The sequence below is a fragment of the Dermochelys coriacea genome, chromosome 18 (assembly GCF_009764565.3).
Source record: "Dermochelys coriacea isolate rDerCor1 chromosome 18, rDerCor1.pri.v4, whole genome shotgun sequence".
NCBI classification, from domain to species: Eukaryota; Metazoa; Chordata; order Testudines; family Dermochelyidae; genus Dermochelys; species Dermochelys coriacea.
In genome coordinates this window covers 11,081,923-11,187,688 of record NC_050085.1, presented here as the reverse complement: position 1 = coordinate 11,187,688, position 105,766 = coordinate 11,081,923, and the positions used below count along the sequence as shown (strand labels likewise).

Sequence of the window (105,766 nt, the reverse complement as noted above, 5' to 3'; positions counted from 1 at the left end):
GCAGAGAGACCGAGCAAGAATCAATGTCCTCGAGTCCTAAAGGAGGCTAGCCACTGAGGAGAAGAGAAAAGAAAAGGAGTACTTGTGGCACCTTAGAGACTAACAAATTTGTTTGAGCATAAGCTTTTGTGAGCTACAGCTCACTTCATCGGGCGTTTCTCTAGGTCAGGAGAAGGATTTATCACCCTTTTGGCTGGGGCCCTAAGAAGTCAGGCAGCAATGGAGAGATGTGCAGCGACGTTTGAAAGACCCTGGTCCTTTAGGAATATGCACACCAAGAGCTTCCAAAAGGGTCTGGCCTCGGGCAGGATGTTTCTTGCACGCTCGCTTTTAAAGAATAGCGTTTGCCCCTGCAAAAATCTTTCACTGTCACGTTTGATTTGCAAGCCGGGGGGGACTGGCGCAGCCATGCGAAGGGGGCTGTGCCCAAAACGCCATGTCAGTGGGTGGGTGTGCGCTACCTGCCCCAATCCCAAAGGTCACCTTGGAATACTGAACAGCGTCTGATGGGTGCGGGGCAGGTGGCCAGCCGGGCCGTGGCACCCTCCCTTACCACAGTCCCTATTACTCACAAACCCCCAGCCCCACTGTCCAGCCCTAACACTGCCTCTGTCCAGCCCCAGCCCCCCAGCCAGCCCCACTCTCTGTCCACCTGGAGTCCCTGGGTCATTGCCCCCACGTTCCCGGCTCCCCCCCCGGCCGGGGTCCCTTTCCTCTCGGGGGGGGGGGTCCATTCTCCCTCTTTAGGGGTGGGATGACCGATCTCGGGCGGGGGCGGCTCTGTGCATCCCCCAGAAGGGGCTGGCCCCGGGGGGGGAGCCCCCGACCGCCCCAGCTGCAGTCACAGGGGGCGCAGGGTTCCCCCCCCCCGGGACAGAGCCAGCCCAGCAACGCCCCGCCCCCGCCCAGCCGGGCCCACGTGAGGCGCTTCCCGCACAGTCACGGGTGCAGGGCGGGGCTGCGGAAAGTTTGGAAGCATGGAGGTGCCCGCTGTGAACCTCAAGGTACTGCGGGGGGGGGACACAGAGGCTGCGGCTCAGCGCCCCGTGGGGGTGGCGCTGGATCCCCCGGGAGGCTGCGGAGCTCGAGGCCCCCCTCCCCGAGGCGTGTACTGGGGTCTCCGTGCAGCGCCGAGCACTCCGCAGCCGGTTAGCGTAACCCTCCCCCTGCTCCTGAGCCCACGCGAACGACGGGGCAGACAGCGGGGCTGTCCCAGGGGCCCAGCGCACCCTTTGAGCGGGGGAAAGGGCTAATCCCACCCGACCTCTGCAGTCCTGGTGCACAGCCCTGAGCCCACGCCCCCCCCCCCTCAGCCCCCTTTCTGTCCACACACAGATAAGTCTGACTCCGGGCCCCTAGCACTCAGGACCCCTGCTCCTAAGGACGCTGCTAGGGAGGTGGGTCAGAGCCTGGGTCGCCCTGTAACTTGGGTCCAAAATCTGTCATTTTTTAAAATGTAGACATAGCTCAAGCTGAAGACCCAAGCCAGCAGGTCTGTGTTGCACTGTAGGGCTGTGTTAGCATGGCTGTGAGACCCCTGGGGCCAGCAGCTTTAAGCCCAGGTTTCCAGGGGAGTGTGGATGCTCAAACCCTGGCTTGGGTGCAGTATAGATATGCCCCCAGGGGGCTACTCTCTATCCCAAGAGATGAAGACACTTCAGACCGGAGGGTGGTTTTTGTTTTGACAATCTCCCTGTAAAGGTCCCATGACTCTTGCTGTTCACCAAGCATTTGCCCAAGCAAGGATCGTAATTCCCTCTCTGCTATAGGCTGCACTGGATACAGGTGCCCCTGGCTGTGCGCTCCGGAGAGAGCTGCATTCGCACAGTGCAGCGTGACTTGTCACTCTCTTGCTGATGCTGGATGTTGGTTTTATCAAAGATAGTGACTCATTCTCCCCTCAGAGGAGCAAATTTTTCTGCGGCTCAGGAGGGAGCCGCAATCTTGGGGGATGGGTGCTGGAGATCGGCTTTCTCGCTCAGTCTGTTTTTGTTTTCAAACCCCTGCAAGAATCTCCCATGGCTACAACCGGTGGCGCTTCTAATTTGACCTGTGCCAACTAGAAGCTTAGAGGCCAGATGGGGTGCTGGGATGAGAAACTGTACTAGGACTCAGCTCTAACAGAGCTGGCATGTGCCAATTGGTTTTGGGGAGAGTGCAAAGAAGTTCCTTAAACTCTGTATTTGTGAATTTGTGCCACCCAGGACAGGGTCTTGTTGTGCCAAACATCAGAAAACATGCACTTTTCTACAAGGAAGGAGGGAGTATTTATAACTAAGTTTCCTTTTTGCAACATTAACCCAGTTTGTATTAACCCTGTCATGCATTTCTGACCTACCCAAAGCTCCATTTAACTACAGGGCAAGTTCTGGGGGCAAGAAGACTGCAGCAGCGACAATTGGTTAATTAACTGTATTTTTTAGCAGCCAACACTTGATCCAGGATAAAATTCTGCACCAAGTTTTCAGGTTCAGAATAGGCTTGGCTGCTGTTGGGCAGAGCATTGTAGGAAGTGAGCCAAATAATATTTAGTTCTGCCTTGAATAATACTTTGTCCTGCCTTGAGTGCAGGGGACTGGACTAGATGACCTCTCGAGGTCCCTTCCAGTCCTACGATTCTATTCTGGCTGTTTTTGTACAGCTGAAAATGGCTATGTATTTTTAATTGTAGGGCATAGTTTCTAATCTGTAGGGCTCGAAACCTTTACTGGATAGCTAGTGGCCAGAGACAGATGCCGATGAGAGGCCTCTCCCAGTATGGATCAGAGTCAACACCTTGGTGAGAAGCCCGTCCTCCTTGGAGAAATCCCAGCTGCTGGGAAAGGGGAGGAAGCTAGAATTCCTCTGGGGGGGGGGAGTCCTTGGACTCTGCTCAGGGACTCTTTGAACTGGTGTTTGACTTGGCTGTCTGATAAATCTGAGAGGTTCCGCACATTTTCACCGCTGTAAGAGAGCAGCGCCTTTCTCCCCAGAGCTCCCTGGCTGTTAGGTGGTGTCGAGGTCTAGTTTATCTTTCCCTACCCTCCATATTTTTTTTTTTTTGGATTTCCTGTTCTGCATTAATATCTTCAGGCCCTTCCTCAGCTGCTTATAGCTTTGCCCAACCTGTAGCGGGAATGAAATTGATATGGATCTTCTCATTTTTATTGCTTTCTAAGGGGTTAGGAATAGCTGTGTAATTAGCCACAGTCTTGTTAATTTTACTCGGCTGAAGCTTGAGGAAGTTAGGGGGACCAGCACTGGAGCGGTGAGTCTGCAGACTTGGGAAAACACCCCTGGTTAAGTTTGCATCCCGAAGGCTGGGTTCACAACCATAAACTCTAGATGCTTTTTTGTGGCATGTTATAACGGAAGTTTAGATTTTACAGATTCATGGCTTCCCACTTCCTTTTCCAAGGAAAGCTTTTTTCACTTGCTAGAGGCAAGTAAGGAAATGGTGTTTTCAAGCGCTGGTCATGTGGCTTGCACATTCTGGCGTTTTTTAGAACACTGAATTCTGGATGACTTTTACTATGGATAATCAGGGCTATTGTGAGAATTTCTGGCGCCGGGGAACACTTGAAAGATCTTCCTCTAGTCCATGTTTTTAAAGTCGTCTTAACTTTGTTGTCTGAGCACCATAAACACAAAGCATAATAGTGAGAAACAAGGACATCTAATTAAGATAGTAAACAAAATATGGACTAAGTATCGGTTGTACAATGGCCAGGGGGGAAAGCTGTTTTGAATTAAATTTGTCTCTTTAAAGTTTGGCTCCGCTAGGCCTCCTTGGGAAGCAAGGGCCCTGGGAATTATCTTGGTGGCTTTTTTTTTTTCTTAAGTGACTTCATAGGTGCTGAAATTAGAGGTGTGGGGGGTTCTGCAGCACCCCCTGGCTTGAAGTGGTTTCCATTATATATAGGGTTTACAGTTTGGTTCAATGGCTCTTAGCATCCCCACTATACAAATTGTTCCAGCACCCCTGAGTGACTTGTGAAAACAAATAGCAAGACAGAAATACAAACTGATATCTATTTATCTTCAGAGAATGTGGTGCAGGAGCTTCCCCCTGGTGCTGCCTTTCTAGTGTATCCCATCAAGACTTTGGTGGGAGGATGACTAGAGTTCCCTGTATCTCTTCACCCCTGTTATCTGTGTTGAACATGCCTCTTGTGTTGTGGATCCTTATCATATTACAGTAGCGCCTAAAGGTCTTATTGTGGCAGGAGCCGAACAAATATATAATTAGAGAAATCCCTGCCCCAAAGAGCTTACCATCTAAATAGACAAGACAGACTGAGGGTGGGAGGAAGGAAATATTATCCCCACTTAACATGTTGGGACCTGATAGAGTAACTTTTTCAAGGTCAGACACAGGGAATCGGTGACAGAGCTAGGGATTGACCCCAGATCTCCTGAGTTTCCAGTTAGTGGCTTTAACAAAGTGACCATTCTTCTGTTCAGCCTGGAAGCCTTTAAAAAGGAAGCGTGGATACAGGGGCTCATCCAAAACCTTTCCACCTTTAACATCTCTGTCACTTCTAGACAGAGGCTTAATAATGGAGTTTGTTTCCTTAGAAGAAGACATTTCAGCCATCAGGGTTTAAATCCTTGAGCAAAAGAAGGAATTAATCCTTCCTACATCCCACTGTAAGAGCCGGCCTGCAAAGTGACTTGTGTAATCTGGCATAGGCAAAGATACCATTAGATATGTATTCCTGACACCATACTGATTTAAGATGCTGCTCTGTACTGGACTGAGACCACCAACTAACCTCACAGCTGTCAGAGAAGGATATCTTGTCACTACCAGCCAAGCCTAGTAACCAGGAAGGAAAAGGCCCCATATCGCGTTGCCAGTCCCCTAAAACGGTCAGTCCTGGAATAGCAAGGTTCTGACCCTCCCTCCCTCGTCTGTGTGGTTAAGCATGCCTCCTAATTTAATAACTGTAATACTGAAACAGACAGCTTCGGGGGAGGGGGGGAGCTACCTAATTATGTTAAATGGTGAGGCTTTAGGGGGTCTAGTGAGTATGTAACATGCAATTAAATTCTACATAATTAAAAGCTGCTCTGATATTGTGATAGTCTCTTGAGTAAACCCTATTTGCATTTCTCCTCCTTATATAGACACATCCTACATTTTACTGATTAGCAGCATCCCTTTGGTCTGCAGGGTGAAATGGGGGAGAAGCAGCATTTTGTAGCCTTTCATGAACACTGAAATAAAATCAACATTAAAAACCTGTTTCAGTGGCTTTTGATGTTGTGACAAAATCCAGCCTACCCAGCGTTAATGCTTAGTCCCAGCTATGCCAAGGTATTGCATCTATACAGGAACAATATTGCATCTTAAGTCATACACACTGTGCTATCTAGGCAGAACGGGGTAAGTTAAGGATGAGGGGCCACTTTTCATTTTGAATTTCCTGGTTTTTGCTTGTTTGTGTTGCAGCTTTATTGGTTATTCACATTTTAAAAGCACAGTCTTTGCATTAAATGAGAGTGGAGGAAAGGTCTTATGACCGAGGCAATGTGCTGAGATCCAGGGAGAACCAATAGCATCTCAGAACTGTCGGTTTGTCCTGTGTTTGCACAGCCCTTAGCACTAGGGTGTCCTGGGGCTCTTAGGTGCTACAGTAATACAGATAAATAATGACCCTGGGTTCAGTCCAGCTCTGCCACAACCTATCTCTGTGACCATGGGCAAGTCACTTCACCTCTCTGTACTTCTGTTTGTAAGGTGGTAATGCTACGACTTCCTTTTTCCGTCCTGTCTCTTAGATTTTTTTTCTGAGGAAGGGAAGGTCCTTTATTGTGGTTGTGGTGTCTAGCACGAAGCTGAGCCTTGAGGTGTCTAGGTGCCCCCATGAACAAAGAATGACACTTTAGTGTATGTGTTACATATTAGATAGATCAGTAAATGCAATGAGATCAGAACAGTTCTGTGCCCAATCCCTACAATATCTAGACATGCCAAAACTGTTCCTAAATTTGTGTGTAATGCATATGGAATGTAAGGGTTAGATAGAGACCCACTGAGAAGTCCTGGTGATTTCAATAGGTCGATTGCTTGTGTAAGTAAAGGTATTGCCATGTGGCCCTAAATGATGAAGCGTGTTGGGGTCGATGTAATTTTTATTAAGCATCTCTCTCTTACAATACCTTTAGTGATTGAAAATTCTGAAATGAGATCTGGAAACAAGTGTTGCAGTCAGTATGAGAGGTTTCAGAGTAGCAGCCGTGTTAGTCTGTATTCGCAAAAAGAAAAGGAGTACTTGTGACACCTTAGAGACTAACAAATTTATTTGAGCATAAGCTTTCATGAGCTACAGCTCACTTCATCGGATGCATTTGGTGGAAAATACAGAGGGGAGATTTATATACACACACGGAGAACATGAAACAATGGGTCTTATCATACACACTGTAAGGAGAGTGATCACTTAAGATGAGCCATCACCAGCAGCAGGGTGGGAGGGAGGAAAACCTTTCATGGTGACAAGCAAGGTTGGCTATTTCCAGCAGTTAACAAGAACATCTGAGGAACAGTGGGGGGTGGGGTGAGGGGGAGAAATAACATGGGAAAATGGTTTTACTTTGTGCAATGACCCATCCATTCCCAGTCTCTATTCAAGCTTAAGTTAATTGTATCCAGTTTGCAAATTAATTCCAATTCTGCAGTCTCTCGTTGGAGTCTGTTTTTGAAGCTTTTTTTGTTGAAGAACAGCCACCCTCAGGTCTGTAATTGAGTGACCAGAGAGATTGAAGTGTTCTCCAATTGGTTTTTGAATGTTATAATTCTTGACGTCTGATTTGTGTCCATTTATTCTTTTACGTAGAGTATGAGCTAATTGATTGCATCTTCGATTTTTTTTTCCCTGTGGTTCCACATTGAGGCTTGTCGTGTTTTAGAGAGATTCCCACCCATACCTTGTACCAGTGGAACATACGGCCTGTGTTTATCTGCAGGCCAAACGTGTCTTAGGGAGCGGTAACGGATCCCAAATTGTTTGGACTCAGCAGGTTCAATGTGTTCTTTCTCATCCTGCTGTTAGTTCAGAAAGAGTGAAGCTCTGTTTGTTTCAAAGCAGCTGGTGGAAGTTCACAGTGGAGGCTCTGTGCACCTTGCCCAGCTGTAAATCAAATTAAACACAAATGGTGAGAAAATATCCTGCAATGCATGGAGAATAAGAGTGTCTCCTTGGTTACAGAAAATCTCAGATCACCAGGAAGAGAATGAGCAGCACAAGCATTTGCTTTGTTGTAAGCTCCTAGCTTCTCCCATTTGCCTAATTAAACACAATGGTCAGAGCCATTCATGTAAATATTTGTATTGTGACACTGCCTGGAATGTCATTGCCATGCAAGGAGTTGGGACCTGATTGTGTAAGTTACTGAGCACCTTCCATTTCCATTGACTTCAGTGAAAGTGGGGGGAATTCAGCACCTTGCAGGATTGGCCCTGGGTTCTGGGAAGGCTGAACGTCACTGTTGCCGTCTTCAGACCTGGCAAGGCTTCGCTGGGGCTGAGCTACGTCTCTGAACGGAATGGCAGGAGGGGAAGGGAGAAAACGTATTAAACCCTCTGCGCCAGCAGGTAGGGACTTCTGCTTAGGGCTGATACAAAATGGCCTTGCAGTGGGAGCTGGGGCCCCTGGGCTGGAACACCTATTCAGTGGCGTTTTAAATGTGCTAATCAAGTGTTGATCAGATTGCCAGGCTTTCTGTTCAAACTGTTTTCTGGTTCCAAAAATCAATAACCCGTTTAAAAATCCTAACCAGGCCCTGAATAACCTGCTCAAAGAGGTAAGAACAGTAACAAATTGTGACCAGATTGGAAAAAGCCCAGCAGCAGAGGCCAAGGGGAATGGCTGTGTCCATTCTGCAGCTGCAAACCAGCTCTTTGAACTAGTCTATTTCTACGGCCTGGCTGGCGCTCTTTGCTTTCCTTGCCCTTTGAAGCCAGAACTCCAGTTCTCCCCCGTTTCTTTGACTTGCTGACCTGTCTTCTCTCTGCTCTCCTGCAGGCAATCGTTCTGGTGCACTGGCTGCTTACGACATGGTGAGTCATTTGTACGCTACTCGGACCTGGTGAGAAGAGGGGGTTCATGAGAACCGAGAGTCGGTTTGTGACGGGTTGGGTCAAAGAAACTCCCTCAAGACTGTCACTAGATGTGCTGGGATCCCATTGAGAACAAACCCCTCTGCCAGAAAAGGCTTCCCTGCACTTCCGTCTTGCTGAGCTAGATGCACCAGTCTGCTCCAGCACTGACCAAGAGATTGGGCCACGCTCCCCTGCAGTTCACAGAAATTAAGATTCACTTAGCCCAGGGATTTCTCAGTTAACAGGGACTTTCCCAGCACCCAGTATTCAATCTTTCCGGGAGCCTAAGGGTATGTCTTCACTACCCACCAGATCAGCGATTGATCCATCATTTCTAGTCTAGACATGATAAATTGACCCCCAAGTGCTCTCCCGTCTACTCCTGTACTCCACCGCCGCGAGAGGCGCAGGTGGAGTCAACGGGGGAGCGGCAGCAGTTGACTCGCCGCAGTGAAGACCCCACGGTAAGTCGATCTAAGTACGTCGACTTCAGCTACGTGAATAACGTAGCTGAAGTTGCGTAACTTAGATCGATTCCCTCCCCCCCTCCCAGTGTAGACCAGGCCTAAACCTGAATACATTCATTTTACTCTGTATAAAGTTTATACAGGGTAAACTCATAAATTGTCCGCCCTCTATAACACTGATAGAGAGAGATGCCCAGCTGTTCGCTCCCCCAGGTATTAATTACTTACTCTGGGTTAATAAACAAACGTGATTTTATTAAGTATAACAAGTAGGATTTAAGTGGTTCCAAGTAATAACAGACAGACAGAACAAAGTAAGTCACCAAGTAAAATAAAGCAAAACACGCAAGTCTAATCGTAATACATTTAAGAAACTGATTACAGGTGAAATCTCACGCTTAGAGATGTTCCAGTAGGCTTCTTTCACAGACTGGACTCCTTCCTAATTTGGGCCCAATCCTTTTCCGACCAACGTCGTAGGTTATGGCTTGGGTCCAGCAATCACTAACACCCCGTAGTTGCTGTCCTTTGTTCCAGTTTCTTTCAGGCATCTCTTTGAGGTGGAGAGACCATCTCTTGAGCCAGCTGAAGACAAAATTGAGAGGCTTCCAGGGCCTTTTATGTTCTCTTTCTTGTGGGCGGAAACCCCTTTGTTCTTCTGTGCAAAATCACAGCAACAAGATGGAGTTTGTAGCCACCTGGGCAAGTCACATGTTCATGAATGATTCAGCTTTTTGCAGGCAGATGCCATTGTTTACATGTTAATTTGTTCCCAGGAAAGCTCAGATGTGGATTGGCATTTCCCAAAGTCCATTGTCAGTTAAGTGTTTCTTGATTGGGCACTTGCTGAGAATAGTCCTTTCTCAAGAAGCTGACCAAATGCTTCACTGAGGCTACTTAGAATCAAACACATTGAGATACAAGTACATAGCCAAAAAAGAAAAGGAGTACTTGTGGCACCTTAGAAACTAACAAATTTATTTGAGCATAAGCTTTCGTGAGCTACAGCTCACTTCATCGGATGCATTCGGTGGAAAATACAGTGGGGAGATTTATATACACACACAGAGAACATGAAACAATGGGTTTTATCATACACACTGTAAGGAGAGTGATCACTTAAGATGAGCTATTACCAGGAGGAAAGAGGGGGGAAAGGAGGAAAACCTTTTGTGGTGATAATCAAGATGGGCCATTTCCAGCAATTAACAAGAACATCTGAGGAACAGTGGGGGGTGGGGTGGGGGGAGAAGTAACATGGGGAAATAGTTTTACTTTATGTAATGACCCATCCACTCCCAGTCTCTATTCAAGCCTAAGTTAATTGTATCCAGTTTGCAAATTAATTCCAATTCCGCAGTCTCTCGTTGGAGTCTGTTTTTGAAGTTTTTTTGTTGAAGGATAGCCACCCTCAGGTTTGTAATCGTGTGACCGGAGAGATTGAAGTGTTCTCCGACTGGTTTTTGAATGTTATAATTCTTGACGTCTGATTTGTGTCCATTTATTCTTTTATGTAGAGACTGTCCAGTTTGACCAATGTACATGGCAGAGGGGCATTGCTGGCACATGATTGCATATATCACATTGGTAGATGCACAGGTGAACGAGCCTCTGATAGTGTGGCTGATGTGATTAGGCCCTATGATGGTGTCCCCTGAATAGATATGTGGACAGAGTTGGCAACGGGCTTTGTTGCAAGGATAGGTTCCTGGGTTAGTGGTTCTGTTGTGTGGTGTGTGGTTGCTGGTGAGTATTTGCTTCAGGTTGGGGGACTGTCTGTAAGTAAGGACTGGCCTGTCTCCCACGATCTGTGAGAGTGATGGGTTGTTCTTCAGGATAGGTTGTAGATCCTTTATGATGCGTTGGAGAGGTTTTAGTTGGGGCTGAAGGTGATGGCTAGTGGCATTCTGTTATTTTCTTTGTTGGGCCTGTCCCGTAGTAGGTGACTTCTGGGTACTCTTCTGGCTCTGTCATTCTGTTTCTTCACTTCAGCAGGTGGGTATTGTAGTTGTAAGAATGCATGTTAGAGATCTTGTAGGTGTTTGTCTATTCATAACTTCAAATACAAAAATGATACACACATAGAGACAGCAAATTAATGACCAGCAAATTACAATCTTTCTATAGACATCTTATTTGACCTCCTTTGTACAAGTTTTGGTGCAGCTATGGGACCTTGGTTGCAACAATGATCTATATGGTCACGGTTCATGTCAGTAACATCACACAGCTGTTTTGGTGTGGGGGGAGCACTCTCTACACAGCATTGTTCTCTGCCTGGCTATAATATGAGCACAGGATAGTGGCATTGGTATGGACCTGGGGTGGCTTCGCTCTTAAATCATGGTCTTTCCCCACAACCCTTTCCACAAATGGAGCTGGGTCCTGTTTGGGTGGCAGCATAGGGCAACAGCCAAGGAAATGTGTCTCTGAATGACTCACTGATGACTCTTCTCTCTGTGTCGGTCCTGGCTACTGCTCCAGTGTCGTGCTGGGGGGACCTTGCTGCTGGGGGTGCTGTCTTTCAGATGCAAGATGAAAATGACGAACTGCACGGAACTTAACACTTGGCCGGTGTAAATCAGTTTTGCTCTGTTGGCTTCGAGAGAACGACTTGGGAATCAGGTCCAGGGCTTCCTGTCTATCTCCTACCTACTCACATGGCCTTGCAGGAGGGCTGCCACCTACTGAGCAGTCCCTTGTGCCTGGAGTTCCCTCTGTGCCGGCCTCCCTCCACTCCTCTCTCCCTCTTAGAGCCACTCACAGCCTCTCCACAGCCTTTCTTATAAGTCCTGCTGCCCTCCACTTGGGGCTGCGTTAATGACTCCCAACGGTTCCACCAGTCGAGCCCGTCACCACAATCCAACGGTTCGCACTTAGCTCTGGCTCTTCTGCCGTCCACACAGAGCTCGTCCCTTGCCACAGCCAGCTCACCGCTGTCTCTCCCTGGAGTTTAGCTTTCTGGTGGTGGCTTCCTTCTCTTGCCAGCATCTCCCCTGTGCTGAGGAAGAAGGCTGTTTATATACTACCTGCTGCAAGAAAGCTCCTCCTGATTGGCTCGAAGAGAGGGGAGTCCTGACCCATCCTACCCTACTGGGCTCCTGATCCCGGGCCCTTAAGCCCCAAGACACTGTTCCTTTTTCTCCCATCAAACTCCTAGTTCCCTGGGAGCGCTTCCTCTCTTCTATTACCAGGGTTTTTCTTGAGCCTTTGCTCATTCCAGCTTCTTGGAACAGGGTCTTCTGGCCCCCTCTACTCTGAAAGGGGCCAGTATACCCCATTATAGGCCCTCATCACTGTAGTATCTGAATACCTCAGTCTTTATAACCCCCCTGTGAGGTAGGGCAGTGCTATTAGCCTTCATTTCACGGGTGGGGAATTGAGGCACCCAGAGGCCAATGACTTGCCCAAGATCACACAGGGAACCCATGGCAGAGCAGGGACTTGAACCCAGGTCTCCCAGGCTGGTCCCTCACCGTTGAGTCTTCCTTTCTTGACCACAGATGGCCATTAAAAATCTCTTGCCATGGTTAGCCCAAGCAAGATTAACTCAAGTGTCCTGCCCAAATTCCCTTGCATGTGTATTAATGTATCTCTGAGGCATTGTGTGTCCTAGTATCTGGATATGAGTTATATCAGTATGAAGTAGCAGAAGATTGCTCAGGATGGCTGAACAGAACTCCCTGCCAGTCTCCCACCTTTCAGATTTAAGATGCTACTCAAGAAGAATCAAACCAAGATCGCTGGGACCAGTTCCACCAGCCAGTTTCTTAGGAAGAGGCTTGCTGGAAAAAGCTAAGTTTTGCAGTGCATCCTGTCTCTGACCCCTGTAGCTTTAATTGACTACAATATCCTTCACTTCTTGTTCTAAACTGCCTCCATGCTGTTGTGGGCTGCTAAACAGCTGTCATATTTCACCACGGGGGTGGCTGCATTTCAGTGACTGGTGAAGATCACACTATCTGTATAGGTCGAGAGAGAGAGAGTGGGGCTGTTAAAGCACTTTGGAATCCTTCAGCATTAAAGGTGCATAATGAACGTAAAAAAGCTGTAGATTATTTGATTTACACTGCAGCAGTGCTTAAAGGTCCCTGTGACAGAGAGTTTCTGTGCGGCCCATTGTATTACATTTATGAATGACTTGTGTATAGGCTTGGCAGAATTCAATTTTTATCTTTTGATCATTTTAATGGGCAACGTCAATTTTTTTTATTTGAAGCATTTTTTTTTTATTTGTATCAGTTTAAATGCCCACAGTTGTGGGAAATTATGGGGGACATCAGACAATGAAGGGAGCCCAGAAATAATTATTTAATGATGGTAGACATTGCAATTCAAAAAGCTAAAGCTTGATAACCCTTAAACCACAAGCTGTCAGTGTCGCATGTCAAAATGTACAAAGTCGATATCCTTAAATCAAACTCGAGTAAGTTCTCAAGCAGCATTTTTCTTGCTTTGCCTGTCTGTGCATTTTGATGATCATCGATGGAAATATTTTTTGTCGGGGGAGGGTGTGTGTGCGCGTGCACCGTGCGTGCGCATGTGTAGTGAAATCGATGTTTATAAACATTTACGAATACAAATCGAACCTTTTCAAGCCTATTTATGTGGGCCAGCGATCATATGCAATTCCAGGAGTGAGGGTTACCAGCACTGCTCCAGGAAACAAAAGCAGTGGGGGGGGGGGCGATTAAGGTGAATCACTTAGTTTGTAAACCACTCCAGAGCAGTACCACCCTGAGGGAGGCTTGTATATGCTGGGTCAAACTGGATTTTTCAGAGACCAATGGTCAAAGAAAGGACTTTTGGCATAAAAAGGCTGAGTTAAAACTAACTTGGGGCCTTCCTTCTGATCCAGAAAATGGACAGAACCTTCTGTCCATGGTGGGACCCCCAACCCTTGCAGAAGGGCTGGAAAGACATTGGCCTCCTCTAGGACACCATTAGTCTGATGGGTAACTCCTGGTATGTTTAGCGTGTGTGTTTAAACCTGTTTATTGTTTCCATTATGTTTTCTCTATGATGCTTTTACCCTAAGAATAAATGTACTTGTTTGAAAGAGCTGTGTGATAATGTGTAAGTGCTGGCAACACACTGTTCATAGCCCTTGAGGAGGGAGCCATGCACAGGGGCTGGCTGTTGGGCAATCTGGCTTGCTGAGGATATTGCAGTATAAGGCAGGGAGCTATGCGGCCTTAAAATCCCCTAGTCAGAAGGGAATGGGACAAGGCTCTCTGTCCAGAGGCAGGTGATGGCTGGAGACATGACTAGGCAGTCCTAGAGTGGACCATGGAGGTGGGGATACAGGTGCAGTTACCCTGAAACTGTGACAGTACCAAACAAGGTCCAGGCCCCATTGCAGTAGGCACACACCTTGCAAGAGATGGTCTCTGCCCTGTGAGGCTTGCAGTCTCAACTGACTTCATCCTGAATCAAAGCATTAGACCTAATTGTTGTCTGTAACTTTTATTCTTGTGTAGGCTTGGAAGCCTTGCATTTTTATCTGTAAACGTCAAACGTTGATTTCACCGTACACACACAAATTAAGGAACAATTATTTCTATTGAAAATAGAAATTTATACATAGGCAAAGTACAAAAAAGGCTGCTTGAGGACTTTAGACTTTGATTTAAAGCTAAAATTTTGGCAATTTGTGTTTTAACAGTTATACTGTTACCAGATGTGCCCGTTACTTTGGGGTATGCTCGTTTATTAGAGTTACTCTTGGGGTGGGGGGAAGGTTCTGTAATTCTATTAATGTACTGCTTTTGTCACTTGTGTGTTCATATGGAGCTCTACTTCTCCCTTCTGCAAGTTCCCTTCCAAAGAAGCTATCCTGCAGGACCTAGGTTCCCCATGGCTGGGTTCCTCCAGACCCAGAATCAGATGAACATCCACACACTAACAGAGCAAATCTGAGTGGACTGGGTCAATCAGCACTCTCAAGCTGACCCCCTTATATGTCCCTGTACTCAACGGGCTGGGTCAAGCAGCACTTTCAAATGCCACCCTTATATGTCACAGGTTCAGCACGTCCCTATCCCCACTTTCACATTACAATGGTACTGGTAGTAACCCACTTGATGAGCAAACCCCACAGTATTTGGGGTGCTACAGGGATCTTTAGCTTAGGTAAAAGAAGCGTTGCTGCAGAGTAAATGGGGAAGCTGAAAACACAAGAGTAAAGTTCAGAGAGAGAGAGAGAGAAGCAATCAGCTTAACAATAAAAGTTATTTAATGGATAATAGTGATAACTACACAAGGAGGGCTAAACAAACATAAGTTACATTATTAAAGGTTAATACCTGAGGTAGAAAAGAAAACAGAGAGAGAGAGGGAGGGATCTCACCTACTCCATGAGGCTTGAACTGGTCGGGGTTCCCAGGTGATGATGGTAGCTCAGGGTCCTGAGTTCTGGAGACAGGCAGAGCCTCCAGCACGATCGGTCAGGAGATGGAGTCCTAGTGGAACTGATACTGAGTTTGGGTCCATGCATCAGAACACTTACATGAGCATAGGTCGGGGTTTTTGTAGAGAAAAAACAATGGTTCAAGGGAGAACACTAGATTTGTTTATGGGTAAACTGATGACTCAAGGGTTTTCTTTAGGCTAGACAATAGGAGCTGATCACTCTTGGCTATGGGTGGTGTTCCTTGAAGGAAGCTCACAATGCAATTAGGCTGCTTCAGTATTTTGGATATCAGTCAAGGATTCATTACTGGAATTGGTCTGATAACTGTTGAGCTGGGTGTGTGCAGGCGTAGGTTCATTAACATCTGGAGCAGAGATCCCCCATGATGCAGTGCTTCCCTGCTTTTCTGGTCCCAGAGTTCAGTGTGGTTCTCTGTTCTCCATTCTGTATGTTAATGGCGATGCCTTAATCTTGTCACCCTTGTCAGGAGGGGTCTAGGTGTGTCTCCCAATGCCCTTCACTGCTCTCTGCAAGTCTTTTCTCTGATCGGTTTTGGTTCAAGCAGAGACTAGTGAGTGTGTGTCTGTCTGTCTTTCATGAGTCAGACAGGCTAGATACTGTGCCCTGGTTCCCAAGAACACAGAGCTGACTGGTATCAATACATTTTAACTTTTTGAATCTCAGCTTCTACTGTCATTAAATAATTGGTCTGACTCTCTCCATAATTTCCTGCGATTGTGGAAATTTAAATGGATAAAAATAAACATTGATATTTAGCTGTTGAAATTGTTAAAAAAATGAATTCTGCCAAGCATGCGTATGTGATTAGATTTTTAGATGTAAATAAATCTCCATAACAGGATGGAGGTAACTATATATCTGCAATGGAGGCCAGCTGGGAACAACATTCTGAACAAACATCAAGAGACCCTAAAGAAACTTGCCTTTTGTTTAAAATCCTAACCCTTTGTAGGGGATTTGATTGTGTGAATTGCATGTGTGTGCTGTAGTAAATGCTTGAGCTTAATTGGCCTCATAGCTGATGTTGGGATGATAGATATAACTCTGGGAAAGGTTAACTGAGACTGCAGGCGAATCATCGGCTTCTTGCGGGTGTTGATGCAGAGACCCTATAAGTAGCAAATGGAGAGATCTTGCAGTAGTAATTCTTGGCTCTTCCTCATGATTGATCCAGACAGCCTATAATTCCTATATATGTAGAATTCTAGGGGTGGGGAAGTAATCTTTTCGTATTGCTGGAATCAGTTATTAGGATAACCCCGGAGTCTTACACAGAGGGGAAAACCTGGCATATTGCTGGAACAGATCTAGCATTCCGTATCGAAATCTTGCAATGCACAGATCTAAGGGGGTTGAGTTCCAGTGGTTAAGCTCACACTAGTCACATCAACATGTTCTGAATATTTTTTTTGTGCCTTGTTTGCCAGGGGATGCTTGGGGTTTCCGCACTCCTACGCATATGGAAACTTCACTGTCCTGGCAGTGGGGGTTTGGGCAATTGCTCAGCGGGATTCCATTGATGCAATAATCATGGTAAGTCTGGGGGCAGGCACCTTCCCGAACAGGCTCTGTAAGAGGGTGTTGTGGGGAAGATGTCGCTGCTTTTAAGGAGAGAATAGCAAAAATTCCTGTGAGATCTAGTCCACTTTTCAGCTGTACTCAGAATTGAAAAAGGCACTTCCGACTTTCAAGCAGCCAGATTTTCAGAATAGCTCAGCTCTCATTTAGGCACCTAACTGAAGGTCAAAAGTGTTCAGCACCCATTATTTCCAGTGGGATCTGCTGGGTGCTGAGCACTCCTGGCTGAACTCCTTAACCTTGCATCGTGTTAAACTCACGAGAAAAGAAGATGACGATGCCACCACCACCACGGCTTTAAAACAAACCACAGTGTTCAGCTTGTTTGTAGAAATAAATTGGACTGCCTCTTTGAAAGGGATGCGTTCTAATTAAAAAAACAGTCTCTCAACTTTTTGCCTACTACTGGTAGAAGTAAGACCGAAGAGGACTATAACTAAAATATGTTGGAGAGAATATTTTCTCCTTTTTAAGTCTCGTGTATTTGACAGCATTTTGTCTGGTCAGTTTCAGCGTTTCCCTTTGATATGCAGTTAGTCCTGTTGTTCCCTCCCATTTGTGTAGGCCTTTCAAATGATAAGGGAAAGAAATATTTTTAAATTAGGAAATTTGATTGTGAAGCCACAAAAATTGGCAGGGGGACTTAGGCAGGTGTAGGACAGGGAAAGTATTGTTAACTTTTTTTGAATTAACTAGGCCCTAATCCTGGAAATACTTACACATACTTATCTTTAGGCATTGTGAGTGATCTTATTGAAGTCTTTGGGATGAATTACAGCAGTAAAGTTAAGTATGTGTATAAGTTTGATGTCCACAGTTCAAGAAGGACTAAAAAATTGGAGGGGGCTCAGAGAAGAGCCAGGAGAAAGCTTAAAGGATTAGAAAGCCTGCCTTATGGTGATAGACTCGAGGAACTGTTTAATAAGGGAAAATTAAGAGATGACTTGATACATTTATAAGTACCTACATAGGGAATACATATCTGATAATGGACTCTTTGGTCTATCTGACAAAGATCTAACAAGGTCCTATTGCTGGAAGTTGAAGCTAGACAAATTTTAGACTGGAAATAAGGCATACATTATAACAGTGAGGGGAGTTAACCATTGGAACAATTTACCAGTTCTCCATTAGAGACCATTTTTAAATCAAGACTGGATGTTTTTCTAAAAGGTAGAGTCTAGTTCAAACAAGAATTATTTTGGGTAAGTTCTATGACCTGTGTTATGTCAGAGATCAGACTAGATCGGGGTGGCCAACCTGAGCCTGAGGAGGAGCCAGAATTTACCAATGTGCATTGCCAAAAAGCCCCAGTAATACGTCAGCACCCCCCAGTCAGATCCCCTGCCCCACCCACCAGCAGCAATGCTTATCAGCACCTACCCCTCCATCCCTGCACCTCCTGCCCGCCGCGATCAGCTGTTTTGTGGTGTGCAGGAGGCTCGTGGGGCGGGGCGCAGGAGGAGGAGCAAGGGTATGACAGACTCGGGGGAAGGGGCGGGGGCCTTGGGGGAAGGAGTGGAGTGGGGTCTGAACCTGGGGTGGAGCCAGGGGTTGAGCAGTGAGCACCCTGTAGCACATTGGAAAGTTGGCACCTGTAGCTCCAGCCCTGGAGTCGGTGCCTATACAAGAAGCCGCATATTAACCTCTGAAGAGCTGCATATGGCTCCGGAGTCACAAGTTGGCCACCCCTGGACTAGATGATCTGGCCTTAGACTCTATGGTACATCTTTACAGAATGTCTGCCAAGAGCCAGTAGCTGGTTAACTTAATCTATTAAGCGACAAACATTTTTTATTTTATTAACACAGAATATTGAATCTGAAAATTAAACGAATGTAATGTACTCTCTATGCTTGAGCTTGGATACCACAGTGAGATGTGGCAGTATAAAAGCACTAGGATAGACCATTAATGCTACATGTTTGCTCTCAGCATTTCACTCAGCTTGGACAATGCAGAGAAGTGACTCAGTTTCACTTTGCCTCTCATGTGCTCGCACAAAGCTACTGTTAGGGCCACAACCACTTTAGAGGAATATTGAAATCCTCACATATGGTATTCTTTTGAATCTGATACCACCTGAATCCCTCATTGGAACTGCTACTGCAGTACAAATATGAAATTTGTGTCCATCTTAGACATGTCAAACCTCATTTTGTACCAAAGGTTTTTGGACCTAGCCTGACCTGGCAGAGAGTCCCACTGAAGATGCTGATCTGCTCCCTCCCAAGCTCAAAGTGCTGCATGTATTTTAAAAATAAATCTCTCTCTTACCCTGGAAAATACAAATGAGAAGGAAAAAACGGTCCTTGACAGGTGAGGAGAGATAATTGTAAATATAAGACTGAGTCATCTTATTAGGAAAATCCATCTTTTACAGGGAAAAGTGTAAGGTGTTAAGAGATGAGCAGGAAGGGGGTGAGACACCTGTCAAGGGGGTGTGGATTCCATATGCTAGAGGCCACCATGGTTACCAATTTCAGGATGGCCTGGAGGTAAGGTAAAGTAAAGCTGGTGGCACATGAATGCAGATCTTCAAGGATGGAGACGCGTTACATCTTGAGACTCTGATTTCCATTGGTTTGGGCTGTTTGGCTCTTGGTGGTGAATCAAATTTCCAATCAATGTCCTTGTGTTTCTGATTTCCAGTTCCTGATTGGCTTGTTGATCACGATCCTCCTGGACATCATTAACATCAGCCTCTTCTATCCTCGGGGTAGCTCTCTAACTGATCTGCAGCGCTTCGATGCAGGCATGGCCATCTTCAGCCTCCTCCTCAAACCCTTGTCATGTCTCTTTGTCTATCAGATGTACCGGGAGCGTGGGGGAGAGTACGTCATCAACCTAGGTAGGAGGCCACACATCCATGTTGTCTGCCCTTTCCCGTTGTCAGTCTGGGCTTATTCTGCCTTCTGGATCCTTCACGCCTGCTCTTGGTCTGGGATATGCACAACTGGATTCTGCCTGTTCTAGTGGGTCTCTCTCTTGCCCAGTCTGTGTTCTCCTCTTGTCCCCTTCTTGTGCTCCCACTTTGTCTCATGCTTTGTGGGTTTTTTATGTTCTCCCTCTTTTCCCTTGCAGACCTGGAGTCCTCATCCGACAGCCGCTTTACCTGTGACGGTATTGACTCCAGTGGTATCCCCCTTGTCCAACGTAACTGAGCTGCCTGTCTCCTCTTCCCTCTCCCTTAGCTGTGTGTGTTCCATGGCCAGGCTGGAAGCCTTTGTGTCTTTCTTCCTCACTGACTAGTTCTGTTCCCGCTGGCTGTGACTGGGGCAGAAGGAGGGAGGAGAAGGGAGAAATGAAAGCATGTTGAGAGAACAGGGGCAGGATGTGGGGTCGCATTGCCTAGACAACTGAGCATAGATATGAAAGTCTGGCTTCTCATCCCAGCCTTGCTGTGACACCTTGGGCAAATCATTTTAATCTGTGCCTCAGTTTCCCCTTCTGAAACATGGGGCTAATATGTTTCTCACTGGGAAGGGGGCAGTTCTGAGGAATAGCTGATGTCTCCAATGTCCTGGGTAGGTGAAATGAGTCTCAGGTTGACAGTTCCTCAGTGACCTCCGCTGAGACAAGAGCGTGTTAGCTGCTGTGAAATGACCTTCTGCAGTGTGTACAGGGCAAGCCCTGAGTCTGAACTAGCTGGCTTGCAAATCCCCACTGAGCTTCTCTTTTGGGGCGTCCTTGGGAGAGGGTCCAGCAAGCAGAGGCTGCAAAGCGAATTCTGGCCCTGTTGGACTGTGCCAGTCATTAGCCTTGCTGCTGCCCTCTTCCGCCTTCCTGCAGAAGGTACCATGCACTTTGGAGCCTGCTTTTTGCCTCCTAAAAAACCTCCTGACCAGCAGCTTTCCACCCTCGTCTCTTCGGAGAGCAACTTGGGCAATTGCACCACTCCACCGCCCCTGGCTCTGAACTCCCTGGCTGGTAGGAAAGTGGAGAAGTGTTAGAAGGTCCTTGCTTGGCTGCTTCTGTGCTCCTACAGAGGGTAAGGCCTCCCATGCAAGGGAGCGCTGTAGTATCCAGAAGATGGGATCAGCTTGAGCACCTGGGGATGCCAGCTGCAGGCTGCCAGTCTCATCCCATCTAGTGTAATGGGGAACAGCTTTGATGCCTGCCAGTCTCTCTCCTGCTACGCCATTCATGAAACTATGAGCAGAATGCAGAGGTGCCAGCCCCCGTGGGTTCTCAGCACAGTCTTGCCAGGCACCTTGGCACAAGCCACGTCCATCAGCTACTTTTTGTGCTTGTGACCCAGATGTAACCATCTACTTGCTTGCGGCAGGAAGAGTAGGTGTCATTGAGCAATGAGTGCTGTTCCCTTCACCTCGCTAGGTTTTTGGGGCTATCCCTTCCAGCCCAAGGGTGAGCCCGGGACATGGATCTCATCTCTAGCCCTAGGCATCACCGTCACTAGACCGAACTCTGTAAAAACGGTAGCACTGGTTTCCTGCGCTAGCCCAAACTGGCTTCACTGCAGCCTTTCGGTACAAGGTGTGAGTCACTGATGTGAGGTTAACACATTCACCAAACGCCCCTTCCTGGTAGCTTTTCCTAGTGGCACCTTCATGCCACTAGGTCTGTCCCACCGCAGTGCAACTATCCCACTTTGTTCCACTTATGTATTTTCCGGTCACTTCATAGGCGGTTTGGTTCTATGCAGAATAGCCGTCTGTGGCTTGGCAGCCCCCTGCCTGCTTTCAGCAGGAGTTGTCACGTGTCAGTGACTAGCATTGATTTAAATAATCTTCTGTCTCATGATAGTTGATCAGCGTAGATAGACAAAAAGCTTCTCTCTTTCTGTCATTGCAACGGGATTGCATCAAGGCTCTGTAAGATGCTTAACACAGCAAACCATGTTCGTAACATAATCAGGGCACGGTTGTATTAAAAGACAGTGCCCAAATGTGATACACTTTGCTTTGTAACTCAGAGATATGAGGTGGGCTTATTAGGAAGAGAGACTGATGGGTGAATCATGCATTCAGCTCTTCACTGATTTCCACCAGCCAGACATTGTGCCCCAGGTATTCATGGATTGCAACGTGGATTTAGTCTCCCCTGGCTCCCACAGGAAACTGTTCAAACAGGCTGAAACAAACTCTATTTCAGCAGCACTTCTACTGAGAGTAATTGTGGGTCTGGCTATTCGATTCAGCCTCATGGCTGCAAGAGCAGTACCTCTCAGTGAACGAAAAGCAGCCCTGCCTTGTTGTTCTGAGTGAGGATCTAGGACTCATCACGTCCACCTATTAAAATTATTTTGCTTTGGAAATCTTGGACCAACCCTTCTCCAGCTTGTTCCTGGTCCCATACTCCTTCCAGGAACTCTCTCTCTGCATAAGTTTTAGGCCCCTTCTTCATGAGAAATGTGGTTGGACTGGAGGCCCCACTTATAGCATGATTGTACTACACCATTATTAAAACACCTGACACGCAGTTGTAACTGTAGAGGACCTTGGGGCATCAATGTTGGTTATTCAGAGCTAATGGCAACAGTGAGGGGTCTAGAATTAGCCATACTGCAGCCGCACGTTAGTCTGTCCCTTCTGATATCCTGCACCTGGCCATTGCCCATTTCTGCTTCAGAAAAACTCTGTAATGCAACTGGCAAATGGTGCATTGCTAAGCAAGGAGGTTGGGTGAGGGAGTCCTGCCTGCCCCGAGTGCTAATTGTGCTCTGAAGGAAGAGTGCTTTTATTTGAATGAGCATAATTACAAGTAGCGTGCGTCACAAAATTCCTTAGGTGCAAGGAGAGCTAGGGTGCAATGAATGTGATGCAATGCTGAACTACGTTTATTTGACTTCCTGAGCTGGCATTGTCTGAAAGCATCATCTATTCCTCCCCATGCAGGTTTCCTCAGCGGGGGCCGGGATCGCAGCTCATACCAGTCGATTGATCAGCAAGATGCGCCTTGCCCATACCCTGATCTGGACAGGAAGCCAGCCCCACATCCCTTCTGAGGCTCCCCCTTGCCAGAAACAGAGAGCAGGATCTCACTGATGTCCCCCACCCAACAACAAATTAAAAACTACCCCCCTCCCCTGTTGGAGTAGGTTCTAAAATGAGCAAGCAGGAGAGGTTCTAATTTTACTCTCCTCCCTTTGAGCATCCATCCCTTCCTGAAGGTGTTTAGGTGGACTGGGTCCTGCAGTGAGTTCGGAACATCCCGGAGATGTCAGTTTAACAACCATAGGTCTGTCTAACCCTACCACACCCTGCCCCACAATGTCACTTTTGTCTGAGTAATTGCAGGAACCTTCCCTGTAGTCTCCCAGATCCTACACTCTGCAGCTCCTGCATCACTGATACACCTCGCTACCCAAGATGTTCATGAAGAAGCTAGCTTAAAAGGCTCTTTTAAATGTCCATCTGATTGGGCAGCAGTCTACTGAGCCAGTGGGGGTGACCTTGGTCATATGGATAAATCTCACAAGTGATTACTGCTGCTGTTCACAGAAACTCTCCTGTTTCAGTGAGGTGTGCTGGATGCTCATAAAGTTGTGTTCATGCTGGTAACTGCCCAGGCTAGCTGAGAATAATTGCACACAGCTGGGCAGAGAGAAGGTGGGTCTGTGGGCCTAAGGAGGAGTTATGCTCCCTCGGTCTAGTCTTGGGTTTTCATTTGTTGTTTGTATGCAGGTTTCAAGTCCACAAGGATCCCATGTGATGACTGTTACTTGTGCGTTGTAAATATGTTGTGCCTTAAAACACACTTTTTGCCTTCACTTGGCATCTAAATAGAACTTAATTTTTTTTCTACAATAAAAGGAGCACCTTAGCGCTGACAGAATTCTGTGTTAAAAATTACACCACTCGCCCCACTGCCTCATCTGTGATGTGGGAAATTCCTGATGAGTTCGAATTAAGCCCAGTGGCCTGATAAAAGAGAAAAACAGGCTTTTATTTCTACTAGGTTTCTGGTTCAAGTCCAGCACGGGCCCTTGTGGGGAAGTTTGCATTGTAGTTAATCAGGGTGGAGGGTATGATGCGTCTTTCTGGGACTGCCCCAGAAATAAAGGTCTGTCTCATGTGGGTATCCCATTTTAAAAAGATACTGCAAATCCTCTAATCATCTCTTGTATTCTATTTATTATTAATCATCATACTTCACATTTTTTGTAGTGCCTTTTGTAGGCAAATCACTGCAGTTTACAAACAAACCACACCGTTCCTGGAAGGCAGGAGCTCTGTATTTGACAGATTGCTAAAGGGACGCAGAGCGCCCAAGATCCCTACCCCAGCTCACCCAGGAAATCAGTGGCAGAGCTAGTGATAAAACTCTGGAGTCTTGGCTACTAATGATTTATGCTGATAATTAAATAACACTGTTAAAAGAGACCCCTTATTTGAATATACACACAGGTGCCCTTGTATTCAGATATACTAGATGTAACAAAAGTGAACAAATTCATACCGCTGCTGTGGCTCTGAATGCAGGCTTTATTCTGCCTGCGGGAGTGTTCAAAATCCAGGATTTCCCAGAGATCCTCCTTTTAAATTGACATCAGGATACACGCAGACAGAAATGCAGAAGGTGCCAGGTGGAATACACCCACGCCCCTCGATTTGTCAGGTTTCGGTTTTAAGGTGATTTTGGGGGGGAGGGTTCAGACTCGCGATTTTTTGATGGCTGGGGGTTGGCAAGTTATTCCTGGTAAGGGTCCCTACGAAGTGGATGTTACGACCCTTATTTGCGGATGGGGAAACTGAGGCACAAAGAGGTTCTCCTCTCTCCCCCTTCTTCTGGTGGGTTTGTTTTTAAACAAGAAGAAAAGGAGTACTTGTGGCACCTTAGAGACTAACAAATTTATTAGAGCATAAGCTTTCGTGAGCTACAGCTCACTTCATCGGATGCATTTGGTGGAAAAAACAGAGGAGAGATTTATATACACACACACAGAGAACATGAAACAATGGGTTTATCATACACACTGTAAGGAGAGTGATCACTTAAGATAAGCCATCACCAACAGCGTGGGGGGGGGGGGGGGAAGGAGGAAAACCTTTCATGGTGACAAGCAGGTAGGCTAATTCCAGCAGTTAACAAGAATATCAGAGGTTTCAGAGTAGCAGCCGTGTTAGTCTGTATTCGCAAAAAGAAAAGGAGTACTTGTGGCACCTTAGAGACTAACAAATTAGTAGCTCACGAAAGCTTATGCTCTAATAAATTTGTTAGTCTCTAAGGTGCCACAAGTCCTCCTTTTCTTCATGGGGAAATAGTTTTACCATGAAAGGTTTTCCTCCTTTCCCCCCCACGCTGTTGGTGATGGCTTATCTTAAGTGATCACTCTCCTTATAGTGTGTATGATAAACCCATTGTTTCATGTTCTCTGTGTGTGTGTATATAAATCTCTCCTCTGTTTTTTCCACCAAATGCATCCGATGAAGTGAGCTGTAGCTCACGAAAGCTTATGCTCTAATAAATTTGTTAGTCTCTAAGGTGCCACAAGTCCTCCTTTTCTTTTTGCGAATACAGACTAACACGGCTGCTACTCTGAAACCTGTTTTTAAACAAGATCAGGCAAGTCTGCTGCTGGCTCATTGGAGGGCTTTTACCCCGGGGCTCATTGAATCCCCACGTTGCTGTCCCTGGCCTGCGGGCAGGAGGGAGGTGGCGCTGTGGAGCGAGGGGCTGGCGGAGCAGGGCCCGCCCGGGGGGCGCGGCAGCCACGGGCTCGGCGGCGGCTTCGCCCCGCCCCCGGCCCGTCGAGCGTCGCAGGCTCCCTGCCGGGGCCCCAGCGGGGCGTCTCCGGCTCCTCTCGGCCGCGGCCCCCGGCTCCCCCTCGCGGTGCCCCGCCGGGGTCGGGCTGAGCGCCGCGCCCGGCCCGAAGCGGGGCTGGAGACCCAACGGCCGGCAGGGGGCGCCCCCCGCAGCACGGGCGGGCGGACACCCGGTAGGACCCCCCCGCCCAGACACCCGACAGACTCCCCCCCAACCCCCCCAGCACAGACAGACCCCCCCAACCCCCCCACCCAGCCACACACCCGACAGCGCCCCCCCAGCACAGACAGAGAGACCCACCCCAGACCCCCCCAACCCCCCCACCCAGCCAGACACCTGACAGCGCCCCCCCAGCACAGACAGACCCCCCCAACCCCCCCACCGAGCCACACACCCGACAGCGCCCCCCCAGCACAGACAGAGAGACCCACCCCAGACCCCCCCAACCCCCCCAGCACAGACAGACCCCCCCAACCCCCCCACCCAGCCAGACACCCGACAGCGCCCCCCCAGCACAGACAGACCCCCCCAACCCCCCCACCCAGCCACACACCCGACAGCGCCCCCCCAACACAGACAGAGAGACCCACCCCAGACCCCCCCAACTCCCCCAGCACAGACAGATCCCCCAACCCCCCCATCCAGCCAGACACCTGACAGCGCCCCCCCAGCACAGACAGACCCCCCCAACCCCCCCACCCAGCCAGACACCCGACAGCGCCCCCCCAGCACAGACAGAGAGACCCCCCCAACCCCCCCACCCGCCCAGACCCCCCCCAACCCCCCCACCCAGCCAGACACCTGACAGCGCCCCCCCAGCACAGACAGACCCCCCAACCCCCCCACCCAGCCAGACACCCGACAGCGCCCCCCCAGCACAGACAGACAGACAGACCCCCCCACCCCCCCCCAGCCAGACACCCGACAGCGCCCCCCCAGCACAGACAGACCAACCCCCAACCCCCCCACCCAGCCAGACACCCGACAGCGCCCCCCCAGCATAGACAGACAGACAGACACCCCCAACCACCCCAGCACAGACAGACCCCCCAACCCCCCCACCCAGCCAGACACCCGACAGCGCCCCCCCAGCACATACAGACCCACCCCAACCCCCCCACCCAGCCAGACACCCGACAGTGCCCCCCCCAGCACAGACAGACAGACAGACCCACCCCAACCCCCCCACCCGCCCAGACACCCGACAGCGCCCCCCCAGCACAGACAGACCCACCCCCAACCCCCCCACCTAGCCAGACACCCGACAGCGCCCCCCCAGCACAGACAGACAGACCCCCCAACACAGACAGACACCCGACAGCGCCCCCCCAGCACAGAAAGACAGACAGACCCACCCCAACCCCCCCAGCACAGACAGACCCACCCCCAACCCCCCACCCAGCCAGACACCCGACAGCGCCCCCCCAGCACAGACAGACAGACACCCTAACCCCCCACTCCCGCCAGACACCCAACAGCGCCCCCCCAGCAGTCAGACAGACACCCTAACCCCCCACTCCCGCCAGACACCCTACAGCTCCACCTCCCCCAGCACAGAGAGACAGACAGACCCAGCGGTAGCCCTCCACCCCCCAGCACAGACAGACACCTGACAGCTCCCCCCCAGCATAGACAGACAGACAGACCCAGCGGTAGCCCTCCGCCCCCCAGCACAGATGTGCTGAAATTCATAGAAAAGAAAAAGAACCCAGGTGTGTTGAAAGAGTGAGGGCGAGAGACAGCAGGAGACCAGAGGCGGCTCAGCCTGCTGCTCAGACAGACAGACAGACAGACAGACTGTTCAGCAAAGACCCAGCTGGCTGGGCATTGGGAGAGGGGAGACAGGCCCAGGCAGGCTGATTTTCCAGCAGTGCAGAGGGGTACGTGGAGGCCCACACACAGAGGGGCCTGCCCTATAGGAGGCCAAGGGATAATTTCAGGGATGTGCTATTAATGAGTAAACATCATTCTGGCTGATTCAGTGGGATAGCCAGGAACATCTGGATGCAGTAGGTCTTCCCAATAGCGTGGGATGTGGGGAGGACACCTGGATCTGTAGCTCTGGAACAAACACATCTGTCTGTCATTACCGCCTGCTCCCCCTGCTGTGGTGGTTTTGATTTCCCATATCATGGGCCTGCAGTGGCGTATAACCTGCCTTGCTGTGAGAAAGGCCTTTCCATGAAGCCAGTTTGCAGGGTGCCAAGGTCTCCCCTGAACCGTGTAGAGAGCATGGAGAACACAAATAGGAGCTTGAGCAGCAGGAAGAAAGAAAACATCCCGCCTCTCCTGAGCAGCTATCTGAAATCAGGTAAACAACTCTGCCCTGCCTGCTGCAGGGTTTCCAGGGTGCATATCGCTCTGTTACCTTGGGGCTCTATCCAGGTAACCTACCAAACTGGGTGTCAGGAAGTGGGGTCCACCACTTTTCATTAGCCCTCCCCAGTGGGTTAGCTAATTTATCTGTGCCATCTTGAGGATGTAGCTCTAATTAGACATGGGTCAAAGCTCCTTTTCCATGGACATCTGTAGTCACAATGACAAGCCAGCATCACTAATCATGGGCGATAAGCTCCTTAAAGTGCCTCAGCTGGGGTGCGCTTGCTGCTGGGATTTGGGGCATTAAGTGGACAAAGCTGCAGGTTTGCAGTGAGTTCAGAGAATCAAACACAAAGAGACGTTTGTTCTCGTCCCCGAGGTTCTGGCTGGAGCGAGTGGCATGTCCTGTGGTGGCTATCGGAGTGAGTAACTTCATACAGGAGAGGTGGTTTAGCACAAAAGGAGAGACAGTCCCACGGTTGATATGAACTACACCGGGACGTGCAGCTGTAGGGGTTGGGATGTGTGCCAGAGCGATTTCCTGCTGAGAACAGCTTAGCATGGCTCCTCCAGGCTCGGTGCAGGGGAAGATTTCCCTTAAACCCAACCAGGTACAGCTTCTGGTGTTGTGGGTGGATCACCACGTGAGCTAGTCTGGTTGTTGGCAGGCAGAGTGTGCAAGTCATACAGTGCTGCAAGATGTTGGGGAGAGAGGGTCTGATCATCACTTAGCAGCCATGGCAGACCCACCCTTTTTCCAGCTCAGCAAAGTAATATTTGTGAGTCTCTCTTAGACTTCAGGGGACAATATTGGGTTAAAAGCCCTACATGTGCATGGTGGTCTAGTGCATTGAGCAATCGAGACATCTCTATTCTGGACTCGCTGTGTGACCTTGAGCAAGTCACTGCTGTATGTCTCAGTTTCCACACCTGGGAAATGTAAAATCTACCACCTTAAGTCTCTGTGGATGGAGAAAGAGCCCACTGATCTGATCGAAGTGCTGCATGTTTGTTTGTTATGTATTTTAACAATAGAGGTCCCCTTTGTTATTGATAACGTCTCATAGTATTGAAAGGGAATTAATTGAAAACAATCCAGTTGACTTTTGGTTAATTATGCTGTTTGTTTCCTTTCAGTGTGGACATTGAAAATAGACTGATCAGTTTCACTTTTGTTTCTAGTTGGTTTCCTTTTCCAGTTCCCCTGCACTAGCTCAATGCTGCACTGTTTAGTTTGCAATTATTTGTTTGTTTTTTTTTAAATCCTGCTTATTGTCATTGGAATTACAACAACAATAACGAAAGGTCCATTGGTCGTGGGGTTTGTAATACTTGTTTTTATTTCAAAGCCTAAATCTGGGGCTGAGTTTGACTTATGTCCCTGTTAAGCCTTATCTCTTTTCCTGGTTTAGACGTTTTTAAAAATCTCGTTGGCTTTGATGAATTAATCCTGATTTAAAAGTGTTAACCTGCATCTACACTAGGGTCCGAGTGGTGTTTCTAGAAGGGTTAGCTAACACATGTTAGTTAATGTGGATTTAATAGATACCATTTTTTTTCTAGTCTACATAAGGCCTAAATGAGTTGGGTAAAAATAGTTGTTAAAATCTAATCCTGGCCATGTGTTAAGGACCTAGTGTTTGGCAGAAAGAAATGTAATGAGGATTGGGATAGCATATATGTCTATATGTGAGAGATCGTTTGCTTGTAACTTCTAGATTCTCAAACTTAAAAGCAGACTGATGTGACCCTGTGGTGAGCATTGATGGAAGGAAACATAGCACCTGAAGGGGCTTGTCCCTTTGTGATTCTGGGCCTGTTATTAGACCCCCTTTTTAGCAACATGCTGCTAGCTGTGTGGAAATTCCTGGGATGCAATGAATCCTTTTTTGAAGCACCAGCGTGCTGTGCTTTGTGATTATGCTTTATGCAAGAATAGGCACTGAGAAGCCAGTGCCACTCTGGAAACTTGTGGAAAGTCTGTTCACTTTTGCGATGCCAGCCCCTAATTAAAATCTTCCCCTTTGCAATATGTTTGAGAACGTATGGAAGACAGTGACAGACGTTCCCAAACATAATTGGAGTATCAGCAAATAAACCCATTGTTTCATGTTCTCTGTGTGTGTGTGTATATATAAATCTCTCCTCTGTTTTTTCCACCAAATGCATCCGATGAAGTGAGCTGTAGCTCACGAAAGCTTATGCTCTAATAAATTTGTTAGTCTCTAAGGTGCCACAAGTACTCCTTTTCTTTTAGCAAATGAGTGTCTCCTTCCCGGCTTTGATCAGATTGTTGGCTGAATTTCTGTGTCAGAAGGACCAGCAGCCCATTTGCAAAGAGAGATAGCTGAGGTTGGTAGTTGGCTGTTTGGGCCTTTTTCTAGGAGAAAGGATGAAATGTACATAGCCTGGAAATTAAGCCTTAGTGTGTAATATCCGACTAAAGATACATATTTGGCTTTCAAGCATATTGTTCCAAAATGCTCTTGATGTGACAAAGATGATTGGTGTTCATTTCACAGTCAGCTTTGGTGTTTTTCCCCCCTGATTCATCGAGTTTGCTGAAGAGAGAGGGGTGCAGGTGTGAGTATATTTCATAATGTACTTTTCAGCTCACATTCACTGCCCATTTTAAAAAAAAGTAACTAATGGTTAAACTGCTGACTTCAAGTTGTTCCTTCAATTCCCCCTACTTTTTTCTGATGCTCTGCCTTGTATGGCTGTAAATGGGTAATTTCCAATTTTAATCAACCAGCAGTCCAGCGAGACGGAGTAGTGGGGACTCCTCCCTGTAAGCATTAAAAAGGGGTGAATGGCAACAGTTTCTGCCATTCTTCTTACAGAAGACAGAGGAATGAAAGCACACAGCCCCCTAGTACTGCAGAATCAGCAATGGGTATGAGCCTACCTCCTGGAGAGGATTTGAACAGAGGCAAGACTGCTAATTAGGGACCTGTGTGCACTGTAGTTCTACTTAAAACATGCTTTGGTCTTGTAATGTAGAGGAGACTAAACTGTGATTCCTTAATGTGCTGCACCCTTGGACTCTTGCCAGACTGTAGCATGATTTGGGACCCTGGGTAAAACGCAGTTCAGTCGCATCCGTGCGGCAAGACTGAACTGTACTCGAAACAGCTCAGGGCATTATCGTACCCCAGCCCAGGAGGAATTCACGTGGATTAGAGACCCAAGCCCTGCAGACAAAGATGAGGGAGTGTCCACGCTCAAGTTCAAACCACGTTGTTCAAAACTATTGAAACATGGTTCTTGCTAGAAACGTGTTAGTTTGATGGCAACTGGGCCTACCCATGCTATAGAAAACCATCTACAGACTAGTGTGTGCACTGGCCAGGGGACAACTGTATTCGCATCTTACTAGCAAAACCTGTATTTAGTCTCAGTTCTGGCTAAAGCATTCTGAGCTGAAGAGTAACTAGGGCCTTATCCATTGGTGGCTGCAGGTGTAAGAATAATAATGCTAGGAGAGATCCCACTTTCCCTAGGCTCCTGTTAAGATCTCGGGCTGTCCCCTTGAAATTCCCCCTGCCCTGCCAGAAGGAAGTCAAGTCAATAGTATACGTGATATTTTCAGTGTTGGGACTGAGGCTGATCAGAGAGAAGAGGTTCATTATATGGGGAGTCCCCGAGATGCGTGGAAAGCTGTTGGGGATGTGGTGATGAATTATTGATGCTCCCTTGAAAAGAACGGTTCTTGTTTTTCTTTAGAGCACAGAAAACTCCAGAAGAACGTGAACGTAAATCTGTATTTGGGCGCTGGAAGCCGAGCTGAAGCTACTCATCGCTGGTCCAATGCTGCTGCATTCACTGTAACCCCTGGCTGGCAAGTGGAGCAAAGCAGGAGTGCACCAGCTGTAAAAAGCAAAGTCCCCAAGAAGAGGGATCCCAGCCTGATACAGACTAATCTCTCTTGCCCTTCTTCTCAGCCTTTCCGGGCTGCTCCCAACAAGCTCTCCTCCTCCTGCTCCCAGCAGCAAAATAACCTCTACTTCAGGCTGCAGCGGGGCAGCTCTGGAAAGGTGGCATGTGGTAATCCCCCGCCGCCTTCATCAGCTCCACCCCACGTGGATCTTCAGCGGAGACGTTCCTGCTTTGACAGTTCCTGCTTTGACACGGCTGGGCTAGCAGGGAGTGAGGAGAATGTGAGTGTCCACCTCCTGGACAGGAGCCTGCAGTACAAGAAGAAACCAAAGGAGGGGTCTAACCCCTGGGACCAGTCCTCTGTGCACTGCATCTGCCATAACCTTCCAGAGGGAGGAAACCAGAGCAATGAGCAACAAGTGGAAAAGCAGCAACATGAACCTTTCGCTGCTTATGATGAAGACCATGGGAATCCTTTACTAGCCAGTACAGATTCCCTCTCCCCAGCTGTAGTGCCTGTAATCTCTGCTGGGCTTGTCCCCCACTACAGCCCAATGGTATGTCTCTCTCCAGGGAGCTCCAGAGGAAGTGTGAACTCCTGTTGCCCTGGGCCTGCCCTCACCTTGGACGAACTGGGTCCCCGCAGCTTGGCCGAGTCCCTTCCTCGCTCTGCGGCCCTTCAGTCTGTCCTGCAGTCCTCCAAGACCTCTGCCAGCCTGCACTGCTCAATCCAGAGGCTTAAGCAAGAAGCTGCTTTAATGGGGATATGGAGCTCCCTCCCTTTGGAGTCCAGGTCTTCTCCACTAGCTTGCAGGCTGTGCTTTGCCTCCGAGGTCTCTACACCTGCTGTCCTGAGTATGGGAGAGCACTTTGCTAGAGAACAGAGCAGTGCTAAGCAGGCTAGAATGAAATGGGGTCCCCCATTTGTTAGGGATTGGGGTCTTGGTTCAGTGACTGGTGACGTGGGGGATGCCAAACCTACCTCTCTCTGTCACAGGTGCAGAAATACTGAATTATATGCGCAAAGAACCAAAGTTTCAGGTGGAATCTGGCCAGAAACCCTCTGTGCCAGTGCCAGCTCGGTCTACCTGGTTGATACAGACGCAAGTAGTTCCTATGACTGGTCTCCCTACCTCAGGTATAAATCTCAGGTACAGCACACCCCACAAGGGAATGGCACGTTCAGCCATGTAAAAACTAATTTCCCTGAAAAGCCACTTGGAGTGGAAGAGTCACCCTGCTCCGTGCGTTGGAGGAAGGCCCTTCCATCTGGCCCAGACCCAGATGGTTTGCAGCTGTCACTGGAGACACAAGAGGGTGGGGCTCCAATGAATGTCAGTGTAGCTGTGTATGGGACTCCAAGGGAAGTGCATCTGAGAGTCCAGTCTCCTTCTGGAGATGCAGGCATCGGTCAAGTCCAGCAGCTCAGTATGAGCTCCATAGACGTCGGCACCTCTGAGCCTCATGGCAAAGACCAGGGAGAGTCAGCAGAGGCACGTGACATCATATCGTCTGCAGCCAGGAGAATAGCCATGGTGAATAACAGGCAGTCTGTGCCTGGTCCCGGCTACAGCCCTTTTAGGGTAACAGCAAGGCAAGGTCCTGGTGAATATTCTTTGGTTGCCGTTGCCGTGGATGATACGAATGCTACCAATGAGGGAGGAAATGAAGAACGCTCCCAGGAGGCCTTCTGCATGGATCAGGGGCTCAACACAGAGCGGGACCAATCTGAGAAGCTTCCTGCGGAAAGGAGCAACAGGGAGCTGCAGAACTGTGAGGAAAGCAGCCAGGTGCAGGACAGAAGACTACCACGGGTGAGGACCCTGTCAGTGCACAGCATCCAGGTTCTCTTGTACCCTTCTGTGTTTGTCTCCACCTTTCACCAGCAGCAGCTGGAGGTGAAGAATGGAGGTGCAGAGGGAAAGGAGGTGTGGGGATGAATCACCGTACAGGGCCATGGGAGAGCCCCCAAGAATAATTGCAGCCATAATTTCCCTTCCCTCAGGGGACAGATCAGTGGTCCATCTGGTCTTGTATCATATCTCTGACATGGGTCTTAGAGTAAGTGTCACCATCTCCCTTTCCCTCTCTCTAGTGTCTTATTCTCAAAGATCAGCTCATCACCTTTGCATTTTACCTTTCCTGGCTCTGGGAGGGAAAGCACCATGATGGCTAACTCTGCTGCAGGCATGGCAATGGAGCACAGAGGGCCCAGTTCTCCCACTCTCTTTTGTGCTGAAATTAAAAGGAAGCACTTGCAAAGCAAGGTTCTTCTCAGCATAGGATGAGCTGGGGCAGTCAGCTGGGACCGCCCTGCCTCATGGCTGAGCGTTAGTTTCCCAACCATAATGGCTGTGTGAGGTTGCACATCGTGTGACCACAGCCTGATTCTTCCACCTGGGGGTTGTGAGTACTTGTGAGACCGGCACTTCTTGCAGCTAATACCAGTGCGTCACTGTCTGCTCTTACCTGTAGGATCCAGAGAACAACTTCTCGTGTTTGGAGATGAAGGAGAGAAGGTAAAAAGGGCTTCGGGTGGGGGATTGAGTGGGGAGTTGCCTTTGGAAATGTGTGGCCATGGAACATTTCCTGGGGCTTATGGTTCCAGGGAATGTGCCATAATATTACCTGGAACACGTAGAGTTGGGAGAGTAGTTAGCCCTTGGAGAATAAATGGCTGCAACAACCAGAACTGAGTATGCTTTAAAAAAAAAAAAATTGGCACATCTTTGGACTTCCATCTTGGGTAGCTACCAGCAGTGGGCAGAAGGCAACCCTCGGTTTAATGTTCCCCTCTAGCAGTGCAGCTTCTTCAGCTGAACTCATTGCATGGTCAGCAGAGAGCAATCAATGAGCTAAGGCCTTGAGAAGGGACTTGAACCCACAACCTTTGGGATAAGAGGGGAGAGCACCACTAACTTGGCAATACTTACACCCATGTTTGGGCAGGGCTGTGGCTGAGTACATGTTCTGGAATCTGCTTTGAAGAGGCCTGGGATCACTTAGTCCCTGGGAATGAGAGGACTAGCTGAGGTGGAGATTGCTAGTCGAGTGGATGGAGTCCTGCTGATGTATCTTGGCTGGATTTGACCTTCCTTGCTCATACTGGAGTTCAGTCCCTTGTTTCTGTTTCAGTTCTCAGCTGCTGGGTAATAGGCGACGACTAGCCAGGTGTTTCCAAGCCTGGAGCAGCCACATCCTCAGGAAGAGGACTGCAGCTAGGGAGCTCTACAGACAGCAGCAGCTTCGCAAGGGGCTTGGGGCCCTACAGTGGGCAGTGCAGCTGAGGAAGGTGCAGATGGAGATTGCCCAGCGGAGACACTCCCTGGCTGTGCTGGCCGCCAGCTTTCACAGGGTAAGGATGGGCAGGGGACAATAGAGGAAATGTTGTCACGCAGTAAGGAGGGCAGGAGAAGGGAGGGAGGTGGCAGGGGAACGGCTGCTCATACACATGATGAGGAAAGGGTGCACAATGCTACATTCAGTGCAGAGTGGATTCGGAGCCGGGGGTTCTGATGCAGGCAGGTCTCACCATGTTGTTCCTCTTTCAGTGGAAGTCAGCTGTGGTGAAGCAAAACAAAAGCCAAACCTCCCAGCAGGAGCCAGGGACTCTCACCAAAAAGTCGCCAGTGGGTCTTGTCGGACTGGGGAGAGGTCCAGCTGTCACAGCCCCAGTGTGGTGCCGGCTGACGGCAGGGTCCCCACAGGAAGCTGCATGGCACGGTCGGTAAGCTGGGATTTTCTCATCAATGACTCTTTGTCTTGGATGGTTGCGGGGCTGGAGCTGGAGGCAGAGGAACTTTCTTTAGCAAGAAGACCTCAGATGAAGGAAGAGCTGGTGGCACAATCCTTCCCACCTCTGTGGATACAAGAGATTTCCAGGGTGGGAATTTACACTTACAGCTACTGAGCACTGGAGGATCCTACCTCAGGCTCGTCCGTGCTAGCTGTGGTAAAATTTCTGTGCCTCAGATAGAGGGGACAAGAGGGAAACCCAGGGTCATTTCTTGAGTCCGGTTGCAATCCATACTTGTGGAGCAGGGGTTGGTGAGTCAGAATCAGACTTGTCATCAATCCCTGGCAGGGGAATGGACTGAGCAAAGGGAAAGACCTATTTGCTCAGGTTCTATGGTAGAAGAGCTGAATCCAGAAAGATAGAAGCAGCCCTGGTGGAAAGGGAGGCCTTGATTGTAACCCCTCCCCCAGTCTGGGTCTGTGATCTCCCCCTCTGGCAGGCTCTGTGGCTAAACGCAAGCTTGGGACTCTTTCAGGGTGGAGGCAAACCTGTGGATGCAGCTTCATTGCAGGCAGAGAGCAGATAAGGTCTGTCGGCAGGCACAAGCCATCAGGGACCTGAGGCGGCTGGCTGGTAAGCACTGGCTCCAGAGCGTTCAAACAAATGCAGTTAAACAGTATGCCCCAAGGCTGGAAGGATGGTGGCATTTCAGGAGATTTCTCTGTTGATGTCTAATTACTGCCTTGTCTTTGCCCATTCAGGACCTGATCCTGTGAAGTGCTGGGCATTGACTCTGGTGGGAGAGGAGGCTGCTCAGCATCTCATAGGATTGGTCACCTATTGTTCTGTTTCAACATCTCCTCTGTCATCTCCTAGGCGAGGTTAGCTTGTAGTGGATGCTCTGGCTACAGCATTGTGAGCTTCCTCCCAGCAGTGCCTGGCCATTCCCAGCAGGAGTCCTGCTGGTGAATGTTTGCGTTGATGGTGCTAAAATGTTCTAAGCTCTTCTCTTCAGATCTGATTTTTCTTTTCTTTTTTTCCCTCTCTCTCTCTCGTCTTGTAACACAGCAGCTTTCAGACTGTGGCGCCTGCAGAAGGAGCTGCTGGACAAAGAGGAGGCCAGAGTGCAGGAAGCTCGTGCCTTGCTGGAGAAGAAGCAGCTACAGAACCTTTTCTGGGCATGGCGTTCACGGAGCTTGGAAACCGAGCGGATTTTGCCACTGCTGACTCAGATCCGGAGAGAGCTGGCCATCCGGTAAGCAAAATGGGACCCATCTTCCTTCTCTTGGGGATGTCGGATTCAGTCTGGAATGTGTTCTATTGTGAAAACCCAGGCAGCAGCCTGGCAGTGAGAGATGGGACCCAGAATGACTCTTATCGAATTCTAGACAAAGCCCGTCCCCCCCGCTTATTGCTCTAAATATTTGAGGATTAAGTCAGTGCTCATGGGGAGGGTGTGAGGACATTGGCTAAAGACAGACCTAGCATGGACCAATACGGGGCGAGCTCCTTTGCATAACTCAGCCAAAGCATTTCAAACCTGAGCTCTGCTAGTCCAGTGACCAAATCTGAGAGTGTCAACCATGCGGAATTGTTCCAACCAGCACAGTGAGTCTGTGATGCGGACAAATGGGGACTAGGAGAGAAGAACCCAACTCCTTTTCCTTTCGTGGCCCAATTCAAGACTCGAACCCCAGGTCTCCAGAAGTGAAAAAGGCTGGGGTCTCCCTTCACTCGATAGTGCCTTGCCCAGTCCCTTTCTCACAGCACTGACATTAAAGACTAAATATGTTGTGTGTATGAATTTAGTGTTGTAGGCTGAAGTCTACCACAACTTTCCAAGGATTGGGGGTGAAGTCTCCATCACTGGAAATTTTTAAATCAAGATTGGATACTTTTGTACATGATCTGCTCTAGTTCAAACAGGAATTAATTCAGGGCAGTCCTATGGCCTGTGTTATACAAGAGATCAGAGCAGATGATTGCAATGGTCCTGTCTGACTGAATCCTCTGTTTATCCACAGACCAGGTACTGAACAGGCCGTACTGGTTCAAGCTTCCCCTGCACAACCCCACTCAGAGGCCTCACCATTGACCTGGGCAGAGCACAACTAGGGTTGAGAGGATAGTTCCGTCTCTGTGACTCATCCGGTTATTGACTTTTCTGTTGAGACTGTCAATAAGGGGGCCAGTTGCTAGTTACAGTTTGAGTACAGTGGATTCCCATCCATTGGGAACTGGCCTGAAACCCCAATTCATTTCATGTAGGCCACCCAATAGCCATCCAATGGTAAGATGTCTTGGTCTGGACTCGGACCTTGGACCTAGAAGTGGAAGATGCTTGGCATTCTCCTCAGACCCCAACATTACCCAAGCACTCCAGGAATGAGTTAAGGACAAGAGATGCCTGATTCACAAAAGTTCCATGGCAGAAATAACCAGAGAACCAGCTGTTGCCACTAGATTTATTTTATTCTTTGGTCTCTTCAGGTGTTTCAGTGCCTGGAGGCAGTTTGTTGAGCGGAAGACATTGTGCAGGCAGAACCTGGAGCATCACAGGGCCGGGTCCCTGAGGAAGTGCTTCGAGCAATGGGTCCTGATGCTGCAGCTCAGAGAAGTGGACAAGATGACAGCTGTGAACTTGTTTATCCTGAGGCAGAGGAGATGTTATGGTGAGGCGTTGAGGGCCTATCTAGTCATCTTAAGATCAGAAGATACTAATGTGTCTCTTCATTTTCCCCTCTCCATGTGGCGCACTGGAGACTGGATGGAAGCTTATTGCAGGGCAGCATGAGACAAGTCTGCCACACTCGAGATGAAACGTGATACGAACGTGAAGTGCCGAGTCAGGAAGAGGGTTGTCCCCCTTGGCCAGATTAGTGTTGCTGCAGGAAGATTTGAGATCCTGTTGATAAGCCTAGAAGAAAGCTTGGCAATAATTTACTTTGAGATCTAGAAAGGAAGCTGTGGGGTGAGGGAGTCGGTGGCTGTCCCCTGCGTCAGGCTGAGTTTCTGAGCACTGAAGAGTCACTCCTGACAAATGGTTTCTCTCTCTCTCTCCTGTCTGTCTGTGACCTGTAAAGGACAGCAAGCCAGCTCAGCTGCCAGTGGGCCTGTGGTGAAGGAGGATGAAGCTCAGCTTTGCTTGGCTGTAAGGAGAAGCCACCTGTGGAAAAGAGGTGTCTCTTTAGATGACCTCTACCAGCAAATGAAGCTCCAGAGGATATTTCTGCTGTGGAAGGCAAGGCTCCATCAGCAACAGCGAGCTAAGTGAGTGTTAGGATCAAATGCTGAGGGAACACCTTGATTCTTGGGGTCCAGATTTCCTCTGGGTCCCTGAGTAAGAAATCACTTTGCCTCTCAAATTGTGTCTGCCATAGAGTCTCTCTGTTGCTGGCACAGATGAAATTACATTCAAATAAATGAACTGAAGGGATCTGTCTAACTTTTGAAAGCCTATAAGGGGCTTATTGTGTCCCAGTGAGACCTTTTCCAGAGTGGGTCCATGCATGTGCGTTATCAATGCCAACCAAAGACGGTGCCAGGAGGGGCTCTGGATTATTGTGCCAGGAGAGGGCACTCTCTAGGAGCGGGGGGAGGAATTGCTGCCGAAGGTGTCTTTGCGGTACTCCCCTGAAATGTGCGTGTGAGGTTTCCTTCTCATCGATTCTGAATTTTAAAGATTATGCCACACACACCTGCGTCGTATATCTAGTACAATGGGGAAGATGTCTCCATTGCTGCCCACGGTACCAGGTACATCACTGTGTGAAGGGCAAACATTCCAAAGGACAGTTGTTGGCTCTTCAAGAACCATCACCAGAACCTGCTGCTGCAATGCAGGGGCAAGCCCTGAGTCTGGAAATGAAGGGGTGAATGCTGGTGCTAGAACCCATCACCCATCGATTCAGAAATCAGCACGGGACGGGCTTCCCCGTTTTGCCCCACCAGCGTGTCTCAGTGATCTAGAGAGTGGAGCAGTCTCCATGTTCCACTCAGTCCTTGGCCTCTCCGCTGAGACTGCCAGCGTAGGGGCTATTCGTGCGAGTTATCATGGTGGACTCCATCAGGTGGCTCCCTGGTCAGACCACACCCATGGTAACTTGTCACTGCTCACCTGGGCTGGATTTAAATGGGTAACCATGAGGTGAAAGATCCTTTAGCCAGCACCAGTCTGCTAAGCCATTGTGCAAACTTTTCCTTACCCTCTCCTCCTCGTCCTCGTTAGTTCCTTCTCCCAGACTTCGGAGCAGCGCCGACTGCGGGACACTCTGAGGCAGTGGCACCAGAAGACTCTTCAGCTGAATCCTCTTAACCGCAATCCCAGGGCACCTCCTGAGGAGCCTCTTGCCTTGCTGGATTCTGAGGTGTCTTCTCTCTCTTCCGGCTTCCACAGCCGTGCTCTTGCTCCTCTTGTTTCCCATGGCTCGTTGGAAAAGGTGAGGGAGTCCTGCTGACAGTCCTCTCTGTGCTGCAGCGAAGTATCTAAGCAAATATAAAAGCAGGGAAGTTCAGATCCAGCAGGGACCTTGGGGGTCTGTTTCATGCTGATAATACTTTGAGGCAGTGCTGTCTAGTGGTGACAGCAGTGCACTGGCAGTCTGGAGACATAGATTATATTTCTGCCACTGACTAGCTATGCAGCCTTGGGCAAGCCACTGCACCACTCTGCTTCACCTTCACCATGCCAAAGTCACACTGACCTGGTGCCTTTCACCTGAGGATCTCAAAGTGCCCTGCCCAGATGGGTAAATATGATTGTCCTCATTCACAGATGCGGAAAGTGAGGCACAGAAGGGCTCAATACAGATGGGGTACTGCCTTACAGCACTGAAGTGCTGGGATTTGAATCTAAAGTTTCTGCTTCGACACAGTCCCCACACTAACAAGCTGATCTGCCTTGGCCTTAGACTTGAAGGCTCTGATGCTGAGGAGTCCATGTACTAAGTGTCCGCAGAGGCAGATACAGTCGTGCCAGTCCCCTAAGTGAGGAGTTAGAGGGCAGGCACAAGGGAGCTGATGATGGGTGGGTTCTGCTGTATACTCACTGCATGGCAGCTAGAAGGCACGGGGTACAGAGATCCCTGCCAGTTGGGGGAGAGGATACACGGACCTCTTGGCTTGGCTGCCATGGGAAATGGACTGCAGAGTTGCTGGGCTCTGTTCTACTTACCACCATGCTGCCAGCCTCTGAGGAGCCATCAAGATGGGAGGCTTTGCTGTACTCACCTGCTGACTATGCAGAGTACTGGGACAATCCATGGTCAGGGCAGGTAGTAGCTAGTTAGAGGTCTATTTTCCACCAAAGGTGTGCCCACGTTCCTGTACACATAGTGGCTGACAAGTGTTTCCTGTGGCAGCAGAGGGATGGATGCATCTTGGATCTCCCCAAGCTCCGCTGCAAAGAGGAGTGAACGTAGAGGTTAGAGGTTATTAGCAGAGGGATCGTTGCTTGGAGCACTAAACTCATAGCCATGTGCTTTCCTCTGACCAGGAGAGCAGCTTCTGTGACAGCAGCCAGAACAGCCTCTCCTCCCTCATGACCTCCGAGGACACCACACACCTGTCCTGGTCTGTCTGCTCTCTGCAGCAGCACTGCTGCCCAGTGGTTCCAGCTGAGCTGGTGGGAGAGCTCTGTTTGCAGGCCTCCTCTCCTCCACAGAGTCCCCGAGTCGGGTGAGTTGGATCCTGGAGAGAGGTGGCTCTTCTGTATGGATAGACATGGCCTGGATGGCTGCCTTTCTCCTGACTCCCAGCCCAGTGCCCCTCCAGCTGCTCTCTCCTCACCTTGCTTGGCAAGAGAGATCAGTCTGGTGCTTGTGTCTTGCAGAGAGAATCGGTTTATGGGAGGCCAGCTCCAAGCTTCGGCAATGTGGAGACCAGACAGCAGGATCGAGACTCTTGCCAGTTACTTCGCATGGGAAGAAATGTGGTTCCAAGGTGATGCTCTGCAGGTAATGAAGGGTTTCTCCGTGCTGCTCAATTTATGGAAAAGTCTTTGGGTTTAATCAGCTACCAACCCCACCCCTCACCAGTCTGCTGTCAGTTGGGCAAAGAGGTTCCCATGACTGGCAGATCTCTGCACATCTTGTCCTCCTCCTCTTGCCAGCCTCAGTGGCAGATGAGTAGGGAGATTTGCCTGGTACTCAGAAATTGAAGGGGTACTTTGGAGGGTTTGGCAGTGGTGAGTGCAGGTCACAGCAGCATTGAGAGCAAGCAAGGTGAATGGCGTCCAGTGTCTGTGCTGGACTTCAGACCCCTTTCTGGTTTGTTGTGTTACAGGGTTACAGTTCTGGAGAGGAACTGGAGAGTCCCTGTGGCTCCCTCTGGCACCAAGCAGATCTACGACTCCTGCAGAGATATTTCTTGGTCTGGTCAGCTCAGACTCAGCAGCATCTAAAGATCCAGCAGCATGGCAGGCTTGTCCTGCTGTCCCGGTATGGGCCCCAGAGCCAGTTTATACTGTTCTGACACTTCAGTTGTAATTGTTTCCAGAGCATCTGTCAAAATGTCTATTGGGTGAAAATAGCAATGGTAATAATCCCTAGCTCTTCGTATCAATAGACCTCAAAGGACTTTACCAAGGAGGTCTGTATCATTAGCCTCATGTTATAGAGGGGGAAACTGAGGCATGGAGCTGCTGTGACCTGCCCAAGCTCGCCCATCAGGCCAGTGGCAGATAAAGGAATGGAACCCAGGTCTCCTGAGTCTCAGCTCTGTGCACTAGGCCAACTGGACCTTGAGCTCTGAATTGGACCTAGGATTTCTTTTCCAGGGTTCCCTCCCCCACCTTAGGTATTTCTTTTCCTTCATTTCCCCCTCTCCAGAACCCCTCATTTTAGTTTGGGCCAAGAACCTCCTCGTAGAGACTGGCATGTCTGAACAGAGCAGTGGACCAGCTTGTCCGCTGTCTGCAAGTGGCCAGTGCTGGGTGCTTTAGGAAGCAGGTGCAGGTCCCCTCCCGCACCACTGTTCTCATTTGTGTAGGTGACCAATCCTTTTTGAGCTGCACTGAGCAAAGTGTCTCAATTAGGAAACATTAGGGCCTAAATTAACCCCAAAACTTGAAGGCTCAGATGATCAAGACTGCCTAGGGGATTTAGACGCATGGTTTCCATTGAATGTATGGGATTTGTATGTCTAAATCCATAGGCAGTTTTAAATAAATGTCAGCTGAAAAGTCAAAGCCAACATTCCACCATTGGTCAAGTACAATGCAGCATAGTCTCCTGGTTAGAGCAGAGAACTAGGAGTCCCAATTCCTGCGTTCACTTCCTGTCACTGCCACCAACTCACCTGTGACCTTGGGCAGGTCACTTAACCTCTGTTCCTCAGTCTGCCCACCTGTAATGTGGGAAGATATTAACTCTCACTCCCCAGGGTGTTGTGAAGCTTAATTAATGCTTGTAAAATACTGAGCTCTTGACTGGGAGACACGGCACACATGCCAAGTGTGAGTATGTTGGGTATGAATACTCCCCCCAGCAAAGTAATCCCAAGTAATGTTCCAGGTATACTTTAGCTGGTTGCTGTTTAAAAACTAATTGCATGTAATTCCAGAAGTTAATGAAATCTCCCACCAGTAGCGGGTATTTCATTAAACTTAACATACAAAAGTAAATCTCTTCAAGCTGCTCCTCCAGCCTCTCACGTGCCCTACATCCTTCCCCCAACCCCAGGGCGTTTCTTGGCTGGCACAAGTGGGTTGAGGAAGATAAGCATCGGAAAGCCATGGCATCCAGACAACATGGTCTCCACTGCTGCCAGGCTGCCTTTGACCTGTGGAAGCGGAGGCTAACTCAGAAAGTGGAAGCTGACAGGAGATTCAGGCATTGGATCCGCCAAAAGGCAGCAGACGCCCTACGGTGCTGGCATACTTGCTGGCAGAGTGAGTTACGCCATGGCATAACAGGCCCTGAATGCTGTGTAGAAAGGGGTGAAGGGGAAGGATATTATGATATCAAACTGGTTGGGAGGAAATCCTGCTTGTAGTCCTAGTGTTGGGCTCTGCAGATCTCAGACGTGATGAATTGACTAGTGTGTATGCGCACCATTGCCCTCTACTGGTTGCAGCCAGAATTGCTTGGTTGTGTGTCACATGCCCTGTACTGCTTTATAGCTAATGGAGATTCTCCTTTGGCTCAGGTAGTTTGGACCAGGAGGCTCTGAGTTCTACTCCTGCTGTCACTATAAAGTTCCAAGTGGCTGTGATGTGTAGACACAACTGAGAAGTCCTGGGTGACCACAGTTTTGAACTGAACATAATGGACTGGATCTTACTCCCATTGAAGTAATTGTCAAAACTTCCATTGGCTTCAGTAGGAGCAGGATACAGCCCTGTGCAGTCTGTAAGAATCCTGCATCCATAGTACCCTTCATCAGAGGATTTCCAGTGATTTACAAACAGTAAGTTCCCATGATGCCCAGGGAGGTAGGGAAGGATCCTCTTTTATAGCAGGGGTAGCTGAGATGCAGAAGAGTGGCAAAATGATTTGCCCAGTATAATGCAATGTGCTGATGGCAGGAGATGAATCCAGGAGCCCTGACTCCTCATTCCCTTATCAAACCACTAGACCATACTGCTAGGATTTTTTTTTTTCTAAAAGCCTGTCTAGCGGCTTGTGTGGAAGGAATGATTTAAAAGCCTGTACAAGTCTGTCTGTCAGAGTGCGGGGCGTGCGTCAGATCCGTTCTGTCTTTGTACTGCTACCTGCCCTTGGTGAGGTGGCTGCATCTTGTGGGCTGCTCTGGCCTGACTCCTGTCTTCCATTCCAGAGCAGTGCACCTTGAGGGATCTGCAGCTGCATTGGGCCCAGCACAGCTCCCAGGGGAGGAAGAGGACAATCATGCAGGCCTGGCACTGCCAAGCTGCGAAGTGGAGAAGCGCTGCTTGCTGCTGGAAGCGTCTCCTCTTGCGCAGGTTTGTTTGCTCCCCCTGGGAGGCCTTTCCTGGGAGCAGAAATGTAATTTACTAGAGCTGGATCTGATCTGCGCGGGGTAGAGCCGGATGTGAAAATTCAGGGGAATTTTGCATGAATGATGTTTCTGTAGAAATACTTCCCCCTCCTCCACTCTTTTGCCCCTGCTTCGCTGCTGAAGCACACAGTGTGGCATAGCTCTTTCAGGGTGTCTGGGACCCATAGCGTAGCACTCCCTGCTGGATGTTTGTCAGGAAGTCAGAGAGAAAGTGCGTGCCTGACTGGACAAGGCATCCTGGGAGAAGTGACCCAGCTTAAGTGAGCGATTGTGAAGGCCTGCTCAGTTCATATGTCTTAGACCATTTCCTCTCGGACTGGGAGAGCAAAGAGGAGGAGGATTATTCTGCCTCAGCAAGAGAATTTCTTCTGATCTCTGCCACATAGGGTCAGTCCCATTGGAGCCTCTTTGAACAGCTCTCTCTAGATTGTCTTCCTCCTTTGTGAGACTACATTGAATCAGTGAAGGCAACGGGGTCACACTGGGGATGAATCGGGCCCACTGTGCACACAAGGCACTGGCAGCCTGGCACTCCAGTCTCAGTGCTGAAGGTGTCAGGGCACACACAATAGCAGGTAGGCCTCGCTAATGACTCATCTGTGCCCCCTCGATCGCCTTCCAGGAACCCCACTGCCTTTAGAAAGGTTAATTGGTTGCCTTCCAGCCATTTGGCTTCGGTTAATAAACCCCTAATGGCCAATACCAATTCAGGAGCCTCCGCTCTAGGCAATTGTATTTGCTAAGCCAGGTGCAGATCTCTGATGGCCGAAAGCAAGAGGCTTTTCCTTTTGAAGATCCTTTAACAGAAGGGAATTATTACTGGATCCTTGGGATCCCAGCTCAGGCAGCAAGAGGGGAGCACAGGCAGCAGTGATTGCCTCAGAAACAAAATCTCTTTGCAGGAGTCTGTCTAGCAGGGCAGGAAGGAAAGATCTGCTCAGCCAAGAGAGAACAGTCTGTTGAGTGGGGCTGGAGAAAAAGATCCAAGAGTGTGTTGGGAGTGGGGCTGGTAGGAAGAATCTGTGGAGTAGGTGGTTGTTCTGGTGCATCTGACTCTCTAGCATAGTTTGAATCCCTCCCCCTACCTGGTGTATTCAGAGTAGAGGTTTGTTGTTTTGAAGGCATCTCCGAGCTTGGCATGGGACAGTGTCAATGCGCCAGTGACTCAGGCAGAACCTCCAAGCCTTTCAGGCTGGCTGGAGCGGGAAGAGGCAGTCTTTGCTGAGAGGAAAGGAATCTTTGGAGTCCGTCAAGCTGCTGCTCTCCAAGCCCACAAGCAGGAGGAGGATGCTGCCCGCAAAGCTGCTGGCCTCTGGAGAGTGCAGTACTGCAGAGGAGAGCTGACGGGCATCTCTACAGGCACAGACCCTGCGGGCCTTTCAGAGCTGGAAGCTGGTGCTCAGCAGGAGATGTGGGGCATACAGGCAGGTCTGTCCTCTCACTCTTTCCTGGTACGAGCAGACCCTGCGGCAAAGGAAACAGGTGGCCTGGGAGATCTGGAAGGAAAGAGAAGAGGGCTGTGCAATGAAGTACTGGAATCTGTGGCTATCCCAGCACATGCTGTCCGTGTGCAGCAGAGTAGATTACATCATGGTCGTGACCAAGCAGTGAGGAGAGGAATGGGGAGTGCGGCACCATTATCAAACTACAGTGAAACCTTCCTTAAGTGATCACCCGAGGGCCTGTAAAATTGGTTACCTAATAGAGATGGGTCTTCAAGGCAAGGTCCGACTAAACTATCCCGACAACACTGGAAGTGATGGCTGCAGGGTGGAGGTTGAGGTCCTTAGTGCAGGCTTCACTAACCCCAAAGGATGAATAAAATTAACTAGACATGCCTTGGGTACAGGGGAATTTTTGTTCTTCCACTTTGAGTGAAATCCTGTTCCCACTGAGGCCCATTGACTTCACTAGGGTCAGAATTTCACCCTATCAGGTTAAAAATCCTGTTTAAAAAGTGAGTGCTCCTCTCTTTTACTGTGTTTACAAATAACTTGGTAGATTATTAAAAGTGAGAATTTTAAACCTCTAATTTGCCATCCCCTATTTCTGCATTTCTCCACGCAGGCAGCACAGATAAACGAGTCACAGTTGTCCCTCGTCACTTTCACTTGCCAGCCCTCCTGCGCTAACTCAGGGCTGCAGCATGTGTGTTGCAAACACAACAAGAGAGATGGTTTTTTGTTTAAAAAAAGCAAACCCCCCTTCCCCTTGGAGTTGCACAGCACCCTTGCACAGGAGTACTTCTGATGGCCTGAGCTCTTGTGAAATTTTTTTTTTTTTTTTAACAAAAAAATCTAAATTTGGGGATGAATTGGACCTGACGGGTTGGCTTCCATTTCTGTTAGTGTGAAAAATCAGAATAAAGGATCCTGTGGAGAGAAGCAGTGTCCATGGAACACAAGGACATGAAACTATATACTGAACTATCACAAACGTCTCATCCTGACCCCTTTTACCTGGATTGTGGTTTAAACCCTAGGTAAAGCTTGTAGTCTGTCTCAGAGCCCCAAGCTAAAGGCCAGACCCTGAGATCCTAAGCCGGGACCAGCACGTTTTAAGCAGAACAATGAGGAGTTCTCCAGAGAAACGATTGGCACGATATAGCATCTATTTTGTACTTATCTTTCGTTGAAGTCAACAGGGATAAGGACTTGGGGCTTGTCTATGGGGCAAGTTACTGCACGACAAGCCAGTGTGTGACTCTTCTGCACACCAGCTGGCCACCCACTAATGCCCCATGTGGATCCTGCTACAGTGCACTGAAAGGCCAGCCCTGCTCTGGGACTGCAGGATTTGGCCCTAATAGATTTGCTTGTGGGGGGCCAAATTTCCATTAGAAAGCAGCAGAAACAAATATCCCTGTGCCCACAAGCTCACCTCGACTGGTTTAGCAATTCAGTCCATGTAGCAACCGCCCCAGAAGGTATGTTTGAGAGAGACGCAATCTTTCCTCTGCCTGCTGCATGTCTGTCTATCAATAATCTTTCCACTGAGTGCGTCTTTGATAAGGAAGCACTTCCCGATTTCCCACCTGGGCATGCTACAGTCTGAGCTGTGCTGCCTCCAGAGGGGGGCATTTTTCATGCTAGGATAACCCACTATAGATGCTCTTGATCTCCAGAGAGACCCGTCAAGTGGAGAATATTTACACCTCAATCCTACAGCTCAGGGGGATGATTTGCATAATGGAAACTCTGGTGGAACGAGGAACAAAGGAGCAGGCCAGAAGCTGAAAACACATGGGCTGGTGAAGCTGCAGCGGAAGGCACTGGTGTGTTTCGTGTCAGTGTGTTACTGTTTCGCTACAAGGGGAAGTTATTCTGGAATAAGGTAGGGTGGGAATTGAAAGTGCTATAGCGATTCTGGAATAGGAGCATCCACACAGAACGCTATTGTGGAATAGCTCTTGTGCCCAGTTTCTCCGTGTAGACAAACCTGTAACTGAGCCGTATACTAAATAAAACAGAGATAAAACCACCTTTTTTCACTTCTAATCAACCAGTTCCAATCCAGCCCACGTGTGTAGCAGCCAAGTATTGTGATAGCTCGGTGTTCTATCTGAAATGAGTGTTGGGTGTTCTCGCTCCAGTTCCCCATGGAGAGAGCCCCCCCCCCCCACAGCTAATCCACCAGTGTGGCCTCCAGTTGATGACACTGGAAACAGTCTTGGCAGAGAGGCCAGGACTGATAGACTCTAGAGGCTGATCTCCCTTCACAGCCCTGACCTAGAAGAACCACTTCTTGGGGTTCAAGACAGTGGCAGGGCAGCGTGGCGGTAGCTTGTGTCCATGCAGGATCTGTTCTGTGGGCAAAGTAGGGTTTAGTATCCAGGGCTCTTGCTCGGACACCTTTTGTGAGCATGACATTCACTCTGTAGGTGCCTTTGCATTAATATGGACCCCAAAGACTTTATCATTACAATGTGACAGAAGGAAATTGATGTTCCCCAGGTCACAGGAAGTACAGGCAGACAACGTTCTGGGAAAGGCTAAGTGAAGCGATTGGGAGCATTTAGCAGAAAGTAGCTACAGTCCAGAAGTCTGGAGCTATTTGACCTCATCCTCCCAGTGCCTTTGCCCAGGAGCACTTGACAGCACAGGGTGAAAGTGGGTGTATCCCCAATCTGAGCAATCTGATCTGGTAGCTTTTTGCACTTGCTTTGAGCAGTTGTAAATAACCCCAGGATGGGAGGTAGAGGAGACTCGGACTGGTGCCTGCTTGTCTCTGATGCAGAAATGTTACTTCAGGAACCTGTAATTGTGGATCCTTTTCCAGGGTCCTAGTTGCTTGGTTCCAGGTTACCAGGCGTGGAGCTACGCAGCGTGAAGCCCTCACCCAGACTGCGCTCGCCAGGCAGCAGCGTAGCCTCACGCTGTGTTTTGCCCGCTGGAGGATGGAATTCTTGAGAGCTACGAAGTGGCAACGAGAAGGGAGAGGCAGCAAACAACAGAGACCTGCTTGGGCTAAATCCTTTCAGCGCTGGAGAGTGGCCACGAGGGGGCATCAAGCCCTGCACTTAGACTCCATGGCTGTGGTGAAACAGGTGAGCAGTTTCTGTATGAGTAGGGCCCTACCAAATTCACAGTCCGTCTTGGTCAATTTCAGTCATAGGATTTTAAAAAGTGTAAATTTCATGATTTCAGCAATTTAAATCTGAAATTTCACAGTGTTGTAACAGTAGGGATCCTGACCCAAAAAGGAGTTGGGGTCAGGGGTGTCACAAGATTATTTTACGATGGGTTGTGGTCCTGCTACCCTTACGTCTGTGCTGCTGTTGGTGGCCTTGCTGCCTTCAGAGCTGGGCAGCTGGAGAACTGTGGCTGCTGGCCAGGAGCCCAGCTCTGAAGGCAGAGCCACTGCCAGCAGCAGCGCAGAAGTAAGGATGGCACGGTCTGGGACTGCCACCCTAACTTCTCCACTGCTGCCTGCACAGCTAGGCCCTCAATCAGCAGCCGCCACTCTCCATCACCCAGTTCTGAAGGCAGCAGTGCAGAAGTAAGGGTGGCACGGTCTGGTATTGCCACCCTTACTTCTGCACTGCTGCTGGCGCGGCGCTGCCTTCAGAGCTGGGTGCCTGGCCACCAGCTGCCACTCTCCAGCTGCCCAGCTCTGAAAGCATTGCAGAAAGAAGGGTGGCAATACTGTGACCCCCCAAAATAACCTTGCGACCCCCACCCTGCAACTCCCTTTTGGGTCAGGATTTGAGAAATTTGCCCCAATTTGAGAAATGCTCATCTCCCCCATGAAATCTGTATAGTATAGGGTAAAAGCAAACAAAAGACCAGATTTCACGGTTTTTCATGGCTGTGAATTTGGTAGAGCCCTATGTATGAGACAACTCCCTGTTCTCTGAAGAAGAGCACAGCTGGGTGACTTGGCTCAGAGACTGGTGATGGGGCTTGTCTCAAAACTTAGATACACGGGCTCTGATGGTGTGATTGGTAACGTGATGGACTGTGGCTCTGCTTGTCCTTTCATCTGGAAGTGCTTTTCAGGCTATTCAGACATGCTGCTTCCCTGCTGAAACGCAGAAACCAGCTGGTGCACAACACACTAACCAAAAGGACTAGAACAAATCCTCTGCTCCTAAGAAAGGTGCCACTGGACAATTTCTACCCCACAGAGCAGACCGGACCTTGGTTATCACAGTCCTTTCTGACAGGCCTACAGCCAGCAAACTGCACGAGACTCCATTTATTTTTAAGGATTTAGTCAGCCCTGCTGGGATCTGAACCAAGGTGTGTCACACCTGGGCTCAGCTTTTGTGACTATCGTGTGTGTGAGGGGAGGGGTTCCCCCCTCTTTCTTTGCTTTTGTGTTAGGTCTTGATGGCTGCCTTGTAAATTCTATCATCAGGCCTGCAACTACTGGACGAAAGCCGCCGCCTTGTCCCAGAGCTCCCGGCAGCGGTGCACTCTCATAGGAGCCAGGAAGTGCAGGAAAATGCCCCTGTCTTGGTCAATCCGTAAGAATCAAACCTGCTTCCTCCTGTCTGGGGGTGTACAGGGAACAGCAGGGCGTTGTTGGAGCAAGGGGGTGTCTGTCTAGAAGGGAACCATCTACTCAAACTCTTCTGTAAATGATTAATTGAATAGGATGGCGGTTGTGGTCTGTTTTGGGGGTTTTTGGAGCTAAAGGGAGAACAGCCTCTGCCAGCTCTTTACCTTGCCATGATGGCATGCCCTGTGTGATTGCTGTGTCTCCTTCCACAGAGCCGAGACGACGCAGAAAAAAGGATCTTGGACCAAGCACAGCGACTTACCATAGACTCCTTCCCAGCGCCTTCCGTCGCTGGCTGGTGATCTACAGAAACCAAAGCAGGACACAGAGGCTGCCAGTCCATCAGCTTCTGGAGAGGCCTGGTGTGATGGGCTGGGCATCTGGACATGCCTGGCCCCAGGAGGGCGGAACCGAGCTGATACCAGATGAGCAGTATAGAAAACGGCTCGGGTAAGCACAGGGTCTGAACATGGTCAGCACCAAGGGATCTGGAGAAGGAATCGCTGGTAACTGTGTTGTCACCTTCAGGTTGTTTCCTTCAGTCAGCGTCGGGTCGTGAGGATGGACATATCTGACTGAGCAAGACCTTGAAATTCCTGTTCTTCTTCCTTCCCAATGGGGGCCCTGACCATAGGGCCTGGCTGTTTAAATGGAAGGAGCATTTCTTAGGTCTCATTTATGTGCGTGTGCCTAGCTTCCATGCTTCTGCTGGGGGGCAGTCAGCATGAGAAATCACCATGAACAATTTATTGTGCTCTTGGGGCTCCGAAGCAGGGAAGGGGTCAGGGGCAGTGGACTGGTGATGGTCATTGGTTCGAATCTGGAGCAGGTCGGCAGTGACCGAAAGCTGTTACTGACATATGGAACGTGCAGAGTAAGATGGGGTGTCAGTCCAGGCCCGATAGGAGGTCAGTGTCAAGGCACATTGGCAGGGCAGCATGGGGGAAACTCGTACCTGTCGAGTGGATAAACAGAGGCCTTCATCCTGCAGGGTTGTTAACTGAACCCCACTATCTGCACTAAATGTGCTAACCAGATAAGCAGGGATGAGCCTTGTGTCGTTGTTAGAGGAGGGGGCAGTGAGGCACAGCTTGTTCCCCCTCCTCCCACTGCACCCTTTCCAGCCAATAGAGAGCACACAACAGATGCGCCGCAAGTCTCCAGTCACTAGATGTAAGGAGCTGAGTGCGGGTTAGAGGCAAGAACTGTCGGCGTCACTCGATCCTGGCCTTGGAGCAGCGTCAGGTCCTCTGGGAAGCAGTCAGGCCGGCTGTGTCTGTGCTGAGGGAGAACATCAGCCGGGGTGAGTGCAGCCATCAGTACGAGCACGTTCCTTTTCCTTCTCTGCCTCCAGGACTAAGTACGTGAGACGATGGCAACGCAACGTGCTGCTCCGCCGGTTCCGGGCCGGCAGGAGGATGTGCTCTCTGGAGAGCAGGTGGCTGCGGTGGAAGGACACCAGCAGGACGGCACTGATCGTGCAGGCGCTGGTGAGTGAATGTCTGGGCCCATCCACGAGGGGAATGCTCCTGCAGTGTCTGTCCTCTCAAAGCCGCACCCTCCCGGGAGGTGAGTGGATAGTCCCCATCCCCATGTCACAGCTGGGGAAGCTGAGGCCCAGGGAGGATTAAGTAGCTTGCACCTAAGGTCACACAGCAAATTCCTGGCAGGGGTGGCGTGAGAACCCAGGAGTCCTGCCTCGTTCCCTTGACAAACTACTAACCCACACTCCTCCTTACTCAGTGTCTTCCCTCCTCCCTTTACCTCCTCAATCCCCATATTCTGTTCTCCTCCTCCTCCTTGGACAAGTGACTATTTGGGACCTGTTCTGAGCCTCACCTGAGGGTCCCAGCAACAGGTGTGCTCCTTCAGCTGGCCCCTGGCTAACTGCTCCTAGAGTGCTGCTGGTGTGCAGGCTGCTTTGCCAGTGGGGTAAGAAGAGGGGCCCTTGCCCCAGAGAGCTTGCAGTCTAAACAACCTGGATGCTGGCTGAGGAGGGGGAAGGAGATGCATGGCCCGAACCAAGTGACTGAGCAGTTTTCCTCAGGAGTCTGGTTAGCATTCAGCTTAGTTGTGAGGTCAGTAGAAGGGATGTGGTGTGAGTGATGAGGGGAAGCTGGCCAGCTTTTTAGGAGGAGGTGGCTCAGCTGCTTTGCAGCAGCATTTCCAGGTCATGGGGGCCTTCTGGAGGACCTAGAGAGATTTGGCCAAAGGCAATGATCGTGTGAAGCAGAGAAGGGGTTGCACAGAACGAAGCTGGAAGGGGCAGGGACCTGGAAGCCGAGGAGGCAGACAGTGCTGGGCAGAGGGAGCTAACCTCTGTGTGCTGCCTTTTCTCCTCGCAGGTTGGACAGAAGCTGCTGGAATGGGGCTGGAGGATCTGGAGGAGGCGTTACCTGCAAAGCCGGGTGGCCCAGAGTTTCCTGGAAGGTGAAGACCGGAGCCTGCTCGCCAGGGTAGGAGCTTACTGCTCTTCCGCTTGATCCCCAGTTAGTAGCTGAAGTTTCGGTTCTGTGGACTACAAATTATTTGTATTATGGGGGCACCTAGGGGCCCCAACCAAGTTCATGCCCCATCGTGCTGGGCACATCACAAATGCTTAGTGAGAGACACCCCCTGCCCCGAAGAGCTTATAGCCTAAAAAGGCTTGGTAGAAGGTGGGCAGAACGGCAAGGAAGAGGAGGGAGCAGAAAGGGCACCGAAGGGAATGGCGGTTTTTGGGTATTTCCATTCTGTGTGTTCCTGACGGGAAAGGAGGAAAGCGGATTGAGGCCTGTTGGTGCACAGGGTTAATGAAACCTTAGTAATCGGAGATTCTGCTATTCAATCTGGCTGAGGGGTTGCTGTTGTCTAGGGAGGTGTGTGGATTAGCATGTTCCACGTGTGATGGCGCCATTGGCAGATGCCCTGCGCTCTCTGTTACTAAGAGGCTGTTTCCAAACTACGCTGACTCAGTTTTATGCTGTTCTAACTAGCAGGGCGATGCTGCTGACCCAGCCCAGAGCCCACGGTGCTTGCCTGGGCCAGGGGAAGTTCTTTTCCCCCTGGGCCACTCCTGCAGTCGGCTGGGTGCAGGAAGGAGAGTAAGCTGCAAGATTAACTGTTTGTGGAAATCTCACTGCAGGCCCCTTCTCACTGTATCGCAGGGAAAGTGGAGGAATGTCGAGGTCATGTACAAACAGGCTGTGTCTAACACTGACCTGTGAGCAGCAGATTGGCTGGCTCTGCTGGTGTGACTTGATCGTTCTGCCTTGGGAGCATATTCTGTGCTCTAGCCAGTCTCCCTGAGAGCTAGGGAGGGGCAGGTCTCTGAGCCAAGCCGCAGGGCTGGGGGTGGCAGAGAGGCATCCAGACAAATGCTCTTTGGCGCTATCGTAAAAGAAAGGGATCCCAGTCATATCCTGCTGCATGAATCCAGGCCACGCTCAGCCCTCCTGAGCCCCTTGTTAGAAGTTGGAGGCCCAGCCTAAGGCAGTGTGTAGAGGTGGCAGGGCCCACTAGGCCATGCAGTCTCACCCAGGGCATCCAGGTGAAGCACTATAAACCAGGACCTCTAGTCCCGCTCTATGATGTCATCAAGATGCAGGTGGCTGGGGCTGCATTGCAGAATGCTGGGGGCCACCCAGCTCTGACCTGGGTCTGACTTCTCCCCTTTTCCATTTCAGGCCTTTGGAAGGTGGCACCAGCTGACAGTGTCCCGTCTGGAAAGCAGAGGACACTGCTGAGCTTCTGGAGGGACTGGCCAGAGCTCACCTCGTTGGCCCAGCCAAGAACATGGCTGGGTATTGAAAGGAAGGGGAGTGTGTGTGTGTGTGTGTGTCTCCTTTGAACACTTGTCAAGAATGCGAGGCAGTGGTGCTTTCTCAGAACTGGCCCCGCCGGGCAGCTGCAGTGGATACCAGCTTCTGGCAAAGCCAGTCCCTGCTCTGCTAGTGCCTGCCAGGCAAGAGCCCAGGACCTCCTAGGAACAGAGTGTATCCAGCCCCGGGCTCAATTTCAAAGCACAGGACACCCTGTCTCCTCCCTGCCCTGCAGTGGGGGTGTATTCGCTTGAGTTAGCTGGGCACTCTCCTCGCCCGCTGGCCTTGCCTATGTTGGTGCGAAGCAGGACCAATGGTCTGCTGGGGGCACGCAGCTTGTCTGTTGCAGGCTGCCGGCTGTGCTGAACGTTGAGTTCTGATTAAAGGTCGGTCTGCCACGTGCTCTTTCCTTTTGAATCAGGGATTCAGCTGTGACCCTGTATCACAAACGGCTCTACCCTAGCACAGCTATGCCAGGATCCAGTTCTCTGATCTGGGGGGGAAGAAATCAAGCTCTGCTCCTGCTCCCTTCCTGCTTGTGGGTATAAGCCTTCCAACTCATCCAGCCCCCGCTTCCGCTTAGCGTAACATACTTGGCTAGGGCCAGCCCAGGCTGGCTTGAACAGGGGCTTTATTTTTAGATCTGCCTCTTCCCACTGGGGATTCTTGTGCAGCCCTCAGCTCCTGCACGTGTTCCCGTCCATCAGCTCCTCATTAAGCCCTTCCGTGGGTGGCCAACCTCTGACCCTCTGCCTCCTGCAGGGTCCTTTTTCTGCTGAATGAGTCTGTGATGAAGAAACCTGCTGCGAACAGCTGAGCATCAAAAAGCTTTGCTGAGGCCAGGTGGGCACGTCTGCCCCCAATTATTGCTGCCCCCACCCCCTGCCCCTCATTAGATCCTGCAGTGATTGATCTATCGAGAGTGATTACAAGGCATCAGCCATTCCCCATGAGGCTAAAATTAAAGGGACAGAAGGATGCAGAAACTGCTTCTGCCCAGTGCTCATGGAAAAAAAGCATTCACCCAGCTGGGCAGGGATTTTGAAATCCCTCCAGAAGCTGCCCTGAGCTTGCTTGTCGGTGGTGGCAGTAGGTCATCGGCCCAAGCTTTGCAACACTGGTTTGTCCAACGTGTGGTGTCACTGAAGCAGGCAACTTACTCTTGCTGCTCCCTTAGGTGCTTGTTTCAGACACATCCCCGTGTGATGGGGCCTTGAACTGTCAGTGCTGTGTTCTGGTGAAGGATCTTTCTCCACCCCCACACCCTCAATGCACTGTGGCATAGGGGATATGACACATCAGCTCTGCAGCGTGGTTTGAGGTATGGCCAAAGGTCTCATTTAGCTTTATGTGCCCCCCCCCCCTTAGTAGTAATGCTGGGGACAGGCACTTGTGCAGAATGGACCTTTCCCACTGCCCAGCTAGGCCCTGGGGGGGCTGAATCTTTGACCACATGAGCTGCTAAGTTTAAATACAACTGCTGCTGCCTGAGGGCTGCTTATTTTTTGAGCTAGTGCTGTGCTCGAGCCTCTCTGCAGCTGCAAGTGTACAGCAGTTTGAGATGAAGTCCCTGCTTGTGGTGCTCAAGGATCTACAGCTGGCCCCCCTGCCAGCAGCAGCTGTGTTCAAAGATGTGCATGCAGCACATTGGAATGACTCTGCCAGGATGGACTCCCACTCCAGCTTGGAGAGACTGTTACAACATGGTTTGGCCTGATCTTGCAGCACAGAAGACAACACTGCACAATTGAGGAACGTGATCAGACTGGTACAATAGGTGGTACAGTCCCAGCAGTGTTGCAAAAGCAAACCATGTTTTAACTTTGTGAGACTTAGTGTTTACCCAGGTACCTCTACAGTGTAGGGATTAAACACAGTTGGATCCACAATCCAGCCTCGCGCAGGGATTAGGAATAGTTCATCCTGGCCTGAGCTGTAGGGAAAAGGAAAAAGCTCACACACTAACCGAGCATCATGTTGTGACACTTTAAGGTTTCCCTTGAATTACTATAAAGCATGAGTATCCACTGCCGGAAGGTGAAATCCCCAGCTCTGGTGGCCAGACTGTAGCAGGCTTAACCAGCTCTGTGACCCAGCCCCAGTGGTAGGTTGTGTGCACACCCACATCTGCACCTATACTAGTGGAGACCATGGGCTGTAAAATCCAGGTCCTAAGCAGCTGGTGCATGAAACACACTAGCCCCAGTGCTACAAACTCCTACCAGCTTGGCCTGGCTGGCCCCACCCTTCATGGTGAACGCTGCTGCCTACGAGCAATCTCACTGTCATCCTTGAACACGGAGAGGATGTTGGCATGAGTCTAAAAACCACTTTCAGCTGTGGTAGAGCTGAACTGAGCTAAAATACAAACCCAGTGCAGAGAGAGTGTGCACCCCTTCTTATAGATCCAGAAACGAGGCATGCCTGAGTGTCTATTTATTAATTAATTCCTAATCACCGAACTAAAGATTAAACTGACCTTGAGAATTCCCTTATTCCCGTTCCTATAAAAAACAAAAACATGATGGGGGGGGAGAAAACTTGACCAAGTCTTTTAGACCATGTAGTGTCCAACTACCCCAGCACGCTGTCTCTGCTGCAGTGAGTGGGTGAGTCTCCATTACGATCACATTGAAACAAACCCTGAAGAGGACACTGAAAAAGCAGCTCGATTATTTCTTAGACTGCAGCCTACAGCTCTGCTGGGAGGTTCAGGTGGTTCTAGCTGCCATTAGCATATGAGAACAGACAGTGGGACACATTTCGTTCGTAACAGAGAGGGGCGGTGGGAAGCCCCTGATGGAGTCTCGCTCTGGGAGAGACGAGCATGTGCCTCGGGCAGAGCAGGCGAGAGAACACGGCTCAATGAGGAGGCGAGAGCAGAGTGGACGTGGCCCTTGGGCGGAGTGTCTGGCTCCTTGTCATGTCGAGCCGGGCTCCTCTTGCCACCGGGCAGTTGTGCTGCCTGCAGTGAGTGGGTGGATGGATGGAGTGAGCGGCTATGACTCACTGCTCCGTAGGACAGTTCAAGAGCTCAAAAGTGTCCTCCATCACCTGCCACAAGCAGTTCTCCAGCGGAAACTCGTTGTCCACCAGGTTGACCAAGTAGTAGTTGTCGTGGATGTACTGGATAATCATGCGAGAGGGAGACTCCTCTTCATACAGCTTAGCCCACTGCTCAATCCACAAAGCGAACGCCTCATCCTGCCGGGACAAAGGCAGAGAGCATGGTACAGTCACCCCACGCACGTTTGTTACGTTAGCTGCAACTCCTACGTCGTCTAGGGCGGCTAGTCTTGGGAGGGGGAAGAGAGAGCGTATGACTTCACGTCTGCCCCACCCCACAGCTGAGGAGCTGGGCAGTAAATCAATGCAGCCTCCTGCTTTCTAGAAACCATGTGCATGCGTATTCTTTCACCAGTGTTGCTCAATACTGCCTCAGCCTCAACTGCTGTGGGAACTAGCCCAAAAATATTGGGGCTGGCACTCACGTCGCCCACTTCATATAGACAACAAATACATGAGGGGGAAAATCTTGCAGTCCTCACTCAGGCAAAGTTCCCACTGCATAAGGACTAAAGAGCACAGGATGGACTCCACTAGGCACTAATGTGGCCCTGTGACTGTCCAGTGGGTCTTGATAAAGAAGAGACAAAACCCCCTAAACCCAACCTCTCTAACCACCGGGTGGGGATAAGTTCAATGTCAGCTGGCATGATGCTCTTACCTTCCAGTACATGAAGCTAACTGGATCCACAACCGTCGGCTGAATGATCTCTCTGCCTGGGAAGATGCCCCAGGTCACGGCATTGGGCTGCAGATCGGGAGCGTTGGTGATGTTTTCACCCTGCCAAGAGGAGGACGGGACATTGGAAGCACCTAGAGCAAGATGGTCCTGAGCGGGAAGTGGGTGCAGTGGACCTGGTGCAAAGGTGCTTTTATGGGCACTACTTCCCTGAAATGAAACTACCCTCCATCAACCAAACAGTGAAAAGCCAACACCTCAGGAAGGAGCTGCAGGGAATAGCTAGTGCTGCTTCACCCTGTCCGATCATCAACTCCCATCTTCCTGCCCTGCTGGCAGACTCGCCCTCTCCCCTTAGGACCTGGGCCGCCAATGTCTCCATGACGTGGCGGGAGGGAAGCGTCGGCTAAGCACGCTCTTACCCGGACATTGACAATGTGGTAATTCACTCGGAGCTCGTACTTCTTCGTCTTCAGCACTTTAAGCAGTGCGGTGATGTTCTCGCTGGAGGTGAAGAATTCCAGGTATGCCTGCGTGGGCGGGAGGAAACAGAAGCCAAAACTCAGTGCAGTGCAGGGAAGGGAGGAATCAGTGGGGAAACCCAGCTGTTGAGGACTCATCCAGTTGTCTGAAGCCCCAGTAGCTAAAATGGGGAAGGTACTAAGAAGAATCCATCCATCCAACCCCTCGAGACAGGCCCATACTATCCCCATTTTATACATGGGGAAATGGAGGCAAGTCCATAGTAGAGCTGAGAATGGCCAAAGAAACAAAGTGCCCAGCACACAGAGGTACCACAGGGCACAAGCCCAATGTATTAATAATCCTTTGCAGGCAGTCTCTTACCCATCCTCCTAGCTTAGGCCCTTCAGAGCGAAGGGGTCCAAAATCAAGCCTCCCTGTAGGCTCTGCAGTAGGGGATGCACCCAGGTAGCTAAGCTACAGCCTCTGCACCTTTCATTCCAGGTGCCCATAAAACAGCAGGTGCTGGCTGTTTCTAAGAGACTCAGGCTTGACATCTTTGTTCTGTGCTGCGCCCTCGTTGGCAATTTCACCCCCGTGGTCCGCTGAGCGAGGCCACAGAGGGTTATCCCAGCTGGGCTCTAATGAGGGCCTGGTCATTCACAGCAGCACCTCTTTTGTCTGGTGTACTCTGCGTGTGCCTAAGACAGCCTAATTCCTCATTTTCCCCATTGGCTGCTGCTCTGGGCTGGATTCAGCAACTGCCTCCCTCCTAACAGCACTAGCTCAGTTTCCTGGCCATTGTGTTGGATGATTGATTTCCTTGCTCCTGGGGAATCTTTCTCCACTCAACTGTATTTGCCATCTGCTGGCCCAGCGGCTTTAACAATCCAAATCCCTTTGAATTAGCTTGTATTGTTCCCCACCATGTGCTCTGCTCCCACTGTTTACCTTGGTTATGGGGGACCCCACAATAATCATAATAATAATAATGATCCGGCCCACAGGACCATCCTGCCCGGCCCCTGAGCTCCTGGCCCAGGAGGCTCATCCCTGGACCCTCCCCTGCTGTCTCCCTTCCCCTGCAGCCATGCGGCACAATGCTCTGGGCGGTGGGGCTGCAGAGCCCAGCCTGACCTGGTGCTCTGCTGCGCGGCACGGCTGCCTGTCTTGTTGCAGCCGTCCTGCCAGATACTGGTGCTCCAGGCAGTGCGGAAGGGGGGCAGGGAGCAGGGGTCAGGGTTGGATAGGGGGCAGGGGAGTTCAGGGGGTGGGCAGGGGCGTGGATAGGGGTCAGGGTGGTCAGAGGGTGGGGAACGGGGGTTGAATGGAGGCAGGGGTCCCAGGGGGGCAGTCAGAAAGGAGAGGAGGGGTTGGATGGTGGTGGGGGGCCGTCAGAGGACAGGGAGGATGGATGGGGCATGGGTCCCGGGGGGGGCAGTCAGGAGCGGAGGGTCCGGGGGCGGTCAGGGGACTGAGAGCAGGGGGTTTGGATGGGGCAGGAATCCTGGGGGGACTGTCAGGGGGCAAGAAGTAGGGGGATCAGATGGGGGCGGGGGCCGAGAAATGCCTGGCTCTCTAACCAGCCCTCCATACAATTTCAGAAACCCGATGCGGCCCTCAGACCAAAAAGTTTCCCTGCCCCTGGTCAGAGGACAGAGCGCTGGTCTGGGAGGCCAGAGACCTGGGTTCTGTTCCTGGCTCTGTCACTATTCAGCTGGGTAACCTTGGGCAAGCTGTTTCCCCTCTCCGTGCCTCAGTTTCCCCATCTGTAAAAAGGGGGGAATGAGCCTTTGTAAAGCGCCTTGAGATCTGATGAGATATGCTATGTAAGAGTGAGGCATCCCTCTGAGTGAAACTGCAGGGAGAGTTCAGAGAAACAGAATACCAAGACACACGCTAGAAGCTAACCAGGACACTGGGTTTAAGGTCATTAAAGATCCCCATGACTTTCTCAGTGTTCTGTTTCCTCCAAAGGACAGTACCTCCTGTGCCACCATGTGAGGCACTGGGTCAGGGCTGGCTAGAGGGAAGAGCACCACCTCCTGGATAACTCTGCAGGCAGCACTTAAAACGGGGCCCGGTTCATGAGTGGATGGGAGGCATCCCGGGAAAATGTAAGTAGCACTCTCCATCCCCAGATGTGAAACACTTCAAAGGCCGGTAAGTGGCACTGTCCCTATTTTACAGATGGGAAAATAGAGGTTCGTAGATTAACTGGCTTGCCCAAGGCAACATAGCAAGTCAGTGGAAGAGCCAGAAGTACAGTCCCGATCTTCTCAGTCCCAATCTCCTGCCAGATCTCCCTGCCTGCTCCTGCTCAAGATGGCAGAGTCACAGCAAGCTGGCAGAAAATTCCCTTATTGGGCACATAGCCAGATGCTATCACTGCCTGTGATGCAGGTTTTTGGAAAGTAACGAGCAGAAAGGTCTGGGAGGGAGCTCAGGGAATTTAAACTAGATGTGTTCTTAGTCCAACAAACCCCAGCTCTGAAATAAGTAGCTTTGGAAAAGAGGGTGAATGGAAGAGGCTGGTACAGCAGCCTTGGGACACAGACATTGGGGTAGGACTACCCAGATGGCGAAAGCCTGTCTTCCAGTGAGAGGCTTTATCTATCTATCCAAGAGGAGATTGACAGGTGACGGACCATGATCTAGAAGTGCCTAGGAGGAGAAGATTCCTGATGATAAAGGGCTCTTCAATCTTAGCAGACAAAGGCGTCACAAGATCCAATGGCTGGAAGCTGAAGCTAGACAAATTCAGACTAGAAATCAAGTCTCATTTTTTAACAGTGAGGGTAATTAGCTGCTGGAATGAATTATCTAGAGATGGGGTCATCATGTGAAACTTCAAAAATCTGAGCTGGATCTCTTTTTTACACAGGTACTTCTAGCTCAACCAGCTGTTACCGGGCTGGATGCAGAAATCGAACAACGTTCTTTGATCTCCTACATAAAAGAGACCAGACTAGATGCTAAGGGTCCTTGCTAGCCATACACATCTATAGTTTGGTACCTTCTGGAAGACATAGCCCCCACTGGGCCCCCAGCCCACAATGGGGTCAGTGGACGGTTTGCCATTGATGTTTGGCTGGGAGTTGATGGTCAGGATTCCTCTTCTGTTCACCTTGTCCAGCTGCTCCTTCAAGAGGTTGGTTTCAGCAGCGAGAGGGTCGTCGTTCCAGGGCAGGCAGGTGACCTGCAGGAAGGAAAGAGTCTATCCATTACCATAACCTCACAGCACCAGGCAATGCCTCCTCAAACAAGACTCCAGTGGATGGGGACATGGCTGCCCACCACATAGGACAGATGAGCTAGTGAGAGCACATCCCACAAGTGCTCTTACCTTGTACAAGGCTGACAGCTCCCTTCTGGGTGCAGTCAAAATCCCAGACAGCTTCTTTAAAGCCCTACATGGTCTAGTGGTCCCCAGTGGTCCCCAACCTTTCTTGTGGGAATAGCATACTGGACAGGCGCCAGACACCCCACCGCCGAAATGCTGCCGAGAAACGGCAATACTTCTTGGAGGCATTTCGGCAGTGGGGTGTCCTGCGGGCGCACAAAAATGCCCTGGCGGGCCACACATTGGAGATCCCTGGTCTAGGGCACCCTGTCTGAGACCCCTTTCAAACCAGGGGGGCTTTCCAGCTGCAGTCCCAGGGCTGAACTCATGGGGGTTGTCCCTTCTTACCAGATGTGCCGCTACTCTGATCTTGGCCCTTTTACAGCACAAGGACATCTTTATCAAGACTTGTTCCTAGCTCTCTCATGCTGAGAGTCCCCTCCGAGCATGATCCCCCATGGTCACAGAGTGGGTTTGGCAGAGGAATGCCCTGACCTCCTGTGTAAAGGAATGTCACAGGGTGCTTGACACCTTTGAGATAAGCACGATTGTCTCTCTCTGTGACAGTCCTTTTTGGGTGCTGCACTGCCCCACTCTCCAATGAGCCTCCCTCTCCGTTCTCAGCCCTAGGCTTTCACGCACCTTGTGCCCCTCCCTGTTGGGCTCTCCGGAGATGTAACAGGTGAACACCTCGAAGACGCTCTCCTCACTCGTCAGCTCCTCCCCCCACATCTTCAGGAGCTCCTCCCTCGGCGACTTGCTCTTCAGGTAGAAGAGGTAATAGTCCTTCAGCTCGCCGAAGGCTGGAGAGGAAGAGTTCCCCCTGCGGGATGGAGCAGAGAGACAGGGTTTATGTGCTGCCTGTGGTGGAACGTGACCCGCTTGACTGTTCCAGCGGGTGGGGGAAAAAGCCACCCCCCAAGGTGGGGGGGAGAGTAGTAAATACGATCAACCAGAGATCTGCACCCCCACCACGTTGGGGCCACCCACTCAACCGCCCCGAGCAGCTCACTCCCTCATGCAGCTCTGAGCTAGTGGGCACCACCAGAGGTTCTCCTAGCAAAGTATCACCAGATGGGCTAAGTGACAGGACTCCAAAAGGGTCTTGAAACGAATCCAGCAGCCTCTGCTTGTGCTACAGAGACGCCTTCCATTTCAAGTGATGTCGGAGCAGATGGTCCCCTTACTCAAATGGCTTTCTGCTCCACTCCCCACCGGGTCCAGCCCCTTTGGCCTAGGCCAGAGACTCACCAGCGGCCGTTGGGGAAATCATCCCATTCCTGAGTTCGGTGAATGTAGCTCTTTGGCCTGGAGGCCCAGAAGATAGGCCGGACGTCTTCGACTCTTCTCTTGGGGTGGGCGCTGACTGCCCAGGGCAGAGGCCGCCTTGGGGGAAAATAGAGATTATTAGGATAGCTTCTCTGTAACGGACTCCCTGCTTTGGGACTGAAAGCACTGCTAGTAAATGCGTTTTACTGGAGAGGCAGGGTTCTGGGACAGGCTGACCGGCAAGGGCTGAGGCAGAATGGAGAGACATCGCTGCATCCAGAGAGGCACTTCCCTCCAGAGCGGACACCTCTCCCCTAGGAGATGGCGGTTCATGCCAAGGCATTCATTATCCCCCTCTCACGTATGCTCCCAGGCAGCTGGGTAGTTTGTTAAAGAAGAATTGCACAGATGAAATACACGGGATGGACACCTGCCCTTTTCTGGTGGCTAGACAGGCCTGAAAGGTTGGTTATTTTTAAAGAAAAAAAAAAAAGACCCCAATGTTTGTGTGTCCCACCCTTGCTGGACAGCCCCTGCTCAACTATTGAACATTTTCTCTATTGCTGCTGGAGATCACAGTAGGACCTTACTCAGCACTTAACACCAACGGGCGGGGAAGATGAAAAGTTCTTATCTCCTGACTGTTCGTTGGGCATTTGAGTTAAGTGTTTGTCCAAAAAAAACCCCAAACAAACAAAGCCACAACAAACCCACACATGCACCACAAAACAAAACCCCGCCAATAGGTTTAACCAGTCCAACTACAAACCACCTTCCCCTCAGTTGCTGAGCTCTCACACCTTTGGTACTTAGAGGTCATAATCCTCCCAGCTCTCCAGTCATCCACAGAGTACTCCAGGGAAGACCAGACCGAAATTTCTAATGTATCAATACAAACAGAAGGAGAGGGTGGCGGTGTGCGGGCGGAAAGCCACCAGCCAAAGGAAAGGCACCAGCTCTTTCTTTCCTTTACAGGTCATATCTATTGAAGGTGCAGCTGTGACAGGAGAAAGATGCCCCAGGAGTAGCTCTCTGCTCACCTGGGGTCCTCTTTCCAAATGCCCAGACGTTTGAGGATTTCAGTGGTGGCCACTTCTCTGTTGAGGGTGTAGAAATGCAGGCCGGACACCATGCCGCTGTCCAGCAGCTCCCGGCACATGGACGCCGCCAATTCCACCCCGTAGTTCCGGATGGCTGCGTCGTTGTCCTTGATGGGCTCAATCACTTCTTTGATCTCCTGCGGCACCTCGAGTTTGGAGAGCTTCACGAGCTGGCGCAGAGAATGGTAACCCTGGGCATGGGATACACGGGGAACAGGGAAGGGTAATACCCAAGGGAAAGGGTCAAGGCTGCTAACGAGGTCTCTCAATTTTCAGGCCTATTTCTGCTCCCCAGCCAGTTGACAAGGTAACATCTGTACCAGCAATGAATTTTTATAGTTGTCAAAACAGAAGACTTTGAATCAGGACTCCTGGGTTCTATTCCCATCTTTATCACTGACTTTTAGTGCAACCTCAGACAAATCACTTTAACCTGTTTGCACTCCATTCCCCCCGCCCCCAATCTTTAAAAAGGGAGAAGTATTTACCTCCTTCAAAGGAGTCGGGCAATTGGGGGGCGGGAGGGGAGGTTAATTCATGTCTGAAAACACTCGAGAGGCAAGGTGGAAGCGTAAAGAGGAATACAAAGCTCCAAGCCGCTGTTCTGTACCGTAGAATCCCGGCTGGTGTCTTTAGACTATAAAACTCTTCAGGGAAGAGACATGCCGTTATTGGCTTGGCACTGTTCGACCAATGGCTCCAGTTTACCCATTGCATTGTGCTAGGCGTGCTTATTGACATGACTAATGAAGACCTCCTGGAAAGGTGGCTCTCATCATCCTTCCATTACTTTGTTCTGCTATGTTTTTGCTTTGCAGGGACAAGAGTCAGACAACACTCAGCACCCTCATCTCCCAGTGACTTAGAGCTTTAGTGGAAAGTGCTTGGGAGCTGGCAGGATTTAGCTCAAAAATCCAGCCATGAACCCCTCCAGGCTGCTCACTTCGCCCTTCTGGCAAGGACTGGGGATCTCACCTGTATGGGAAAGATGCCAGGTACGATGGGGCAGGTGATGCCAATGGCCTGACAGTCCTTCATGAACGCGAGGAAGGTCTCGGATCTGAAGAAGAGCTGCGTGATGACGAAGTCAGCCCCAGCAGAGACTTTCTCCTTCAGGTGCCTCAGGTCAGCTTCATAGCTCTCGGCTTCAGGGTGGCCCTTGGGGTAACCTTCAGGGAGAAGAGGAGGAGCTTAGCCAGGAGGCAGCAGGCTCACTCTTCCAGTACCTCAGTCATGCTGGGGCACCAAACGTCTGAACCGTCCAGCACCCTCAAGCCGTCACTCAGAGTCCTGCCAGCACAGTCTGCCGATCCCCACGGTCAGAGGCAAACCCCGCCACAGCTGGCCCATAAAGAGATGAGTTTACCTGCCACGCAGATGTCAAAATAGTCATCGAACTCGCAGCGAATGTGCTTCACCAAGTCGACGGCATAGTTGAAGCCTTCCACCTCTTCCTCCCACTCCTCGCCAATGGGGTCTGCGTGAGGAGACACGGAGATGGGTCTGTCCCAGAGCCTGTGTATAGCAAAGCTCAACCAGCGCTAGATGGGCCGCCCATTAGAGAGGAAGAGGAAATGGAGTCTCCAAGTTCACTGGCTTCCTTACTTGGTTCCACCCATAGGCCCTTCACCCCCCCCCCCCCGAGCTGGAGACACCACGCCTTCTGGGTCAAGGTTAACTCAGCTAAGCTCCCTGAACAACTCCTCTCAGCCCTAATCCAGAGGCAACAGGGAGAACAGATTCAGACAGATGCTTAACCACATGGCCCCAGAACTGGGAGGGATGTTAGATCGCCAGGTTGGTTCATTCCGGCTCCTCCCATAGAGGAGTCGCTCACTGGAGGTGAGGGTAACTCTGGCATTATCCCCAGGGCAGAGAGGAATGCTCACCTCCACGCAGCGCCATGATGTTCTTCAGCCCCAGATGCTTGGCCTTCTGCAGGTGCCCTGTGATCTCCTCCTTGGTCTGGTTGCAACATGTCATATGCAAGATGGTCTCCAGGCCACAGTAGTTGACGGCCGTGTTGGCGATGATCATGGAGGAGGTCTCCTTGTCGGAGCCTGGGTCCCCTGCCGGGTGCCAAGTCACATCAATGAAGAGGGGGCCGCCCATCCCCATGCGGTCGAACCTGCAGATTAGAACAGAAGCAGTTTATTGCTAGCCTGTGGGGGTGCTGCCACCCACACGCCTGGGGTATCGCACTCAGCGCCGGGCACCTCGCTACCAGACAGCATGTGGCAGAGAGGAGGGAATTTCGACCAGAGCAGCAAGAACAATTACTGGGCTGGAGCAGCCACCTCAGGAGAAGAGACCAAGAGCTAAGTCGCTCCAGGCTGGTGAAGGAACCACTAAGGGCCACTGGCAGATCAACACCATAGAGGCGAGACCATGTTCAGGGATATCCAAACAGATGGAACTAGCAGTTTGGGCAAGATATATATATATAATTTTTTTTTAAAAAAAAGAGGGGGAATTCTAGGCTGGCTCAACCAGAAGCTTCCTCCCAGCCACATCTAGGAGGCTGTGGCATCATCTTCCAAAGGAGAAGGTGGCAGGCCCATGGCTATGATACGCATCTAGGGAATAGGGTACAATGGGGACTACAGGGAATAAGCAGGCGCTGCTGGGGCCATTGGGAGGGGAACTAACAGGCCTAATCCAAGTCCAGATTCCAAACGGAGGCCTGCTCCAGATGCCAGAGACTCCCCTGCCTTCAGCGGGGCTGCACCTGCTTACCCCAGGCTGGTGCCTGGCCATGGCATGGAAAGCGGGGCCCTGTTCTTTTATTAGCGCAGCCCGGAGGTTTTCAAACCACACCTTTCCCTTTGGATGTTGCCACAGTGATTTGTGACCAGAGAGGCGCTTTCTGCATGGGCTGGGCACGAGAGGCAGAGCGTTACACAGCACTGCAGGGGTTTGGCCTGGACACACAAGGAGAGACTCCCACCAGGATGGGGAAAAGACAGGGGCCTAAAGCAAAGCATCTAGATGACTGGAAAGCAAGCAAGATTCATGTTGCCAACGCCATGGGCCCCGCAAGACTAGATCAGCCACCGGTCCATCTAGTTTGGTCATTGCCAGGGGCAAAAACTAATACACGATGCTTACTGGAGAGACACCCATACACACCCCACCAATGCACCTACCGGATCCTGCACACTAAGCAAGTGGAGGATTCCTTTCTGCTCCCCTGCCTGACCCCACAGTGATCAGCTCAGACTCTAAAACATGAGAGTAGATTCACCTTTAGCAGGAATATGTTCGCATACAAAATGATCCAGCCCCCTTAGTAATCTCACCATGATGTTCAACACTACAGGGATGCAAAGATGAATTACCTGGAGTCCATCACCCTTCTCAGCAGGGAAGCACAGACCCATTACCTGCTTCTTCACCTGGAAGGGAGACAGAGCACAGGCCTGAACCGGCTCTATCAGGCTGTCCCCCAGTCAAAGCCTTCACACCTCCTCCCCGATCCCCCCACCCCACAGGGCTCACCTGGAGATCAGATTGACCGCACCATTGGCCGTCCGTGGGGGGAAGAACTCTAAGGAGAACCACTTGTCCCCCGAGTCATATCGCCGGCGCATCTTCTCCCGCAGCCGCTCATGGCGCTCAGCATCCAGGACAGGGGTGGAGCATCGCGAGCTGTCCTTGGAGCTCTCACTGCCACTGCTGCTGCCGTCCGACCTGGAACTGGCACTCCCATTGCTGGCGCTGTGGGGCTCGTTGACCATGATGCACTCTCTGGGAGGGGGCGAGGGGAGGAGAGCGGGTGTCACTGCCTAGGGGCTTTTGTGGGGTGACTAGGAAGGCAGTTGATGGGAGGCTGCTCTAAGCAGGAGCTGGAAGAGGGTGCAGGAAGACAAGGGGATCACAGGGCACAGGATGTAGGAGGAATGCATATTGCCGCCCTGTTAATGATCCACCACAGCTGAAGATTTCAGTGGGGCTGGAAGGAGATGCAGGGGTTGTTAATCTCTCCACACCCTCCCTTCCCTGAACTGTCCGTCCATGTCTGCTCAATGGTTTTTAACAATACAGAAATCCCACTGAGCAGTGATGAGATCTGAGGAGCAGCAATGGGTCCTGAGCCCCCACCAGAACAGCAGGGCCATCTGAATGACCTTGGTGCCTGCTAATGCTCCCCAAGGAGTTCTGGCGGGTACGGCAGTCCCTGCCTCCGAACTAGCTCCTACAGGACCCTAGTCAGCCGTACTTAGCAGCTGCGCGCAGACATCAGCCTGAGTATGCAGTGACGGGGAGCAGTCAGTGGACCTTAGGCTTTAGCAGAGTTACACCAGGGGTGAATAAAGTTAAACAAGGAGTGATTTTGTCACTCGTCAGAATCAGTAGGTTTAAGAGTTTCTTTCTGAACTTACGAATGCTTTACAATTTATTTACCGCAGCATCCTCGTGCAGCTGGTGAAGGTCAGTCTGACCTTCTGGACAGGGACGGGTTGCCAGCAGCTCTGTCCAGAGTGGGCCGCGTCCAGCCACCTCTCTAGCATAAGATGTGCCCAAACAGCAATGTTTCTTAAAATAGCTTGGGGAGGGAGGCTGGATTGCTACCCAGCATGCTCTCCCCTCAGAATCCTGCCCTCAAGCCCATAGCGTTCTCCTCTGTCAGAAGTCAGATGGAAAAGTCCAGCACTGTCAGCTAGTCACAATGGCCTGACATGTGCCACGTGTGTTCCCTACAGTCTGTTACCTAGTGCTGTGTCCAGTCTGGCATCACAAGAATCTGCCTTCAGCTGAGAACTCTCCCATCACCCAGCATTCCTTTCGAATGAGATTCTCCCCATCCCGCATTCCCCTCTACACACAGCCTCTTTGTCCATGCACTCAGCATTCCTGTCCCTTGAGAACCTCTTCCCAAAACACATGCTGGAATGCCTGGATGCAAGCTAGCAAAAGTCCTCTTGTCTGCCAGGGCGGCCAAAGGGAATGTAGTTATTCCTTGGGGGACAAGCTGCCAATCAGCCCCCTTCAAAGTGGGGATGCACTGAGTGATTGGCAAGTCTAACCTGAGTCCGGGAATGAAAACAGCCTGGCCTGCTGCTGGTCTTGTAACAATATCAGCACTGTTAGCCTGTCTTTACAGATGGCGACGCGGAGATGCAGGGAGATGAAGTGACATGCCCAAAGACACACAGCAAGTCAGTGGCAGAGCTGGGAACAGACTCCAGGCCTCTTAACTCCCAATTCGGAGCATGGCTTCCTGGCCTAGAAGTGCCTTCATAAGCGTCTCCTCTCAGCTGCACTCCACCCGGTGCTTTGAAAAGGAGCATACAATCCAGCTCATCCCAGGACAGGCTGCTTTAACTTCTGTTTGGAGGAAGCGACAGCACAAATCCTGTACTTGTGGCACCACCCGTTCATGTCACCCAAACCAGCCACTGACAGGCGGACTGTGCTCTTCCTTTGCTGCTTGCATGAGGGCTCAGGCTGAAAGGATCAGGAGAAAGGCTTGGCCCAGTCTCTGGAGACCCGTCCAGCTGGCAGGAGTTGTGGAAAAAGGAGCAGGGAGGCTGCTGATGCCAAGAGGGACCTGGGCCCCCAATCTCGTGTGTGCATACGGACTGGATGTGTGCACAGAACCGTCACAGTAACTCAGCACTGCAGAGCAATCACAACTGGAGCAGAAACAACTAAAAGCAGCATAAAAACTCTGACCCTGGCGTTCAGTAACGGAGAAGTGAAGCCTGATCCTCTCCACTCCCACCATCATTGTGCTAACCCACAGCACAGAAGTGGGTGTTAGTGGTTAGCCCAGTAGTTCTCAACCCGCAGCCCAATCAGCACACGGCTGCAGCCCATGCGACATCCTCAGGGGCCAATATAAGTCGTATTGGATGCAGTCCACAAAGATAAATAGGATTCCCAGTCAGTACCTTTGGTCTAACCCAGTGGTTCTCAACTTAACTCATGGGTTCTCTTCCCAGCTCTGTTACCGAGTTACTGCGGTTCCTTGGGCAAGTCACATATGTGCCTCAGTTTCCCTATCTGGGATTATAGCTCCACCTCTAGGGAAGGGTTGAGGCTTCATTCATTAGGGTTTGTATTGTGATTTAAGGCCCTCTGATGAAAGGGGCAAGGGGAGGACAATTGATGATTGTAAGCCTGGAAAAGGAGCCTGCAGATAAGGTATCTCCACCAGCAATATGTCAGGCCATGCCCTCATCCTCAGATTCAATAAGGACTTGTTGGCAAGAGAAGCCAGACAAGGGCCGGTAACAGGTGAGAGACAATCATCTGCCCAGCCTCTGCCTTCAACGTAGGTTTGGTTCATTCCCTATATCCACTGGCTGTTTTTGATATGATTGCTTGGGCTTGCACAGCCGCAGCCACGACGACGGCAAGGAGAGGTTGGAGAGCAAGAGCATTAGCAGGAGAGAGGATAATAGCTCACATGGCGTCAGTAACTAATGGAATTGCAAGGGGAAAGGGGGCTGGAGATAGAAAGCCCTGAGGCTGGGACTTGCTGCTCCCTGAAGTCAGGAGGTGAAAAGTTTCAGAGAGGCAAAAATCTTCACCCAGGCTTCAGAGCCAGACCCCGTGATGGTGAAAGAGGAGATAACATGGCTTTTCTTCCAAGGACTGGATCAGGACAGCTTGGCCCCTGGCCATGCTAATCAGTTATTCACCTTAAATAACCCCCAAGGCAAGTACAGGAAGGAGCACATGAGCACATGCCTAGCTGCTCAGAGATTGTCCCTCCCCCAAGCAGAGCAGAACCAACAACCAAAACAGGGTGCAGCCAGGCAGGGCTTGTGATGGACATTACTTCCCAGCTTTGGGATGGGAGGTGTAGCAGGTGTCCTGGCTGGGTCCCACATTCCCCTGACCCTGGGGGAGCAGTCCACTCTCCTAGGTCTCCTGAGCCAGGTGCACCTCTCCCCTGTGCATCTTAAGCCAGGCAGCCTAACACAGTGGTTCTCAACCAGGGATACTTATACCCCTGGGGGTACGCAGAGGTCTTCCAGTGGGTATGTCAACTCACCTAGAGATTTGCCTAGTTTTACAACAGGCTACATAAAAAGTGCTAGCAAAGTCCGTACAAACTAAAATTTCGTATAGACAATGACCTTATGCTGAAATGTAAGTACAATATTTATATTCTGATTTATTTTATAATTATATTGTAAAAATGAAATAGCAATTTTTTAGTAATATGCTATGACACTTTTTTGTATTTTTATGTCTGATTTTTGTAAGCAAGCGGTTTTCAAGTGAGGGGAAACGTGGGGGTATGCAATACAAATCAGACTCCTGAAAAGGGGACAGGAGTCTGGAAAGGGTGAGAGTACTGTACAGATTAAAGAAGGGGAGGCCAGAACTCCAGGGTTCTAATCTCAGCTCTCCCACTGAATGTGATCCCTCTGTTTCCCCATCTGTAAAATGGGACTAATATTATTTCTAATAATGGGGGTGGGGGGTATTGTCCATTTCTACCAGCGCACAAGGCCCTTTCACCTACTTTCGACCAGACAGCTGCTGATAGCTCAGGGAGGCTGGGTCCATGCCAGTTTGCCCATATTCCAGGATGAAGATATCCCCATAAGGGCTGGAGTACAGCTGGTCCGAAAGAGTCCCAGAAATAAAATAAAAAAACCTAAACATTTTGGGGGAAGCTGGGGTGGGGGTGTTTCAGAATTTGCTGATTCATCAATTGAGCCATTTTGCAGGAAGAGTTCAGTTACCACGGTCTGGACAGTTCGCAGGCAACATCTGAAACCCGCATAAGCTTCTTGTCGGCTCCCAGGCTGGGCTCCTTGCCAACCCGCTTGGAAGTCAGGCAGGGCTTGCTCCACTGCAGCCAGCCTGGGAGCACGTTTCATTTGGGAAACACCCCGGTTCAGTTTCCAAAACAAAAACATTGTGAAGTTTCAGTTCAATGAAAATGGTCAGGTTTTCACCGTTTTGTGCCAGTCCAGCCCAGGGAATGGTTTTGAAATCTCAAACCTTTTCTCGGGACGGAACAATGGTTTCCCACCCAGCTCGAGGCAGGAGTCTCCCTCTCTTTTCCCCTAAATCTCCCCCTTCCCCGCTTCGGCGCTGCCCGGCCGCGGGGCTCCCTCTGGATGAGGGTGCTCACTGGGTGTCCCCGAGCCCTGCTGTCCCCTATTCTTTCAGCTCCACCCCTGCAATGAATCTGAGCTTCCCCCACACATGCACCCAGCCCAGGCATTGGGGGGAGAGAAGGGGGGCTGATCCGGGGTCTCCCCCCCAGGCGCGCACCCGGCCCGGGGATGGGGGCGGGGGGGGCTGATCCGGGGTCTCCCCCCCAGGCGCGCACCCGGCCCGGGGATGGGGGCGGAGGGGGCTGATCCGGGGTCTCCCCCCCAGGCGCGCACCCGGCCCGGGGATGGGGGCGGGGGAGGGTGATCCGGGGTCTCCCCCCCAGGCGCGCACCCAAGATGGGGGCGGGGGGGGCTGATCCGGGGTCTCCCCCCCAGGCGCGCACCCGGCCCGGGGATGGGGGCGGAGGGGGCTGATCCGGGGTCTCCCCCCCAGGCGCGCACCCGGCCCGGGGATGGGGGCGGAGGGGGCTGATCCGGGGTCTCCCCCCCAGGCGCGCACCCGGCCCGGGGATGGGGGCGGAGGGGGCTGATCCGGGGTCTCCCCCCCAGGCGCGCACCCGGCCCGGGGATGGGGGCGGGGGGGGCTGATCCGGGGTCTCCCCCCCAGGCGCGCACCCGGCCCGGGGATGGGGGCGGGGGGGGCTGATCCGGGGTCTCCCCCCCAGGCGCGCACCCGGCCCGGGGATGGGGGCGGAGGGGGCTGATCCGGGGTCTCCCCCCCAGGCGCGCACCCGGCCCGGGGATGGGGGCGGAGGGGGCTGATCCGGGGTCTCCCCCCCAGGCGCGCACCCGGCCCGGGGATGGGGGCGGGGGGGGCTGATCCGGGGTGTACCCCCCAGGCGCGCACCCGGCCCGGGGATGGGGGGGACTGATCCGGGGTCTTCCCCACGCGCGGACCGCGGAGCACGTACCCAGAGGGAGAAGCCGCCCCGGATCCGGGCTCCCCCCCGCGCTTACCCCGGCCCCCAGGTGTCTCAGCTCCACTACGTTCTTGCGCGTGCCCGTTGCCGCGGGAGCGCGCGTTAAATTCCCCGGGGGAGGCGTCGCCCAGCGTGACTGACTCTCGTCACGTGACCCGGAACCCGCCGTTCCCCCCGCGTCCCTCACGCCAGCCGGCCCGCGCGTCCCCGCGCACGTGGGGCGAGCACAGGCGGGGACGAGGGAGACGTCACGTGATTGCTCCGGGGTCACGTGAGGGGAGGGCAGGCGGCCGAGGAAGATGGCGGGGTGCGGGGCCCCCTGGTGGTGCTGCTGCTGCTGCCCGTGCTGCGGGGAGAGGGAGAGCCGCACCCCAGAGGAGCTGGTAGGCGGCTGGGGGGCAGGAGGGGCTGGGGGGCGTTGCAGGGAGCGAGGGGCAGGGCTAGGGCTGGGGGGCAGAGAGGGAGCGAGTGGGGCTGGCCGTGGGGCTGGGGGAGAGCCGCAGGGAGCGGGGGGGGGGGCTGGCGGAGAGTTGCAGGGAGCGGGGGGGGCTGGCTGTGGGGCTGGGGGAGAGCCGCAGGGAGGGGGGGGCTGGGGCTGGGGGAGAGCCGCAGGGAGGGGGGGGGCTGGGCTGGGGCTGGGGGAGAGCCGCAGGGAGGGGGGGGCTGGGCTGGGGCTGGGGGAGAGCCGCAGGGAGCGGGGGGGGCTGGGCTGGGGGAGGGCCGCAGGGAGCGGGGGGGGCTGGGCTGGGGCTGGGGGAGAGCCGCAGGGAGCGGGGGGGGGCTGGGCTGGGGCTGGGGGAGAGCCGCAGGGAGCGGGGGGGGGCTGGGGCTGGGGGGGAGCCGCTGCAGGGCAGGATCTGGGGCGCCGGGGGGGGGGGTGTCTGGAGCAGAGCGCGGCGGCTCCTTTTCCTTTATGCAAATAGCCTCATACAAGTGTCTGGGGCTTTCTGTCTCCTTGGCAGCCAGGGCAGGCGGAGTCCTCCCGCCCCGCCCCCTGCACCGCCTAACCCCGCCCCCCCGGGGAGTCCTTTGCATTCACCATGGCTTTTTGTCTGCGCTTGGCTTTCCCCTACTTCTCCCACCCCCTCCCTGGCTCAGCCCGGCTGTAATGTCTCTTTGTCTCCCGTACAACTCAGGGTTGGGGCTGCCCTTTCCATTAACTCGTCTTGTCTCTTCGTCGCTCTCTGCCGCAGAAGAGCAAGCGGGTGGGAAGCGGCACGGGAGTTTGAAATGAGACAAAAGGGTCGGAGTTAAATGGGTAAAGGGAAAAGGAGCCATTCCCTGGCCTCAGTTTCTCTTGCTAATCTTTCACCTGTGTGCCATGCAAAATCATCCCCCCTCTAAACACACACGTGCGGCTCTGTCCTGTTTGCCTTCACCTGTCTTTGTTTGTACTGTGTTCCTGGCTTGTCATCTCTGGTGTTCATACTGTAGATCCCTTTCCTTTATTCTTTCTGCCCCACTCATACTGTGGGTATCGAAATCTAAAATAACACAGGCAGGTGAGAGCAGAAATTCATCACAGCTAAAGTGGAATACGTTTCTAAGGAGAATAGGGTGAGTTCTGATTTTAAGATTTGGCAGCAACATCTAATGAATTGAACATGAGATGAAGGGTATACATCTATCCAGTAGCTGGGAGGTGTACAAGCAGCAAAAAATTGTAGTGTGGCTATGGCTATGGGGCCAGCCACCCAAGTACGTACCCTGGGATTGGTAGGGATTGTGCTCAGGCAGGTAGTTTGAGCAGCCACTGCTATTTTTAGATGCTAGCTTGAGCAGTGCTAGTGCAGGTATGTCTACCTGAGCTGGGAATCACACCTCCCAGCTGCTGTGTAGACATGCCCTGAGAGTAAGGAACTCCTGAGTTATAGTGTTGGCTGTGCCGATGTTTTTCTGGGCAAGTCCTAAAACTCTTGTGTTTGTTTCCCCATTTCTAAAAAAAGAAGTAATACTTTTCTGCCTTGAGGTGTTTTGCTTGGGTTAGTTAATGTTTGTAAAGTGCTCTGGTAAGGTGCGTTATAAGTGTGGATCATAACTATGATGCTGGGTTTGAATATGTCAGTCTAGCTCCAGATTCTGCTTTCTTCGGGCTGTCTACGAGTTGGAATATCTTTCTTTCCATTATGTTCTTGGACTGAGGGTTGACTACCCTTGCAGAGCAGCATGGGGAGGCCGTTTTTCATCTGTGCTAGCTTTAGGGAGTGCAAGAGTGTGAATTATGCTTCACCTGCTACTTGGCGTGCCATGCTAGTTCTACCTCACACAGCTCGCTCTACTGTTCTCTCCAGCAATAGGACCTGGGGAAGTGGCTCTCCAGCATTTGGGAGCACTTCCCTGCACTGGGCCCCCTAAAACCTGGGGACCTGGATTAACCCGTGCAATGATAACAAACACCAGTCAGTGCGCAATATCTGATGCCTGTACATTAGCTGTCCTGACAATTCTCCTCCTACCTCTGGGGTTTGTTTCATAGACTATACTCGGGGAAACCCAGGAAGAAGATGACGAAATTCTTCCACGCAAGGACTATGAGGTGAGAAACTAAATAGTTGCAGCTTGTGAAATGTGTGTGGGAAGAGATGGGGGGAGGTTGGGTCTCTTTCCTTTTTGTAGTGGCACAAGGACCAAACCACCATCACTCCTTGGCATCTTTGGTATCAGCACAGATGCCTAGGATTGGGCGGGTAATGGAGAACTGCCTCTCGCTACTACACATGGTTTTGCTAGGCCAGGGTTCAGGTCTGGTGGTTTGAGGGAAGCCTGTACAGCTGCCATCTAGACGGGAACCATTCTGAGATCAGGGTCCCAGGACCACCACGCTGGTCCCCTTTCAGCAAAGTTATATTCACTTGAGCCCATAGTTCAGTGTCTTATTGTTTATTTCCTAGTAGTTGTAGGGTGCATATATTGAAAGTTGGCCATAGCTGCCTCGTTGAAATGTCTGGGAACATCCTGGCCCGGAGCAGCCCCTTCTACTAATCAGGTTCTGATTCCTAGGGGAGGCTTTCATTTTCCCTTAGTGGGGTGGGGGAAGGGTGCTAATATGGTAGCTGTTGCTGTCAGCTGGGTTGACACCAGGGCATCCTGTCACCATTTGGCTTGTAAAGGTGAAGATGCTGCAAACAGACATCTGAGACTAGTTGTGCTTTGCAAATGTAGCACTCCAGCCATGATATTGCTCTATGTTGCTTTGCATCTCTTATAGTATACGGTTAAGACCCTGTGCATTGTATCCTGCACATCATGGGCCTGTCATCTCTCCTGGAATCTCTCCAATTGCCTGGAGAGGGATTTCTCAGCTGGTGACCTTGGTCTCAAGCAGTTCATGTTTCTGGGAGGTTGAGGAGTGGGAGAGAGGCTGGGCCCTGTAGAACCCTTCATGTAATGCATAGCTTTTAGGGGGAGAAGGTTTAGGTATATCATTTTGATGCAGTCAGTAGCGCTGTGAAATTGGAGTCTCTGTCAAGCTAAAAATCCTGTTTAAATCATGTGTGTTGCAACTACTTTAGATTAAAACTGGATTGAAAATTTCAGTTGCTTTCCATTTCCTGTGCTTGGTTAGTTTTGTATTTCACACAGCTTGGGCAATAAACTAGATTGGTTTGTTTCCCTTCCTGGTTCACATGGGCTAATAATGCTGTAGGGTTTGGGTTTCCAGCCCTACAGAGGTAATGCTGCAATCTCTCAAAACCTCTGTTTTCATTGAAATTGCTCCCAAACGCTTGTATTCTTAGTGGGGTCTGCCAAGCCTACATATAGGTCCTGAACTATTGCAGTGACCCATAACATGCTTCCCCATTCCCTGCTGTGAGCCTCATAGTTCTAGATAAGCCTCAGTGTGATCAGTTTCAGCTGCTTATCTCCCGTTAACCCTGTGGTGTTCTTTGCCAGAGCTTGGATTATGACCGATGTATCAATGACCCCTACTTGGAAGTACTGGAAAGCATGGACAACAAGGTAGGAGTCTGTTCTTTCTCTCCCATTTTATTGGTTTAAGAAAGCCAAATCCATAGAAATATCCTCCACTGCAGTCAGGTTTGGCTGACCCCTATTCCCATGGGAGAAGTATTGTTTACCCTTGTGCTCTGCACAGCTTTTTCTATCAAAAGGGCAGAAATAGGCTCCCACAGCACCCAGGACCTTTCCTGAGCCTCGGGTTTAACGTGATATATGTATCATTCAAATTCCCTCACCCCAGTCCTCTGATGCTCCTCAGGATACTTGTCTGTGCCCACTGTTTTATCTCTCCAGTTCTGTCCCAGCTGGTGACGGTGATGTCACATTTCTCTGGTCCCCATTTGTGTATGCTTTGACTTGCTTATATTGCCTTGCCCTAAACAGAAAGGCCGGCGGTATGAAGCGGTGAAGTGGGTGATGGTTTTCGCCATTGGAGTCTGCACTGGACTGGTAAGGAGCCTATTGGGTGGGAAGCAGGGAAATTATTAGAACCAAAGACACATTAGGAGAGTACCTTGTGTTTCATTAAGAAAATTGCTTTGTCTGTGGCTGGTGCTGGGCCTTTCTGAGTATCACAAGGGAGTGCATCTGAATTATCTTCTTTCTAAAGGGCAGGGGTTTTTTGCTGTAAGTCATCTCGGTGTCTTTTCCTTACAAGGTTTACCTTGCAGATCCCCAAAGGCTAATAGTCTGCTTGCAGTGAAACCTGCCTTAAGAAACCACTTAATGGAATGATCAAATAGGTCAGAATTGTATCCTCAGATGTACTGTGAATATTAGTTTCACTGTGTACGTGTTTGGGTCTTCTGGGGTGCCTGTGAAGTTGGGGGTGGTCTGTGCATGTCTCAGGTTTAATACAGACTGTCAAGACCTGGATGCTGTTGACAAAGCTACTTCCATGAGACTGATGGATTCAGCTGCAGCTTGCTCCTGTACGGGAGCTGTCATGCATAATTGCTGCATTACTAGTGTTCTGTCAGACTGCAGCTGTCTCAGTGGGGTGATCTGTTGGCATTTGCAAGTAATCGATCTCTGATGCCAGATCTCTCCTCTTCTCTCTCTTTCACAGGTGGGTCTATTTGTGGATTTCTTTGTGCGACTCTTTTCCCAACTCAAATTCCATGTGGTACAAACCTGTATCCTTTATGTGGTGCCTGCCTTATTGTTGGACTCAGGTGGCCTCTTTCTTTTAAAACCATAGCCTGGTCTTGAAAGGGTTAGTTCCACTAGAGGACTCTCCTGGGCAGAGGGGTTTGTTAACCACTAAACTTCCTACTGTGGATTGGGCTTCAGTAGCTGGGAAAGTCCCCCTGGCAGAGGTTACAGACCGTGAGTAGCACGGCGTACGGGTACTCTCCGGCCCAGTCTTCCTACCACTGAAGCCAATGGCAAAACTCCGTTCACCAGGATCTGGGCTTTGAATCACTGGGACCAAGAGCTGGATTCTGGAAGAGGAACTGGCCGCAGTAAATGCCGTAAAAAATCCCTGCCGTGGAGGGTCTCTGCAGCGCCTTCAGAATGATTTGACGTGAAATCATCAGCATTGTCTGTTAGACCCACCCTGTGGCTCTCTAATCCTCATGCTTCCCTGGCTCCTTCTCAGAGGAGCTGCCTTATACTTCGTGCACAGAAGGTGCCATCAGCATTTCTCCTTCTCCCTCTCTGTTGCTGGGCCCTGTGAATTGTCCAGTTGGACAGCACGTAAAAGGGGAAGGCATAAGGTGTTTGCAGTGAAGATGGAAGTCAAGACCACTTTGTGGTTGCTGGGTGTAGTACCCACGGAGTGGGCTGCCACTCCCTGGGAAACATCGATCCATGAAAGAACATCATGGGCCTGTCAGATGCTCTTGCTGGCTTGTGGTTTGGGCATCTTAGGCTTAGACCAGCTTGGTCAGGGGGCTGTGATGGGAGCCTGCTTTCTGAAGGCTGGTGGCTGGAATAGGAGATTCAGCCTTGGGTCCTGTTAATGGGCCCTACAGAGTGTGCTGGCTGAGGTGTGTGTGTGTTCCTGTTGCCTTGACTCCCTCCCTGCAGCGGTGGAGGAGTGCAGCGAGAAGGGCTGCCTTGCCATGTCTCTGCTGGAGCTGCTGGGGTTTAACCTGACCTTCATCTTCCTTGCCAGCCTTCTTGTCCTGATCGAGGTGAGACTGCTTTTAATATACCCTTTCCTCCCCTCTCCGTCCCTGCTATCAAACAGGTAATGCGCATGAAGTCTGTTGCCCTCCTGCAGCACCTTCCGACCCAAGATTTCAGAGCATTTTACAAAGACTAATGAATTCAGCCTCTTGATGCGCTGTTTCCCATAGTCCCTTTCTGCATTCATTGGTGGGGGCTCATCAGTCTGCTGAGATGCTGACACACTGTGGTGTTTAATGTGTCCTCCCCGCAGCCTGTGGCAGCTGGCTCTGGAATTCCGGAGATTAAATGTTACCTGAACGGAGTGAAGGTGCCAGGGATAGTCCGTCTCCGGACACTGGTGTGCAAAGCTCTGGGAGTGCTCTTCAGCGTAGCTGGAGGTAAGAGGGAGCTGACAGATGCATCATGGACTAAGTGTGTGATGGTGGGGAACAGAGTTTGACTGAAAAGCTCCAGGTGGGCAGGTCAGTAGTGGCTCTGCACCTTTATAGCCGGTGATGGGAAGGAGAACAGAGTCTCTGGTTGGTAAATGCTGTCTGAGTGCTGGGAACACGCTGCCTAGAGCTACCTGAACAAGCAGCAGGAAGCATTTCACCCACTATGCCTTGGGAGAGTGCAGACACCTGGAGATAACAGCCCTCTTTGATGGGTGTGTTTAGTGCACTACAAGTGCCAAGCCTCAGGTGCATGGCTGACGTCCTCACTGTGCAGAAGCGTGTGTTGGCACAAACACGTAGGCCCTCCCCACTGGGACATGCCTGCCTGCCTGACACTGCCTGGAATATTGACATCCTGGAGTCATGCTGCCCCTGAATTTCTCCCTTTGATCACGTCTCCAGGCACAGGCAGTGCTCCTACTTTGGGGGGGGGTCTGCACTCGGCCTCCATGTTGGAAACTAGTTCTACACAGGCACTGGGGTGACTGGTTTCTGTGCCCCATGGCAAAGCAGTGATGACCCCCTCTCCTAGTACTGCAGAACAGGGCGGAGCGTGCTGGGTTTGTCTGCAAACGTGAACTTCTGCAATGAGAACACTTTCTGTTTTTCAGGTCTCTTTGTAGGGAAGGAGGGCCCCATGATACACAGTGGCGCTATTGTGGGAGCTGGTTTGCCTCAGGTTAGTGCTGGAAATGCTCTGAGACTCTCTGCGACTTGGGCTCTTCCCCTCTCAGCCCCTTGGTTAAGATCAGGTGTCGTGTCTGTCAGATGTGTTCTCTTAGAAGCTAAAGTAATGACGGAGGGATGACATGGCTGAGTTGGCCTCGTTCTGCTCCCTTTCCGCTGTGCTTTTCTAGGTCACAAGTTTGGGCCATCTTAAATCCGTATAAGCGCCATAACCTCCTCCCTCAACCACCTGGTGAGGGCTGCTACAGGCTCAGGAGGAACCCAGAACTGAGTAGGGATAAAGATGGGACCCCCTTTCCGGGCAGTGGCTCCTCCTAGGCGTGTGAATAAGGCAAACAGCAGCACAGTGTAGCTGTTTGCACTGTGCCAGAACAGCTGACAAATGGAAGAGTCCTTTCTCCTGAGGGCAGATGCTGCCTCCTGGCTCGGCCTCGCAGCCTCTGGCGTGCGAATGCTGGCTTCAGGACGCCAGTGCTGGGGTGTCTGGAGAGCCTCTCTGTTCATGCTGAGAGACAAAAAGGAAACCGACTCTAATCCCCAATGGGATGCAGTGCCTGTTTAGGCCAAGATGTTGCAGGAAGGGAAGGGAGCATTGGACATTCCTCTCCCTCGCGCTGAGAGGAGAGCAAACCCCAGAGACTGGTCAGCAGTTGCAGGTAGTATGTTCTTTGCAGAAACCCTCCCGGGACAAAGCTCCCAGCTCCAGCATGCGCTGAGCTCTGTAAATAGGATCTGCTGGAAGAGGAACCAGTACCTTATTGGAAAGTACGTTTCCTTGTCCGCTTTCCCTCCGCCAGGGCGTACAGTTGGAGTAACAAAATGTAGGCAGAAGAGCGCGGTGTTTCCCAAGCGTTGGCTGCTCCCAAAGGGGTGTTGTGGGAGGGAGGAGCTGCCTTGGTTCATCACTGTGTCAGTTTTGACTCTGTCCTTTTCTTTTTCAGTTTCAGAGCATCTCCTTTAGGAAGATCCAGTTTAACTTTCCCTATTTCCGAAGTGACAGGTACTGTACCCGAGAGGGGGGGCCTGGTAGGGTGGGGAGGGGGTGCTAGATTGGGTGGGTCAGTCAGCTGGAGCCTGTTAGCCCAATGGAGAGAAGGTACGTAGTTGTATTTCCAGGTGAAACTCCTTCCTGCGGCACCTGGTCTCTTCTTGGTGCGCAGCCCCCTCCGAAAGGTGTTGGGAACACAGGATTTGTCATAATGTATCAGACCACTGATCCCTTCAATCCCATATTGTACGTCTGGCTGTGGCAGGTATTTTCTACTTCAGGGAGAGATGATAAACCCCACAGCAGCTAGCTATCTGCATCACGCTGCCCACTGGGCACAGCTGGCTGCAGGAAAAAGACTTCTTCCTGCCCCCATCAAGAAATTAGTTTAGTCCCAGGCTTGATTCCCCTTTTCCAAGTTCCTTCCAGATTTTGCCTTGATAAACTTGCATTGTTTCTCTCTGTGCTTAGGGACAAAAGGGACTTTGTATCTGCAGGGGCCGCTGCGGGGGTTGCTGCAGCCTTTGGGGCCCCAATCGGGGGCACTCTGTTCAGCTTGGAAGAAGGTTCCTCCTTCTGGAACCAGGGGCTCACGTGGAAAGTGGTGAGAACTTTGGCTCTTTGGGTTCCCCTTCCCCGTGAGAGGGGACTCAAGCTGAAAGCCAGTGAGCTCAGCTGTGAAGAACTTGAGGTTCTTGAATCTCTCAAGCTGAGCTCTCTGGCACAATGTGAACTGCTTGCAGTGTCGATGCCAGAGAATTATAGCTGGGGGTCAGTGGCGCTTCCCAGAAATGCAGTCGGGAAGGAATTGTTCACATTGTTGGGGCAGCTCTGAGAAATGGCTTTGCTCCTGTTTTTCTTCCAGGCTGTGGAGGTTAGATCCCTGCATCCCCATGTGCTGTGAGAAAGAGACTTTGCTTTGCCTTGGGGTTGGAGAAATTCTCTGACTCAGATTGCTGCATTGGGCTGGAGTTGGCAGAGTTCTCAGAACACATCAGATTGCACTAGAATAGCAATCTTTGGTGTTTTGACTTGGCTTTTTTTTGCCAGACACTTTGTGCACCTTGGAAGCAGTGGCAGACTCCCATCTCCAGAGTGGATTAAAAGAGCAGAGGGCTTCCCCAAGATTGTAATCCAATCCAGAGCCAATTTAGGCCTCAATTTACAAATTACACACACCAACAAGCTGTGTACGTGCCCTGTAATTGATTCTAGCTGCAGCAGCTCAGTGCCCATGACCAGAATGTGGGGCTTGTTGCAGGAATTACTGAGCTAAATTCTATGGAGCTGTCTAATGCAAGAGGTCAGAATAGGGGATCACAGTGGTCTCTTGTGGTCTTATATTCTGAACACAGTAAAGATTAAATTTTGGAAGTTCCAGTAGGTTGCAAGCTCCCTTCCCCAGACATGATTTGTGTGGTGAGACTGGCCTTGTCGCCACTGACCTGGGTTTGTTTCTTCCTGCCTCTCTCCTTCTCCAGCTCTTTTGTTCCATGGCTGCCACCTTCACCCTGAACTTCTTCCGCTCTGGGATTCAGTTCGGAAGTTGGGGATCTTTCCAGCTACCTGGGCTGCTAAACTTTGGGGAGTTCAAGGTGCGTTGTGCTTGCTTTACTGCCTCTCCAGTCGCCCCTGGTTGTAGCTCCTGGCTTGCTGTGTGAAACGAATCAGCACTTTTAGTTGAAATCCAGCAGAGAGGTGCTCTGGCTGGAATTCTCGAGCTGCTCCATGGAGAAAGGGGAAAATTACTGCTCTGGTTTGACAAAGGGAATGAATCCTGTTCTGTGGTCAGTGCTGTTAAATGTTTCCTGCCTAAGGTAGAAGTGGCTGCGGTGTTTGGTGCCTGCTTTGGTACGTCTTCATCTGCCCTTTTGCTGCCTGGTCTCATTCCTGCATTTCTCCCTCTCTCTTCCCTCCCCTGTCCTCCCTCCCCAGTGTTCTGACTCTGATAAAAAATGCCACCTCTGGACGGCCATGGACTTGGGGTTCTTCATTATGATGGGGATTGTAGGAGGCCTTCTTGGAGCCACCTTCAACTGCCTGAATAAGAGGCTGGCGAAATACCGTATGCGGAACGTACATCCAAAGCCGAAGCTAGTCAGGTATCAGTGCTCCTTCCCACCTGCCTTGGTGTAATCTCTGTGTGTGGCTGTCTGTCCTCACTGTCTGTGTCCACAGCGCCTCAGAGTAAGAGCCACGTAGGCTAAAATACTGAAAAATGGGAACTAGGTGAGAGGAGGCAAATCCATCCCAATGAAATAACAAAACCTGTCAAACTGTATAGCATTTTCACAAAGAACACTAAGCTAACCTCAGCTGCTACAATCCCACTACATCCCTGTAATGACCCTTGTGGTATACAGGAGCCAGGATACCTTTATGATGAGTACGAAGCGGGTTCTTTGAGGCTGCTGTACGCAGACAGACCCTGTAGATCTCTTCAGTTCCTAGACTAACAATATAGCTTGTGCTGCCTGTGTGTCACCACTGGGGGTCTCCCTAGGTCTTGTCTTGGGTGAAGTAGTCATGATAGGAACAGCTGATTATACCACAGTGCCCTTTACTTAATCAGTTCATTCGATCAGAACATCTGAAGTCAAACTGTCCGCTCCATTGGTGCAGGAAATTAGTGCGTAATTCAAGCTCTGGTTACAGGAAATTACCATGTAGCTAACAAGGAAGAGACAAATTTTGAATGATCCAGAAAAGCCCATGGAATGCAGCTAAAAGCTTGTCTGTCAGACATTGCTATGGATGCTAGCCTCACCCTGTGCTGTATGGGCCAAGACCCCTACCCGAGGGGGCATGTGAATAAGGGGGAGCAGTGACTGAAATTGTAGGAAAGGCTGTAACATCTCTCAGATCCTAGTGTGGGCCTCTTGGATTGATGTGATGGCAGAGAGGGTCTGTACAGGGCAAGCCCAGTGCAGAGTTAAATGACACTGTGTCCAGATACTCTCACCAGCCAAAGAGTTTACAAAGCCTGTCATCCCACATCAGCGTAGTGGCCTCCTGGCCTGCACTGGCTTTTTTTTTTACTCCTGATTGGATGGATCCCTTTGCCCAGCCAGCGTGGCTGGTTGGAATGAACATGATCACTGGACAGCTTGTCTTACAGAACCTAAAATGACCTGCTGTCTGCTAAGTGGAGCCCCAAATTGCTGGTTACTGTCGCTTTTTCAGAGCAACGTTGGGATGAAGGGCTGGGTGCAAAGACTAGGGGCTTTGATTACTCTGAGCATGGTTGTCCCTGCATGGTTTCTGCTTTGTGCTTGCAGAGTCTTGGAGAGCCTGCTGGTGTGTCTAACAACCACTGTTGTGGTGTTCGTAGCATCCATGATTCTAGGAGAATGCCGGCAGATGTCTTCCACCAACCCTAGTGGCAACAGCACTCTGAGCCTTCAGGTAATACTTGTCCTACAGAGGGGCACATTCCTGCACAGTCTCCCCTGGCCCAGGAAACACGTAAAGTGTGCCCATGTAACACAACCTCGCTTACGTTAACATACACCCTTCATAGACATAGCCATGGAGCTTCACTAACGGACTCCATCACCTGCCAATAGGCCTGCATGTGCTGATGAAAGCTGGATGCATGAGAGAATATTGCCCCCCTGGGGCAAAGTGGTGGCAATTGTGTATCTGGGCTCATTTCAAGTCCTGTATCCTCTGTCTGGATGTGATTTTCCCCAAAGGCAATGCTGAAAGGGGTGTGTGTTTTTACTCCGGTCCTAGTGGCAGCTCCCAGTGCGGCGTGACCAGATTATATATTAACATAATGTCTGATTGCTGTTGGTTAGAGCTCTTCATCGGAGGATGTGAATTCAAGCATCAAGACTTTCTTTTGCCCTAATGAAACCTACAATGACATGGCAACGCTCTTCTTCAACCCCCAGGAGTCAGCCATCCTGCAGCTCTTCCACCAGGATGGTGAGTGTCCAGGAGATGTCATGCTCAGGTTCCCCACCAGCATCATCAGAGTCTGGTCTAAGCCTTACCTGTGCTTCCACGGCAATCTGAGAACTAAAAGCATCTTCAAATTCCTGCAGCTTTCAGGGCCTGCTGAGAATAGAGCCTGCGGTCCTAGCTTCCCCCTCGCTCTGTCTCATCATCCTCACTAGTGCTCATTGGGACTCTGAGACTAAGGAGTTGCTTTGAGGTGGAGAGGAGAGTCTGCTCTGATCCCAAGGGAGGACGTTGTGAGGTCCCGGGAGGCCTGTGCCCCTGGGTCATAACTCTTCTTGTGTTGCAGGTACTTTCAGCCCAGTCACACTCTCCCTGTTCTTCCTTCTCTATTTCTTACTCTCCTGCTGGACGTATGGGAGCTCTGTGCCCAGTGGTCTCTTTGTACCGTCGCTACTTTGTGGGGCTGCCTTTGGACGCCTGGTCGCCAACCTCCTCAAAAGGTGCATTGTGTGCGTGTGCTGTAGAACGCTGCTGAAGCTGGCTAGACACTTGAGCAGCTTGGACCTGATGCCAGGGCTGTTTGTGCTTCCTCCCTAGCTACATTGGGCTGGACCACATCTACTCGGGGACCTTTGCGCTGATTGGTGCGGCGGCGTTCCTGGGAGGCGTGGTCCGCATGACGATTAGCCTCACTGTTATCCTGATAGAATCCACCAATGAGATCACGTACGGGCTTCCGATAATGATCACCCTGATGGTGAGCACCATGTCTACACCCCTCTCTTGGTTCCTGGCGGGACTTTGGCTTTTCTCTGCTTGGCTGAGGGAGGCGCCTATGCATGTCCATCCTATCCACCTTCTCTCAGGTTTGAGGACCAGGAGTCCTGTGCTTGGAAAGCGGTGAACTGGTGCTTTTCTGTCTTCCTAGGTAGCCAAATGGACAGGAGATTTCTTTAACAAGGGCATCTATGATATCCATGTGACCCTGCGAGGGGTGCCGCTGCTGGAGTGGGAGACGGAGGTGGAAATGGACAAGTAAGGACAATGCTCTTGACTGTACCTGTGTTTGAGAACTGATTGTGGTTCTCTGGCCTGGTGGTAAGTGCTCTTGGGGGTGGGACACCCCTTCCTCCCTCCCTACAGGACTTCATGGAAGTGTTGGGGAAGTAGCTTGAAATTGTGCATAAAGCCCCCAGTGGGGTGTGAAGCCTGGGGCTTTTCTTGAGAAAGGTGGATGGCAGAGAGATCAGAGTAAAGGCACTCGTGAGTGCTATCCCTTTCTCTGCCACTGTGGACTGGGAAAGTCACCTAACCTCTCTGGACCTCCCTTTTCCCATCTTTAAAGTGGGCTAATACCTCACCAGGATTGGTTGGTTGATTGAAATGCATCGTTAATTAATAAGACTGGATCTAGATCAATGAGACTGGGACTTTTCAGCTTGGAAAAGAGACAACTAAGGGGGGATATTTTAGAGGTCTATAAAATCATGACTGGTGTGGAGAAAGTGTTCTTTACTCCTTCACATAACACAAGAACTAGGCATCACCAAATGAAATGAATAGGCAGCAGGTTTAAAACAAACACAAGGAAGTATTTTTTCACGCAACACATGGTCAATCTGTGGAACTCTTTGCCAGAGGATGTTGTGAAGACTAAGACTATAACAGGGTTAAAAAAAGAACTAGATAAGTTCCTGGAGGATAGGTCCATCAATGGCTATTAGCCAGGATGTGTAGGGATGGTGTCCTTAGCCTCTGTTTGCCAGAAGCTGGGAATGGGTGATGGGATGGATCACTTGACAATTACCTGTTCTGTTCATTCCCTCTGGGAAACCTGACATTGGCCACTGTCGGAAAACCGGATCCTGGACTAGATGGACCCAATATGGCCACTCTTATGTCCAGCTAAAGAACCATTGTTCTTGTAGTGAAGGGAGGTAGCAGGGGCAGGCTCTGTCTGACATTGCTAGAAAATCACTGTTCCATGGGTGCTTCCCCATGTACTCGGACACTTTGCTTCCTGTAGAACCGCAAAGCCTAGAAGTTGCAACAGAACACAGCAATGAAGGGCTTGGTGAAAATGTTGAGGCAGTACACAGTTGTTGTTTCGTGTGAAGTGTCTCTTCATTGGTTTTCCCTTTCCTGGTGGTGGTGGTGAAGGAACCCTCACGTTGTCTAAGTTAGAGGATAAGCTCTTTAGGACGGGAGCCTTTGTCATCTTGTCTAATTCCTGTGATACTATGTAGATAATGTTGCTGCCTCAGTAACCTTACAGCTGTTCTCTGCAAACAGGGTTTGTAGGAAGGGCAAAGGCAACACTAATGTGAAATAGTTTCCATGGGGTTCTTTCTGGTGCTGGTTCTGCACCATGCTTGTTTGCAGCTAGTATGTTGGCAGCTACAGCAGTGCATTTCTTCATTGCCTCAGGCTGAGAGCCAGTGATATCATGGAGCCCAACCTGACATACGTGTATCCCCACACCCGGATCCAGTCGTTGGTCAGTATCCTGCGCACGACAGTCCATCACGCCTTCCCTGTGGTGACGGAGAACCGGGGGAACGAGAAGGAGTTCATGAAGGGGAATCAGCTGATCAGCAACAACATTAGATTCAAGGTCAGGAGGGAGGTGGCTGCCCAGTAACCTGGGGGATAAGGGGCTTTTCCCTGATCCTGGAGGGAGGCAGCTTCCTGTGACATCCTGGCTCTGGCTGGTGCACGCTTTATGCTTGCCTCCGTCTGCAGCTTGTCGGTGACTTTGTTCTGCAGCTGAATACGTTTTGGCATCGGGAAGTTTCCTAATATTCTAAATATGTGGCAGGAGGGATGGAGTGAAGCCGTCATGCTCCAGGAGGAATTCTCTCCCAAGGGCAGTGGTGGAAACTCGTTCCTTCGGGACACTTACCGCCAGGCAGGGGTGGGCGGGACGGTGTGGAATGCTCATGAAGGTGTCGTATAGAGCACTCCTGAGCTAGCCAGAAGCTGGACTAGCTGAGCAGCCCCAGGCCTGTTCTAGCTCTAGAGTCTCTTAAAAATGAGAGAGTGGATCTTGCAGTCCTGGCAATTCTGCAAATACCATTCCTGGGAGAGCTTCAGAGCAGATAGCCCTTTGCTGGCGACTTAGATCAGAAAGGGTTAATTCTTGCACTCCGTGCCTAGAGCACTCAGATGTTCTGCACTTTACATGGTTCCTGACCCCGTGTTTTGCATGAGACCCATGTCCCTTGTCTAAAGGTTCTGCTCACCCCCTGCAGAAATCCAGCATCCTCACCAGAGCTGGAGAGCAGCGCAAGCGGAGCCAGTCGATGAAATCTTACCCCTCAAGCGAGCTGCGCAACATGTGTGATGAGCACATCGCACCAGAGGAGCCGCCTGAGAAGGAGGATCTGCTGCAGCAGATGCTGGAGAGACGGTGAGAGCCCGGGAGGTGACGAAGGCTGGAAACACAGTGGGGTTTACCTGTGGTGCTTATGTGGTCCCCGTTACCATAGTAACTGAGCACCTCACATCTTTACTGTCGTTATCCTCACAACGCACTGTGAGGCAGGGCCGGGCCGTTAGCCCCATTGTACAGATGGGGAGCTGAGAGAGACTAACTGACTTAGGGAATCTGCAGCAGAGCAGGGACATGAACCCAGGTCTCCCAAGTTGTAGGGCTGGTGCCTTAACCGCTGAACTGTTCTTCCTCCCTCTCCATCCCTCCTCTAGACTTCCCTCCGGGCTCCTTCTGGGCTTGGGAGTCTCCTAGCAGCGCCTGCCCCTCTTTCGGAAGGGGATGTGGTGCTTGTGAAGCCAGCCAGACAGCTGTATCTGTAGCATGGGCAGTGGCAGGGCAAAGTTTCCCCCCTCATGTGCCTCGCCCTGCCTGGGTGATCCCTGCTGAGCTTGCAGCCAGTATCCTGCTGCTCTGGTTTGGTTTCACAATGTTGACAGCAGCCTGCTGGGAACTGGGCTGAGACCCCCAGCTGATTTTCACACGTGTGTGGTTGAATGGTCCGAGCTGGGGCTCCGCGTTGGGAAGGCTGGTTTCTGGTCTGTGTCTGCCACTGAGTTGCTGTGTTGGGGCAAGTCACTTAATCCTCTTTGCCTCGGTTTCCTGATCTGTACGAGAGATGGGCAAGTGGTTTTCCCCATTGTGACGTGCTTTGAAATGCTTGCATGAAAGGCACTCAGTGTGGACCAAGCACTTCACAGCTGTCAGACAGTAACCTATTTTGGTGGTTCTGTTCCTCTGCCATTGTTACTTTAAGTACTTCCAAGCAGTACCCATTGTAACAAGTGGTGTGAAATCTGTCACAGATACACTCCCTACCCCAACCTGTACCCAGACCAGTCTCCCAGTGAAGAGTGGACCATGGAGGAACGCTTCCGACCTCTGACGTTCCATGGCCTGATCTTACGCTCGCAGCTGGTTACCCTGCTCATCCGAGGAGTCTGTTACTCTGAGAGTCAGTCGGTGGGTCTTGCAGATTCTGGGGTAGATGAGGATTCTCCGTGGGCAGGGAGGAATTGGGAAGATGGCATCCCCAGGGGCTGGCATGCAGTATTTTAAACTCCATCGTCCCTGTAGAACAGTGAATCCTCCCTTTTGTCTGCAAAGTGAGAACTATTCCTGTTATGTAACTGTAGCTGCGCCTTCCCCTGTGCTCACACCAAACAATAGCAGCTTGTCTATGAAAATACCCAGTGTATTGCATAGAGGTGACATCCCCTCGTGGGAGGGGAGAGATCTGACTACCATAGTGCACCCATCAGCAGTGTTGTTGTCCCCCGTATCTCTGCCTCTCAGTGGCTTGTTGGACAGGGGTATCTCCGGGCTTGTAGCAAGAGAAATGATTCAGCCTGTTTGGTGCCCAACTCCCACAAAGTATCCTGGTGCCGCCTTCCAAAGGTGGGAATAGACCCTCCATGAGATTGGAGAACAAATCAGTCCTTTTCTCTCCTCTACCAAAAACGTGACTCCTTGTATTGTTTGTGTGCCCTGATGCCATTGTGAATTATTGCCAAAAATCCCTCTCCAGACGCGTGTAACTCCCTGAGCTTGTCAGCGGGACCGGGAGGGTTGCTGAGAGCACCAATCTCGGCTATGCCTTTGTGTGACTTCAGCTATTCAGCTGCTTTATGAAGAGCAATGCTTCTCCTCAGCGAGGCTTTTTCATTTTTCAATTGCAGAGCACCAGCCAGCCTCGACTGTCGTATGCTGAGATGGCTGAGGATTACCCCCGTTACCCTGATATTCATGACCTGGACCTCACACTGCTGAACCCCCGCATGATAGTGGTAAGAGATGCTGAGGGGAACCTGTTGCCGTGTCGTGGTGCCCTTTCTCCCTGATGCACGTTCTCAGGAATGCTCCAAAGACCTTTAAAAATGCTTCCCTGGCCTGGGGTTATGGAGACACCTTATACCTAATCTTACTCCCAAATTCCAATTCTGGTTTCCCCAGGCTGCTGCTTTTGGGTGAGTCCAGGTTCAAATCCACTCCAGGTGACAGCGACCAAAAATCCTGCACCTATCATCCCCTCGCTTCCAGGAGAATGAACATTCACTTTGAAACTACCTGGTAGAAATGACTTCGGTGTTTTCTTCTTGACTCTCCCCAGGACGTCACCCCTTACATGAACCCATCTCCCTTCACGGTCTCCCCTAACACCCATGCCTCGCAAGTCTTCAACCTGTTTAGGACAATGGGGCTCAGGCATTTACCAGTGGTGAATGCGGTGGGAGAGGTGAGTCCATACTGCGGCCGTGTCCTGGCTGGGTGGGGCGTTATGGGGCCTGCCCCATGCTCCATTTCAGTCCCAGATTGATGTTGAACAAACCCATTCTGACAGCGAGCAGAATGTGACTTTCAGGGGTTGGAGAAACCTCTCTACACTATATGGTGCTAAGTTTCACCCGATTATGTCTTAACTGACACCTGCTCACTTGAAAATCTTTAACTGAGGCTGGTTATAAAGTTGAAACCTTCACCTGTCCCGAGTCTGGATCCAGCCCAGGTTGGCCATGACTGGAAGCTGATGCTGTCTGATGCCTCTTCAGAGGTCTTAGTCTGCTTTCCAGTGGGCCAGGGTCCACTTGACAAAACCCACCGCAAATGGCACTAATTGCCCCCCTGTTTGGCAGCTTCTGCAGCCAAAGAAGACTGAAAGCCCCTGGGAGCGATCTGTCCAGGTTGGGGCACGTCCGTCTATTAGACAGGAATTTACATTGTCTTCGTAAGAGCTGAGACAGTCAAGTATAGAACCAATCCAATTATCCAGACCTGTTGTGGCATTTTGCAGTGCCCCAAAGTGCCCAGCAGGTGTCCTCAGCTTCCCATGAACATAGTAAAGAGTCAGCATCCCCTCACTAGTGCTGGAGCTGGATATGAAAATCTGCAAAGCATACCAGGACTAACCGCAGAATATGTGCAGGAGGGGGTCTTGCTCGTGTATTGGGTGAGCTGTTGCACTGGTGGGTCTCTTGACAGGGTTTATCATATGACATGAAGCCAAGTTGCCCCAGAGATTATACAGGTCATCCTCTTATCTAATGCTTAGAATTAGCTCAGGTGTATTTCAGGGACATAACTGATGTGGTAGGCAAGGATGAGGCTGCAGAAGCTTTCTCCGAATGTCAGGATTTCAGATGTTTGCCCCACTGAGCCTGCTAGTGGAAAGCAAACATTGCAAGCAAGGGCTATTGAGCGGTTATGCATTTTCTACTGTGACCCTACAGAGTTTATGAAAGGATCCTAGCTCTGATCTTTAAATGCATTCCCATTCTGCTGAACACCACCTGGTGTTTCTGCCACTGACCGCACTTCACGAGATCTAAATCTTCTCCCAGCTGCTTGTGAGGCGGAGCAGCGCTGTAGAAGAGGGCGGTGGTGGCTTCTCTCTGAGACCAGGAAGCAGCCAACACTTTACCTTGTTTAGTCATAGTCCGCTAGCTCTCCTGGGTTGCCTAGAATGTATTGCTGCTACCGTAAGTCTCCCATGTGACGTCCCACCATGGGGTTCATGGGCGTCTCTCTCTAGTACATCCATACGAGGGTTGTGCTGGCCAGAGGAGCCAGCAGATGGACTCTGAGGCTAAAAAGGCAATTAACAAAATTAGCTAACATGTCTTGATACAGAAGTGCCTACTGCTGCTGGGTCATGAGGAGAGTCCAGCACATCTCTGGGCCTGAGTCAGCTCTTGTATTGGCCCTTATAGTAAAAGTTAAGCTTGGTAGAAGTGTGGGGAGATCCTGGCTTTAGCTGCCTTTGAAGCTGTAGTCTGAAGTATTCCTGGCTGTGTTCCTCCCTCCCTCCCTCAGATTTCCTGTTCTGAGCATGGAGCTGTTTCTGGGGGTGAGGAAGGAGGGTGTTGGGGACCCAGTCACGTACAGCTGGGCTGTGACCAGACAGGCAGTTTCGGAAGAGTGGGTGTACAAAAGCAAGCTAACATATGGCACTGAGGAGTTTCTTTCCTGCACGGTACTCTGAGATGTAACGAGCACAATCTAGAAACGGCTGAAAATAGATGAAGCAGCTTATGCATGATGATATAGAGGGGGTGACTAGAAACCTGGCTACTTGGACCCTACGGAAGGTGAGTTGAAAGAAACTGATCTAGAGACGGTTTCCCTCTTTTCCGCAGAGACTGGTGATCATTAACACATTGGCCCAAAGGGTTTCTTTTAGCTACTTTACTTTAAGCATCCTTTCTTTCCCAAGGTGCTGAGCGCCTGCTGCTCCCAGTGATACACTCAGCACCTCCGATATTCCGGCCACAGAGGTACCCAACTTGATGCACATCATTATATAGTGCACGAAGCAATACCACCCCATATGGGCAGTATTAAACCAGTTTCAGATGGAGAAAGTCTGAGGTTGGTGATTTGTCTGTGGTCTCGACTATATGCAGATTTTGTACCAATATAACTATTTTGATTGGCAGTATGATTTTCCTACAGATATATAGCTATATTGGAACAACCCCTAGGGTATAAAAGTGTCTTATACCAGTACAGCTTATTCCCCTTTCCACATGGTTATAAAGTACCTTCATACTGATATTACTACATCCCATGGTAGGGCTGTGCTACTATTATACCAGTATAGTTACATTGGCGTGACTTGTGTGTGTAGACAAGCCCTAAGAAAGAGAATCCTGTCAGAGCAGGGATTAGAACTTGAACCAGCTCCCAGCCCTCTGTCTAGACCAAGCCTCTTGGAGAATTGCCCAAGCCTTCTCACCTGTTTTTTCAGGTCAGCCAGAAGAAACACTACTGCCTCCTCTCCTCCACCAAGGCCGTGTCTCCTAACATGAGTCGGTGAGACTGACTTGTATGGTTTCTTCTCTCCCCTCACCAGATTGTTGGAATAATAACTCGGCACAACCTGACTCATGAATTTCTGCAGGCAAGACTGAGACAGCACTACCAAACCATCTGAGCCTGCTGTCGGTATGGCTCCCTCCTTCCTCCAAGCCTGCACATGCCCTCGCTTTCTGCTTGGATGCCCCATGACGAAGGACACGACGGTTGGCTTCTCTCCCACGCAGTCTGGGGATCAGAGAACATCTTGCTGGCAGAGAGTAGAGGAGCTATCTGAGTCCAGAGCTTCTGGCCAGCCCCAGAGAGGTGCTGCTTTGACTGCTCTTGGCCAGAACGCTCTCTTCTCTCCTGCTGTCTCCTTTCATCAGAAGTTGCTCTGATGCTGCTCTTCCTATAGAAATGCGTGCAGTTTGGAAGGTAACAATAACGCCAGCTACGCTATGTCCCATGTGGAGGAGTGCAGCAGATTTCCCCTCCCTTCTCTTGTTGATTTCTTCTCCCTTCCCAGTTCTGCTGAAGTAGTTGCCTTACTTGCACGAGAAGGGGTCATTGTCAAAGCTGACATCACCCCCTGCAATTTGCTAATATTCTCAAACACTAAATTGCTGTTTTTTCTCAGTGGCATTAAAACTACACCTCCTTGGGGGGCGTGGGGAATTTTCCGCCATCAGGAACTCTTAATTGTCCAGGTTTTTCGCTCTCTGGCTTCATGTTTTTCAGTTCAGTTCTTAAAGCTCCTAATTTCTTAATATCCTTCGGTGCTAGAATCGCTGCTATGGATTAGTCTGACCGCAGCTGGCTGCTGAGAGCATCTGGGCAAGTCAAGAATCCAAAACGGTTTGGTTCTAATTACTGTTCTGGATTAGAAACCCTTAATGCCCCCACAAAACAACTTGGAAGAGGAGAAATCTCGTCAACTTCATTAGCTGTTGCCAGTGATTCCCTTTAGAAGAGAAGCCTTTTATAAGGCACTCTTGTCCCTTCCTTGTAATGCTATGTTGCATCTCTTTGGAGCATTACATAGTGCCCTCCTGTAGAGATCCAGTGATAAGAGCCTGGTTTCACTCGGGTTCTGGATTCCAGGGCCATCTTTACAGTCGGGGCAGTGGAGATGGAGGAAATCTCTTTTTTCAGCCCGGCAAGCCCCAAGCTCAATATGGGGAAGAGCATGAGCGTTGCTCCACCAGCTCAAATTCAGCAGCTACAGCAGCAGTGTTGGCTTATGTCGGCTTCACGGAAAGAGAAAGTGCGATTCATGCTGCGGCCAGCCAGAAGGGGCTCTGGGAGGTTGAGACTGCCAGCCAGCGCGCCGTGGAGCGGTTAGTGGAAGGGCTTTCGGCAGCTCTAAGAGCACTTGGGATGTTTGTTGCAACCGCAGAATCACCTGCAGGGTAAAGTCAGCATTTAGGAGCCAGTCACAGCCAGTCTGGTGCTCTGGCAGGTACCATCCTGGCAGCACCTGTGTCGTTCCAGCAGGCTCCTGCCCATGTGGATTTTGCAGTCAGATAACTGTGGGAAGCCAGCTTCATGCCTTCAGGGGCTACACAACTGATTGGCTTGATAAAGCACAGAGCATTCTTGCTTCCCCTGAGACAGGCCCAGCTAACCTGTGGAATGCATCCCAGGAAAGGTTCCCCACAGCCCTCTTACCAGCCCTTCGGTTAACCTGTTCCACGCCATACCGGGCTTTAGCTAGCCGTGAAAGGAGCTGCTGTTTTAGGAGTCTGTTTTATTTTAAAACTGAGCCATCTTGAGGGCTCTTCCTTCCAAACATAGAGGGATTGCAAAACCTGTGTTTTCACATGTCCGTTGCAGAGTCCGTGAACTGCAAGCTGAGTTTGTCTGGAGACGCTGTGTGTTCCCATGCTGGGCTGTGGCAGAAGTTGCTGTGCTCTGACTTCTCTAAGGTAACAGGTAGTGTGCACAGAACACAAGTGCTGTGCACTGTACCCTTTATTAAGCAAGTCTCTCTTGGGAATTGGTGAAGCTTTCCCCTGCAGCCCAGGTTGCGAGTGGCTGAGTTGGTATAGGGAGATCCGGTTTCTGGGGGTATCTACACCATACAAAGAACCAGATCATAGGAGTTTGTATTGTAGATAGGAGATAACTCCTATCTTACCTGCATTACAGCCTGTAACCAGCCAAAGGACGAAAGAAGGTCCCCTGACTCCATTCTGACATATATATAGCGGAGAATGGTGCCCCAGCGTGTAGGGTAGGGCTCAGCAGCATATTGGTTTATTCACTTTGGAGATTTTCTTTAGTCACTTCCAACGAAATTTCGCAAACCCTTCCCTGGATCTCGTCTTTCCCTTTCTTTACCCCTCTCTTACAAGACTGGCAGCAGACTTCCTGGGAAACCCTGTTCCTCCCTGAGTCTGGAGCAGAGGACTTGGCCCTCCTTGCATATCCTGCTAAGTGGAGAGGGAGGAGCCTTGCTACATGTAGTGCAAAACTTCCCTTCAGCAAGTGACTTTCACCCTCCTGGGTCCATCTAGTTATAGCAAGTACCATCCAAGTTCTGCATTCCAGCCTGGGTGGCATCCTGTGTGACCAGCATGCATGGAACACGTTCCTCACACCTTCCCCCCAGCTTGCATCAGCTGTTCAGTCTCCTCCACCATTCCAAATAGCATGTGTGCTCAGGAGAACCTTCCAGGGTAGCCTGAATGGTGGGTGTTGATCCTTCAGCTCCCCAGAGCGAAGTAAAGGCATCTTCCTAGGGCCAGCACCTATCTTGTACTCCTTTCACTTGGGCTCCATAGCTGTGGTGGGAGTGGCACCCTTTCACTTCTCCGAGCCCATCTGAAAGATGGCTCAGTCTCAGCTGCCCATGCAGTTCTTCAGGGAGATCTTTGGTTAACGGAGTCTAAATGACTGTCAAGTGGGTTGACTTTGGCTTGTGCTTTTGACTTTTAGGGGGTGCCTTGCTCTACCTAAATGGACTAAGGGTCTTCAGCCTGTTTCACCCATATCTAGAGCGGGCTTGTCAGTAACTCACTTTCCCTATGCTTTGGGGCAGGAGGAGCATTGGTTTCCATGGCTGGAAAGAGACTGAACTGGTCCAAGAAACTCCAGGACATATCCCCTCCCCCATTCTCCCCCAAGATGAACTGGAAGTTTGAAATATACTTGTGTTACACTAGCTTCCATTCCAAAGGGTTCTGTCACCTGGACGGTCCCAACATGCAGTAAAACAATCGCACTTCATTAGGGTTACCTTAGAGTTCAGGCATTTAAGGCACAAACCACAAGATGCAGCAGCCATGTACTCCCTGTATCTCTTCAGAAGCCCAGTGAGAGATCCAGTCCCTCCCCCTCCTCTAAGTTGCTATGTGAGAGTTCACTTACCTCCCCCCACCCACTAAAATAGGGCTTGTTAACTCTGTGTCAGTTTGCCTTTGCCTGTCACTCATTCAATACATGAGTTGTGGCAGTATATTTTGCCACACCATATCTTGGCCTCATTAATGAGTCATGGAGCTGGGAGCCCCAGGCAAGCCGAGCTGAAACATCTTGCTCAGGTATGTCTGGGCACTAGCCATGCCTTACCTTGCAAAGGCTGCCGGACTCCACCCCGTGCTCAGCAGCATCTGCTCTGCCTAAGCATCCATCTTACTAAAAACCCAGAGCTTGAGGAAAGCACTTCCTTTCACTGCTGCAGCCAGGAGAACATAACTGGCCACTGTGGCACTTTGCCAGCCGCTTTAAAGGGAAATCTACAAATGGATTCACCAGGTGTGCTCAACAGTATTGCATATGGCCCAGAGCAGGGCAAGTTCCTCTTTCGGAAATGAAGGGGTTCATGGATCCTCTTCTCTGAGTGGGGTTCTGAGATACAACACAGCCAGGGGCTCTCGCGTGTGCCACGTAGGAGGGGTGCAAAGGATCCTGGATCCTCTTCTCAGCCAAGACTGCTCAGACAGCCCGCCACTGAACTCCCTTCTCGCAAACCTTAACTGCTTCTGGTCTGGCACTGATTGCTAAACAGCTGACAAAGAAACTATACAGGTGTCTGTAATTCTTATCAGAGTAAAACTAAGGGAGAGAGTCCACATAGTGGATCAGTATTGATGGCAAAAGCTCAGGATAGTAGAGGGGGCTGTCTCCTGCTTCCTGGGTTCTTGTACAGTGTTAATGCCGGGTAGCAAATCTTAACTCCTCTGTACTATGAGCCATGCCGGGGCAGTCACTTATTTTTTTGTTTTGTTTTTTGCACTGTTTTGTTATGAGATGATGTAAGCTAATTCCACGGTGTATATAAACTGTATTTTTGTTAAATTTGTATGAATATATTTTTTATTTGAACTTTGGCACTTGGGATGTCGTCCTGTAACCATAACATGTCTGAGAGTAAAATGTCGTCATGTGTCCTTCTGCACCTGCTGGGCTCTGTGATCTTCCTCCTCGTTGTATGGTTTGTTTAAATTTTTATTTGACTTTTCTCATCCCCATAATAAAAATGGTCCAACAGCCATAGATCCAAGCACCTGTGTTTTCAAGGTAGGAAGCTATGAATGCTGTTTGCTATAAGCATTTTAGGCCAGGGCCCTTGGCTGTTTGTATTGGAAGGCACACTACAACTAGCCACCACCCTACTGTTTCAGATCAATGGTCAGTCTGGGTCCATCTCTGACAGTGGCCAGTTCTAGCTGCTTATAAGAAAGGAGGACACCTGCCCCTAGGCAACTTTTTCCTCCTCACCCTGCCGCCCCTCTTCCCCAGAGATCAGAATTTGGTTTGGGTAGTTCTGGCGGTCTTAACTACCTATTCCAGTGCCTGATCCTTTTTGGAATCCTTGCTAAGCTTATGCCAAATATATTAATTTCAGCAGGATGATACCTCCACTCAGAGACCTAATTCCATACTCAGTGACTTCGGGGAGAGCTTTGTCATTGACTTGGATGGCAACAGGCTTGGTCCCCTATGGTTTATAGATGGTCCCTACTGCAGTGGAGATGATATTCTGCTTTCTTAGCTGGCCTCCCTCCCCCACCCCAGTAAGCTTATAAAAGGATTTGTACGGCAGTAAGTATCCAGCGAAGGTAGGTTTGGGTGTTGCTGGTGCCTAACTTCATCCTTAGTGCTTGTAGGAATGCTGGGGCTGGCTTTACTGTAAGTAGCTGTGCTACTGTCTCTGTCCAATAGAAAACACGAGCTGAAAAAAAACAGGTTAGCCTTAGTCCTAGCAGTAGCTGCCGTAAGGCATGTCCTAAAATGTAATTTGTGGAGGGAGTAGTAGCAACTGCAGCCCCCTTCCCCCCCCCCCCCCGGCATGTGAGCTGTAGCATCACAATGGTAACAGCCTCTTTGTTCTCGGCATCCTCTGTGACACGATTGCTGTGCGAGGATTTATTTTACCCTTCGGCTGTGTGCAGATGCCGCCCTCTGCCTCCTGCAGAGTCACCAACCCACGCTTCAGTGCCGCCAAGAGCGAGCGCCTCTCCCGGGTAGGCTGGCTGGAAATTGGCACCAAGCATCCTTTGGCAGGGAGTATCTGCAGTGGTTGGGCCCAAGGGACTGACAGGGACACACCTGCCCCCCTATCCCCCCCCCCCCCGGGAGCAGGGAAATTCAAAATTTGGTGTAGTGGCTGTGGGCTAAATCGCAACTACTCTGGTCCTAGTCTCTTGCGCTTCTGGAGACGTGGAAGACGTGCTGGCTGGGAGGGAAAACTCCTTTACTCAATCTACACTTATTCCTCTTCCTTTTCCCAAATGCACTGGCGTGGGGATGGAGGCAGGAATGGGAGCTGCCTCTTTTTCAATTTCTCTCTCAGATGTAATGTAAAAAATGAGGAAACAGGATCTACTTCTCTTAAAAGGGAGCGAGGCAGCCCTGTGCAATGTGACATCACTTGACATCTCAGTGCATCTGCAGTTTAAAAACATCCCCAGCAGGTGTGAAACAGATGCCAGACGCTTGGCTACAGCCTTGTCAGCTTAGAGACTGTGCCGAGGTGTGTGTGTGTATGTATGTAACATCAGGACTGTATGTATGTGGGGGTGTATTTTGTCATAGGACAGAAACAGCAACTGTCTTGCTTGGAGAAGACAGGAGTAAGCTGGTTACGGATAGCTCTTGGTCTTTGGCTTTATATTAAGCACAGTTGAGTTAATACAGCAGCTATAATACAGTTACACTTAAAGCAGTCCAGTGCCTGTACTCAGACTTAAATGGGGTTTATAGGCCCATTAAATCAGAGCACTTGTTAGGAGATCCCCGATACCCTTAAATTGCTTATATTTACCAGGTGCATTAGTGCAGGCCAGTGAGGTTTTGCTGTGGTCCTCTTAAATACATATGAGCTACATTTTTACACACACAGACAAGTCATGCAGGGTATGGAAAAATTAACCATAGCCTTTTATTGCACTCATTTATTTGATGAAAGAAACAGACCTGCACTTTCTGTCCAAGGTGCTGAAATCTAGGCTGGAATTCTTTTCAGTAACAATGGACTAAAATTATCCCTTCTCCCTTACACTTCAAGGAGAAAGCCAACAGCCTGTACATTGTTTGACTCATGGTGCTGGGAGGGTGGGGGGCAAATTGTTTACAAATGGGTGAAGACAGATGGCAGCTGAGTTTTGCCTACTGTCCCAACTGCAACATAAGTTACCAGCGAGGAGCTAAGAAGATGCAGTTGACTTTGGAAGAGCTTTGATGTCCAGGACTCTGAGGAAGAAGATCAGGATTGCCCCCATCTCCAGGTATAGCTTCAAAACTGAAGGAGAAAAAGACAAGTAAATGTAGGGGTGGTAAATTTCTTTATTCTTTGGAGGAGAGTTGTTTGTACTATCAGAGCATAACCTGCCGGTGAGCTTGTTACTGGTACAGAGCTTTAGCTCAAGCATATGAGCTTATGTTTTTAGCTCTGAAGGTCCCTGGTTCAGGCTCCGGTGTGTCGCTTAAAACAGCGGCCATCACAATAGCTCCTAAAGGTATGGAGAGTGGGATCCCTGGGCGCTAGGTACTATACATGCACACGAGATGACAGACAAGGCAGCTGGAGAGTTGGAGAATTATTATCCCCTTTTAACAGAAGGGGAGTTGTGTTACAAAGAGATGAAGAAACTTGCCCAAGGTCACACAGGAAATCTGTGGCTGAGCCAGGATTTGATCCTCCATCTCCTGAGTCCCACCACTCAACAATCCTTGTTCATAAAATCAGGTGAATGAGAATGAATGCAAGGCATGGTTTTAAAGGGTGGATAAAGACAGGAGCAACTTAACCAGCTACTGGTGCATCAGCAGCCCCTTCCCCTTGAGAAGTCCACCAGCATCCCTTTTTTCTTATTTTTTTCCCCCTCCAGATCCCTTTTCCTCTATACTCCAGCGGGGCTTCTGCGGTGTTAAATATTTGGGCTCCTCTGTCCTGAACTCATCACAAGAGATGATGGACGCTGTTTCCTTTTAAGCTTTGAGAGGAGCCTTCCCATGGTTTGTGACTAGGTGGGATCTTAAAGTGGTGAGAAGGTAACACATCAGACTGTCTGCTGCATGTGATCCTGAACAATGCCAGAGCGTGGCTACATGAGCTGAACAGATGGAGCTTGGCTAAGACAGGAGTAAGATGTGGCGATTAAGCCATAAATGTTTAAATCCTTGAATCGCATAAAGAGCCATGAGACACGGGAATTGTTCAGTGTGTTTCACAGGAGGCTAACCAGGGGCTTTTTCATCATTACAAAATCTTATCGGGTGAGACCGGGACCTTGATGAGGCGAATTAGCTACCGTGATGACTGTGCAGTCAGTGTAGACAAGGACAGTTGTGTTCGGTGCCATGCTGGCTATTTAAGGTTACTCTCCACTGGGACTGGGGTGTAACCGGGACTAGGCAACATGATGCTGTACAGGACTTGCCTTGGTCTATGCTGACTGCAGAGTTGTCAGCCTCATGCTGGTTGATCCTTTGATCCTTTACTTTCTAACCCAGTAAAATTTTGCATTGAGGACATGCCCCGTGAACAATGGGCTGAAATTAAGAAAAGGCCACATTTGAATCTGAGTAGTGAGGGAAACTTAATGGCAATGATACCTTTTAAATAGCAGATGACTCTCCCATGGGAAGAAGAGGTAGAAAGCTCCTCAGGATGGATTGTAAAAACTAGACTGAGCAGAATTCTAGATGTTGAAGGGGGACAATGCTTCACTGACCCCCAAGAGGTGGGCTCTGATTTTTATGGTCCTCACTGTGGAAAATTCCATTGCTCTGACATCAAATGCATCACTCTTGAAAGGATTCTATCTAGGGTGGTTCTTATGGCTGGTGTCTGAGTGCACCATTCCACCAGGGTTATGTGTTCTCACTGCAGCCCTTTATGTTAAATTAGGGAACTGACTTCTCGGGACTCAGCCAGAAAAGGACACAGTCTTCATTATTGTTTCTAAAAATGAGAATTTCCTAAAAGTTCAGAAAAGACATGTTAAGAGAGAGCGTCACCCAATGCACTGTAGCTGGAGCCCCCAACCCATTTTAAGTCCCACTGTTTTTTTAAATTATCCACCTGGACACTGCAGCACAAGAACAAGAGAGTTGGGGTAGGAGACCCCTCAAAATCCATCATCCAGCTTTTAACCTAGACCAGTCAGTCCACCTGTGACTTCCCAGGAACTCTGCCCAGAGCACAGCATGGCTTCATCCTTACTCTAGTTTGTATCCAGTGCCCCAGCTGTGCTTGAGTAGTTCTAGCCATTCCCTCTCCCTCTTACCCTGTAGTTGTTGCATCCAAGTCCGCTCTGGGCTCCTATTCTATCTATCCGTTGGCCAAAGCAATCCGAGAACCTTCTCATGCTGCGTGGCGAGTTCATCAGTGCTCGTAGTTTGCTCCTCTGGGCGGACGGAGGTTTCTCGGGCCGCTCCCAGCTGTTGCGCCCATAGGCAAGGCCTTCTCTTTGCGGTCTAACGTATTCGCTGTTCCAGGGAGCAAGGGGACGTGAGGCATCTCCTGGGGCTTCCTCATTCTGCTCATTCATATCTTGGGACAGACCTGCCTCTGCTTCTTCTGATGGGAGCTTGTCCTCCAGGCGGTCTAGCAGGGTCTGAAATGCAGAGAGAGGCAGCGGGGGGAGATAGCGTTACCCTAGAATCGCCCTAGGGGATGGAGTGAATGGCAAAGCAATGCACACCTTCCCTGCTCCCCCAGCCCTTGGTCACATTGTGTTCTGCCAGTGATGCCTGTTGCCCTACCTTGAAATCAGCCAGTTCAGCAGCGGAGGCCAAGCCGTACGTGGGATGAGCTTTGGCTCTTCCTTGGGGCTTCATGGTGAGCAGCAGCAGCAGCAGTGGGAACCGGAGGGCGGCAGCAGTCAACGAGCCCATGCTGTAGTCCAAGTTCTTCTCTTGCCTCCAGAGGGTTTGCCCCCTCTCGCTTATGGGCTGTGATCTTGACCCCCTCCCTTTTTATACACGCAGAGTCAGAAGGAGAAACGCCCAAGGAATGAAGCCTGCCGCATTCTGTCACTTGCCTGCGATAAAGGATCTCAGACCGGAGCTGGCAGAAGATTCCCTTTTAAAGTTATCCATCCCCTTGCTGGCTGTCTCTGGGCTGGCGAAGGCTCATCGGCTCATCAGCTCCAGCGGGAATGACAGTGCGAGGACTGTGGCTGCAAGGGCCGCATTCCTGTTGAATTGTCTCGAGAGGTTTCACACTTCAAAGGTGTGAGAGAAGCACCGAAAAACATCCCCCTTTATCTCTCAGCAGTGCCTCTGGATTCTTGTTCCTTAACGATGGAAACAGTGAGGCAAGTGTTGGACAACTGGCCAGCAAGCCTCGCATGGGCATCGTGGTGGTGTCCCGATATGCGAGAGAGGATGCAGGAGAATTGGCTGCAGAGCTACCATTAAAGCCAACGACCTAGACACATGGGGGCCAGATCCTCAGCTGGTGTAAATCTTTGGGGCCGGATCTATATAGCTTGACTGAGTTCCATTAATTCCTGCACCAGATGAGAATCTGTCCCATGCCTTGCAGACCCAGAACCATTTAACACTCCTGTCAGCGTGATGACAGCGCTTCCAGCGCCTACTTCCGGAGGCCTGGGATTTCATTCAAGAATAGTGCTAGGAAGGAAGCCGGAGAGGGGTAGTCAAGTGTGCAGGAGGAGAAAAAATTTTTCAAAAAGACCCAGCCTCCTTTTGTGAGCAAAGACTGCATCCCGGGTGTGAGAAGTGTGTAGGGTGCCAGGGCAGTTTTGTATTTCAGACCCGGGTCTTGTAACTGGAATCTGTAAATGGAAGGACAAGATACTGTTGGATTTTGAATGTCCTTTCACGTTTACCACTAGAATACCTTAGCAAGTGATTCTGGCAATGTTACTGTCGCATTTAAGGAAGAGTCGGGTGTCATTAGGATAAGGCACGGGGGATTCTGTAGGACTGGGCTCTCTGGCCAGCTGCCTCTGGCTCCCTGTGGGATCTTAGTCAAATAATGGGACCGCTCTGCCTCAATCTCCCCTTTTGGTAATGGTGGTGATAACACTTCTCTCCTTCCTGGGGTGTTGTGAGCTTTAACTGCTGTTTATAATGCATACAAAGAGTCTCCGGTGAGGAAGGGGAGATGTTTTCGGAGATATTAAGCTGCTTCGGTGTCTGGGCTGAATTGTTACTTGGAATCAAATCCCGGGTTGCTGTTTTTTACATCAGTCCATGATTCGCTGGGGTAGCTGTTTGCCCTAAGGGCTGAGGCTAGACAGTCTGCAGGGTGTTTGCCATTCCAAATTAGGCTGAATCCCTCTCTCCCCTCTGCATCGCCTTGCAGTGCTCTCCAGCTGAATGCTTTGCAGAGGAGGAGTGTTACTGGTTCAGTTGCCTCTCTACCCACTCCTGGTCTTTAGCTGTAGTTTTAATCCCCAACCAATAGTGCCACCTCAGTCTTCCCCTTGAGGGGGTCTCTTTAGAGTGTGGGAGAAGTGGGGTGGGGGGGGACTTTGCTCTGCTCCACTGCCCATGCTGTGCCCAACAGAATGTCTCCAGCGATTTCAGCCCTTCATTCACTCCGTCCCTTCCCCTAACTGCCTCTGAAAGGTGCCAGGGTGAGTGGTCTCCTGAATCTCCAGGCGCCAGCAGCTTCCACCACACACCCGCACCTCTGCTAGTTAACTAATAAGCCCATGTGGGGTGGCGAATAGGACTCAGTGCTTATGGTGGGGCCCACACTCCACCTGTGGAGTGAGTCTAAGCAGCAAAGACTTCAATGTATGCTGCACAAGGGCTTGTATTATCCTCCTAGCCCAGAGCAAGTGCTCCAGCTCCCAACCAAAAGACCATGTGCCATGGAAAGGGCAGCTGGGGGCAATGGGTTTTCCTATGCATACGTGTACCGTACTACTTAAGTAGAGGCAATGCAAGCCCTGTGCTAAACCACAGTGGAAGTCTATCCAAGAGCCATTATGCGTGGAACATCCCCCCTGAACGCTGCCCTGTGCTGTTTCCAGTCTCCCATCATCACCTACCTCTGCCGTGATGCCTGTAAGAAATCAGCCACCTAGCAGGGCTAGATTGAGAGGCAATGTGGGCCTCCCCATAAGACGCATAATTTAAATAGAGGCACTGGGCTGTAAAATCATGTCTGTTTGAAGCTCTTTGTGCGCGCGTGCGCGCGCGTGTGTGTGTGTCTCTCTCTCTCTCTCTCTCTCTCTCTCTCTTTTTTTACTTTTTGTGTCTCAATCACCTTCTCAGAGTGTAAACTCTTTGGAGCAGGGACTAGGCCTTCATATGTGTATGTACAGCACCTAGAACTATGGGGCCTTGCTCCTGCCTGGATCTCTGGGACTCACGTCACTCTCAATATAAATTAATAACAAAGGTTGGTCTCTAATAAGATTGCATTGGAAACCATGGGGGTACTCTTGCAGGGCCTCAAGATGGCGAATTGCCTAATGAAGGGGGCCTCGTTACATGTGTGACTGCATTCTCTAGCTAACTAGGTACCCATCAGCGTGGTGGGTAGTTGTCCTGCAGAGAGGCTGGCGCTGGTCCTAGAATCTGGGCAAGAGATGTGCTGTGCTCGTGATGCTGAAGGAAGAGTTCTGCTAGCTAATGCCGGCAGAGAGACAGGTTACAATTTTCAGTGCTGGGTGCCTAAAGTCAAACTCCTAAATCCCATAGATTAGAACTGGCCTGATTATCAGAGGTGCTTGAGCTCTTCGTAATCCCCCTGAGGTTAGTGAAGGCTGCTGGAAGGTCAGCGCCTTTGGAAATTAGGCCATTAATATTTAAGTGCCCAAATCTAGATTTAGGAACCAGGCTTTAGGCATCCAGGATTGAAAATGGTGATCCTAAGTAGTAGCAAGACAAGGTGGGAGAGGTAATGTCTTTCATTGGAACAACTTCTGTTGGTGAGAGAGACAAGCTTTCATGCTTACACAGAGCTCTTCTGCAGATGATCTTCCTCAATCCCTTGCATGATAAGGA

At 50.6% G+C, this 105,766-nt stretch overlaps 5 protein-coding genes and 1 long non-coding RNA gene across 12 annotated transcripts; 4 read left to right on the top strand and 2 right to left on the bottom strand.

The window, feature by feature from the left end:
* Positions 1-770: 770 nt before the first annotated feature.
* On the top strand, positions 771-23,357 carry LOC119845148 (angiotensin II receptor associated protein). 3 transcript variants are annotated; one of them, XM_043500035.1, is made up of 7 exons: positions 924-1,004; positions 5,110-5,299; positions 8,010-8,044; positions 16,414-16,519; positions 19,217-19,415; positions 19,649-19,687; positions 22,423-23,357. In XM_043500035.1, the coding sequence occupies exons 2-7, from the start codon at positions 5,276-5,278 to the stop codon at positions 22,530-22,532; spliced, it is 513 nt and encodes a 170-aa protein (XP_043355970.1). In that variant the 5' UTR covers positions 924-1,004; positions 5,110-5,275; the 3' UTR covers positions 22,533-23,357. The 3 variants fall into 3 exon arrangements, with proteins under 3 accessions (XP_043355969.1, XP_038232952.1, XP_043355970.1); XM_043500034.1 differs by lacking the exon at positions 5,110-5,299 and having other exon boundaries at positions 771-1,004; XM_038377024.2 differs by lacking the exons at positions 5,110-5,299; positions 19,649-19,687 and having other exon boundaries at positions 880-1,004.
* A 1,733-nt stretch (positions 23,358-25,090) lies between these two features.
* C18H1orf167 (chromosome 18 C1orf167 homolog) lies at positions 25,091-54,409 on the top strand. Its single transcript, XM_038377203.2, has 22 exons — positions 25,091-25,466; positions 27,438-27,605; positions 31,340-33,306; positions 33,968-34,011; positions 34,628-34,847; positions 35,044-35,219; positions 35,764-35,861; positions 36,297-36,483; positions 37,719-37,900; positions 38,312-38,498; positions 39,457-39,667; positions 40,723-40,904; positions 41,059-41,182; positions 41,511-41,665; positions 42,908-43,116; positions 44,004-44,148; positions 48,483-48,750; positions 50,064-50,172; positions 50,420-50,657; positions 51,562-51,697; positions 52,553-52,663; positions 53,873-54,409. The coding sequence occupies exons 2-22, from the start codon at positions 27,476-27,478 to the stop codon at positions 53,930-53,932; spliced, it is 5,139 nt and encodes a 1,712-aa protein (XP_038233131.2). The 5' UTR covers positions 25,091-25,466; positions 27,438-27,475; the 3' UTR covers positions 53,933-54,409.
* Positions 54,410-56,426: 2,017 nt separating this feature from the next.
* MTHFR (methylenetetrahydrofolate reductase) lies at positions 56,427-72,100 on the bottom strand. Of its 3 annotated transcripts, none has more exons than XM_038376790.2 (12): positions 71,407-72,100; positions 67,425-67,673; positions 65,816-66,054; positions 65,293-65,403; positions 64,902-65,095; positions 63,867-64,117; positions 62,809-62,943; positions 62,200-62,380; positions 61,231-61,413; positions 58,175-58,282; positions 57,735-57,854; positions 56,427-57,211 (listed from the first exon to the last, which is right to left on the bottom strand). In XM_038376790.2, exons 1-12 carry the CDS (start codon positions 71,547-71,549, stop codon positions 57,014-57,016), a joined length of 2,112 nt encoding a protein of 703 aa, XP_038232718.1. In that variant the 5' UTR covers positions 71,550-72,100; the 3' UTR covers positions 56,427-57,013. The 3 variants fall into 3 exon arrangements, with proteins under 3 accessions (XP_038232718.1, XP_043355967.1, XP_043355968.1); XM_043500032.1 differs by lacking the exon at positions 71,407-72,100 and adding an exon at positions 67,265-67,321 and having other exon boundaries at positions 67,425-67,563; XM_043500033.1 differs by lacking the exons at positions 67,425-67,673; positions 71,407-72,100 and adding an exon at positions 67,265-67,400.
* Positions 59,791-64,907, top strand: LOC119845054. The gene is made up of 4 exons (XR_005289492.2): positions 59,791-60,331; positions 61,099-63,290; positions 63,802-64,111; positions 64,745-64,907. It is a non-coding gene; the product is annotated as an uncharacterized LOC119845054 (long non-coding RNA).
* A 967-nt stretch (positions 72,101-73,067) lies between the features above and the next one.
* On the top strand, positions 73,068-97,822 carry CLCN6 (chloride voltage-gated channel 6). Of its 3 annotated transcripts, none has more exons than XM_038376786.2 (23): positions 73,068-73,313; positions 75,407-75,466; positions 76,825-76,890; positions 77,275-77,340; positions 77,960-78,026; positions 78,925-79,031; positions 79,280-79,406; positions 80,075-80,142; positions 81,092-81,150; positions 81,610-81,742; positions 82,620-82,733; positions 83,074-83,240; positions 84,417-84,543; positions 84,939-85,068; positions 85,391-85,544; positions 85,642-85,801; positions 85,973-86,079; positions 87,472-87,658; positions 88,296-88,453; positions 89,341-89,497; positions 90,214-90,321; positions 90,645-90,770; positions 93,384-97,822. In XM_038376786.2, the coding sequence occupies exons 1-23, from the start codon at positions 73,230-73,232 to the stop codon at positions 93,462-93,464; spliced, it is 2,613 nt and encodes an 870-aa protein (XP_038232714.1). In that variant the 5' UTR covers positions 73,068-73,229; the 3' UTR covers positions 93,465-97,822. The 3 variants fall into 3 exon arrangements, with proteins under 3 accessions (XP_038232714.1, XP_038232715.1, XP_043355966.1); XM_038376787.2 differs by having other exon boundaries at positions 73,070-73,313; positions 93,279-97,822; XM_043500031.1 differs by lacking the exons at positions 84,417-84,543; positions 84,939-85,068; positions 85,391-85,544 and having other exon boundaries at positions 73,084-73,313.
* A 1,949-nt stretch (positions 97,823-99,771) lies between these two features.
* On the bottom strand, positions 99,772-102,909 carry LOC119845228 (natriuretic peptides A-like). Its single transcript, XM_043500030.1, has 3 exons — positions 102,542-102,909; positions 102,064-102,393; positions 99,772-100,073 (listed from the first exon to the last, which is right to left on the bottom strand). The coding sequence occupies exons 1-3, from the start codon at positions 102,671-102,673 to the stop codon at positions 100,068-100,070; spliced, it is 468 nt and encodes a 155-aa protein (XP_043355965.1). The 5' UTR covers positions 102,674-102,909; the 3' UTR covers positions 99,772-100,067.
* Between the last annotated feature and the right edge of the window lie 2,857 nt (positions 102,910-105,766).

Bases quoted from the DNA above. Each gene is read 5' to 3' on its own strand.
- MTHFR (XM_038376790.2), bottom strand. From the start codon at position 71,549: ATGTTTAGGTTTTTTTATTTTATTTCTGGGACTCTTTCGGACCAGCTG. The intron at 61,414-62,199 runs GTGCGTGAAAGC...TCCTTCCTGCAG, and splicing joins CCAACAGGGAGGGGCACAAG to GTCACCTGCCTGCCCTGGAA. The intron at 57,855-58,174 runs GTAAGAGCGTGC...TCCTCTTGGCAG, and splicing joins ACCACATTGTCAATGTCCGG to GGTGAAAACATCACCAACGC.
- C18H1orf167 (XM_038377203.2), top strand. From the start codon at position 27,476: ATGAAGCCAGTTTGCAGGGTGCCAAGGTCTCCCCTGAACCGTGTAGAG. The intron at 34,848-35,043 runs GTAAGGATGGGC...TTCCTCTTTCAG, and splicing joins TGGCCGCCAGCTTTCACAGG to TGGAAGTCAGCTGTGGTGAA. The intron at 48,751-50,063 runs GTGAGCAGTTTC...TTCTATCATCAG, and splicing joins CCATGGCTGTGGTGAAACAG to GCCTGCAACTACTGGACGAA.
- LOC119845148 (XM_043500034.1), top strand. From the start codon at position 978: ATGGAGGTGCCCGCTGTGAACCTCAAG. The intron at 8,045-16,413 runs GTGAGTCATTTG...CTTGTTTGCCAG, and splicing joins CACTGGCTGCTTACGACATG to GGGATGCTTGGGGTTTCCGC. The intron at 19,688-22,422 runs GTATTGACTCCA...CTCCCCATGCAG, and splicing joins CAGCCGCTTTACCTGTGACG to GTTTCCTCAGCGGGGGCCGG.
- LOC119845228 (XM_043500030.1), bottom strand. From the start codon at position 102,673: ATGGGCTCGTTGACTGCTGCCGCCCTCCGGTTCCCACTGCTGCTGCTG. The intron at 102,394-102,541 runs GTAGGGCAACAG...TCTGCATTTCAG, and splicing joins CTGAACTGGCTGATTTCAAG to ACCCTGCTAGACCGCCTGGA.
- CLCN6 (XM_038376786.2), top strand. From the start codon at position 73,230: ATGGCGGGGTGCGGGGCCCCCTGGTGGTGCTGCTGCTGCTGCCCGTGC. The intron at 88,454-89,340 runs GTGAGAGCCCGG...AATCTGTCACAG, and splicing joins CAGCAGATGCTGGAGAGACG to ATACACTCCCTACCCCAACC. The intron at 90,771-93,383 runs GTGAGTCCATAC...TCCCCTCACCAG, and splicing joins TGGTGAATGCGGTGGGAGAG to ATTGTTGGAATAATAACTCG.